Source organism: Macrotis lagotis, chromosome X (genome assembly GCF_037893015.1).
Source record: "Macrotis lagotis isolate mMagLag1 chromosome X, bilby.v1.9.chrom.fasta, whole genome shotgun sequence".
Lineage (NCBI taxonomy): Eukaryota > Metazoa > Chordata > Mammalia > Peramelemorphia > Peramelidae > Macrotis > Macrotis lagotis.
The window spans coordinates 648,711,045-648,855,223 of NC_133666.1; the positions used below are offsets into that span (position 1 = coordinate 648,711,045).

At 41.6% G+C, this 144,179-nt stretch overlaps 3 protein-coding genes, 1 long non-coding RNA gene and 1 pseudogene across 5 annotated transcripts; 4 read left to right on the forward strand and 1 right to left on the reverse strand.

Moving 5' to 3' along the window:
- The first annotated feature begins 22,778 nt into the window (after window positions 1-22,778).
- On the forward strand, window positions 22,779-33,441 carry UQCR11 (ubiquinol-cytochrome c reductase, complex III subunit XI). Its single transcript, XM_074204689.1, has 3 exons — window positions 22,779-22,981; window positions 30,742-30,882; window positions 33,174-33,441. The coding sequence occupies exons 1-2, from the start codon at window positions 22,932-22,934 to the stop codon at window positions 30,860-30,862; spliced, it is 171 nt and encodes a 56-aa protein (XP_074060790.1). The 5' UTR covers window positions 22,779-22,931; the 3' UTR covers window positions 30,863-30,882; window positions 33,174-33,441.
- A 12,469-nt stretch (window positions 33,442-45,910) lies between these two features.
- Window positions 45,911-67,843, forward strand: MBD3 (methyl-CpG binding domain protein 3). Of its 2 annotated transcripts, none has more exons than XM_074204691.1 (7): window positions 45,911-45,983; window positions 50,266-50,425; window positions 59,077-59,214; window positions 61,276-61,366; window positions 62,885-63,062; window positions 64,693-64,890; window positions 66,799-67,843. In XM_074204691.1, the coding sequence occupies exons 1-6, from the start codon at window positions 45,970-45,972 to the stop codon at window positions 64,883-64,885; spliced, it is 774 nt and encodes a 257-aa protein (XP_074060792.1). In that variant the 5' UTR covers window positions 45,911-45,969; the 3' UTR covers window positions 64,886-64,890; window positions 66,799-67,843. The 2 variants fall into 2 exon arrangements, with proteins under 2 accessions (XP_074060792.1, XP_074060791.1); XM_074204690.1 differs by having other exon boundaries at window positions 45,970-46,079.
- On the reverse strand, window positions 59,024-103,419 carry LOC141501042 (uncharacterized). Its single transcript, XR_012472117.1, has 2 exons — window positions 103,039-103,419; window positions 59,024-59,309 (listed from the first exon to the last, which is right to left on the reverse strand). It is a non-coding gene; the product is annotated as an uncharacterized LOC141501042 (long non-coding RNA).
- On the forward strand, window positions 63,090-63,189 carry LOC141503665 (U6 spliceosomal RNA; annotated as a pseudogene).
- A 13,597-nt stretch (window positions 103,420-117,016) lies between the features above and the next one.
- Window positions 117,017-139,759, forward strand: MEX3D (mex-3 RNA binding family member D). The gene is made up of 2 exons (XM_074204692.1): window positions 117,017-117,894; window positions 138,274-139,759. The coding sequence occupies exons 1-2, from the start codon at window positions 117,150-117,152 to the stop codon at window positions 139,584-139,586; spliced, it is 2,058 nt and encodes a 685-aa protein (XP_074060793.1). The 5' UTR covers window positions 117,017-117,149; the 3' UTR covers window positions 139,587-139,759.
- The last annotated feature ends 4,420 nt before the right edge of the window (window positions 139,760-144,179 follow it).

Here is a 144,179-nt window from a genome sequence, read left to right on the forward strand (position 1 = left end):
ACAAATTCAGCTAAAATTCCTGGAAGAGATAAGCAATAGGGTTTTTGAGAGTTTAAAATGTTTTATTAATAAAATAAGGGTACTTGAGGAAAAATTTAAAAAGATCTAAGTGCTATGGCAGAAAGAATTGGAAAAAGAATTAGCAGCTTGGCACAAGAAATATAAAGCCTTGCCCAAGCAACAAATTCTCCAAATGAACCAAATAGAAGATAATTACTTCTTAAGACTTGAAATATTAAAACAAAGTCAAAAGACTGAAAAATAGGAAAAAAATGTAAAATCCTTCGTGGAAAAACAATTGACCTGGAAAATAGATCAAGGATCATTGAACTATCTAAAAGTCATAATCTAAAAAGTCTTATTTCATCTTATTTCAAGAAATCATAAAAGAAAGCTACTTAGACTTCTTAGAACCAGAGGAAAGAGTTGAAATAAAAAAAAAATCCATGAGACGTCTTCTGAAAGAAACTCCAAATGAAAATACCAAGGAACATGATAACCAAAATCTGAGTATCCACGTCAAAGAAAAAAAATCTAAGCATCCAAAAAGAAATAATTCAAGTATGGAGAAATAACAGTAAGGATTACAGTAAGGATTTAACATCCACTACTACTAAGGAGTAAAGAATTTAAAATACAATATTTCTAAAGGAAAAAAGAGAAACATAAAAATATAAATATGAATGAATACCCATAAATGATTAAACAAGGATAAACTTCTTATATTCTAAAATATACATTTTGATGATCTTAAAGGAAGCATGGAAAGGGGGGGAAGAATACAGTAGGGTAAAGGGAGAGGAATATTAGGGAAAATTATCTTACCTAATCAGGGTATGAAAGTATACAAGTCTATTCAAACAGGGAGGCAGAGTGCGGTGGGGGGGGGGGCGGCGGGGATGAGGGAGATGATATTCGCATTTCACTTACCTGAACTGGTGAAAGGAAAGAAATGAGAGACAGACAGACAGACAGAGAAAGAGAGAGAGAAGTTCAGAAATGCATTTCACTCAAGAGGGAAATAGGAGAAAAAGGAGAGACTGAAGAGGTGGGAATTAAAGGGGCATATGTTACAGAAGGGATTAATTCTAAGCAAAGCAAACTCTAAATTAGGATGTACAGAAAGATTTATAACTCTGTGGTGACAGAGAACTGGAAAACAAAAGGATGCTCATCAGCTGGGTAATGGTTGAATAAGTTAGAGTGTATATAAATGTGACAGAATACTATTGTCCTATAAAAGGTTGTGAAAGATGGTTTCGGAGAAATCTGAGAAGACTAATGAACTGACACAGAGTGAAGTAATACTAGGAGAATGAGTTTTACAAAGGTAACAATATTTAAAGTCAAACAATTTAAAAAGACTTAAGAACTCTCATCAGTATACTTATCTATCACAATTACAGAAAACTAATAAAGAAACATGCTACCCACCTCCTGAGAGATGTAACTCAGAGTACAAATAAGACTTTTTAAAAAACATTGGCTAATATGGAAATAGGTTCTGCTTGACTGTTCATGTTTGAAATATAAGTTTTGTTTTTCTTTCTTTCTCAGTTGTGGAAGAGAAAGAGAGAAGGATGGAGGGAGGGAGGGAAAGAAAAGACATTTCTGCTGATAAAGAAAATTTTTAGGGGCAGCTAGGTGGCGCAGTGGATAAAGCACCGGCCCTGGAGTCAGGAGTACCTGAGTTCAAATCTGTCTCAGACACTTAATCATTACCTAGCTGTGTGGCCTTGGGCAAGCCACTTAACCCCATTTGCCTTGCAAAAGCCTAAAAAAAAAAAAAAAAGAAAATTTTTAAGAAGAGGACTGCCGGTGTTGCCATTAGAATCACTTTTGCACTGTATATTGGACATTCTTGTCACCTCCCTCTTTTCCTCTCCCTTTTCTCTCTATTTTCTTAATGTACTGGAGGAAATTTTGCCTTCCAATCCTGATTTTGTTTTACTTCCTTTTATTCCCAAGCAAGGAAAAAACACAACTCCCAGGGTCTTTGAAAGGATTAATTGCACTACAAAGGTAAGTGGGATTTCCCTTTGTGAAAGACTTGAAACACCAAATGAAGAAGATTGTCTTTTATCCTCAAGTCAACAGCAAAGCCCTCAAAATTTTTGAATAAAACACAAGTCAATCCTATGCCTTAGGAAGAGTATTTTGGTAAGCATGTGGGAAATGATTTGAAGAAAAAAGTTCCTAGAAACAAGAAGACTAATTAGGATATTGGTGGAGTTGTGAACTGACCCAGCCATTCTGGAGAGTAATTTAGAACTATGCCCAAAGGGCAACTACACAGTATACCCTATGACTAAGCAATATCACTAACTACATTGTACCCCAGTGATATCATAAAAAAAGGGAAAAGGATCTACATGTGCAAAAATATAGTAACTCCTTTCATGGTAAAATATTAGAAATTTTGGGGGTTCCCATAAATTGGAAAATAGCTGAACAATTTGTGGTTTATAAAGGTAATGGAATACTATTGTGCTATAAGAAATGATGAGCAGGAAGATTTCAGAAAAACCAGGAATGACTTATATGAATTCATATTAAATGAAGTTGAGTAGAACCAGAACATTGTACACAGTAGTAGTAATATTGTGCAATAATCAACTCTGATAGCCTTAGCTCTTCTCAACAATACAATGATCCAAGACAAGTCCAAAAGACTTGTAATGGAAAATGCCATACACATCCAAAAAAAAAAAGAACTATGGAGTTGAAGGCAGATTGAAGCAAACTTTTCACTTATTTTTTGGTTTTTGTTTTTCCTTTCTCATGATTTTCCCCCTTATTCTGATTCTTCTTTCACACCATGACTAAAGTGGAATTATATTTTACATGACTGTATAGATATATATATAAAACTTATATAAGATTGCTTAATGTTTTGTGTAGGGGAGAAGGAAGGGAGAGAAGGAAAAAAATTTGGGTGTCAAAATCTTACAAAAATGAATGTTAAGGGGTGGCTAGGTGGTGCAGTGGACAGAGCACTGGCCCTGGAGTCAAGAGTACCTAAGTTCAAGTCCGGCCTCAGGGCCTCAGACACTTAATAATTACCTAGCTGTGTGGCCTTGGGCAAGCCACGTAACCCCATTTGTCTTAACAAAAACCTAAATAAAAAAAAATGAATGTTGAAAACTTTTAAACAAGAAATCATTGACATGTCATATCAATGGAGAGAAGAATTTATGACCAAATGAGAAATAAAGAATATTATGATATACAAAATAATTTTGATTATATCAAATTAAAAAGGTTTTGCATAAACAAAACCAATACAACCAAAATTAGAAGGAAAGCAGAAAACTGGAAACTAATTTTTGCTACCAGTATTTCTATTTTTTCATTTTTTGATTTTGTTTAACTAATTCTTGCTGTTTCATGGAATCATTAGCCTCCACTAGCCCCAGCTTATTCTTCAAGGAAATAATATCTTAACTTAACTTTTGCCTCTCCTTTTTCATTTGATCCATATTATTTTTCATTTGCCCAATGTGTTTTCTTCTGTCAATTTTTGTTGCAAGATGTTGAATTTAAAAAATGTTGAATTTCTCTTACCTTTTTCTCCTCAATTTTTCTACTTAATTTTGAAAAATCTGTTTTGAACTCTTCCAAGATGGGGAGACTAATTCATAATTTTCTCCACAGCTTCACATGTAGTACTTCTGAGATGATGTTTTGCCCATTCTTAACTCAAAGGCACCTTTCATTAGACCCTGCTTTTCTCTGACCTTTCTTACTCATTTTGAGATTTGTAACTGGGCACTATCCCAAGGTTCTTGTGTTGAGGGAGGGACCACTCACAGACCTTCAGTGTAGAGAGCCCTAGAGACTTGCTATCAGTATCAAAAACACCAACAGCTTGCTCTCTGGACCATCTCTTTGGAGTTGCCAGCTATTCCTGGGTTGTTGTGAACTGAATAGTAGAAACATCTGTGTCTTGCTCATTGGGTTAGGCCCTTAGGCTTGGGAACCCCAGAGGCTGTACATCCAGGTCTGATGTACAGTCCAGTCACACCAGCTGAATGGGGGTCAAGGGCACCTGTGTTGAAGTTCTCCCAGTCTGCCCATTGCACAGCTAATCCACTAAACTCAAACTCCAAGGGAGTTCCACCGGAAATCTCTCCCTTAGGCAAGAACCCCAGGTCAGTGCCCACCTTACCCTGCCACCTGTGTCCTGGGTTTCTGTTCTCTACCTTGGATAGACTCATAATCCTACCCCCTAAACCCACCACCTCCACTCTGTTCTTTTGTGGGTTCTGTTGCTCCAAAATGTGTTTAGAGGCTTGATTAATATCATTTCTGAGAGAAATCCAGGAGAGCTTAAGAAAATTCCTGGCTTCTCTCTGCCATCTTGACCAGAAGTCTAGTACCAGTGTTTCTGATAAAGGCTTCATTTCTAAATTATATAGAGAACTGAGTCATATTTAATAGAATACAAGTCATTCCTCAATTGATAAATAGTCAAAGGATGTGAACCAACGGTTTTTAGAAGAAGAAATTAAAGCTATTTATAGTCATATAAAAATGTTCTTACTATTAATTAGAGAAATACAAATTAAAACAACTCTGAGGTACTACTTCCTATCTACCAGATAAGCTAACAAGACAGAAAAGGGAAATGATCAGTGTTGGAGATGTGGAAAACTGGGATACTAATGCATTGTAGATGGAGTTGTGAACTGATACAGCCATTTGGGGGAGCAATTTGGAACTATGCCTAAAGAGCTATAAAACTATGCATACCCTATCCAGCAATACCACTAATAGAGCTGTATTCCAAAGAGATTACCAAATTAAAAAAAGAAAGAAGACCTATATTTACAGAAATATTCGTAGCAGTTCTTTTTTTTTGGTGACAAAGAATTGGAAATTGAAGTGATGCCCATTAATTGTGAAATGATCGAACAAGTTGTGATATATGGAATATACTGGAATATTATTGTGCTGTAAGAAATGATGAGTAGATGGATTTCAGACCTGGGAAGACTTGCATACACTGATGCTTAATGAAGTGAGCAGACCCAGAGACATTGTACACAATAACAGCAAAATTGTGTGATGATCCACTATGATAGACTTAGCTCTTCTCAACAATACAGTAATCAAAGACAATTCTAAAAGAATCATAATGGAAAATGCTATCCACATCCAGAGAAAAAACAATGGAATCAGATTGCAGATCAAAGCATACTTTTTTTTAACTTTATTTTTTCAATTACATGCCATTTATCCTTTTGAGTTCCACATTTTTCTATCACCCTTCTTTCCCTCCTTCCTCCCCATGGCAGTGAAGAATCTGCTAAACTTGTACAATCATATTTAATAAATTTCCATATTGGTTATATTGTGAAAGAAGAATTAGATCTAAGGGGAGGAAATATAAGAAAGAAAAAAAAACATAAATTAAGTTTTAAAAGTGAACATAGTATGCTTTGCTCTGCATTTAGACTCTCATTTTTTCTCTGAGTGTGGATGGCATTTTCCATAACAGGTCTTTTATGATTGTCCTTGAACACTGGCCTGCTGAAAGGAGATATTTCCATCATAGTTGATCATTTCAAATTGTTGCTGTTGTGTGCATTGTTCTCCTGGTTCTGCTCACTTCGCTCAGCATCAGTTCATGCAAATCTTTCCAGACGTTTCTAAAATCTACATGGTCATGATTTCTTATATAACAATAGTATTACATCAAATTCATATATCATAATTTCTTCAGTTATTCCCCAATTAATGGGCATTCCCTCAATTTCCAATTCTTTGCCATTAGAAAAAGAGCTGCTATAAATATGTTTGTACATGTAGGCTTTTTTCCCTATTTTTTATGATCTCTTTGGGATAAAGACCTTGCAATGGTATGACTGGATCAAAGGATAAAAACTTACTATTTTCACTTTTTAATTTATTTTTTTGTTTTTTCTTTCTAGTGTTCTTTTTATTTTATTCCAATTCTTCTATCACAGAATGACTAAAATGGAAATGTGTGATATATATATATATAACCTATATCAAATTCCTTGTTATCTTAGAGTGGGGGGGGGAGGAAAGGGTGAGAGGGAGAAAACTACAAAATTACATGTATATGACCAATATCAGATTATTCACTGTCAAGGAGAGGGAGGAGGGAAAGGAGAAAGGGAGAAAAATGTGGAACTCAAAATCTTACAAAAAATGAGTGCTGAAATTTAGCTTTACATGTAATTGGAAAAATTAGAAAGAAAAATAACAGAAAATGAATGTTGAAATTATCCTTATATATAATTGGAAAAATAAATTGGTTAATAATTTTTTAGTTTAAGAAAACAATCTTTGGGGCGGCTAGGTGGTGCAGTGGATAGAGCATTAGCCTTGAAGTCAGGAGTACCTGAGTTCAAATCTGGCCTCAGACACTTAATAATTACCTAGCTGTGTGGCCTTGGGTAAGCCACTTAACCCCATTGCCTTGAAAAATAAAAAAAAAATTAAAAAAAGAAAACAATCTTTATATGTAATTGTAAAAATATATCAGCTCTTTTTGTGGTGGCAAAATATTGAAAGTTGAGCTGTCCATCAATTGGGGAATGGTTGAACAAGTTGTTGTATGGGAATGATAGAATTGTAATGGAATACTATTGTACAATAAGAAATGATGAGCAGGTAGATTTCAGAAAAACCTAGGAAGACGTTTACAAACTGATAAAAAGTGAAATAAGGAGAACCAGGAAAACATTGTACACATTGAAAACATTGTGTAATGAACAACTATGAATGGCAGCTCTTCTCAGCAACAAAAAGATCCAAGACAATTACAAAGGACTCAACATGGAAAATGCAATCTCCATTCAGAGAAAGAACTGATGGACTTTGCATGCAGATTACATTTACTTTTATTTTTTTCATGGTTTCATCCTTTTGGTCTATTTCTTCTTTCACATCTGTGACTAATATGGAAATTGCTTTACAGGATTGTGCATATATAAACTATATTAAATTGCTTGCCATTTTAGGAAGTAAGAAAGAAGGGTGGGGAAATGTGGAACTCAAAATCTTGTAAAAATGAATGCTAAAGGGGCAGCTAGGTGGCATAGTGAATAGAGTACCAGCCCTGGAGTCAGGAGGACCTGAGTTCAAATCCAACCTCGGATCCTTAATAATTACCTATCTGTGTGACCTTGGGCAAGTCACTTAACCCCACTACCTTGCAAAAAAAACCTAAATAAATAAATAAACAAATAAAATGAATGCTAAAAATGTCTTTACATATAATTGGAAAAAATAAAATACTATTAAAAGCAAATAATTGGAGGAAAATAAAATATTTAAAAAAGACTAAATTAGAGACTATTTTGATAGTCTAGGAAAGAGATGATGAAGGTGTGAAATAAAGTGATGGCTATGTGAGTGGAGAAAAGGAGACAAATATGAGAAATATTACAGAAATCGACTTGCCAACTGAATGGATATAGTGGGAATGAGTTTGAGGTTATAAACCTGGATGAATTGAAGAATGGTGATATCCTAAGCAGAAATAGAAATGTTTGGAAGAGGGGAAAGATTACAGAAGAAGATAATTTGAGGTGGTGATCATAACACCAGCAGCTACCCTTTATATAGTACCTTGAAGTTTAAAGAGTGCTTCACACAGAGATCTTATTCGAGATTTGCTTGGTGCATTGAATTTAGAACATTCAGAAGGAAATAGCCAAGGAAGAGGATAATATAAGACTAATCCCCAAAGAGAAATTAGGGATGAATATATAGATAATTTAGATAGAGGTGATACTTGAGCCCATGGGAGCAAAAGAATTCAAAATGAGAAAAAGAAGAAAGCCAGAGCAGAACCTTGGGGAATGTATATATATATATATGTATATCCTGAAATCAATGATGATCCAACCAAGGAAACTAAGAAGAACCAGATAGGAAGGTGCAGTAAGGAGAAGAACTGTGAATCTAAGAGAAGAAAGTGGTCAACAATATAAAAATTTGTGAGAGTTCAAAAGGGGTGAGGGCTGAGGAAAGACCATTGGTTTGGGCAGGTCTTAAATCTTTTTTTTTTTCATTTTTTGACTTTATGTTATTTATTTATTTATTCTTATTTTGTACAAATTATGCTTTTTTATACATTACTAAAATATTCTTGTTTAAGAGTAAACATAATACCCCCCAAAACAATTGCATTAGTGATAAAGTAAAGGAGAGAGTAAAAATTAAAATTGAAAATAATAATAATAATAGTAAGTGTGGCCAGGTGGTGCAGTGGACAGAGCACCAGCCAGGAGCACCCAAGTCCAAATCCAGCCCCAGACACCCAACAATCACCCAGCTGTGTGACCCGGGGCTGCAGGTCACAAATCTTGAATAAGAGTTTTGAAGTCTTCAGGTATGGAACAAAGAGGAGGAAGCTAATCTTATTTTCTCAGCAAAGTAGGAAGCAATTGCTGCTGGAAAAATTAAAAAAACATTTATTAAGTGTTTCGTATATGCGTGCATGTGTGTGCGTGCGTGCGTGCATGCGTGTGTGTGTGTGTGTGTGTGTGTGTGTGTGTGTGTAGCCTGCCATAGCTCTGGTGTGGGTCTGGAAACGAACTTCTGAGAGTCAGGTCGGGTAGAAAAATATACCCAAACACGAAAGGCTGGGAAGTGAAAATCTACCAACTTTATTTCTGGAAACTCAGACTTTCTATAGCAAAAACTTATCTCAGATTAAAGGAGACCCAGTTTCACAATTTCCTGGGTAAATTTACAATATTTGTTCTTAGAAATCTGCATACTTCTCTATCAGAAAAACCTTTTACAACCACCTCTGGAGTCACAGATTATCCCAGGTCAGGGTTCACTGGTGAGCCAATGGATCCATACAATGAGCAATAATCCAGACATATCTTTGATGGAAAAAGTCACCATATGTGAATATCACTCCCAGGGGCTGGCCCTCTACATATGTGTGTGTGTGTGTGTGTGTGTGTGTGTGTGTGTGTGTGTGTAAATACCAGACACTCTGCTAAGTGTTGGAGATATAAATTTAAACTTGAGAGTATTTCTGTTCTTCCCTTATATTCAAATAGGGAAGATAATTATATAAGGTGGTAACTAGGAAGGAGTGTTGAGGTTTGGAAAGATATGAGGATTTGAGTAGAGCCATAGGAAATAGAGCATAAAATCCTGGACCTGGAGTCAGGAAGATGAGTCTTCCTGAATTTTAATCTGACCTCAGACACTTACTAGCTGTGTGACCCTGAACAGGTCACTTCACTCCATTTGCCCAGTTTCTTCAACTGCAAAATGAGCTGGAGGAGAAAAAGGCAAACCATTCTAGTATCTTTGACCAAAAAAAACCCAAACCAAAAACAAATGAGTTCATGAAGAATTGGATATGGGGGCGGCTAGGTGGCGCAGTGGATAGAGCACCAGACCTGGAGTCAGAAGTATCTGAGTTCAAATCTGTCCTCAGACACTTAATAATTACCTAGATGTGTGGCCTTGGGCAAGCCACTTAACCCCATTTGCCTTGCAAAAACCAAAAAAAAAAAAAAAAAAAGAACAACTTTTGGGGCGGCTAGGTGGCGCAGTGGATAAAGCACCAGCCCTGCAGTCAGGAGTACCTGGGTTCAAATCCGGTCTCAGACATTTAATAATTACCTAGCTGTGTGGCCTTGGGCAAGCCACTTAACCCTGTTTGCATTGCAAAAAAAAAAAAAAGGTAGTTGACAAGAACATGGCCATGGAATAAGTAAAAGTTGTCTGGGCTCACCTAGATCTTATGGGCACCTGTGTTAATGACCCACCAATCAGGACATTGAGGGCTCCAAGGAGGTTATGGTCTCTGGGAAAAGGGATGAGGAGGTGTGCTGGGGTTTTGTGGAGACAAAAAGTTTGGGGGATTCAATGAGGGAAGTGGTATAGAAAATTGAACAGGAAAGAATAAAAGATTTTGCTTGCAGTAGTAGTATCTCAACACTCAGTTGAGATTACATGAATTTCTTTTTTTGTTTGTTTTGGTTTTTTTGTGCAGGGCAATGGGAGTAAGTGACTTGCCCAAGGTCACACAGCTAGGTAATTAAATATCTGAGGCTGAATTTGAACTCAGGTCTTCCTGACTCCAGGGTTAGTGCTCTATCCACTGCACCACCTTGCTGCCCTCTGAGATTACATGAATTTCTACTGGACTTGACCAGTGTATTGGCTGGCTTCCTCCAGGAACAGTAAACAGCCAGCAGAGATGGCAGGTGGGGGTGATACATGACTAAGAATCAGCAGAGCATTACTCAAGGGAGAGGGCAAGGAGAGAAAGAGGACAGTGTGGAATTGAATGAGTCAAGTGTGAAAAGAGAAAAGTGAGGTCAGAGAAAGTTGATGACGTGGAAGGAACTGACAGAGGAGAATTAGAAGATATGAGAATTAGAAGAAAAGAGCAACCACTTAGTGTGCAAAAAATATTTATAGTTGGTTTTATTGTATTGATGAATTGGGAACTAAGGGGGGGTAATCCATCAAGTGAGGAATGACTCAGTAAAGTATTACGTACGAATGTTGTGGAATATTATTGCATCAGAAGAAATGACAAAAGGGACAGCTTCAGAACAACCTGGGAAGACTTGCAGGAACTGATGCATAATGCAGTGAGCAGAACCAGAAATAATAATATATAATAATAACAATATTATAAAGAAAACCACCTTTAAAAAACTTAAGAACTCTAATCAATACAATGACCAATCACTCTTTCAGAGAATACTTGAAACAGGCCACCAATCTCCTGGCAGAAAAATGATGAACCCAAGATGGAGAATAAGATACATATTTTGGACACAGTCAATATGTGAACTTGTTTTGTTTGATTATACGTATTTTTATAAGGGTCTTGTTTTTCTTTTTTTTCTTTTTCAATTTTTTGAAGAGGAGGTAAAAGGAACAATAGGGCTAATGAAATGGTTGACAAAAAAAAAAGAAAGGAAATGAAAGAGGGTGATTGAAGAAATTTTTAACCTACAAAAGAGAACAGAAGAAAACATACAAGCAGGACATCTTTAAAAATTCTATGTTGACTTTATACTGCATTTAAAAGGCAAAGTAAGCGGTACTTAATAAAAGACTTGCATAGATATATATACATATGTATATATGTATATATATACACAATCCTCTTTTTTATTTCTATGTCATACATGAAAATGATCACTTTATTAAGTCTTAAGTTCAGAATCTTTTTTTTTTAAGTCCATGGGGTCATTGTAGCTGAAGAAACACACAGGTGGAGGCTCAGGAACTAGAGTATGAAGCAGTTGTAATGTATTTCCTCAACAGCAGGGTTAACCCTAGGACTCTGAGAGACTAGCTGTAGCCATGTGTCCACTCTGCTGGGAAAATCATCCCAATCTAGAGTGCAAATGGGGTGAGTGAGCCAGGTCCTGGCCAAGTAGAGAACTTGGAGAGAGTTTGGGTCAGTGCCATACCCAGACTGTATAAGAATATATTTATTATAACAACAGGTATTATCTTTTGTGAATAAAGTCAGTAGTTCTCAAACATTATTGCTCAGAGCCCATTATTCTTCTCCAGACAACTGCAGAACCCTTGGAGAGATCCCTAAAACTCTTAGATAAGAGAACAAATGCAAAGATAAGTTTCATTTAATTGTGAATACCCATGTGAATTCAAGGGCGAATTTAGCACACCTTTTAAGCAGATTGACATTGCTTGTTGAAGAATACAGACAAAAGTCACATTTTCTATATGTGGCTACATAGGTAACTTCCATAATATTGTCCATAATATTTATCTTAAGTCTCTCCTCCCTAACCATCAGGGTCAGCATTGGTAAGTAAAATCCTTAGAGAAAGTTGTTACCCCTTCAGAGAAAAAGTTCTATTGTTCTCTCCCAAGAAATATACCCCAAGGCCATTTTTTTAGGTGCTGGAAAAAACTACTTAGAAGATAAAACAAACAACAAAACTCCTTTGGATACTTTTTTTCCCTCTTAGCAACTGGGAAAATTTCTTCCAGTTTTCAGAATTGTAACAAAGCTTATCTCAGCCCACAGGAAGTTGGTTTTTTGTAGCACCCTGTTTCCCAGGGCTATAAATAACAGATTTCTACAGTTTTCTGATTTTATTCTAGTCATCTCATTCAGTCAATTGCTTCCAGATGGGACTTTTTCTATATATATAAAGAAAAGGGAACCAAGTGAGCTCTCTCTGATGTTGGTACTCCATTTTGGGTGCTGCAGTTTTTCTAAAATTCCTGGAGTTGCTGCCCCTCCCCCCCCTTCAATATCCTCATTTGTAAAATAAACTGGAGAAGGACATGGACAACCCTTCTAGTGTCCTTAGCAAGAAACCCCAATTGGGGTCACAAAGAATAAAATGCAGTTCAAACAACTGAACAACTCCCACTCCAATGGATGAGCTTTAGTGAAAGGATGGTGTCAACCTAACCTGAAGAGCATCCCAAATTCTTTCTAATTCCCTAAGTAAGACCTCTATGTCCTTCAATAAATCTTATTAGAATTCTTAAGTTCTAGGTTTGTGAGCCATTTCTTTACTAGGTGTGGTGTTTAAAAGTAAGAACATATGAGGAAGTTGATCAATCCTCCTTTTTCTATATTCCCTATGAATCCCACAATAACCCTGACTCTTGGGGAAAGTATTAGAGCATTAATTCAGAGTTAGACCAGATGATCATATCTCAATTTATATGAATAAGCAATTATTAAATATCTATTCTACTCATCCAATAGCTCAAATTTAGAGTAGGGGGAGGGAACCTTAGAAATAATTTTATTCCAATCTGCTTCATTTTATAGAGGTGAAAACTGAGGCTTTGACACTCAAAGGAACAAAGTTTATGAGTTTATAGGTAAATAAGTTTATTCAGTGTCAATCCTAGGTGTGACTAGAGCCTAGGCTCTATATATGTAGGTGAAGCAGATTTCCTGTAGGTGATAGTACTATATTCCCCTGGTTGGAGCTGAGGAACATAATACAAAGAAATCTCAATGAATGGCTAAACTATTGCAATTATCTGCTGCTTAGTCTTCCTGCCTTAAGTCTCTCCTCATTTCAGTGCATCCTCCAGTTGACTGTCAAACTGATCTTTTTAAATTCCTACCGTAAATCTCTCTGTCTCTGTCTCTGTCTCTGTCTCTGTCTGTCTCTCTCTGGCTCTGTTTCTGTCTGTCTCTCTGGATCTGTTTCTGTCTGTCTCTCTGTCTCTGTTTTTGTCTCTCTATCTTTGTCTCGTCCCCAAACACACCCACACACCCACATTCAATAAAATCCAGTGGTTTCCTATGACCTCCAGGATCAAATATAAAAACTTCTATTTGATTTCAAAAACACTTCATAATCTGGTCTTCACCTAGGGTCTTTTTACATCTTACCTTGTCCTTCCCTACCATCACCCCTACTGTTGAGATCTGGTGATACTGGCTTCCTTGCTGTTTCTCAGAGAAGACAATCTTTCTCCCAACTCCACAGTATTTTCAGTGACTGCCTATCATCCCTGGATCTCTCTCCCCTCCTCATCTCTGCCTCTTGGCTTTCATGATTTTATTCAAGTCTCAATTAAAAACTCATTGTCTACAGGAATTAAGATTTTTAATGCCTTCCCTCTGAGATTATCTTCAATTTATCCCATGAGTCATCCTGGTCTCCTCATTCTCTCATATCCAAAGCTGTTGCCAAGGTTCATCCATTTTCCCTTTACAGCATTCCTTGAAAAGGCCTCTGTCTCTCTTCTGACACTTCCACTATACTGCAGACCCTCATCATCTCAAGACTGAATTATTACCCAAAAATTATTTTATAGAAACAGAAAAATAATAATAAAAATTTATCTGGAAGAACAAAAGATCAAAAATATCAAGAGAATTAATAAAAAAACAAAATGAAGGTAGTCTAACCATACCAGATCTAAAACTATATTATAAAATAGCAGTTATCAAAGCTAATGGTATTGGCTAAGAAATCAAGGAGTAATTCAGTGGAATAGGTTAGATTCACAAGCCCCAGTAGTAAATAACTAACCTCCTATTTGATAAAATCAAAGACTCCAGCTTCTAGGATAAAAACTCACTTTTTTGACAAAAATTTCCTGGGAAAACTGGAAAACTATATGACAGAAACCAGGCATAGACCAACATCTCACACCTATACAAAAATAAGGTCAAATGGATATACGATTTAGTCATAAAGGGTAATAACATAAACTAATTTGAAAAGCAAAGAATTGTTTACCTGCTAGATCTATGAAGAGAAGGAGAAATTATGACCAAAGAAGGGATAGAGAACATTATGAAATGCAAAATGGACCATTTTGATTCTATTAAATTGAAAGTGTTTTTCACAGACAAAACCAATACATCCAAGATTAGAAAAAAAACAAGAAGCTGGGGAACAATTTTACAGCCAGTGTTTCTGATAAAGGACTCATTTCTAAAATATATAAAGAACTGAGTCAAATTTACAAGAATGCAAATCATTCCCCAATTGATAAATGGTCAAAGGATATGAACAGACCATTTTCAGATGAAGAAATTAAGGCTAAGTATAGTTATATGAAAAAATGCTCTCAATCACTATTAATTAGAGAAATGAAAATTAAAACAACTTTAAAGAACCATCATATGCCTTCCAGGTTGGCTAATATGAATGTCTATCCTTCATTCTTGAAGAAGACCGTAACATCAGGGAGGTGATGCCACGACAAGCACATGAATTGGATTTGAGTGAGGGGTGGCTATACTAAGTCACCGGCCTCACTTTCTCTGGCCAGATATAAATCAGGACAACTGGAGATAGCCCTGGATATGAGGCAATCAGGGTTATGACTTGCCCAAGGTCACACAGCTAGTAATTGTCAAGTGCCTGAGGTGAAATTTGAACTCCCATCCTCCTGACTCCAAGACCAGTGCTGTATTCACTGTGCCTCCAAGCTGCCCTTTGCTAATATGACAGAAAAGGAAAATGATCCATGTTGGAGATGTGGGAAAACTGGGACATTAGTATACTGTTGGTAAAGTTGTGAATTGTTCCAACCATTCTGAAGAGCAATTTAGAACTATGCTTAAAGGACTAAAAAATTCTGCATGCCCTTTGATCCAGCAAGACCACTACTAGGCCTGTATCCCCAAGAGATCATAACAAAAGGAAAAAGACCCACTTGCACAAAAATATTTAAAGCAGCTTTTTGTGGTGGCAAAGAATTGGAAACTGAGAGGATGCTCATCAGTTGGGGAATGGCTGAATAAGTTGTGTTATATGAATATAATGGAATATTATTGCTCTATGTGAAACCATGAGCAAGCACATCTCAAAAAACTTGGAAAGACTTACATGAACTGATGCTTAGTGAAGTGAACAGAACCAGGAGAACATTGTACAACTTAACAGTAACACTGTGTAATGATCAACCATGATAGACTTGGCTCTTCTCAGAAATATAATGATCAAAGGCAGTTCTCAAAGAATTATAATGGAAAATGCAACAATACAGTGATCAAAGACTTACAATGGAAAATACTATCCACATCCAGAGAAGAACTGTGGAATCTGAATGCAGATCAAAGCATGCTATTTTCATCTTTTTAAATTCCTTTAAATTCATTTTTTGCTTTTTCCTTCTCATAAAAATCACATTCTGATTCTTCTTTCACATTAATATGCAAACATATATAGCACAATTATATATGTATAACCTCTATCAAATTACTTGCTTTCCTAGAGTGGAGGGTGGGAAGGAAGAGGAGGAAACTCTACTAAAATGAACATTGAAAATTATTTTTACATATAATTGGAAAAATTAAATAATAAGAAATAAAAATAATAATTTTTCAAACACTGAATTATTTTAATAGCTTACAGGTAGGTCTATCTGCCTTTAAGTTTTCCTCCAGTCCCATCCATCTTCCATCCAGTCACTAAAGTAATTTTCCAAAATGTAGACCCCATTATCTTACTAACCTGCTCAATCAACTCCAGTGGCTCCCAATTGTCTTCTAGATCAAAAATAAAATGATGTGTTTGACATTCAAAGTCCTTCATAACCTAGCCCCCGCCTATCTTTGCAGTCTGTTTACACCTTGCTCCCCAACACATACTTTTCAACCCTGTGATACTGGTTTCCTGCTCAGTCTCCAATCAAAATACTCCATCTCTCTCAATCAAACTTTTTTTCTGACTCTCCTCCATACCTGGAAAGCTCTTCCACCTGAAATCTTGACCTCTTTGACTTCTTTTAATTTCCAATTAAAGTTCCATTCTTTTACTGGAAGCTTTTCCCAGCACACCTTAATTCTAGTGCCCTCTCCCTCTCTGTGTTATTTCCTATTTATCCTTTACATAGCTCACTTCCTATTTATTCGTTCGCAGGTTGTCACTTCTGTTAGATTGTAAGCTCCTTGCAGGCAAGAATTGTTTTTGCCTTTATTTTCCTCCCAGACTTGAACACTGCGCTGGCACATATCAAGTCCTTAATAAATGCTTAATGATTTGATGTATTCTCTTTATATTTATTTTACAAATCTTTATCTATCTTCTTGCTTCTCTCATGGAACTGAGAATGGTTCCATTTTATTAGATCTGTATCTCCAGTGACTAGAAGTGCCTGTTACATGATACTCAAAGAAGACTAAAATAATATCACTTTGTCAGTGTACATGTATGGTGTGGTCAATTGTGGCTAAGCAGACCAGTACAAGCTCAGAAGGCTTTAATACAGGTCAGGTACCAAAGACCATATGAACATTTGGAATAAAAATGTCCCTTCATTTATACAGCTCATATTTGTAGCTTTTAAGCTACTGTAATTGTGCTTTGCTCATAGAGCACAGCACCTTCTTTGAGGAGGTGCTAGGTTCTCCCATGTCTTACAATGGATTCCAAAGTCCTTCAGAGAGATCTTTTTTTCAAGAAATATTTTATTTATTTTTAGCTCCACAATTTTCCCCCCATTCTTGCTTCCCTCCCCCCACCCCCCACAGAAGGCACTCTGCTAGTTCCATGTTATGTATTGATCTCAGTTGAATGTGATGACAGAGAAATCATATTTCAGAGAGATCTTAAGGGTAACCTTGTATTATTTCTTCTGACCTCCATGGGAGCATCTGCCTTCAGTCAAGGGGGTCAGCCCATTGAAATTGCACTCTGCAGTAGGTTTTGAATGCTTAGCAGTTTAGCTCGAGAAAGGAGCTCAGTGTCTGATACCTTATCTTGCCAGATGATCTTCAGACTCTCCCTGGGACAATTCAAATGGAAGCAATTCAGTTTCCTGACTTGGCACTAATAGACTGTCCAGATTTCACAGGCATATAGGAATGAGATCAGCACAATGGCTCTGTAGATCTTCAGTCTAATACCTCTTCTCTCCTATACTTTCCTTTGGACCTTCCAAACATTCAGATATCTCTGGCATTGCATCATCTTTGTGTACATCCCTGGAAAGTATAGTACCAAGGTAAATGAAATTATCCACAGCATTCAAAATCTCTCCATTTGCGATAAGTAATAATTCCAAATGTAGACGACATGGTGCTGGATGATGTTCGTTGTCATATCAAAATTAATACAAGCAATAGAGAATTGAACCACATTTTTGTTGCATCTCAACTTGAGAGGTTTCATTGAGTTTGCTAACAAAATGTCAGGAACCAACTATCCCTCCATTTTAGTCTTGGTTTATAGCCTTTTCAAGTTAAATAATTTAGAGGCAGAGCAATAGCTGACCTTGATGCCATTTTTGTCCTCATTGAAGGTGTCTGACAGCATTGCTGAAAATATCATGCCCTGCTTCATTTCATTGGTGAATGAGAAAGCTTGAGAGTACCATCCATTACCAAGTACCTATTCAAGCATGCCATTGTGGAACTGTCATCCAATACCTATGAACTTCTCCAGGCAACCAAATTTGACCAGAATTTTCCAGGAACCCTCACAGTTGATAATACCATAGCCCTAAGTCAGATCAAGGAATATTGTATATAGATCTCTCTTGTGTTCCTGACATTACTCCTGGAATTGCAAGCATCAAACACCATGTCAACCATTCCTCAGCCCTTTCTGAATCTACACTGGTTCTCGAATAGATGATCATTTTTTAAGTGAAGGATCAGCTTATTAAGGAGGATTCTGACAAGAATCTTGACAATAATGACTATGAAGAGGCCTTCCCCAACCCCACCTACCCATCCCCACCCTATTAACACAGGACAGTCTATTTCCCTTCCTTTATATAAATGAACAATGGAGACTGCATTGAACTCCTAGGGTTTAATCTCCTCTTACCATATAACCTGAAAGATTTCATTCAGCTTTTGAATGAGCAGTGTATCTTGTGCATTGTAAATCTAAGCTAGAATAGAATTCAGTACCAGGTACTTTATCTCACAAGAGGAGCCTAATGGCATTCAAAACCTCTTCTAAAGTTGGAAGTTCAACTAGAGAGGAATTGGCTTCAATCTCAAGTATGTTGCCTATGGCTTCAGCATTGATCGATGATTATTTGTATAAGTATTCAGCCCCTCTTTCTGAGATCATGTCCTTATCACTAGTCAATATGACTCTTGTCCCTGAGGGCCATCTCCAGTCATCCTGCCATATCTAGCCCCTGAATCCAGATGGCTCTGGAGGAGAAAGTGAAGCTGGTAATTTAGCCCCCCCCTCACTCAAATCCAATTCATGTACTTGTCATGGCATCATCTCCCTAATGTCATGGTCTTCTTCCAGAAGGAAAGACAAGCATCATCATCATCATCATCATCACCATTGGGTAGCTGAAATGTACCATAGGCCTTTTTTTGAGGGGGGAGTTGGAGGGGTTGAGTGACTTATGTAAGATTACACAACTATGTAATTACTAAGTGTCTGAGGTCATATTTGAACTCAGGTCCTCCTGACTCCACAACCAGTGCTCTATCCTAATCCCCTAGCTGCCCTTGCATAGGCCTTTTGCCCATAAATAGCCTTCAGGGCATCATAAAAATACTTTGTATTGTTTCTCTCAGTGTAAAACTCAATTTCATCTGCCTTCTTACTGAGCCAAGAATCCTATATTTTTCAGTTTTCCTTGCACTTCACTTTCAATGGAGTTAAATGCTGCTTTCTTAGAAATTAATAAACAATCCTGCTAGTAATCCTATGACATTCTTTTTAGTCTAGCTGTTTCTGAATTTTCCCAGAATTTTTCTAAAGTTTCCTGTATTTTAATTAAACCAATCCTGATATTTATGAGTGTTCTGACCCAGATAAGCAAATGAAATACTAACCATGTAAAAAGAAGATAAATAAAGGATAAGTGAGGATAGTCTCTGAGGGAAGGCACTAAGAGTAAGGAGGGCTGGGAAAGACTTCTTTTAGAAGATAGGAAGTTACCTGGATTTGAATGAAGCCAGTGAAACCAGAAGGCAGAGATGAGGAAAGAGGGTGATCTAAAGATGGAAGACAGCCAAAATGCCTAGAGCTAAGAGATACAGTGTCTTGTCTGAGGCCAATGTCACTAGAAAGAAGAACAGGGGGGCTTAATCTAAAGTACAGGAAGAATGGGTAGTTAGATGGGTAATAAAAGGCTTTTTTAAAAAATCAAGTTTTTGTTAATTCATTTTACAGTTGAGAATGTCTTTTCATTACCTATGTGGGTTTTTTGTTTTGGCAAAGATACTGAAATGGTTTGCCATTTACTTCTCCAGCCCATTTTATAGATGAGGACCTGGAGGCAATCAGTGTTAAGTGACCAGGGTCACACAGCTAGTAAGTGTCTGATGCTGGATTTGAATTCATGAAAATGAATCTTCCTGACTCAGGTTCCAGAATGCAATTTGGGGTCCACCTAGCAATTAGGAAGGTACAAAAGTACTACCTTGCTTAGTGAGGGTTCCTGAAATGATATAAATTTGTTGTGGATCCAGTTAGCTAGATTTTGTGAATTTCACCCCAGCACCATATGAATAGGAGCAAAGACAACAGAGAGTGGGGGTAACCCAAGGCTGGAGTTGACTGGGCAAGATCTTTACTGGAATAAAGAGGTAGGGTCTTTAAGAGAAAAAGGTGCCAATTTACAATTGAACTACTTCACCAAGGGATCAAAATAGGAAAGGAAGGAGAATCTAGCAGGGAATATGGCCGGGGGGGGGGGGGCAAAAAACCTAAGGGTTGGAGGGTTCAAGAAAGCATGAGGGGGGCAGCTGGAGTCAGGAGGACCTGAGTTCAAATTTGACCTCAGACAAGAATTCCCTAGCTGTGTGACCTTGGGCAAGTAACTTAATCCCATTGCCTTGAAAAAAAAAGAAAAAGAAAAATGAGATAAAGGTCTAAAAGAACTTCAAGGTAGAAGGAGAGTTGAAATGACAACAGATTATGTTGAGATAAAAGAATTTCAGAGCTCATGAAAATGAATGTGGAACTTTGTGAGCAATGGCAAAAATAAAGAGTATGATTTGATCTATGTGCAACAGAGGAGTGGCCTATAGGAAATGCACAATTCCCCTCCTCCTACTTTTTCCACCCCTATTCTTTCTTTTCCTCTTCCATCCTTCATTCTTCTCCTCCCTTACTCTTCCCTCCCCTCCTTCAGTTCCCTTCTCCTTTCACCCTTCCCCAATGTCCACCTTCTTCTCTCTGGAGGCCCTCCCAATTTAGAACCTTCCCTCTCCAGATAGCAACCCTCTCTTGGAGCTCTCTTCCCACCCCTACTCTTAACTCTTTTCCTTTTAATTGACTCTACCTCTCAATCTTTTTAACCCTTCTATTAATTCTATCCTTCCTTCATTAATTTCTTTTTTTTTTAGGTTTATTTTTTTTGCAAGGCAAATGGGGTTAAGTGGCTTGCCCAAGGCCACACAGCTAGGTCATTATTAAGTGTCTGAGACCGGATTTCAACCCAGGTACTCCTGACTCCAAGGCGGGTGCTTTATCCACTATGCCACCTAGCCGCCCCCTTCATTAATTTCTACTCATGAATGAATAGGCATTCATTCCCTCAGTCAAACTGAAAACTGCTTATAAAGATCACATTTTCCCACTGCATTCGGGGTCATCTCCACCTGTCCTGATTCACATCTGGCCTCTAGACTCAGTTGATTCTTGAGGAAAAAGTGAGGCTGGTGAATATGCACAGCAACCCCTCACTTAAATCCAATGCACTGGCCCATCACGGCATCACCTCCCTGATGTCATGGTCTTCCAGAGAATGAAGGACAAACTGCAATATGTAAGTTGAAGTCCCTTTGGTAGGAGAGCAGGAGTTGGGGAGGAGAGAGGGACTATGAACCAGTTATAAATTCCTCAAGGAAGGAAGAAGAGCATCCTGCAAGGTCAAGAACAATAGCACCACTCATGGTTGTGAGATAAATAGGGACTGAATGAACCTTCAAAGAGGAGAGATTATTGAGTGACAGGGATTACTGGGAAGGGGGCCTGAATGTAGGAATAGGGAGCAAGGAATAATCCACCTCCCCATAAGGACCAATGAGTGCTCTGGCTTTGAACAGTGTACCCTACCCCCTACCCCATGAAAAATCACTTAGATGCAGATGGAAGGAGGTTAATTAATGAAGAATTAATTCAGATGTTATCATTGTCCACTGTAACTGGAAAGGAGGCTGTGGAGGTGCTGGACAAGCCCCTTAAAATTAGAGACAGAGTCTGCAGGGAGATGGAATGTTATAGACAAGTTATGGAGATGGAGCTGAATCTAGAAGGAACTCAGGTAGGGGGAACAGGGAAATATCTGGGGCAGAGGTGGGATTTCATTTGTGTGTCTGTCACCTACTATTACAATGTGTACTCAGTGGAGGCAGAAAATACCTTTATTTTTGTATTTTATCCACTAGGCTTAATCTAGCACCTGGAACTTTTAAAAAAAAAAGATCTTTCATTCATAAATTATTGAATTCCAATTACTGGAGATTTTCAAGTGGAAGCTGGTTGACTATTTGTTGGAGGTATTGAAAACAGGGAAAGAAGTAAAAAACCAGTGCCATCTGGAAAACTGAATTGCTTTTTGCTTCTTATTTTGTAGGAAGCGGCAGGGGAAATTGTGCCAGATATGTTAGTCAGGAGACATGAGTTTGAATCTCAACTCAGCCATTAACTCTTTCTATCAAATTCCCTGGCCCTTTTTTAGGTCTCAGTTTCTCCACCTGGAAAATGGGAATGGTGGTGTTGTAGGGACCGGATGTCCTCTTAGGATCCATCCAATTACAGACGCTAGAGAAATTCTAAATTCAACAAAAATGTATTTTTGTGCAAGTCCCCAGAATCGGAGAAATCCCACAAAGATGCAATTCATCTCATGATAGCTGATATTCTATATAATGTCATACAGAATAGATGATATTATAATAAATTTATATCATGCTTTAAGGTTTGCAGTTTTACAGATATCTATTGTCAACTCCATTTTACAAATAAGGAAAGTGAGACCGAGGGATGTCAAGGGACTTGTCCAGATAGTGTGAGAAGCGGGATTTGAACCCAGTGCTTCCCTGACCGCGGAGCTCTTTCCAACAGTGAGGTTGCAACAGCAATCTCTTGTAGTTCAGGGAGCAGTGGACAGGGGGCGCCAGCAACCAGGCTGCCTGTGACGTCAGAGCAGGAGGCAGAGTATCTTCCTCCCCTCCCCCTCGCCCTCTCCTCACCTGTCACTCAACTTTTGACCTTTACCCTTTCAGTTACTCTAAATAAAGTTTTGGAGCAAAACTTTTTTTTTTAAACGGCCCGAGGAAGTCTCGCGCGGACCCAAGGCGGGACTGCGGCGGCGCCGGCGCTGGGCGCCCGGGGTCAGAGGTGACCCTGAGGCGCGGACGCGGGCGGCGGTTGCTCTCAGGCGCACAGGCGGCGGCGAGGGCAGCCCGGGCGGCGGGGGCCTCGAAGGCGCCTGCGCAGTGCGTCCCGCCTCTGAGCACCGGGGTGACCCTGAAGTGCGCGGCTGGACGGGCCGAGGAGCGGGCGGCGATGCTGAGCAAGGTCCTGGGGCCGCGCTACAAGGAGCTGGTCAAATACTGGTGAGGAAGGCCCGGCCCGAGCCCTCCCGGGGGCGCCGCCCGCCCAGGCCCCGCTCCGCGCCCCCGCCGGCCGAGAGAGCCCTCCCCTCCCCCACGCTCCCCTCCCCCCTCCAGCTAGCTAGCCCCTCTCCCCTTCGTGGACTTTCCCAACCTTCCCTCCCGCCCCCCGTTCATTTGTCTCCAGGATGTTGTCGCGCTGTCGTCTTTCAGTTGTGCCCATCTCTAAAGTCACCCTGTTTGGGGTTTTCCTGGCAGAGATGCTGGTTCGGTTTGCCATTTCCTTCAGCTCATTTTATAGATGAGGAAACTGAGGCAGACAGTAAAAGTTAACTCTCCCAGGGTCACGCAGCTACTAAGCATCTTAGGTTAGATTTGAACTCAGGTCTTTCCGATAACAGGCCCAGTGGTCTAGGCACTCTTCCACCTTATTATTTTGACCATAGCTCAACACCTAACCCTCTTTAGAACCTCATTTCCTCCTTTTCAGAACATCCTCTTTTTTTTTTTTAGTTTTTTGCAAGGCAATGGGGTTGTGTCTTGCACAATGCCACACAGCTAGGTAATTATTAAGAGTCTGAGGTTGGATTTGAACTCAGGTACTCCTGACTCCAAGGCTGGTGCTCTATCCACTGTGACACGCCCCTCTTCCCCTCCTTTAATCCAATCTCTCCACCCTTATGAAAACTCCATTGTTGCCCTTCCTAGAGTACTCTTTAGGCCTTTCATTCCTGGAGCACTTTAGGAAGTTGAGGGAGGGAGATAGAAAAGGAAACAATCCCTCCCCTAGTAGGGATGAGCCACGTGTAGCACACAGAATATATGCAGTGTGAGCCCAAAGCCCTTTGGGCGAGTAAGGAGGAGATTAACTGCTTCAGAATGGGTGAAGGCACCAAAAGTTTTTTGAAAGGCTTCCTGGAGGATGTGACCTTAGTGAGCTTCATATAAAAGTGGAGATGGAGTTGGAGGCTGGGAGGGAATGTATTTAAAGCAAGAGAGAGAGCCTGTGCAAAGGTGCAGAGATGAAAAGTCCTGTGCTAGGAACTTCTAATAAGACAGTTTAGTTGTTAGAAAAAGAATCCCCGGGGCGGCTAGGTGGTGCAGTGGATAAAGCACCGGCCCTGGAGTCAGGAGTACCTGGGTTCAAATCCGGTCTCAGACACTTAATCATTACCTAGCCGTGTGGCCTTGGGCAAGCCACTTAACCCCATTTGCCTTGCAAAAACCTAAAAAAAAAAGAATCCCATGATTTCTCTTGTCATGACATTCAACTGAGATCAATGTATAACATGGAACCAATGTAAAGACTAACAATGCCTTCGGGGGAGGGGGAGGGGGAGGGGAAGCAAGAATGGGGGGAAATTGTAAAACTCAAAATAAATAAAATCTTTCTTAAAAAAGAAAAAGGGGGCAGCTAGGTGGCGCAGTGGATGGAGCACCTGCCCTAAAGTCAGGAGTACCTGAGTTCAAATCCAGCCTCAGACACTTAATAATTACCTAGCTTGTGGCCTTGGGCAAGCCACTTAACTCCATTTGCCTTGCAAAAAAAAAGAAAAGAAAAAAAAATCTCATTCACTAAGCTGGAAATGGCAGACTGGAATCATACTCTGAATTTTCCTTCCCCCTACAAGGACCCTCCCATGCCACATGGAATATAGACACTTTGAAATCTTTTTTTACCCTTTCATTGGCAACCCATCTTTTTCAAGGGAATTTTTCTCTTCCTTAATATTTGATGCCTTTTTACCTTCATAGAACTCTTCTTTTGAAAAATCCCATTTTCTTTCAGTGATCTGGCTATTCACTTCACTAGACTCCATTTTTGATTCTTCATTAGAAGATTCCTCTAATTCCCTATACCTCCAATCCTTTCATCAGATCCATATAGATTCATTTGTCTCTTTATAGGTGACTCCTAAATGTGATGTTTAGCCTTAGCAGATAGCTGAGGTCAAATTCACACTCCTGTTCTCTCCTGAGCTTTATGACTGTGGGCATGCCACTTAACCCTGGATTATCTCCAGGTGTCCAGATCTATGTCTAGCTACTGGATCCAGGTGGCTCTGGAGAGAAAAGTAAGGCAGGTGGTTTAGCACAGCACCCTTTATTCAAATCCAATATATGTGCTTGTCATGGCATCACCTCCCTGATGTCATGGTCTTCTTTGAGATCGAAGGACAAGCTTCATCATCATATTCAGCTTTGATTGATTTCCTTGAAGATTAGAGTCCCCTTTCACCAAACTAACTGCTAGATAACACCATCATTTATTTATTTATCTGTCTATCTATCTACTTATTCATTTATTTATTCATTTATTCATTCATTTATCCATTTATTTATTTGTTTGTTTGTTTATTTGTTTTGCTAGGCAATGAGGTTAAGTGGCTTGCCCAAGGTCACACGGCTAGGTAATGATTAAGTGTCTGAGACCGGATTTGAACCCAAGGTACTCCTGACTCCAGGGCCGGTGCTTTATCCACTGTGCCACCTAGCCGCCCCCATTATTTATGTTCTTAAGCAGAAATATCCAACTACAGACATCCACAAAACTCCCAGTGAAATCACAATCAGATTAAATTGTAATTCAGAAATTTTTAACAAAATAGGTTTTAAAATACAGCAAAACAAAAATATTGTTATTTGTGATTTTCTAAGTGATAATGAAATCAGCAGGGATCCCTTTTTATTTGAAAGCATCTTGAAATTTATCAGATCTAAAAAAGTTCATTCTCTTTCCTACCCTAAATCTCTGCCTTCACACTTCCCTTTAAAATCCCATCCTTGTAGTCATTCTGAATTCTTTCATCTTCCATATGTGATCAATTGCCAAATCTTATTGAGTCTTGTATAGTTTTCCTAATTACAGGCTCATTACCCTATTTCAATCCCTTATCAGGACTTTGTAAGAAACTCCTTTGTTCTTCCTGCTTCAGGTCTCTGCCACATCCATCTTCTTCATAACTTTCAAAATTACCTTCTTAAAATATGGACATAGTAACTCTGATATGTAGGCTACTGAGCTAACTTCCTTGGGGTCTTGGTTTCATTGTCTATAAAATGAAGAACTTGGACCAAGTGACTTCTAAAGATCTTTCTGTCTCCATGAAATCTGTTATCTTGTTCAAGTATTTTGAATGACTTTTTATTTCCTCTATTATAAACTTTTTAACTTGACATTTAAAGCCCTGAGAACAGACTGGCTCCAGCCTACTTAATTAGTTCCAACCAAAATGTCCACTTATTGATTTGCAAATTCCCACCTTCATGCTTTTGAATAGATGGCTTTCCATGCTTGAAATGTACTTTCATGTCTTTGTATTTTAGAATATTTAGTTTCCTTCAAGATTCAGGGGCTCTTTTAATAATTGCATTTTATTTCCAATTACACAAAAGATAGTTTTCAACATTCATTTTTTGTAAGATTTTTAGTTCTAAATTTTTCCCCCTCATCCTTTTCCCTCCCCCTCTCAAGAGAGCAAGTAGTCTGATATAGGTTATACATACATATACAGTCATATTAAACGTATTTCCATATTATTCAAGTTGTGAAAAAAGAATCAGAACAAAAGAACAAACCATGAGAAAAGAAATACAATTAAAAAGTGAAAATACTTTACTTTGGTCTGCATTCAGACTCCATAGTTCCTTTTCTGGATGTGAATGGTATTTTCATCACAAGTCCGTTTAGAATTGTCTTTGATCACTGAACTACTGAAAAGAGCTGTGTCTATCATAATTGGTGTTTACACAATGTTGCTATTATTGTGTACAATGGTCTCCTGGTCCTGCTCACTCCATTCAGCATCAGTTCACATAAGTCTTTCCAGGCTTTTCTGAAGTCTGCTAGGTCATCATATAGCACAATAGCACTCCATCACGTTCATATATCATAACTTGTTCAGCCATTCCTCAACTGATGGGCATCCCCTCAATTTCCAGTTCTTTGTCACCACAAAAAGAACTGCTGTCAACATTTTGTTCATAGGTCCTTTTCTCAGGGTATTTTATAAAAGAGCCTTTCCCAATTCTGGAAATTTTAAATGAATTTTCAGATTATCTTTTGTTTGCTTTGTCTACCTCAAGTCAACTTTGTAAGTCTATAAACTCTATACTATTATTGCATGTTGGGTCACCTTGTAAAATGTTCCCTGTGTGCCAGGCATTGTGCTAAATACTAAGGATACGGAAAGACAAAAGAAGCCCCTGCCGTCAAGAAGTTTACACTAATAGAAGAGACGACATGCAAACTGTTATATACAAAGCAAACTCTTTACAGGCTAAATTGGAGATAATTAACAGGGAAGGGACCGGAATTAAGAGGAGTTGGAAAAGATTTGGTGTAGAAGGTGGTATTTTAGTTTGAATTGAAAGGAAACTAGGGAGGTCAGTCAGTCATTTGCTGGGTCAGAGATTATATTTCTAGAAATAATTTGTTTCTGAAAGGAGGAAGACTGGAAAGGGAAGAGGGACTAGATTTTAAAAACCTTTGAATGCCAAATATTAATCTTGGAGGCAATAGGGAGCCACTAGTGTTTTTTGAGTAAAGGAGTGGCATGATTGAACTTTGAATTTAGGAAAGTCACTCTAATGACTGAATGGAGGATGGTTTGAAGTGGGGGAAAGACTTGAGGGAGGCAGACCCTTAGCATGCTATTGCAATAATTCAGGTATGAGTTGATGAGATCCTGCCATAGAGTGGTAGTAGGGATGTTGCAAAGGTGAATTTGACAGGTTTTGACTATCAATAGATTTGGAGAGTGGAAGTAACAGACTTATTGAGGAAGAACAGTGTGAATTGGAGCAGTTTGAACTAGAGGGTAGAACTAAGCAAGGTTTGAAAGGTTGAGTCAGATTCAAAGAGTGGAAAGGACAGAACAAAGGAGCACTGGAGATTGTCAGATCCTTACATTTTGGGCTTGAGCAGCTGTCCTCTCCCATCCTTAGGCAAGCTAGAGAAAGAAGAGTTTTACCTACATCTTGTCTCCTTAATAATAGCAAGATCTACTAAAACACCATCCACTTCCCCTCCTATTTTGGACAGTCCTATCACATGCCTCTTACTTGGAGTTCTCATCAAAATGTAAACCCCCAGAGTGCACCCAGTGTTGTTTTTCATCTTTCATCTTTGGTATCCAGGACCCAATACAGTGATCTTAATAGACCACATGTGGTGGTATACAATAAATATTGGTGGATTTGAATGTGCTCAGTACTATCCTAAGCATAGGCAATTTCTAAATATAAGGCATGATGACTATCTTCTAGCAACTTTCAGTCTAGCCAGGAGGTGAGAATATGCTAAGATATTGAGGAAGCTCATGTTATATGCTATTTTGTCTTTGAGTGTTTAAATAGAAGATACAGTTAAATAATATACTATAAGAAGTGGTCTGGAAAGAGGGTTAAAGTTGAATTCTGGGACCTGTTTTCCTTAAGCTATTGAGTCTTTCACATCTTTAGAATGGAGACAGTAGCCTTTTAGGGAGGGAAGCATTTTGTAATCCTTAAAGTTCTATATAAATGTTAATTATTGGTCAAGGGACTTGAGGCCATTGTCATCTGGGAGAAGGTAGGATTGGGTTAGGGCTTTTGGAAGGAAGATGAGGGGGTGGAGGGGAGGAGCATGAGCAGAAAACAGAAGGTGTATTTCATGGCAGTGTCTTCTGAGCATTTGTGGTGCATATTGGAAATGGGGAGATACCAAGCTAGAGAGAAAAGTTGGGCTCAGATTTTAGAAGACCTTATGTGCTAGAGTAATTTTAACTTATCTTGTAAGCATCAGTCCTTTTTTCCCCTTTCTTCTTTTCTCACAATGTAGCTTGTGTTAAGCTTTATCTCTAAACCCATAATGATTATAGATACCTTTTCTCTGTTGCTTAAGGTTTCCTACTCTTTTCCTTCAAAGAATTAGTGTTTGATAATGAGACTGAGGCCAAAAAAGATGCACACAATTGCCTAGCTCTTGTGTCAAACCAAGGTGAGAGTCTAGTCAGCTTTACTCTAGATGTGATGTTCCTTCGGAGCTCACACTCCAACAAACTCAGGAGTTTCTCTTCATATCAAATGTTTCCCCTTCAGTACTTAAGATTTGCTTCCCTTTCAACTCCTACATCTCTGATCCACCACCTTTTTTGGTGAGTAATTACTGCATACATTTTCTGATTAACTCAGAGAAGAGTTGATGAAGCAACCTAAGCACAGCACCACTGATTGGTACCAGTTCTGGGGAGGATTGCTGATGGATGCCAATTAAGTGCCTTTGGGCTGATGCTATTTAAATATGCAGTCTTGATTTGGACTTTGAGACTCTAAACAGTCTTCAAGTCAGCTCAAAATTCCAACCATATGAATATGAGATTGGACCTAAGGGTTTTAGTTAACCTTGATTTAAAACAACAGACAAATGTTCATAGAAAGATAATTCTATCTGTACAAGCCCCTGTTACCATCCACTCATTGCAACAGCTTTTCCTGTCTTTTCTCCCTGCTCTTTCCAGTTCTTTCCTTAGAATAATCTTCCTTATGCATATATCTGGTCATTGAAACAATTATGATTAGTCAACTTTATTAAACACCATTTGCCAGATGTTGTGCCTCGTCCTGAGAAGATGAATATGAAAAGAGATGGCACCTGCCCTCAAGCTGCTTACAATCTTAAAACACAAAAGGAAGCTGAAAAGCTGGGAGTGGAGGATGGGAATGGCAGTGAAGTTAGAGAAGTCCTAATGTTATATAACCAGGTGAGAAATGAGAAGCTAAACCTCCCATCTTCGGAGGGTCAGTTCCAAGGCTGGTGAGATCTTATAGGTTGGTGAGTCATCTCATTTGCTCAAAAAAAATTTAATAGTTCTTTATGATTTCTTTTGTCTGCTATTCAAGGCCCTTTATAGTGTGGCATGAACCCACCTTTCTGGCTTTATCTTGCATCTCTCTTCTCTGCATTTTTTTCCAGTTCTGTTCTCTTTCCTACCATGTCTTTCATTTGAGGATGTTCTTCCCTAAGTCTTAAGTGTCTTCCTGTTCCCTCTTCATCAGATATTGAGTGCCTGCTTATCTTTAAAGACCTCTTTCAATGCTCCTCTCCTGAGCTCCACAGTTTCTTTGTTTTCTCCTGAGATTATTCTGAATTATAAAGTTTTGCTCCAAATTATTTTCTATCTGGTATGCACATTGTTGTCATGGATGTTAAAGTCATCAGTTAAGAAATGGTAGTGGTGGAAAGAACTGAATTTGGAGTAAGAAAACCTAGTCTCAAGTCCTAAGTTGTCTCTATGCCTATGGTGTGTGTGCTGCCTAAACCTTATCCATGTTTATAACATGGGGGTTATAATACCAACCCCACTCTTGTTGTGAAGAGAGTGCTTAGCATGTTAAAAATGTTTCCCAGGGCAGCTAGGTGGTGCAGTGAGTAGAGCACGAGCCCTGGAGTCAGGAGGACCTGAGTTCAAATCTGGCCTCAGACTCTCAATAATTACCTTGCTGTGTGACCTTGGACGAGTTACTTTAACCACTTGAAAAAAAATGTTTCCCTAAATTGATTACAAGCTTCTGAGGACAAGAATCATTCTTGTTTTATTTTGGGGTTTGGGGTTTTTTTTTTTTGGACTTTTTGTAAGGCCATTTGGTTAAGCTTTTTGCCCAGGGTCTCCCAGCTATGTAATTATTAAGGTCCTAGAACTCAGCAACTCCTGAAGTAGGCATTCAGTAAGTGTTTATCGATTTGCTGCCTGATGCCTTTTTTTCCTACTTTCTTTCCCTAGGCTTCCCACTGCTGGCACATGGGGTGCTGTTGGTACTGTGGGGCTAATTTGGGCCACTGATTGGCGTCTGATTCTGGATTGGGTGCCATACATCAATGGCAAATTTAAGAAGAATGATTAAGCTCTCTTTTCAATCTTATGGTAAGTCTCTGTAGCCCATTTAAAAGAATTGAGTTGGTAAGTTCATTAGATAATTGGGTGCTATTTGATATATTCACTTTCATAGATTCACAATCTTTTGATTCCAAAGACATCTTGTTTCTAATGCAAACTTGCTGTATTAAGGGAGGAATAATTTAATCTCAAGAGTTTCCTGACAACAACCTTATGAAGAGTTGGTGAAAGTATTACCCTTCCCATCTTAAAGATGAAGAATTTGAGGAACAGAGAAGTCAGAGGGTTACCATGTGACTCTGGGCAAGTGAATCTACCTCTCTGGGACTCTTTCTTTTGTGTAAAAATGAGGATCATAATTCTAGTCGGCTATCTCAAACAGTTTTGGAGATAATCAAATGAGATAATAAATGTGAGAGTGCCTTGAAAACCATAAGGCTGTCTATGAACATATGGTGGTTGAATTATTTTACACTGTTTAATTTAATGGATAAAATAGACAACAAGTCATGCTATTTGCCAGGCACTCTGAGAAGTACTGGGGATTTAGAAAAATCCCTTCTCTCGAGACATTCATAGTCAACAGTGGAAAAAAATACTGGGATAAGAGAGATGTAGCACTCTTCTCTATCTATCTCCCCATCAAAAAAGAACAGCAGGAACAACAGTCATCTAAGGCTTTAAGAGATTTAGTATTTAACAAGAGAGATGTGGTCAGACCAGTCTACAACTGTATTCAGTTATGGCTGCCACATTTTAGGAACGATATTGGTTAATGTTTCCCGAAGAGGGCCACCAGCATGGCTAATAGCCTAGAGACCTTACAATCTATGGCAAAGGAGTTGGGGAAGGTTAGCTGGTTGAAGAACTGAGTTTAGAGAACCAAAACAGTTCATTTCAAATATTTGAAGAGCCTTTCTGTGGAAGAGGGTAGGTTTAGATTTATTTTTAGCCAGCAGAGGACAGAACCAGGAATCAAGGTGTAGGAGTGCTCCAGGGAGACATAGTTCCTCCTAATGTAAGGAGAAACTTCAGAAATGAATGCTCTGCCTTATAAGAGTGAATTCTCTTCCTTGGAGATGATCAAGGTGGAACTGGATAACCATACAGAGGATTTCATGATACTTGAAGTTCTAGAACAAAGGAGATAGAAGAATTTATGACAACATTAGTGACTAGGTACAGATCTGTTTAAACAAAACGCATTTGAATAATAGCAGATGTCCATGGTCCCTGTGGAAGGCCATGCACTGATTCCATCTATGTTGCCATTGTTCCAAAACCATTTGGGGAAGCTGCATTCATAATCTTTGGTACATTTTTGAAAGACCCCATGGTAGTAAATCAAGATTCTTTGAAGGCAGATTCGATCTTTGGAAATAGCTATTCGGGGTGACAAAATATTGATTGTTGTTCTTGTGTGATATATGGCTTGCTCTGAAGACTGCTCCCAAAGAGCAACTCTAAAAACATTTTGAGCCCCACCAGCATTGGTGAAATGTGTGTATGTGGTGGTTTATGGGGGTGGCTCTAAATGCAGTATTTTTTTTTTTAGGATTTTTTTGCAAGGCAATGGGATTAGTTAATTATTAAGTGTCTGAGGTTGGATTTGAACTCAGGTCCTCCTTACTCCAGGGCCAGTGCTCTATTCACTGTGCAACCTAATTGCCCTTAAATGCGATATTTATGACCATTTGAGGGGTTTGTTTTAATGTCTTTTGTCTAGACATGTAGCAGCCAAGTGGACATCATTAGAAAAATGCCAAAGATGTAGTGAGGACAAGATAAAAACAGGAATGTGTTGTAGGAATTATTTGGAAATGTTTATTGTCAAAACCTTTTACCTTGTCAAAATCATTTCCAAAAATAAACTTGGCAGCCATATTTTGGAAGGTCTAATAAAGCAATCAGAATGCATCTAGTGACTGGCACACCCTGATTCTAGCTTGGAGGCAGATTTTGGAGAGTGTAGAAGAAGCAGTTGATAATACAAGGGAACCTTTGACCCTCAGAGCTAATCAGGTCCATTTTGAGCAGAATTGAAGTCTGAGAAGTATCTATTGGGTTTCGTTTTGAAGACATCTACTGACCCAGTATTTATCCCCTTCCAAGTCAGTACCTTCCACTTTGGAATCACTCTGAGTGTGAGGAAGTAAGTGTGTGTGTGTGTGTGTGTGTGTCTTTGAACAAATCTGATAGTTTTGCTTCTTCTTAGTGTTCGTTAAGCCTCTGACTCTCAGAATGATGTCTCCTGTCTGCTTTCACTTTGGGAAGTGTTGTTGTAGTCACCTGTTATATTTTGATTTCATTTGCTGCAGGTCTAGGGATGGAGGACTTTTTGGGGACCGCTCTTCTCGGGGATCCTGATTGGACATAAATGTGAAATGCTCAGGCTGGACTCCAAGGACCTCAATGCCTCTCAATGAGCACCTTTGATCTTTGTATAGGGATAATTCAATCTCCCTCTGAAACACGCTGGCTGTTTAGGTATTGAGCATGGGAATAACTATCACAACAGATTGCATTATGCCAGTTTTCACAGTAACAAATGGAATTAAAAAAAATCCACCCAGGTCAAGTTTGAAACCTTTCTGTGGTAATTTTTGATATTTTTGTGGCAAAGTTGAGGATAGAAGGAAGACAAAATTGTTCATTTATTCAAAAAACATTAAATACCTGTCATGGGGGGAAGGGGAAGAGCCTAGAAATCATTGCATAATGCCTTCTTGAGACCAGTTAAACATCAAGAGCTTTTCCATGGCCCAGACATGAGGTGCCAAAGGCATGACATGAGATGAAAGGAATTTATTTGCCAAATTCAAATAGAAATCGGGGTTTGGGGGAAAGTCAAAAAGGAAAAGTTTTCACTACAACACAAGGTCTGGTTTGTGATCTTGGCTACAAAAGAGGTGAAAATGTGTTGACTAGGCACATTAATTCCCTGCTTATTGTTCCCCAATGTTCCAGTCAGACAGGAAGCTGGGGATCGAGACTAGTCCTGGAAAGAATGAAGATGGAGAGGAAAATAATTATAGGTCCCCTGCAGTGTTAAACTTGAAAGAGATGTTACAACATAGACTTTCACACTTGGAATAAATTATAGCAGTCAGCTAGCAGTGCCTGCCACCATTTAGCTAAAACAGACCTGGAAACTACAGTAGTGGTCGAGGATGATTGATTGTAGAGCAAATGAGAAGACAGTCTTGGATGTTGATAGAGAATGGGTGGAGCTGTGTTTTCATCCTTTTGATTTTCCTAAATTCCATACTGAATCTTGGAATAATTAGAGGTTCTAATCCTTCGGGACCTATGTTATGCTACCTGCAATTTTCAAGATGCTTATGGATTTGTAGACTGTACAAACTGGACAGAAACCATAAATCCAATAGCAAAACGTTTAATTAGGACAATAGCAAAATCACTAACAAGGGCTTAACAAATACTCAAATCCTTCTCAGCCCTGCCTTCTACAAAGGGGCCTAGTTTCATAGACTAATATTCTAAGGGGAAAATGGACCACTCCCTGGAAACTCTCTCCCTACCCCCCCCCCCCATTCTGCCTGTGTGCCTTTCTGTCCTTGCTGCTCAGAGTTCCCCTTCTCTTGGCTGCTTCCTCTTGTCTCCACAACTGCCATTGGCTGCATCTCCCCTGAGCTTGCATTACCATCTGCTGCAATGTGGGGAAGGAAGAATCCTGGGCCAGGATGCATAAGGGGTTTGTCATTACAATTTCCTTTGTCAAGAACAGAAAAGGGTTAATGCCTTTTTTTTCTTTAAACTTTTCCCTGGAAAGCTCCCTTCAATTTCATTTCTGTCTGGATTAAGGCTATTGATTTTATAGTGAGGACCATACAAGTGTTCATAAATTTCAGGGAAGTGTTTAGTAAGACAGGAGGAGAAGGGGATGGCTGGGTTGATAACTTTTACCTTGGGTTCTAGTTTCTGTGGCAGAAGTTCTTGGATGTTTCGGGGAATGAGGGAGGCAGTAAAGTTAGTTTTCTGGTAAGAGAATAAATTCTGTTGTAGCTAAAAACCCTTTAAATGAAGTCAACTTAGGACAAAATTGGACAGTGCATAATAAGCATGTATTCTGTCATTGCCTGCAGATTCCTCTCTCCATCCTCTTTCATCTGTTCTGTAGGACCAAGATTGAATGTACATTCACTCAATTTGATGTTTAAGTTATAGGACTGTACTATTTGTATTATTTCTCTGATTCTGTTATATTTCTCTATTTCCCAATATTGTCCCAGATATAGAATTCTTTATTTTTATTTTTATTTTTTTTTAGGTTTTTGCAAGACAATGGAGTTAAGTGGTTTGCCTATGGCCACACAACTAGGTAATAAGTGTCTGAGGCCGGATTTGGGATTTGAACTCAGGTACTCCTGACTCCAGGGCCGATGCTCTATCCACTGCACCACCTAGCCGTTCCCTGCTATATTTCTCAATTCTTCACTTGGCTTTCTTCTGGAGCAGTAATATTCCATCACTAGGCCACAGTTTGTTCAGCCAGACCCCAGTTGAGGAATATCCGCTTGTTATTTCCATTTTTTGGCCAACAGAAGATATTGCACTGGGTATCTTGTTGGATTCCCTTTGATCGTAATTCAAAGCAAGCAAGCATAAAATCATATGAAGCAGTATCACAGTGACACCTCCCTGGGTCAGGTAGTCAAGGTAGGACTATTTTTTGCCTTTTTTTAAGATAGACATTTTTTGAAAACAAAAATTACTATTTCAACACTTAATCCCACTGTGGGATTTTTTTTTTGGTGGTGTGGGGAGTTCTCAGAGAGAACTTTAGTGATGTAGGGAATCCTTCCACTGGGGTAGCCTGGCATCTCTCCTGTAGCATCATAGGTTTGGTTGTTACCTGAATCTCTGAGGCAGGCTATAGAAGCATAACTACTCAGGGAAGAAAGGGTCCAACTCTAACCTAAGCAAAACTGAATCAGCAAGCATTGAACACCCATTTGCTATGTAGATATATGGGGAAAAGGCCCTGCCCTCCAGGAGATTCAATTCTACTGAGGGATGCAAAATTGAACAGACATATATGAAATAGGCAGAAGGTAGTTTTTGAGGAGAATGCACCAGGAATTTTAAAAGTAAAACAGATAATGTTTTTAATTGAATTGAAACCTGTTCATAAATCACGATATTTTTGAATGTTTCTTGCTCTTGAGGCTTACCTCAAAAGCAGTTCTCTTACTAATTCTATTAAGATTCTTTAATCAACTAGGCAAAAAACTATTTAAATTGGACTTGGGGTTTGGTTTGACAACCTAATAGTTCTTGAAAAGAATCTTAGATTATGAGTTGTCTGCAGTGCTGAGAGAAGGCACAAATAAGTAGTCTCACATATGAAATCTATAAGCAGAGATTTCCTCCTGAAAGGGAGATGAAATGGACATCTTGAACTCCGTGAATTCTCTGCCTCTATTGGTTATACATTACTGCTCATCATTCCTTTATGTGGAAAAAAATCCACAAGCATTCCTCAAAAGGTTAACAGAATTAAATCACAGCCTTTATTACATAAACTTTAGGTCTGTGAAATTAAGCCCTGGGGGCAACTAGGTGGCACAGTGAATAGAGCACTGGCCTTGGAGTCAGGAGTACCTGGGTTCAAATCTGACCTCAGACACTTAATAATTACCTAGCCGTGTGGCCTTGGGCAAGCCACTTAACCCCATTGCCTTGAAAATAAAAATCAAAAAAAAAAGTAAGAAAGAAATTAAGCCCTTCTGCATTCTGGTTAATGTGTTGAATAATACAGAGAAAATGCAGGTCTCTAAATGCAAGGAACATGAAATAAGTACATAACCTAGTTCTTAGCTCTCCTGTCTGTATTTGTAACCCATGATCCTGGTCCATAGTTCTGAATCAGGCTTCCCCTGTTCATACCTTTTATATATTCACAAGAGACAAGGCAGCTTGGGCTAAAAATATGAAGGACTAATGGGTCCGTTTGCTGTTGGTGATGTTCATTCTCAAAGACCAAGGTATCAGGGAGTTGATGCCATGACAAGCACCTGAATTGGTTTTGGGTAAAAGGGGGGGGGCTGTCTTAAATCACCAGCCTCACTTTCTCCTCCACTGACCAGATATGAATCAAGAGAACTGGAGATGGTCCTGGAAGGTTTAGTGACTTGTCCAAGGTCACATAGCTAGTGTCAAGTGTCTGAGGTAAAATTTGAGTTCAGGTCCTCGTAACTCCAGGGCTAATGCTCTCTCCTGCCTATTTGCTGTATTTCAGTTAAATTCTATTTTCTCCATCTAATAAACACTTGAGAGCCTATTGAAGTATACTATAGAAGGCAGGTTTGACACAGATACCTACATGTAATTAGTGTTACCTTTGTTAATGTTAGTCCCCCTCTAACATAAGAACCTGAGTCACCTTTAGGAGATTGTTTTTCAGTGCTGGCTGTACCTTCATGCTTTTCCCTCCCCTCACATATTTGGGAGGGGGGGATATTCCTTGCTGAGGCAAAGTCAAAATGAGGGAATGAAAATCGGTAGTTTTGCCTAACTTCCTCAACACACCACAACCTAAAAAGTGCACTATGCTCAATTCTGATGGGAAGCCAAGAAAAAGTAATTTTTCTAGTCCAGGGCAATTTAGGAAAATAGGTGGATATTGGGGAGAGGTCTATCAACAGCTACAGTAGCATGGGAATAATAGTAAGCATTTTAGTTTGCAGGGACAATAGACTGACGAATCACCAGGATTAGAACCAGTAAAGCAGAAAAAGATCCCAGGGGATCTCTGAATTAGCACTGGAATCAGGAATGAATGTTACCTGGCAGCTCTGTTGCCCATTACTCAATTTCAGGGCAGAGAGAAGTAGCCATTAGCAAGAGAAGCCCTACCTGTTTATGAACAAAGGACAAGTTTCAAAAACTTAGCAATGTCTTGAGTCCTAGAGCACAGTGGGGACTTGGTTCACACCTTTAGCCCAACACAAGCCCACGATGGAATCGAGAAGGCAGAAGGGGAGCTGACAATTCAGTGACTGGACCTATGGAACCTCTCGGGGTTAATAGTGTTCCAGTAGCAGTCTACTTGTGCTAATTTTGACCTAAAAACACCAAGAAAACACAGGTGTTCCTTCAGCTAGCACCACATCATCCATACATGGAGCCAGAAAATGGAGGTTTGAATATTGTGAGCCTGCTATCCAATAGGCTCACATGGAGCCAGGAGGTCACAGAACTTCTACCAGGAGGATAGTGAAGCTTCTCCCCAGATCATACCACCTTAAAAGCTCAGGATAGCTATCATCCCTCAGAAACTAGCTTAGTCTGACACTAAAAATAAAGCCCAAGAGCAAGAAGTAGGCTGAATGAGCAGATAAAAATCATCTGCAACTACAATGACGACAGCACTAACCACAAACACAGGAAACAATGACCTGAAAACAAATACAAAGCCTCAAAGAAAAAAATGCAAATTGAATGCAGGACCAATAAGAATTCCCATGAGTTAAAAAATCAATAGTAAAAGATATTAAAGACCAAGCAAAAGCAGTATAGGAAAAAATTGGAAAAAGAAATGAGAGCTTGCAAGTTATGAAAAGAGAAGAACTTTGTTAATAGGCAGAAAATACTGAATATAACTCAAAAATTGTAATTGACCAATGGTAAAAGATGGATAAAATTTCACTGAAGGAAATAACTCCTTAAAAATTAGAATTGGTCATATGGAAACTAATAACTTTGTGAGACATTAAGAAATAATGGTCAAAAGACTGAAAAAAATAGAAAATGTTATATATCTCAGGGAAAAAATTGACCTAGAAAATAGATCAAGGAGAGATAATTTAAGAATCTACTTGTTTACTTAAAATCCAGGAACAAAAAAAACCCCTCAGATATATTTCAAGGCATTATAAAGATAAACTGAGGGCAAAATAGAAATAAATAATAGAAATAAAAAGAATTAATCAGTCATCTTCAGAAAGAAACCCTGAAATGAAAGCTCACAAGAATATTGTAGCTGAAAATCAGAACTTCCAGGTCAAAGAAAAAATGCTGCAAGCAACCAGAATAAAAAAATAATAATATTGAGGAGCCATAATTAGGATCACACAAAATCTAGCAGCCACCACTATAAAGAAATGAAAGATTTGGTATATACTATTCTTGAAGGGAAAGGATCTAGGATTACAGCCAAGAATAACCTATCCAACAAAACTGTATTTTAGAGGGGAGAAAATGCACATTTAATAAAACAATACTCCTTGGTCCTCATTACCTCTTCTAGGTTTTTTCCTCCTTTCCCTATCAGTAACCTCATCTCTTTTGAGGCTCATGTTATTTCATATCTAACATATCTCTAGGTACATGTTTCACAGTTTTCTCTCCATCCCAACTCCTAACTTCGTACTAGGAGACTTTAACATACATTCATTCTTTCTCATTTAGTTCCTCAGCCTACTCACCTGCCATCTACTCCTCCACTCTTCCTCAGTCACAAAGACTCTTAATATTCTACTACCTTCCAAGAAGTTATAGCACGAACAGTGGCCATACCCTGCTGTTGTTAACTGTTTCTGCAGACAGGCTAACCAGGTTATGGGTAATAGAGGGGGTCTTAAACCTATGAGTGAGGAGTATCTTACAGGTCTTTGAGAACAATTCATTTCAATGACTATGAAAGCAGTGGAAGTAGGCATTGTGGAGTGCTTAGAGATTGATTAGACATAGAAGATTCCAAAATCATTCACTGCAGAGTCATCACCAGTTGTCTTGACTGTCTTGCTACTGAACTGTGATGACTTTGGAAGAGAAAGTAAGATCTATGACTTTGTGCAACTCTGCTTCATTTAAATCTAATTTAAGCAAGAATCAAGACTTCACCCATACCATTGTATCATTTCTACCTCAAAGTCCTGTAGTATCAAGCAAGTGATGAAGCAACAGGTGCAGATACATTTGAGAGCTGTCTCACAACCCTGCACACAGGTGACCTAGGCTATAGGGTCATCTCGCTGGAAGTAGTGGGATTCAGCAGGTCCCTGAGTGAGCAGCCTTTTAAGGCTCGCATTGCTCACCTCCTGGTGTGAGGAAGAGGCTAGAAAAGGTATCCTTAAAATTGTCTGCTTATCCAATCCTGGCCTGATTACATTGGTAGGCTGGGCTCTCACCCTATTGTTAAAACACACGCAAAAAAGTACCAAAGCTTCAAAGGTGATTCCCTTCATCGTCAGTATATGGAATGTGCACATACTCATAGACAACACAAGCTCCAATAGATCTGAAAGATGAACAACTTTTTTTGCAAGAGAACTCAGCGGGTCTATCCAAATAGCAGCCCTGAGTGAAACAAGAGTGGCAAATGAAGGCCAGTTTGCTGAAGTAGGAGCTGGACAGACATTTTTCTGGAAATGCAACAAAGTATGGATGAATTCTCTGTTGCTTGTGTTAATTTTGACCTAACAACACCAAGAAAATACAGGTGCTCCTTCAGCCAGCACCACTTCATTCATATAGGGAGCCGTTCGTTACAGAAAACAGAGGTTTGAATATTGTGAATAAGTTCACTTACCCTGGCAGTGTACTTTCCAGAGAGGTATACTAGGTCAATATTTGGGAGGCTCCAAAGAAAGTATGGGAGAGAAGAGGTATCAGACTGACTATTAAACTGACTTATTCCCTTACTGTCTACAAACATACCTATGTTTTTCCCATCCTGAAAACCTCCACTTGATCCTTCCACCTCCCCATCCCCCAACTATCCTATATCTCTTCTACCCTTTTTGTCTAAACTTCTTGAAAAGGCCATCTACTTTAGGAACTTACACTCTCTCACTCTCTTAATACCTTACAATCCTGTTTCTGACTTTATGTGGAACTGTTTCTCCTGTTACTAAAGGTCTCAGTTGAGAAATCCCAACAACTTTTTTTCCAATCCTTATTCTCCTTAACTTGCAGTTTTTTATTTGTGATGGTTATTCTCTTCTTGAAACTCTCTTCTAGAATTTCAGGACACAACTCTCTCCCAATTTTCCTACCTCTCTGACCACAACTTCTGTCTTCTCTGGATCCTCTTCCAGATCACACCCTTTCTAACCATAGGTTTTCCTCAAGTTTTTGTCCTGGGTCCTCTTCTCCCTCTGTACTACCTTAATTGGTGCTCCCATGGATTTAATTTCCAGCTCTACACTAAAGATTTTCTAAATCTGTTTTGTCCCAGTCTCTCTGCTGATGTCCAATCTTATATCTCCAACTACCTGGCTTCCTTCAAGTACCCACTAAAATGTCATCTTTTATAGCAAGTCTTTCATGACCTCTCATTCTGATCCCTTCCCTATGTTTCTTTTACATATCCCATACATATATATATATATATATATATAAAATGTATTTATATAAATTTGTTTGCATGTGGTCTCCAATTAGATTGTGAGCTCCTTGATAGCACCAGCTATCTTTTGCCTCTTTTTTGTGTCTTCTTTACTTAACCAGCGCCTGGTATATAGTAGGAACTTAAGTTTTTGATTAATTAGGAAGATTTCTATACTTCCACTTTTCCTTACACTTGATTCCCCTGATTCTAGGATCCAGTTATTCCAGCCTACTTTCTGCTTCTTGCATGAAATAATCCATTTTTTAGGGACAACTAGGTGGTGCAGCGGAGAGCACTGACCCTGGAATCAAAACAAAAATCCATCTCTCTTTTCTGTACCTTTTGCTTTTAGCTGTCTCGTGTGCCCTCAGTACTCTTGTCTCTTTAGCTTCACTTCTTAAAAAAAAAAATCTGTTCATTTTACACTTTCTGCAGGAGGCTTTTCCTGTTCTCTTTGTTTTTCTTCCAGCTTCTCAGGATCCTGAACCTAGTAGAGCACCTGGTCTGGAGTCATGAAGGTTCATTTTCTTTAATTCAAGTCTGGTCTCAGACAAAATACAAGCTATGTGAACATGAGCAAGTCACTTAACCCTCTTTGTCTGTTTCCTCATAAGCTGGAGAAGGATATGGGAAAACCTCTTTAGTATCTTTGCCAAGAAAACCCCAAATGGGGTCACAAAGATTTGGAAATGATTGAAAAACTATCCGACAAGTACAAACTCCCCTATTAGAGTGCATGCTCCTTTGGCTTAGGAAAGGTTTCAATTTTGTCTTTATATTTCCAGCACTTAGTACAAAGTAAGTGTGTAATCTATGGTTGTTGATTGTATCTGCCATAATCTCTACTCTCAGGGCTTAATATTTCTGGAGTGGAGAATGTATTTAGCAACTAGTTTTAGAATTGAATGAATACATATTCATCCATTCATCCATGATAGAATATTCAACAAGCACTCAGCTGCCAGACACTGGACTAGGTACTGGGGAGACAAGGACAAAAAAAACCCCATTCCCTTCTAGGAGCTTATCTTTTTTATTTTTTAAATTCAATTTTACTTTCAGTTCTGTATACTCTTCCACCCATCTCCCCCTGTCCCAGCTCAACCAGAAAGCCAAACATTAACAACAACAAAACCTGGTTATATATATGAAACATCAACCAAAATATTTTTCTGTATTTGCCTCAGGAGCTTTTATCCAAATGCAGTAAGACTTTTGGACCCCCTGTGTATATATATATATATATATATATATATATATATATATATATATATATATATATATATATTATTTGCGTACATGCAGAATTGCTGTCCTTCATTAGATTGTGAGCTCAATTTAAAGCTTAAAATTGCACTCAGAGGAAGGTGGTCTTTGAGGGGAGCTATCAAGGGGATTTCAGAAAGGAGGATGGCGTGACTCAGAAATGGAGAGCCTGGAAAGATCTGCTACAGGATGCAGATTGTAAAGGATTTGAAATGTCAAATGTGGGAGGTTATATTTTATCCTAGGGGCTGAGTGGAGCCTCTATGGCTTCTTGAGCAAGAGTTAATAGTTGAAAAGCTAGGTGGCGTAGTGAATAGAGGACTGACCTGGAGTTAGGCAGACCTGAGTTCAAGTATGACCTCAGACACTTAATTACCTGGCTGTGTGACCCTGGGCAAGTTACTTAATCACCTTACCTTGCAAAAACAACAAAAAGTTAATAGTCCATAAACATTAAGGTTAGATATTTGGTCAGATCTGTATTTAAAGTATCAATTTGAAAGCTTAGGGGAAGAGGGATGAGAGGAGAGACCATTAGCAGGGATTAGAAGTGGGTTGCGGGGCAGCTAGGTGTCGCAGTGGATAGAGCACTGGCCCTGGAGTGAGGAGTACCTGAGTTGAAATCTGGCCTCAGACGGCCTTGGGCAAGCCACTTAACCCCATTGCCTTGCAAACAAAAAAAAAAAACCCTTAAAAAAAAAAGAAGTGGGTTGGACAGGATTCTGGAGGACCAATGATAAAACATGCTACCCATCTCTGAACAAAAAGGTGATGAACTCCATATGTTGATATATGTATTTTTTGGAGATGGCTAAATGTGGGATTTGTCTTGCTTAACTATGCATATTTGTTATATGGTTGTGTTTTTCCTCCCCATGGGAGGTGGAAAGAAAATTGCTTTTTTTTTGTTCATTGAGAAAAGAGAGGGGATCAAAAACATCTTTTAAAAAATGGCTTTCTGCAAAGCTCTGTCCCTATACTAGAAGTGATACAAAATTGCAGTTTCCCTTGGGCAGTTTAGTCGACTAAGGGGATAAACTCAAAATCATCATATTACATGAAATCTGAAGAAAAAGATTGTTACTGATCCTAGATTAGGACTCTAGAGATGGCATCTGAGATGGACTTTAAAGGAGTGTAGTCATTTAGCAGACAAAGAAGGGGCGGGGGGAGAAAGGACATTTCAGGCTCAGGGAACCCTGAGCAGAAGCAGAAGATGGAAGTGGGGATTCCAGAAAGCAGAGTCCACTTTGGCTGGAGAAAGGGTGCATGGAAAAGGCAGGAAGATTAATGAACATTAAATGTTGTGTGCCAGGCACTGCGTTAAACCCTTTACAAATATCTCATTTGATCCTCACCGCACCCTTGGAGGGTAGACGCTCGTCTTATTCTCATTTTTATAGCTAGGGAAACTGAGGCAAACAGCCCCTTTAAGTGATTTGCTCAGGTTTACAGAGCTAGTTAGTTGTCTGAGGCTGGAGAGGCACCAGGTTGGAGAGTTTGGAATACTAGGAATTTCAACAGCTCATGTTATTCTGGAAGAGCTGTTCTTTGTTCTTGAGTGGTCATAACCCGGTGATAAAGTGTTCACCCGCAGAGTCCAAAAGGAGGTCTTGTGAGCGGTGCCTGGCTAAAAAAAGAGGCACGGGTGAGAAATAAGGAGCTGCTGAAGGCAGAAAAGCCGGTGCCCTGCTCCCAGACAAGTTAAAGAAACCATCCAGAAAGGTTCTCGCTGACGTTTGGGTCCTTTCTCCAAGGGGCGCTCAGCAGTGACCCCGGGACTAGATCCCCAGACTGTCCTGGCGTTGCCATCTTGTTGAAGCCCCGTCCCGATACACGCGCCAGCAGGCGCTGTGTGTGCCCAGGGCGGGCCGGGGTGCCCAGGGCGGGCCGGGGAGCCCAGGGCGGGCCGGGGTGCCCAGGGCGCGGTGTGTCTCGGGGTTTGACGGGAGGCTCCCCGACGGTGGGCATGCTCCCGCTCCAACGCCACCTTTGGGCAGTGCCAGTCCGGCGACGGACCCCAGCGGGAGTGCAGAGGCGGGCTGCCAAGCCTGGGGGGCCGTGGGCAGGCTGGCCCGGGGGGCGGGTCAGGTGTCGGGAGGGGCCCGGAGGTCGCGGCTCCCCGGGGCGGCGGGGGCGGGGCCCGCCGGGGGCAGCGCGAGGGGCTGGTCCCGGGCGGCGGGAGGCGGGGAGGGCGGAGCCTAGGGTAAGACCCCCAGGCCGGCAGGGGGCGTCCCCGGGGGCCGGGGGCGGGCCGAGGAGCCGGCCGGGCTGTTGCCCCAGGCGCCTCGTGGCGGCGGCGGCGGCGGCGGCGGCGGCCCCGAGTCTCCGGCTGGCTCGCGCGCGCGCTCGCCCGGGAGCGCCAGGTGGGAGCCGGCGGCGGCGGCGGGGCCATGTCCAAGGCGTGGGGGCCCCGGGGGCTCCTCTCGGGCAGGAAGCAGCGCGCGGCGGCGGCGCCCAGGTGAGCGCGGGGCGCGCGGGGCGCCGTTGGGCCGGCCGGGAGGGCGGCGGCGCCGAGGGGAGGGCCGGGCCGAGCCGGCGCGGAGGCGGGAAAGTTTGTCCCGAGCGGAGGAGGGGCGGCGGAGCGGGGCGCAGCCCCCGGGAGGGGCCCCGGCCCGGCCCCCCACGGCCGCCCCGCCGGGGAGGGGGCCGAGCGCGCGCCCGGAGGTGGGGGGGCGGGGGCCGCGGCGGGGCCGGGGCGGCTCGACGGCCCGAGGGGCCAGAACTTGATGGCGGCGGCGGCGGCCCTGCGCCGTGCTGCGGCCCGCCCGCCCGGGCGGCGGAGGGATCCGAGCGAGACCCCGGGGCAGCCCCTTCCCCGGCCCTGCCGCGCCCCCTCCCGGGGCCCCCGTCCCCGGCAGCCCGCGCGCGGCTGGGGGCGGGGCAGGTCCTGGGGGGGGCGCGGCGCGCAGCCCCCCCCACCCCCGGCTGGCTGGGGGGGGGGGGGGCCGGGAGCGCGGCCCCTCGGCCGCCGGCCTCCCGCTCCTCGCGCCTCCCCTCGCGGGCGCCCGGCTCGGCCCCGCCCCCCGCTCCCCGGCGGAGCCCGGGCCACGCCCCCTCCGGCCGCGGGGCGGGGCCGAGACCTGCGGCACGCGAGCCGGCGCGGGGGGGGGGGGGGCCGGGGCCGAGGAGGCGGCGGGCGCGCGGGCGCGGGGGACGAGCGGGCGCAGCCCCGGAGAGCCCGGCGCGCGTGCCCGCGGCCTCCTGCTCGCTCACCGGGATGGGGGCGGAGGGCGGAGGCCGGGAGGGCGGAACAGCCGCGGAAAGTGGATCGAGCGGCGGCGGCGGCGCCCGCGGAGGAGGCTCCCGCGGCCGGCCGGGGCGACAGCGGCTGGGGCGGCCGCCCCTCTCCTCCCGCGGCGGGCTCCTGGGGCAGGCGGCTCGGCGGCCGGGGGAGCCGGCGGCGGCGGCGGCGGCGGGGCCGGGGCCGGCTCGGCCCGGGGGCGCGAGGAGCGGCGGCGGCGGCGGGGGAGCCCCGTGCCCGCGCGGCGATGGAGCGGAAGAGGTGGGAGTGCTCAGCTCTCCCCCAGGGCTGGAAAAGGGAAGAAGTGACCAGAAAGTCGGGTCTGTCCGCCGGCAAGAGTGATGTCTATTACTATAGGTGAATGGAGCAGCGGCCCCGGGACGGGGGGACCCTGCCCACCAGCCCCTCCCCCACCCGCGCCCCCCGCCCCGGCCCGGCATGTGCCGCCGGGCCCGCATGCCGGGGCAGCCCCCGCCCCCCGCCCCCAGCATGCCTGCATGCAGGGGCGCTAGGAAGCCTGGTGGGTGCCCGGCCGGGCGGGGGAGGGGCGGGAGGGCAGCTCTGGAGCCGGGGCTGCCCAGGCGCCGCGGGGGCCGCATGGGGTGCCCTCTCCCTCGATGCAGCTATTGGAACCCAAACTTTAACCGGCGCCGGAGCCGCAGCCCGCTTTGTTGGGTGCCGCAGATGCGGTGCGGGGGACTTGGCCCCTGGACCAGCCCCAGCCCGGGGCCGCGAGGCCCCGATGCGCCCCCCGGCCCTTTGTGCCTCGGGGAGGCCGGAGGGGCCGGGCCGGCCGGCCTCAGAGATCGCCGCTGCGCTTTGTGGAAGACGTTGGCCGGGCGTCTGCGGTCTGGGGAGCTCGGGAAGTGCTTTCCCCTCCGGTCCATCCCGCCTCCGAGCACTCGGCACCCGGGGACTTGTGTTCTCGTCATTCCGACCCCCTTCCCTTTTCTTCCCTCCCCCCAAGTTCAAAGGCAGCCTCTTTGGCCTAGGCTTTCCGAGGGTAGGAAGCAGAGGGGGAGGCGGTCCTTCTCCTCTACCATAACGAGAATAGAACAAAGAGCTAGTTGCACATTTAGACCATGCACCTGGCGTCGGCTGGCTTCGTTGGATAGCCTCCAGTCCGCTGGTTTCCATCTTTCCCCAGATCCTCTCTCTCTTAAAAAATAGTTTGAGGACAGCTTTGATTTCCCCACTCAATGATACCAGTGAGTGTAATAGGGACATTACTAAGAGCCTCCCGAATTTCTAAAGCACTCTGTGGTAGGTCCAGCAAACTCTTATTGTCCCCACCTCAGATGAGAACCCGAGCCTCAGAGGTTGTTGTGATTTGTCCACCGTCCTACAGCTGGCAGATGGGACTTGAATCCAGGTCTTCTAAGTCTTGAGTAATAATGAATGAGCCCTAAGCCCTAGTGCTTTATGATTTGAAAAGTACATTGTTGTCTCTGCTCGGTGGAGCTCCTAGAGCAGAGAATGAAAGGACTTTTTGATGGATGGGTAAGTCACTCTGATTGTGATTTGGGGATTTATAAGTAAAAATGAACTTATTTGGAGTACTGAAATGTGATCTTAAGGAAAGTGTGATTGAGATGATTTGGCAATCTTGATTTCATCTTCATTTGGAGAGGGGATAGGGGAGATCTTTGGGCTTGTGTGCAGATATGAGCTTGAAGGTCTCTTGAAAGTTGAAACAGAAGACAAATCACTTGCACCAGACAGTGTCCTTTTTCTTCCTTCTGTTATCAGTGTTTGCTTATTGGCATTAAAAGAAACTATCCCAACATGGGAAAGTGATGGCCTTTAGGGGTGGGCTGCTGGGCAGTTTCTGTGAACAGCTAGCAGGCAGCAACCTATGAAGTTAGTAATGTTAGCTCCTGTTTATACTTTAAGGTTTGCAAAGCAGTTCCCTGTACAGGAAAGTAGAGAGATTCCCTTTTTACAGATAAGGACTACTTCTTGAGGGCTTATTGCAGAGATGTTAGATCTACTCTTCTGGTGGGGGCAAATAAGGGAAAATTATGGTAGGTATTTTTGTTAGAGCTCATACTTGTTAAGGATGTCAGCATGTGTGAAAATTTTAGAATCAGCATTAGGCATTTTCTAAAATGAATCTAGTCTTAGATTAAACTGGCTAAAAGTAAGAAAAAAATTAGTTTGCCTAATTAGTTCTTGGCTTCTTTTGCAGGAGAGAGGGGACATGGATGACTCCCATTCCCTAGAATGTAGGCTAACATTGTTAAATTAAGAAATCCTTTTCAGTTAGAGAAACTGAGGGAAATGTTCCTGGCTTATGATCAATAGTAAAACCAGAACCCCATCCAAAGTCATCTCTTCCTCTTCAAAAGCTTCTTTTTTTTTTAGTGCTTAATTGTTGAATAACAGTTGCTAAAGAAATATTTTTCTTAAGATCTGTTTAAGGACAGCTTAACTTTTTTTTTTATACGACCCTTTTTCCTTTGTATTTAGTGATCCTTTAGCATTTCTGCATCTCTTAAACTCCCAAGTCTTCTCTCCTTTTCTCTTGAGAAAATTGTACATTATTGCCAGTTGGTACTTGAATGTCCATGTTGAATCACAGATAGAAGGATACAGAACAGAGAAGTCTGTTAAAAAGTTTGCAGACCCTTGTATCCAATTTTTTTTTGCTCCTTTCTATACAGAGAATATTTGTACAAAAGATCTAACATGACCATTAGACATTAAAACCAAAAAAAAAAGGGAAAAATAAAAGGTGGTTGTTGGGTTTCTTTGAATGAGGGTGTAAAATATTTCATGCCTTTCTTAGAAAGGTGTGGTAATTCCATAGGCTGCTTGTTCCAAATTAACTCCTGAATCGGAGGCTATATTGATGGCAGGGGTGTCGTTATGTTGGAAATGCAGAAAGAAAAAGTGAATGTTTAAAAAATAGGACTATTTCAAACTAAATGTAGTTTTAAAGTTTTAAAGCAGGCAGCATGGTATAGAGGTGGGATTCTCAAATGGGGACTTAAAAAGCCTGAATATCAGTCCCTGCTCTACCATTCTTTTGCTGTATGACAACTGAAGGCCTGCCATTTCACTCCTTTGGAGGCCTAGTTTTCCTATTTAAAGTGAGAAGATTGTCTTAGTTGATCACTGAACTAGCTCCCTTCTAGTTCCAGCAGTCAGTGAATGGAGGAAATGGCCCCCTGCTGTTGCCCAACTTCACATATATTCAGGGACTGTCCACTAAGTTTAGTGATTATAAAGGAAATTTGGCAGGGGGAGGTAGAGAGGCAGGGTTGAAGGCAGGGTAAGGACATGTGGGTTATTCAAGAACTTAAGAAAAGAGAAGTTACTGCTTTTACCTGCGTCCTTCATATTTCTGCATGTAATTTATGTTGGTCACATACTGTGTGGAAACACCAGTGGTGGTTAGATTACTAGGTTTATAGTTGGGATGACTGGGCTGGATTCAAATCCTTCCCCTAATATTAGCAACCTTGTACAGATCATTGACCTTTCCTGGGCCTAAGGCAACTCTTAAGAAGATCAGCTAAGTTGTAGGTTTTAAGTTATATATCTTATTGAAGATTTGTTTGCATAAATATTTCTGTTGCATACATGACATAATATATTATGTGAAACATAGATTGCTTTATGCAGTAACTAAAGATTTCCTTGTTGTTTTAATCAAGTTGGTGAAACTAGGGTTATATTGTGTTTGCAAATGTTTCTGTTTTGTAAGTGGAGATGACAAGGTAGCTTTGTCTGATTGTCAGCCTTTCCTCAGATCAAAGGTTTTTAAAGGTATTGCTGTTACATTTTGTCTAATAATGTATTCCTTGTTTATCATTCTTAAAACTGAGGGAGGGGTTGATTGTTCAATTCTGAATGGCATATTGTTTTTTGCTCTAAAGGTCATAGGATTTAGAGTTGGAAGGGGCATTAGAGATCCTTTCAGACTAATCCTGTCCTTTTATATAGAGAGAAGCAGAGGCAAGGAGAGAAGAAAACATTTGCCCAAAATATGTGTAGGTAGCAGAGCTAGATTTGAACCTGGCTCCTCCGATCCATGTTGAGGACTTTTAGATTTAGTATAAACTTAGGGAGAGAATGGACAAGAGCTTTGGGTCTTGCCTGAAGTTCTGGTTCCCGATGATGCCAAGTGACCTTTTAAGGCCCTTCCAACTCCAGGATTCTATGATGTTTAGATAAGGGGATGAGAGAATATACTTGCTATAGATGGGGAAAGTTAGTTTCTCATCTAGATAGTTTGTTGCATTGATAATCCTAGTGATTTCAAGGGCAAAAAAGATCATATTCGTCTTCATTCTCGGGTTGATATGGCTGAGAAAGAACACGGTCTGTCTTTACCTTGTCATCACAGAAATTTATTGCAAAAAATGAGATCTTCCAATAGGGTATGAGAGGAGAAGCTACTTTATCTTGTGGTTCATTCCCCATCTATAACAATGCTTCACAGGAACAGCAATGGATTTAATGTTGTTACAGCACTTAGAATGGGAAAAGATAATCAAAACCTACCCTACAAAATAGGAATTTCCCTTTTCCTTTTTAGCCCGAGTGGGAAGAAGTTCCGAAGCAAACCTCAGCTAGCCCGTTACCTGGGGAGCTCCATGGACCTGAGCACTTTTGACTTTCGAACAGGGAAAATGCTCATGAGTAAGATGAACAAGAATCGACAGAGGATGCGCTATGACTGTTCTAACCAAGCCAAAGTAAGGACCCCTTCCATCACCAGCTCTTGTCCCTCTGTAGGGAGCCATAGCCCCCAGTCTCTGGAATTGCCTTTCCCAGTAATCCTCACTGTTCTCTGCCTAAGAATTTTTCAAGACCTTCTTGCTCAAGTTGAGCCTCTTTAGAACCTGATCTTAGGAATAATGGGTGGAAACTGCAGGTTTCTGTTTGATAGAAACCTCTCCCTAATGGGCTCTGTGAATATAGTGGATTAGCCTCAGAAGGTGGGGAATTCCCCACATTCTTCAAGCAGAAACTGAGAGACCCTTTTTCTAGCTACTGAAGAGAGATTTTATTCAAGTACCAGATGTCTTGAAGTCCATATCCAACTCTGAGATTCTGGAAAGTTGTCTGAAAATGTAGTTATTTGGGATGAATATCTTTTATGTCTTTGTGCACAAGTGTTAGGTAGCCTTTGTATCAGGGCTGGCAAACACAATGAGTCATATGATTGTGGGCAAGACACTATTTGGAATCTCAGGATTCTTATCTGTAAAATAGAGATCATCCTAGGACCTGTCTCTCAGATCGCTTCTGAAGCTGGTGCTTTGTAAGGGGTCTAATGCTGTATGAACCCAAGCTACTCTTAATACCAAAAGATCCAAGTGACTGCACTGAATTGGGTCTTTCTTAGTTTCTAACCTCATATTTGGCCCTTTATGATTTGCATTCATTTTCTCATTTATCCTCCCAACATAAATGGGACTAATACTATTATGTTTTATTAAATAAGGAAACTGAGGCCCACAGAGCTGGAATGACAGACCTGTGCCATGTATTTTTGTAAAGTTGCCCTAGATGACCCACATACTCTATTGGATACCATCCCCAAGTGCTCAGAACGTTTCATGGTTACCAGTATAGTTATTGGTATACCCATTGGTTAAGTATTGTTGCTTTTGTCCTTCATTCTTGAAGAAGACCATGACATCAGGGAGGTGATATCATGACAAGCTCATGAATTGGATTTGAGTGGGGGGTGGGGATCCGAGCTAAGTCACCAGCCTTACCTTCTCCTCCAGAGCCACCCAGAAATAAATCAGGATGCCTGGAGACACTGGAGCTGACCGCTCATTTCTCCAAACTTGGAGACTCATAGATTCCTACTCTTTAGGAATCTAAGTTTATAACTTGGACATAGAAGTAATCTGATGTAACTCTCTCATTCTAAAGGGGAGGAAACTTGAGGCCCAGTCTCTTAAGTGACTTGCCCAGAATTCACACAGTAGTTAGAGAAAGCCGAGAAAGGATTTGAATCTCCTCAGACTCCAGTTCTTTGTCTTTCACTTGCATAGAGAAACTCAGTGTGTTGCCCATATAACCTCATCCTATTCCCTTCCTTGCATGATGTTCTTCAGTCATTTCAACAGTATCTGTTCTTTTGTCATTTTATTTTTCCTGAGTAGATGGTCAGGGCAGTCAGTCTCTTTGAATGCCTGTGGATCTCATATCCAAGGATCTTTGATCCATATTTTCCTTATATTTTAATGGATCAGTGTCTATTTTGTTTTGCTGTTTGGTAAATTCCTTCCCATAAGATCACCTGTGTTTTAAGAAAATTATATGATATTTTATAGAATAGTAATAGATAATAGCAAATACAATTTTTAAAAGTCAATTGTAGGGGCAACTAGGTGGTGTGGTGATTAGAGCACCGACTCTGGAGTCAGGAGGACCTGAGTTCAAATCCAGCCTCAGCCACTTAATAATTACCCAGCTGTGTGACCTTGGGCAAGTCACTTAACCCCATTGCCTTGCAAAAGCCAAAACAAAAAGTCAATTGTATTTGTAAGGGGTCTCAGTGAAAGTGAGTTTGTATAAAGGGAAAAGTAATGAACAATGAACATTGGTTTGGATGAATATGGAGTATGAGTCCTGGCTGTGGCATTTACTAATTGTAGGATTTGGGGCAAGTCACCATTGGAAACTCTTAGTTCTCTTACTCTAGGATAGGGCTAAATAAATATAACCCTGCTTTCCTTGCAAGGTTGTTAGGAAGAGAGTGTTTGACAAGCCTCAAAGTGCTGAGTAAAGGTTGTTTCATGTGATAGCATCCAAAATAGTTCATTTTGACAGTTGGGTCCTAGACAGTTATAGCTCTTGCTCACTTAATCCCAAATGTCAATCAAATGACTGAGAAGGTGGGTATTTGAAAACCATACCTATTCCCTGTATCCATCTAGGGACTGCTTTGTGAGAACCATCAGACTCTCCTTATCTTGTCATTTCCGTTGTCTAGTTTTTAATCATTATTCTAGCCTGGCATCCCAGACTCAAAGTGACCACTCTCCTAAGATGGGTCAAGATTCCTTTTTTCCACTTTGAGGTCTGTTGCATAGAGATAGGTCCTTCTGCTTCATGTTCCTAAATTTCATTCTCAGAGAATTCTAAGACAAGTCTTGCCATTTTGGTTGAAAGCACTAATTTAATACTTCAAGGAATCATGAGTTTAGGGGTATGTTTCCACTGAAACAAATTTCATAAGCTTTTTTTTTTTTTTGCAAGGCAATGGGGTTAAGTGACTTGCCCAAGGCCTCACAGCTGGGTAATTATTGAGTGTCTGAGGCTGGATTTGAACTCAGGTACTCCTGACTCCAGGGCCGTTGCTCTATCCACTGTACCACCTAGCCACCCTTAGAAGCTTTTCTTACCAAAAAAAAAATCATCACCAGCTCTAGACACCAAATCTTCATGATTTATTAAAGCTTCGGGGCCTTCAAGAACCCAAGGCATCTTTTCTAGTCACCCTCTGGAAGATAACTGTAGTGGGTCTATGACCTCACTGTGAGTCTGGGTTCTCTCCCTTAACCACCACTCCTGCCCCCCACTCCCCCCTCCCCAACTAGTATAAGAACCATGCCTTCTTGCCCTGGGCCATTGCTGCCTGTGCCTTTGCATAAGGCTTTCTTGGAGATTCTCCTCAGTGAGTTGGAGGTCTTTCTCTAATTATTTTATTGCTTCTTGATAGAAAGTTATCTGTTGTACTTGCTCTGTGACTAACCCACCTTTTTCAGTCTTACGTGTCCTAAATGATTTAATCCACTTCTCCTTGCAAGATACCATGAGAAATAATACACTGTCACCCATTCATACCTGCCTCCTGACGGGTTCTTCAGCTCACCTGTAATTCTCTTGAGATTGGTATTGTCTATCATTTGCAACTACAAAGCATGTTTGGGGAAATATTGATGTTGCACAATAGAAACATTTTAGGATAATTTGAAATGTAGTTTCCAAAAGCGATTTAACTCTCTTGTTTGCTTCTAAGCCCAGCTTCATGGTCATATTCAGTGCCTGACCAAGAAATAGATGGTGATTTAAATAAACTTCCCTTTCAACATAACACACAGGCAGAGTACTTCAAAATTCTAAATCTATTTTGTTTTTCCTGTGTGAGTAGCTAGGGTGATATCCTAAGTAACTAAGAATCCCATTGAGGATACCTTGGAGTGTCCCAGGCCCCAGGACAATAAGCACAATATGAACCTCTTCATCAATAAGAAATCTTCTTTTTGGGTTGAGTGTGGATCTTCCTTCATGACATGAGCAGACACTGACCATATTTATTTGTCTCCCTGCCTCCAACTTACCTGATGATGATAATCCATGAGCAGAATTCTTAGTAGTTATATTATCCATCAGTCAGCAAGCATTCATTAAGTGCTAACTGTGTGCCAGGAATTGGGTTGTGAGCTGGGAATACAAAGAAAAGCAAAAGCCCAATCTTGATCTCCAAGAATTCAGTCTAAGGGGGAATACAATATGAAAATAATTATGTATGTATAAAACATGTATATGTGTAGCTAAAGGTAAACTCAGGGGGAGGGAATAGGAAGGCCTCTTGCAAAAGGTAGGACTTGAACTGAGTCTTAAAGGAAGCTAAGGACACTTAAAGTGGAGGAAGGAGATCCTACTAGGTATGAGAGAAAACCAGGACCAAGACACAGAAGTGGTGAGGGTAGGGTTGTAAGAACAGCCCGGAGCCATGGTCATGGGAACCTCTTAAGAATTAAACATAATAGTAACAGACCTATTAAAATATTTTAAGACTTGCAAAGTTTTCTATACAGTATCTTCTTTTTCCTCTGTGTAACAGAATATAGGCTAAGTACCATACCATACAGGTTTCTGCATCCTAATTTTTTTCTCAGTTGAGGAAACAAGAAAGGTAGACTTGCTCTTGACCGTTAGTTAATAAGTGACAGATCTTTCTTGACTCAAGGCTGCCTGACAGGATTCCCATGTAATTTGTCATCAGATGTCAGCATATATCCAGGAGACATCATTTTTTTGAGGTATAAAACAAAGCTACCAGGAAATGAATCTCTGTCCAAAACATTTTGGTGATATAAGAAAAGTGTGATTTTCCACAAGGAGCTTACAATCTAGGTGAGGTAAAACATCCATCACAGCATTACTTATAATGGCCTTGTAGTCCTTGCAGATAGGTGAAATGCTGAGCTATGTAGGACATGTGGTTGCTTAAGAGAGTAGGATTGTGGGGTGGCTAGGTGGCATAGTGGATAAAGCACTGGCCCTGGAGTCAGGAGTACTCGGGTTCAAATCTGGTCTCAGACACTTAATTATTACCTAGCTGTGTGGCCTTGGGCAAGCCACTCAACCCCGTTGCCTTGCAAAAACCTAAAAAAAACCCAAGAGAGTAGGATTGTACAGAAGGTGATAATCATGTTATAAACATGAGTTGTTCTACCAGTAGTTAGTATGCTGCCTGTAGAATACTGACATTGGAGGCCAAAAGTCCTCATTTTGAATCTTGCCTCTAACACTTAGTAGCTGTGTGATCATGGTCAAGACAGTTCATCTATGAGCCTGGGTTTTCTCACCTGTAAAATGGGGGTATATCATTCATTTATGGGAGCACTTAACCTTACAAGTCTATTTTATAAATAATTTCCTATTCAGTGTTTTAAGGAAGAATACTGATAACACTGACTCTTTCCCACATGACACATCTATCATTCTGTGGAGTGTAATTTGGGAGGTAGTATAGCAGGATGAATCCTGTGAGCTTGGAGACTTGGCTTTGTAGCTTGCTAGCTTGGTGAGCTTTTCTGAGCTTCAGCTTTTTCGTTCATAAAGGAGAGAGTGGAATTAGTTGTTCCCTAGGCTTCATTATTGCTTGACAAGTAGGTGGCACAGTGGATAGAGCCGTGAGCCTGGAGTCGGGAAGATCTGAGCTCAAATCTAGCCTTAGACTCTAGCTGTGTGACCCTGGGCAAGTCACTGAACCCCACAATTTCCTCATCTGTAAAATGAACTGGAGAAGGAAATGGCAAACCACTCCAGGATCTTTGCCAAGAAAACCTCCCAGTGAGGTCATAAAGAAAAAGACACAACTGAAAACAACTAAACAACAACCAAAAAAGTCTGATTATTGCTCTTAATTCTATGAAACACTATAGCAGACTTTTTTCTAATAGGCTTTTCCCACATTACCCCTGGCAGTATTCTTTTAGGGAGATCTGCAGAGAGACAAAAACAGAAATCCTGGGGTGAGGATCTTTTCTGAATCTCTATGCTAACATTTCTTCCCTTTTGATCATCCTTATGATCATAGACCAGTGAGTCTATGTCCTTTTATCATGGGTTATAGGATTTACATCTGGAAAGAACCTTAGAGATCATCTTGTCCAATCCCTTCATTTTACAGATGGGAAACAGAGGGATGTTGAAAAATGAGGGAAGGAAAGAGTGGTTATCTCTTACTTTAACAACAGTAATATGAGAATTAACATTATTTACAAATCAGTTTAAGACCCTGGTATTAAAATTTGCAGATTTTTTTATGTATTCAGGTCATTTTTTGAAATTTGATACATAATTGTATTTTTTATCTCCTATGCCTTGCCTTTCAGCAGGTTGAAAGGCTGCAGGCAGCTGACCCCATCTCCTGGACAGTTTTGGTATGAATAGGTGCTGCCCCAGCTTGGCAGTAACTGTCCGGGTGTCTTGGAGATATTCTTTATCCCTAACACATGGGTGCTTTTGGAATAGCCCCCACTTTATGGTATCTATGTCAGAATTAGAGGTAGTGAACACCTTGGCTGCCAATTTGCTGTGTCTATATACTCTAGGTTATTTTTGATGTTTCCAAATATGGTACGTACATTTGGATTTTTCTTCTCCTTTGAAGATTAATCTGATGGCTCTGTCAGACAAATGCAAATGGGGTTCAGGGCTTTGGGGAGCATTTTTGTGATCTTTCTTCCTTCTAATACCAGCAATAGTTGGCATTTCTCTAGTGCTCTGTATGAATATTGCTCTTTTGGTGCTTTGTGATTTACAAAAAAGTTTTCAATACATTGGCATGTTTGCCTTCACAGCCACATGACCCTCTGAGGAGTCCACTACCACTGTAAGGACAGGTATTACTTAGATTTTACCAGTGAGTAAATTGAGCGAAGACTCAGAATTTCATTTGCACAGCTGGCTCTGGTGTTCTACCAAGTTCCTAGTTTCTCTTCATTATTAACCACCACTTACCAACTAAACTGCCTAGCATTCCAACATTACTACAGAGAGTGCAACTATGATGGGCTGGGCACATTGGTAGAATGCCAGATTGTATGCTTGTCAAAAAGAGAGCTCAGGGCAAGCACTCACAAGGGAGTCAGAAGAAGCAATACTGAGTCACCTGAATCTTCTTGTACATTATGGGAGACACTGACACAGGACCGTCCAGCATGGCATGTCCTTATCAGTCAAGGTTCTGCTCTCTATGAGAAGGGTAGAATTAAAGCAGTTCAAAAGAAATGTGACGTACATAAATTTAGAGTACCCACACCAGGTGTTCACATGGACTATTTGTGCCCAATCTGTGGTAGAGCATTCTGAGCTCCTGTTGGTCTGATCAGCCACAGTAGGACACTGTCATTTGTCTCAGTCATACTGATGTCATTTTGGTCTTCTTTGATAACTAAGGGCAAGAATCAATCAACCACTACAAAGAACCTCCACACTTTTTGGGCTCTGATTCCTACCACCCAAATAGCATAGAGGGTCCTTTAAATGGCAGTGACTCTTTCTTGATCATTTCTTTTACAGACCTAGATATAATTTGTTACAGTATTGAAGGCCCACCTCAAACTGGTCCCTCTCTTTCTAGCCTTGTAAGGCTCTCACTCTAGTGAAATTGTTTTATGATTATATCTTGAACACACTTGGCAATTAGTTGTGGGAATTTGCTTATTCACACAATTCAACTTACCTGAAATGGATTCTCCTCTTCTTTTTGCTGATAAAGTCTTATCCAGATCCTCCTGCTTTTACATAATCTTTCTTGACCTGTTCATTCTGATCTCCCTTCTCTGTTTCATACAATTCATTTGTATCCCCATCATGCCATTCACTTAGGTTTTGAAAGAAATTCTTGCATTAGATTAATTGTAGGAGTAAAAACCATCTTATTCAGTGGGTCCCAGTGCAGAAGGATCCATTTTGGGTCCATTCAGTTCATTCCTAGGTCTGGTGATAAAGGGGTTTTCATAGGTTGACAGCCATCTGATGAATTTTTTGACCTTTGTAACTGTCAAAGATAATCATCTTAGTCCTTAGAAGAGTTGTGTGTTAAGAGAGGAGGGAACACCCATATTGATGTAAGCCTTACAAAATAGACTTAGGCCATAGGCCATATTCCAGAGTAGCTTATTCTCTACTTAGGAAGACATTTCTGTACCTGAAACAATTAGACAATGATAAAAGAGAAGTTATTCATCTTTCAGTAGGCTACTGCTTAATTAGGAGACCTCTGTTCTAATCCTGGCTCTGCTATTAATGCTGTGACCCCTCTCTGAGCTTGGATTTTATCTATTAAGAAGAAAGTCCCTTCTAGCTCCAACATTCTATGGCATACAGGATTTCAGATTTAGAACAATCTCTTCTCCTTTCAGATAAGACAACTGAAGGCTTATAGTTTTTTCTTTTTTTGTTTTGTTTGTTTGTTTGTTTGTTTTTTTGCAAGGCAAATGGGGTTAAGTGGCTTGCCCAAGGCCATACAGCTAGGTAATTATTATTAAGTGTCTAAGACCGGATTTTGAACCCAGGTACTCCTGACCTCAGGGCCAGTGCTTTATCCACTGCGCCAACTAGCCACCCCAGGCTTATAGTTTTAACTTTGGTGTGTTTACAGGATTCAAACCCAGATTCTCTTGAATTCAAAGTCAGTGTTATTTCATATTGGGAGTGAGGGAGAGGCCTGGACCGGGTCGGGGACCATCATCTTTTTCAGAACACTTAATGACATGGAATATATCTAGGAGATAGAGGGGATCAACTCTGTATGCCTTTGTAGTTTTATTTATTTTGTTAAATATTTTCCAGTCACATTTTAATTTGATTTGGGTAAACTAGGGAGTGTTGGGGACCACAGAATGAAGCGCAGGGGCTGTCTGTCACCTACCTCTAGATTGGGGGGGGTCTCTAAACTACCCCAACCCTGGCATTCTATAATTAGCTGGGTGAAGATTATTGGGGGACAGTGGTGTCATTCTGGAAATTATTGTACTCTTCTGTGAGGAAAACTCTTCAAATTTTTTTTTTCAAATTAAGTATTGTACAAATGAATTTTTATTTTTTTATTGGGAGTGTAGTCATAACTTGCTTGTTATTGCAGGGAAAACCAGATTTAAATACTGCACTCCCTGTCCGGCAGACGGCATCCATCTTCAAACAGCCTGTTACCAAGATTACTAACCATCCCAGTAATAAAGTAAAGAGTGATCCACAGAAGGCTGTGGACCAGCCTCGACAGGTGAGATTCACAGATTTGTTCACTGCATCTTTGCTTCTCTGAATAAGGCTGGCATCAAATGGTATGTTCTTCCCTTAGAGGTTTACATTCACAGCCTGAAAGAACCAAAGACAGTAGATTGGAAAATACGAAACAGATAGTGGACTAATTTGACTCTACCCCTCACTTGTCAGGGGACATTGTTCCAGATGAGGTGGGTATCCCCCTTGCACTAGGTTGCATCCTGTTTGCTGTTCGGTTGCTGCCTCGTAAATTCTAGTATTTGTCACTGATGTGTCTCTTGTGCTGTTCCCGAGGGCCTCCTTCCAGCATCTCTGATGCCAGCCTAGTTCACTTTGATGTGACCACACGGCCTTTCCTTGGGACTTGAATTCCTAGACCATTTGTTGGGAGTGATCTCTGACTATTTTAGGTCTAGATTCTTTGTGACCTTAGTAGCATGGCAGTGGTGCCAACCCAGGGAACACGAAAGCAGGTCGATTCACAGCTTGGGTCTTTCTTATGTAATAAGATGCAGAGCTCCCATCAGACTGCTTCATGACTGATTTTCCATTATCCTGAATGTAGGACAGTCTTCAGGATCAAAATGGATTGTTTTGGGGGCACAGAAATTTAAGGCTAGACAGGGATGTTAGAGATCACCCTATGCAATCTTTATTTGCAGATGGGAAAACTAAGGGAAAGTAACCTGCCTAAGTAGCTGATCCTAAAACCCAAGTCCCAATTCTCAATTTAGTCTTCTTTCCATTTGACCACACAGTACAAGTAAACCACCAAGATGTTGCAGGATCCATTCCAGAGCACCACAGAAAAGTGAATGTCTCAGTAAAGCACTGAAGTGAATCTCACAGGTTTCCCAGTGCTTATAAAGGTTAGATTAACTCTAAAGTTAGGTATTCTGTAATAGAATCTCTAAAAAAAAATGTCTATACTCTCAGTTAAAAATACTATCCATCATCTGAGCCTTCAACAAATAGTAATCTTTTTTTCTGGTGGAGGTTCTTGCCTCTATTGATGGTAGCTGACTGAACAGATTGGTGGATGCTCAAGGTCCCTGTGGCTGTGGCAATTTCTTAAAATAAGGCAGCAGTGAAGTTTGCCACATTCACTGACTCTTCCTTTCAAGTGGACACTTAGAGGTCATTGCAGGTCTATTAATTGGACTGACTTCAAAATTGTTGTGTCTCAAAGAAGAGGGAGGAAGATGGGAGTGGCCACACAACAACATTTATCTGTTAATTTTGCTGTCTTCTATGGGCACAGTTTGGGACCCCCAAAACAATCACAATAGTATCATTAAAGATCACTGTGGCAGAGATAATAATGGAAAAAGTTTGAAATGTTATGAAATGTCATACCAAGGCATGACACAGATCCAATGTGAATACATGCTGTTGGGAAAATAGCACCAATACAAATCTTCATTTTTTTTTTAAATAAAAAAAGGGGAAGGGGGAGTAGAGTCTTGAAAATTGAAAATTGGTTCATTTAGGATTAATAAAATTCAAAGCTGGAAAGGTAATGATACTAAATAGAGTACTCCTATAGACAAGTAGATTATGTGACATTATAATCCATATAAGATTCTGTCCACAGGAAGAGAGTACAGTTGGACATTGAAGCTACTTTTAATATTCTAGGTATAGAAAAAAGACACAAGGAAATTGAATGTGTCCCAGCTAAATATGAGAGGATTTGCCTTAGTAAGTTTCCATAAAGCTACTTTTTACAGAGAAAAATAGGGGATGTGGAAGAGCTGCAGACTGGGACAGGAAAAGTTATTGTGATTAACTGACACCTTCAGTTCCTCTCCTTGCTATAAAAGTTTAAGCCAAATCTCCCCAGGTGCCTAAGGTATGCCCTTTTTGGCATGCTGCTATTACAGATGAGCTGTCTAATGGTAACATTACCTTCTCCATTCCCACTCCTTAAATGACCTGTCCCCTTAATAACCCAGGCCAGCTACCTGAAGTCTGTGGGGTTTGGGTTTTTTTGTATCATCAGATCTCCCTTGAGTTGCCTTTTTTTTTTTTTAAATGATGTAAATGTTTCCTTTGATAGCTTTTTTGGGAAAAGAAACTAAGTGGATTGAATGCCTTTGACATTGCAGAAGAGCTTGTGAAAACAATGGATCTTCCTAAAGGTTTGCAAGGTAATTAATAACTTTTTGACTTCACTTTGAACTTGTACATTTTAAGAACTATTTTATGAGCCATCAAATTTCATTTCACCTGGTTTGACTATTAGGCATGGAAAAAAGCTTTATTATGGAGAGTACCTAGAACACAGAAGGTCAGAGCTGAGAAGGAATTTAGAGTGTCAGAACCAGAAATTACTTTTGAAAGAGCATCTTCCAGGGGAGGAAATGGAGGCTCGAGGAGTAACTTGACTAAGATTACTCAGGTAGATAGTGGCAGAAAGTCTCCTTTGTCCAGTGTTCTTGCTTTGGCGCTACACTGCTGTTCTTTTTTTATACTTGTGGGTTGGTTTTTAGATCTGAATTGAGCTTTGTATAATGACCGGTAAAGATACTAACAAGGATATTTAAGAAGCAGGACTAACTGTTAATTTAGCAAATTTAGCTTTCTCTCTCCTTGGAAAGGTGATGGTTTGAAGAGAGAATCCTTGTGTATTTTAAACAATCTAGGAAGGGTTTTCTGTTTTTAAAGAACTCCTTAGTGTAGATTTTAGTGACTCCTTAGAACATGTGGAATGTGGGAGGATGACAACTTGGTAGAGTTTAATTCTGTACCCCACCTTCACTGTAAGCCATCACTCCATTGCTATGGAGACGGACAGCTCCTTTTCCCATCATGGCTCAAGTGTTGTACAAAAACTTGTGAATAAATGTAAATGATCTGGAGGCAGACCATTCCCCTCACAGGACAATATTCATCAGCTTTGTTTCTCAGTAACATCATTAATACATCTTAACTAAAATCTTCTGTGGAAGCTTGCTTAGGCAGTTACCCCAAAATGGCAGGATAGAATCTCATCAGCAAGTGATCATCTGGTTTTTCAGCCTTAAAAACAGTCTCACAGGTTCTCCTTGGCATCAGCTTACTTGCTCTTAGTCAACTACTGACTAGAATCCCTCCTCTCCTCTGTGTGTGTGTGTGTGTGTGTAAAAATTTTTTTATTCAGAATTTTATTTTCACCCAGTTACATGTAAAAATGATTTTCAACATTCCTTTTTTAAAGTTTGAAATTCTCTCGCCTGTTCTGTTTCTCCCTGGCTTCCCCCCCACCCACCCATGAGAAAGCAAGCAATTTGATGCAGGTAATAAATGTATAGTCCTTCAAAACATTTCCAAAAAAAGTCATATGGTGAAAAAAATATTGCCACCTTGCCCCCCCCCAAAAGAAACCTCAAGAAAAATAAAAGTGGGGGGGAAAGTATTCTTTAACCTGATCCTGTTCTTATAGAACCAATTAAAATATCTGGCAAGTTATAGTAACTCTGTGGTTAAAATATACTCTTTACTTGTATTGCCTTTTAAAAAAAAACCTCAGCAGCAGTATGGGGTTTGATCATCTGGTCAAAAAGGGGTTGAAAGAACTTAGGAGTTTGCTTTTTTTTTTAATACTATGTGACAATATTTATCGAGCAAGTTTATTATCATTCTTTTTTTACATCCATCATCTTCTTCTGGTGAATTCTTTCCTGCAGGGGTTGGCCCAGGTTGCACTGATGAAACCCTCCTTTCTGCTATTGCCAGTGCCCTGCACACTAGTACAATGCCCATCACTGGGCAGCTCTCAGCTGCTGTTGAGAAGAACCCTGGGGTGTGGCTTAATACCTCCCAACCACTCTGCAAAGCCTTCATGGTGACTGATGAAGACATCAGGTAATGGATATTAGAAAATTACTTTGGGTGCCTGCTTTGGCAGCACATACACTAAATTTGAAATGATACAGAGAAGATTAGCATATCCCCTGTACAAGGATGACATGCAAATTCAAGAAATTACTTTGAGCAGCCCATTGCACTATATAGATGTGTAACAAAAACTGCTGCTCACCTTCAGTGAATATAATCATTCTGCATTTTGTATCTTGGAAACAAGCTTCAAGCTCTTAATTTCACAGATGGGAAAACTAAAGCTTGAAAAATGTTAGTGACTTTGGCAGTCCCATTTACCAGAGAGAGAGAGAGAAACTGGGCCCAGATTTTTAAGAAATGGGAATCAGAACTTTTAATTGACAACATTTAAGTAGCCTAATGGATGAGGCATTGCATATCTAGGCCACAAGATTTGTTTGTTCCTTAGGCTAATTAAGAAACTGACAGCTAGTCTGGTATGATGGTAAGAGCCTAGATTCAGAGTTGAGAAACCTGAGTTTAAGCTCTGATAATAACTTATTTCTCTGATAAATTAGGCAACCTATTCAATCTTTCTGGCCCTCCATTCCCTTTTAAAATGTGAGGACTGAACTAACATTTTTTTCCTGGTTTAATAGAGTAGTGTTTTCCAAACTATCCTTCAGAGCCCTGACATTCCTTGGAATACCGTAATGAAATGTAATTAACACTAGTAAAACATTTGAAGTTTTGTCTTATCAAAATTATATAATATATACAGTAAACTTTAAAAATGTCTCTTTTTCCTCCAAATATTATAGAATGACATTCTTCCCTCAGTTCCAAAGAATAAAGTGTTCGATCTGGAAGTACCTCTTAAATCCTGTGGTACAACCCCATGCCCTTGGCAAGTGACTGTTTAGCCTCTATTTAAACCTCTAGGAAGTGAGATCTGATTTTAACAATCCCTCCAGTATATGAAAATATTCTGCTTCCTCCATCCCTGACCCAGCCTTCATGGGACCTAGGGTCTAGTTTGTTTACTCTTAAGGTTGTGCTCCCTCTGGATGCCCTAACTGTAATGATAGCATCCAAGAAATAGCAAGTCAATTTAATTTGCAAGTTTCTTTTACTTAGTAGCCATCTCTTAAAGGTGAGAATGTGTGTGTGTCAGCTGGAACCTGAGAAAGCCCCCTCTGAGCTTCCCCTTCCCACTCACTGGAGTGTAGGCAGGGGCAGGGCTTGAACCCTTCACTTGATAGGACTGTTGTGATATAGAGGGAAACAAGTACAGTCTGGAGTACTGTATTCAGTGGTAAAGACTCAGGCTCCTTCCAATGATGAAAAGAGTTTCTAAGTAAAAAACGTTATCTCTGAAGTCTGACTCAAGAAACTAAGGGAATGGGGGCAGCTAGGTGGCACAGTGAATAGAGCATCAGTCCTGCAGTCAGGAGGACCTGAGTTCAAATCCGACCTCAGACACTTCATAATTACCTAGCTGTATGACCCTGGGCAAGTCACTTAATTCCATTGCCTTGCAAAAACAGACAACAACAAAAAAAAAGAAACTAAGGGAATGTTCAGAAAACTTTGCTATACCTGACCCAGTATTTGAACTGTTTGGCTGTAGCCACTAGCCCATCAGAGGTAACTGTTGTTCTTTGTTCTGAGTCAGGAAACAGGAAGAACTTGTGCAGCAGGTGAGAAAGAGGTTGGAGGAAGCACTGATGGCCGATATGCTTGCTCATGTGGAAGAGATTGCTAGGGATGGGGATGCTCCTGGAGAGAAGGGAACTGGAGAGGAGGAAGAAGAGGAAGAGGAAGAAGAAGAGGAGCAGGACCAAGACCATGAGATGGAGACTGTATAGTCCAGGTAAGACCAGCCAAATGTAGGCAGAGGTTTTCAATCCTCATTGATGTGTACAAGAATATTGGAGCATATGGGGTGGGGTTAAGTTTACATGTAGGGAAGCAGAGGAATCCAATATTTGTGATTCGTTTTATCAGACATTTAATCTTTGAGTTCAAGAGTGACCCATGGGGCAGCTAGGTGGCACAGTGGATAAAGCACCGGCCCTGAAGTCAGGAGTACCTGGATTCAAGTCTGGTCTCAGATACTTAATAATTAGCTAGCTGTGTGGCCTTGGGCAAGCCACTTAACCCCATTGCCTAGCAAAAACCTTTAAAAAAAAAAGTGACCCATGTTTTTGAATGTTTTTGCAACGTATTAATTGTTTAGTATTATCATTAAAGGTTTACAAAGCATATTGTTATTCACAACAGCCTTTGTTGTGAGAGAGGCAGGATGTGTGTTCTCCCCATTTATGTGACAGTTAAAGCAGTTGAGGCTCAGATGTGGTCCCTTTCTAGTCTTCTCCAGAGTTAGGCTTTTCTCCACCTCTTCCTCTTCTTTCTTGTGTTGCTATAGTATAGTATTTATGACTATAGAATTTTAAAAAGATAGAAGAAAACTAAACTGAGGTGGCTATCTAGCACTAGGAGAAGAAAAAAAGGTAAAACAACAATCATTAGACCGACACAGAATTGAAGTGAAGACTTTCACACAATGAACTCCTTAATTGTGATTTATTGACATGTAGGCTCTGCTCTTGGCAGCTAGGAAGCACTTCATAAATGCACTTTGGGTACATAGCACAGAGGGGGAAGGGTTAGGAACTTCGTTCCCTGGGTAACTTGAGAAGCCATTGTTTACCTGGACAATGGAGGCTGCACCTTCTCACCTTGTTAGGAGACTCAAATGAGAGAGATAACCTGTCTACAGAGTGCTTCATCAGACTTAAAGTGCCATGAGAATGTTTAGTATACAAGTTGAGAAAATGGAAGATTGGAATTTTTTTGTTGCAGAGCAATACCGTCTTCCAACCACTATGTTTTAAAAGCTTTTCCTCTGATAAGAATTCTTACTCAGGATAGTGGGTTTGTTGGAGAGGTCAGTCTCAGCACAGGAGCTTGTCAGCTAGCTGAACATTTTCCAAGTAGAGGATCACAGTTTCAGAGATGGACACAATCTTAGGACATGGAGTCCTAAGTTTCCTGACCAAGCGTTCTCCACAGGGAGCAGCTAGGTAGTGCAGTGGATAGAGTACCGGCCCTGGAGTCAGGAATACCTGAGTTCAAATCCGGCCTCAGACACTTAGTAATTACCTAGCTTTGTGGCCTTGGGCAAGCCGCTTAACCACCCCATTGCCTTGCAAAAAAAACTAAAAAAAAAAGTTCCCCACAGTATCCATAATCAGTGGTCATCTCATTTAGAGACTTACAGTAATAACCCCACCACCTTCTAAGGCCATCCATTGTACTGAACAATACCCAATTGGTAGAAAGGTCTTGTGTTGAAAGCCCATTTGTCTCCATTCCTTGTCATTTTTCCTTGCTCTGCCTTCTCTAGAACCAACTACACTAAGTCTCTCCCTTCTCCCCTTACTGCAACTCACACATTTGAAGATGGCCATGATGTTCATGTCCATCATTCTTTTTTCAGACTCAGTCTTCTCAATTCCTTCATCCAGCCCTTTCACAGTCTCACTCTCCACCCTATCCTGGTCAACTTCACTGAGCATGAGACTCTAGCTGATCATTGGGTTTCCCCAGATGTTATCCCCTAAGACAGAATCTTCCAGTAAAAGGATGGGTAGGAACAAGCTCAGTGAGATTCTCTTTTGAACATACAGTTTGGTTAGAGTGGTGGGTAGGAGACAGACAACCTGAGGTGAAAGCTAAAGTTAATGAGGGTGTTTTCTGATATATTTTTCTTTTCTAGGAAGATCCAGCCAAGATTTACCTGTAAAGCAGCAGCAGGGCCAGCACAACCATTCCCAAAGCCAGGCATGTCCAAGGACTAAACTGCATCTACCATACCTAGAAGATCAAACACCCTTGACCACTAGAGGAAAGAGTTGGGCATCAGAGAGTAACAGTTTACTCTTTTGAAAGACACATCTCCCTCTTTTCCCTTCCCACGTCAGGTGGGGAGGAGCTAAACGGGTTTATGATAGACATACAATTTCCCCTTCTTATTTAGGGGTCACTAGTTCAGTATGGTAAAATTTCCCAGGCCTTTGGTACCTTTAACTTTTTGACCTAGGTTCAGCATTTTCTCTCTCCCTCTGGGTCTTTTAAAGTAAGAGAGGCTCTTCTTCACTGCTTGGCCTCTCCCCAGTAACCTGCTTGATAATACCCAACTCTTAAGAGACCATTTTTATGTTTTGGTTTGTTGTTCCATATGTGAATTCAGGTCATTGAATTTCATGTCCAGACTGATCTTGAGGAAGGACAGGGAGTAAAATAAGGGTGTGATACTCTTCCAACCTGCTTTTCCCTAACCCATTGCCAGAATTCCTTTATAAAATGTTTCAGAGCTGAAGCTAGTATAAACTGGGAAGATCTGCAGGAATCAGATTCACCTGTCATGCTAAGTTTCTTCAAACTTACTCTAATTTTGTATTGTCCTTATTTTATTCTGCATCGTGGAACTAAGCTGCCAACAAAGAAATACTCCCAGAGTAGCCTGTTCCTGGGGTCCTCAGCATCCCATAGGTGGGGTAGCAGAAGAGAGAAGTGGTCTATGAAATTTTGAGTGTGGTTACTCGAGTGAGGTTGGGGAAATGCTTCCAAGCAAAACAGAAGAGCCATCGGTAAGAAGAGAGGGACTTGATTCTGGCGCCAGGACTTCTGCCCCTTCCGGAGAGCAGATGTGGAAAGCGTCACCTTTAGTTTGTTTGCACGACTACACAGTACATGGAGCTGTGAGAGTCTCATCCTCGTTTTAAACAGTTCACCTTTCTTTAATAAATTGATAATATCAACTGAATTGAATCCTTTTTTGAACATTTTAACCTTTTGTATTTGCTGTGCATTGAAGTGAACTTTGGCCTTTGTTGAAGAGAAATGAAATGTAGTCCAACTGCCTTAATGGAGTTCTGAATCCTCAGTCGGATATGGGAATCTGGAACTCTTCCCCCGTCTCTCTATGCAGCTGCTTGAGATACAAACATAGAAGTAATCATAGGCACAGATCTTCCCGTCTTCCTCTTCCAAGCACCAGTTGCTTAGGGGTAGATATCTTCCGGCACACACTTCTCACCTGTAGACTCTACTATGATCTTGTGGGCAGTTCAGTGAGATTATTAGAATTACAGACCAGGAAAACTTGGGGCCCCCCTCACCAAACAAGTGACAAAACAGATGTTTGGTGAATTGAAATGGGAGGTGAACTTGTACTAGTTAGTACAGAGGAGAAACGGCTTCCTCAGGCATGATGGGTTAGTGTATCTTACCCCTTAAGGGCCACCTAATGTGAGTCCATCTAACAACTTAAGAATTTTGTTTGAAAGACATTTTCCCTGTTTAGCTCTTCAGAAAGCCATAGGCATTTCCAAAGAGATATTGTAACTTGGGTGTCTAAACACACTAATCTTAAACTGCCTGAAAAAGAGGTCATGATGTTTCAATCTCCTGCCCCCAAACCTCTCAGTTCTTTGCCTCAGAGTGCCTTGGGAAGAAGGGCACATTCTCATTGGTTGACAGCTACAGTGGCCACTTCTCTGGGGGGGTGGGGGCATTAAGGACTTTGTCCAGGGGCAGAGTGACTAGTAGGTGAAAAGACTCGGAGCACATCTATCTTCTCCATAGTCAAATGTTGCCTGCTTCAAGATGCAAGTTCTCCTTTCCTTTGGAATGTTTAAATTGAAACCAACATTCTTCTCTCTTGGCGACACGAGCTTTTCTCTGCAGACGGCTTTGCTGCCTCCACTCACCCAGTTTCTGACCCAAAATTCAAGTTGTGAGATCCATTCTGGAGGATGATCTGATGTGCCAATTTGTAGAGTTCTCCTCTAGCCCACAGAGGGTGAAATCTGAGAAGGCACTGGAAGGACAAGACCATGGACAGTATGGAACTAACTCTGGATCTCCTGGGGTGGTGGTTTTCAGGATTTTTACTAAGCATATGTTATGATGCCTGTGAGACAAGCTCCCTGCCAAGGTCTGCTTTCTTGAAACAATAAATTTTTGTCTGGACTGAGGGAGTTGTCAAAAATTAGGTAATTTTTCATGAAGTTTTAGTGTTAATCCAGATTTGAATCTGCCTGCCCTTTTCATGGTACTCTTCCTTCTGTCTCTCTAGTTATAATTTTTTTTTTGCTAGTACAGAAAAAAAACAACCTAAGGCAAATCTACATTAGTATAAGTGTAGTATTTGTGAAATGCCCAAGATTCCTGGTTATCCCCTGTTTATGCCAATTTTCAGAAAGTAGACATTGGGATAGGGTATTTTTTTCATCATGATCTTTCTTGATCTTGACTGTTGCTCCCTGTGAGTCTTGACCTCTTCCTCCACTTGTTTTTATAAATGATCACCACCATTGGTCAGATCCAGCAATGAATTCATTTTTATATTGAAGGGGGAATTGAATGACTGCTGTGACTTGGTGATAAGGCATTCACCACCAAGTGTCTAAGATGCCCATCTTAATGGGTTTGTTGGCAAAACTTGTGTGTACTGAGGAATACATGAAAGCTACTTCTGGGGATCATTACCCAGTTCTATATTGTTGGAGGGTTTTCTAATGGTCTTTCCACTCTTTTGAAGTTGCAATTGGTGAATTCACTGGGAAGACAAGAATAATAATTCCTCATTTCCCCACCTGTCCTCCTCAAACATGGTAACTGAGGAGAAGCAGAGTTGACTTTAAGCTTCAAGGAGGATTTAGGGAAAGGGGGGCAGAATAAGGGAAGTTTATCTTTTTTTTTTTTAGATCAAAGCACAAATATCAAGCAGATCTACCTGCTGCCTGACCCTCTGGGGATAGGATGATCATTGGGCCAGTTTGCCTTGTAAATGCTTTTGTCATTAGAACGATAACTTTTACAGGTGTCCGACTCGTGTACTCTCCAGGGAAAGTTATTATTGGGCTGTTGACTGAACATTAATCCTTTGGGCCTAGAAATCCCCAGCTCTACACATCTTAAGAGATAAAGCCATTGAAAGGAAGAACTGGTAATGACTTTGTGCCTCTCAATTGTCAATCTGCCATATTCAGTGTTTGGGGCTTTGTATTTTTACATGGGGATTGCCTCTCAATTCCTTCTATGACCTGTCTGCTGACCTTTCCAGCTATTTGGGGGCCATTTCAGCAGTGGACTTGCCTTCAGTTTTTTGCCAGGGTAAACTTTGAAATTGCCATTTTTGTCCCACCTCATCCTGCTTTTATTACTAGTTGAATCGACCACAGTATTACGGACCTTGAAGACAGTGTGTATGGGACAGCTTGGGGATGGTGAGAGGACATGGAAGTGGAATGTGGAAGCCACCTGCTGAGCAGTCCCAGAATCCTTCAGGGACGAGGTCCCATGTAGAGGTGAAGCTTTTCATCCCCTTGTTTGGAATTTGTAGTGTTTGGTGCTGATACACTTATAAAGAGGGTGACTGTAAGCATTTTTTTCTTTTAATGTGTTTTTGTATCTATAAACATTTGAATAAATTACCCTGGTATGGGAAGGTAAATTGTTGGGACCTGTTCGATATTCACAATGATAAGATGCTTTGGAGTATTCAGGTTCCAGATTTTATTTCTGGTAAGGCTCTTACTGAGTGGTCATTTAAAATCTAAATGTCTTGAGTTAGAAAAGACTTTAGGATATCAACAAGGTCAGCACCTTACTTAGAGCACAAAATATTTAGCCAAGGAAGGACTTCAGAGGAGAGAGATTAGACACAGAATCCCAGGATTCAGAGTGGAAAAGGTTCTTAGAGATCATCTAATCCGTCCTCACATTTATTTTAAAAAATAAGTCTTGTTCATACTGGTTTATGACATCTTAACCCCCTTCCCCACCCACATGTTTATAAGGAAGAAAAATAGTTAAGCAAATCCAACTCACAGTGACTGGAATTGAAGTGTGCACCCTGTACTACCAGGAAGACCCGCTTAGTTCTCCTCTGATGCCAACACTGGCCTTGATTACTCTATGGGTCTTCCTGGTAGTGTTTGTTTACATGCTTGTAAAGTTGCATTCATTGAAGGTCTATCTCATCTTTTGCTACTCAAAATTCCATCACCCAGGTAGGAAGGAGCAGTCAGGATTGGCATTCTGAAGCCATGAGGCCATTGCTGTTTTAACAGTGGACAAATTGAACCCCAGAAAGGGGAATGTGATTTGCCCAGTTTCAGAGCTAATAAATGATACACTAAAGCTCTTATCGTAACACGGCTTTAGATCTGTAGTCTTGTCCTGGATAGCTAGAGAGCACCAGACCTGGAGTCAGGAAGACTCATCTCCCTAAGTTCAAATCCAGTTACAGATACTTTACAATCTCACTTAATTCTGTTTTCTCAGACCCTCAACTGCAAAATAAACTGAAGAAGGAAATGACAAACCATTCCAGTATCTCTGTCAAGAAAACCCCAAGATATGGGGTCAGACTTGGACTCAACTGAAATGATCAGACAACAGTTCTTGTCAAAGATAACTTGCTACTCTCCTCTATTCCAAGAAATGGAAAGCATAGTAGATATTAGCAAACAGCATTCTAATTCTGCCAGGGATCTTGTACGTGAAGCATAGGACCTTGATGGACTAATTCTAAGTCTGTTTTGTTATATACTGTTAGGATAAGAAGCATTGAGAGTCAAGGCAAAAGGTAACCAAGGGTCATTTCTAATAGAAATTAAATTTGGATTAGCTCCAGTTTCAACATTCTGGCTCAACAAGTCTAGTAAGTTTTTTAACTCATCTCCTGGGGTAGGAATAAAGAAATACCAAAAGTCAGTTCTTTGTCTCTTGAGTCTTTACTGACTGATCACACCATCGCTCTTTTGGTCAGAATAGTTCTTGAAATGATCACCATAGTAAAGGGTTAGAAACAGTTTAGCAATTAAAAGAGACTAACCAAAAAAATGAAGATTGGAAATTGTGGCAAAATTCCTAATTGTAAGGAATAACCCTGGAAAGGGAAAGACCAGAAGTCTGGTTTTGTAAATGATATCCTTGGACAATGAACATCTGCAGGGTCTTCAAGTCCTGCACCACCAAATCCCTTGGGCATTGCAAATGGCCAATTGAGACTGGATTTCTGAACCTGAAAAATGAGCACCTAATCTGCTGCTCTTAGAAAATGCAATGTTTTGCCTGAATACTGTACTATCTTCAAGTATAAAAGACTGTCAGGGGGATGAAGGGGTTATCTTCTATATCTCCAGAGGGTAAAGCTGGTATTGATGGGGAGAAGCATGTTTCCACTTTGTATAAAGAAAAACTTCAACAATTAGAGCCGCACAAAAATAAAATGGAATGTCTTGTGGTAGTGCATTTCTCAGAGATAATCGAGGGAAGTAGAATGTTGAAGAAACAGGTAGATTGAGTAGGGGCTCAACCTAAGGAGGCTTCTGTCTCTTCTGAGATTTCATGGGTTTTTTTTTCCAGGAAAAGGACAAATAGGAACAAAAATACACAAATATGTCTGTAGCTAATTGCTTCCTCATCTACGTGTTCATCACTCTCAGCAGGGAAAAATATAAATGCTAACCTAAAGTTCCCTTCTGCACAGTACAAAATGGCCATTAAATTTCATAGCACCTTCCTATTGGATTTGGTAGCTTGGAGGTCTGAGAATTCTTCTCACTCTGTCTAAGACCAATAGTGAAAACACTTTTGTAAAATGGGTATGATATGGCAGAAAGTGAGCCAGTCTCAGAGTCATACTGTAGATAGGAGACTATATGGGACTCCCTCCTTTGGGCCTTGAGGTCCATGACTAGAATATCTTTGAAAGGGTCTACATATTCAGAAGAAAAGATGAGAAAATGGAAGTGTGGGCTTTGATAAATGTAGCTCCCAACTACCTCCATGATGCCTACATTCAGGCCATTGTCCTCATTCATTCCCCCTCTCCTAACCTTAGATTCCACTTTTGAGTCCCATTTCTCCAATAGATGAGTTCTTGCTTTATCTTACTGGAAATTGAGTCTCTACACCTTGTGTTCCTCACCTTCACTTTTACTCTCTCCTTTAAGCCTTAACTTCTCTGATGAGAATGGAAGCTCCTTGAGGGAAAGGATTGTTCATATTTTTGTCTTGATTGAATCAAGAACTGTAGGTCCAAGAGCCAGCTCCTACCCTGTGAGAAAACCCAGAAATTAAAAGTATGGCAAAGAGCATTTGGTTGAAGGTTAATGGTGGCTCCAACAGAAATGATACTGTCATCAGTGTATAACAAACAGATCATCTGAACAGAAAGAGAAAATCACTGAGATCAGGAAACAGTTGTTAAAGCCAGATAAAAAGGCAGGATACAGTAGTGATAGGAACTTCAATGACCCTAGCATTAATCAGTCTCTGCCTTCAAAAAGTTGACATTCTATCAGAGAAGTAACATGTCTACATCTTAAATAGACACTAATTCTATACAAAATAAATTTGGGGAGAGGCAGACAGCTGGGGAGATCACAAATGGCCTCATGTAGGAAGTAACTCTTGAGCAGATCATTGGAGGAGGGTTAGGAATTCTGAGAGGGTGAGACAAGGGAGGAGTTCCAAGCATGGCGGACCGACTGAAAAGATATAAAGATAGAAAATAGGATGTTGAGTGGGTCATGTCAAGCAGTCATTTAAATTTCACCCTGAATTATAAGTGACTTATCAGCCCTGGATTTTATGGAGTGAATGTGTGATATACTTGGATCTATGCTTTAAGATCATTGATAGCAGTGGGGAGGGTGGGTTGGAAGGGATGTGGGAAATCTGGAACACTAATACATTGTTGGTGGAGTTGTGAGCTCATCCAACCTTTCCAGAGAGCAATTTGGAGTTACACCCAAAGGACAGCAAAAATGTGCATATCCTTTGATTCAGCAATACCACTACTGAGTCTGTACCCTGAAGAAATTATGAAAAAAGGTAAAAACATTACTTGTACAAAAATATTCATAGCAGTCTTGTTTGTGGTAGCAAATAATTGGAAATTGAGTGAATGTTCATCAATTGGGGAATGGTTGAACAAATTGTATATGTATGTTATGGAACACTTGTTCCATTAGAAACCAGGAGGGATGGGAATTCAGAGAAGCCTGGAAGGATCTGCATGAACTGATGCTGAGCAAGATGAGCAGAACCAGAAAAAGCAATGTACACCCTAACAGCAACATGGGGTTCATAATCAATCTTAATGGACTTGCTCTTTTCATAAGTGCAACCATCAAGGACAATTCTTCGGTATCTGCAATGGAAAATGCTATCTGTATCCTGAGAAAGAATTGTGGAGTTTGAACAAAGACTGTTATCTTTAATATGATCTCTCATCACATTTAACTTAGATCAATGTATAACATGAAACCAATGTAAAGACTAACAGACTGCCTTCTGTGGGGGGTGGGGGGAGGGAAGTGAGATTAGAGGAAAAATTGTAAAATTCAAAATAAATAAATTTTTAAAAAAGAAAGGGGGAGCTGGTGCCACAGTAGATAGGTAGGTAGAGCACCATTCCTGGAGTCAGGAGGACCTGAGTTCAAATCCAGCCTCAGATACTTTTTATAATTACCTGTGTAATCTTGGGCAAGTCACTTAATCCCACTGCCTTGTAAAAACTTAAAAAAAAACCTATTGCAGAAGTCCAGCAAGAGGTTGTGAGGACCTTTATGTGAGGTAATGAATAGAGAGGGGATGTGCCCCAAGAAATTTTGGGGAAAATGAAAACAACCAGATTAGGAAATTAATGTACTGAGGTTGGTAGTGCCTTTTGTGGTAAGAACATTCATTCAGAAGGGTAGTTCTACAGGGGAAAATATTAAATTGTGATTTTGATAATATTAAAGTCTCAAATGCCAGCAATACATGCAGTTTGGAATGTCCAAATTAGCAGATGGTGGTGTGGAACTGACTCCCAGGAGGACTACAACTGGAGAAGAAAGAAGTCAGAGACAGAGATACACAGAATCATCTACATAAAGTATCATTAAACCCAGCAGAGTTGATGAGGTCAACAAGTGACTATAAAAAGAAGGCAGGAAAGAGCCTTGGGAAACACCCACAGTAGAGTCACAAGACGTGGATAAAGCTCTTTTGGAAGAGAATGAGGAGCAGTCGGATAGAAAAGAGAACCAAGAGGAATGTTACAAAGACCCAGAGGAGAGAATATCCAGGGGAGAATGAGCAACAGTGTCCGGTGTCAACTACCAAAGACATTCTCAGGAGAATCTAAATAGGGCTTCTACCCTTAGAAGGGGGAGGGAGAGCCATTAAATTTGGCAACCAGGTCATTGGTAAGGGGTCATCTCCAGTTGTCTTGGCCCGTATCTTGCCACTGGAACTTAGATGATTTCAGAGGAGAGAGTGAGGCTGGTGACTGAACGGCTTTGCCTCATTTCAATCCAATTCACTTGCAAGTCATTGGTGCCATCATTGGTACTCTTTCAAAGTGAAGGACAACCTACAAACAATATCATTGGTAACTTGAAGTAACTTTGGTTGAATGATGAAGTTAGAAGTCAGAACAAGTAGCTTTTTTCTTAAGAGCATCAGCTACCTTCTTTCCAGGATGAACTCCAAATGGACAGCTGCCATTTATCTTTCCTTCCTCTTCTGTGTGATTTCCTTTCCCTCTTCAACCTGACAAGTCTCTAGTCTCCTCTCTACCTTAGATTTCTCCTCCCCCTCCCCTCCCCCCCCAAAGTTCACTGCTGTTTCCTTTGGGAACACTTCATTATCTCAAACTATATGAAATGTGGAGAGGTATCCTTCAAGTTCCTTCCCCTACCATTCCAGGAGAAAAATAAACCATCTGAAAATAGAGTCACTTCCCAGTGATAGAAATACAAACCCCATACACTCAATGCAAGTCTGAAGGACAATGTCTGAATTTTTGAAAGAGGAAAAAAATTGAATTCACAGATTATAGTCCAGTGAACTGGGAAAATGTTTTCCTGGAAAAAAAACTTAAATGATTTATTAGAATAGCCATTGCTCAATTTTTAGAGGTATGAACAGGCAGTTTTCAAAGAAAGAGATCCAAATTCTCAACAGCTATATGAAAAATATTGCTCCAAGTCACTAATAGTTACAGAAATGCATATTTTTTTATTTTTTTGTTTTTTAGGCTTTTGCAAGGCAAACGGGGTTAAGTGACTTGCCCAAGGCCACACAGCTAGGTAATTATTAAGTGAGACCGGATTTGAACCCAGCTACTCCTGACTCCAGGGCAGGTGCTTTATCCACTACGCCACCTAGCCATCCTCAGAAATGCATATTAAAGAAACTGAGGTTCTACCTCCCACCCATCAGATTGACAAAAATGACAAAAAAAAAAGGAAAAATCACAAATGTTGAAAATGAATGTGGGAAAACAGACATATTGCTATGGTATTGATGGAGTTGTTGTTCTGGAACTAGTTACTGAACTAATTGTTCTGGAAATCAATTTGGAACTGTGCCCCTAAAATCATTAAATGGATATATTCTTTGATCCAGTGATACTTGACCTATTCACCAAAGTGATTAAAGAAAGGAATCACATGAAAGATAAATATGTATGTGTGTGTGTGTGTGTATATATATATATATATACACACACACACTAGGAAAAAACCAGTGGCAAAAAACAGGCAACAAGGGGATGCTCATCATTTGGGAAATTGATGAACAGATAATGATATATGAATGTGATGGTACCACTGTGTCCTTAGAAATTACAAAAGAGATGATTTCAGAGATATTTGTAAACACTTGAATGAATTGATACAGAGTGAAACAAGTAGAACCAGGAGAATCATTTATATAATAACAACATTATAAAGGCAATCAGTTGTGAAGGACTTGGGAACTCTGATCAATACAAAAATCATTCATGGTTCCAGAGGACACCCACCTCCTGATAGAAGTAATGGATTTAAGATGCTTAATGAAATATAGATTTTTTGGGGGGGGGGGAAATAAAGCCAATGCAAAAATCTGTTTTGTTTAATCATCATGCACATGTTTACACAAGTTTTTTCATTTTTTTTAGTTTTTTGCAAGGAGGTCACACAACTAGGTAATTATGAAAGTATCTGAGGTCAGATTTGAAGTCTCTCAAGGACGCAAACTAGAAACCAGGACATATTGAGGAGTCACTTTCTCCACATATTTGCCATGTGGCTATGCCTCCCCTGTCCCCATGGGTCTCCAAGATAGTCACCTGTGTGTCCTCTCTGAAGACAAAGATGAACTCTCTCCAAAACTCTTGCACTAACTAACCCTCACAAGGACAAGAGAGCATTCTCTTTAGAATCACATTCCTCAGGCAGCATAGAGCACCCAATTTGGTTAGGAGTTACAGCTTATTAAAGTGATGTTGAACCTAGAAAAGATGGCAATTGCAAAGAGCCATCGTGACTTCATCAAGTAAAGGTGATGCCAAGTTAACCTTGTCTCCTTATTTAAAGGCTATTAAACCAGTGGATCCAGGCAATTAATTGGGTTAAGCACCAGCCTGGAGTCAGGAAGACCTGAGTTCAAATTTGACCTCAGACACATAATACTAAGCTGTGTCACCTTGGGCAAGTCACTTAACCTCATTGCCCTGCCCCCCCCCCCCAAAAGGACTCATTTTCTGGAGTTCAAATCTGGCTTCAGGCACTTATTGACTGTGTGACCCTGTTCCTCATCCATAAACGATGAACAAGAAATTACAATCTGTAAATGTAAAATGAACTGAAGAAGAAAATGGCAAACCAATCTAGTCGCTTTAACAGGAAAATCCTAAATGGAGTCATGAAGAGTTGGATGCAATTGAAATGACAGAACAACCAGTAATGTGAGTGTTGCATATATAGATCAAGTTATGATAAGTGTTATGCTTTTCTTTTGAAGAAGACAGGAAAGCATGGTCTAAACCCTATTACTATTCAAAGGATTTGGACTGACTGAATGGCCAGACCCAAACACTCTTCATTATTCATTTGTTATCAGCTCAGATGAAGGTCTCCTGTGGATTCCCCCAGCCATCTGTGTTTGAACTTATGTTGCCTAAAATGTTTCTGAATGACTTGGATAAAGGTATGGGAGGCATATTTATCTAATTTCCAGATGCCAAAAAATGGGAAGGGCTACTTAACCTCCTAGATGACACAGGATCCAAAAAATATTGATAGGGAAGAATGTTGGGCTGAATTCATTAAAATGAAACTTAATGGAGATAAATGCACTTACAATTAAGTTCCAAAAAAATTGACTTCACAAATACATAATTGGGAAAGCATAGTTTGACAGTAGAATTTCTGGAAAAAATCTTGCGGTTTTAATGAACCAACACCATGGAAGTCAAAAGAGGTAATATGATTTTAAGTTTAACAAATGCTTTGTCAGAGATCAAAGAAAGAGAGAAAGGACCTGTGTGTACAAAAATTTCTATAGCAACTCTTTTTCTGGTGGCAAAGGGTAGGAATAGGGGGTGCCCCCAAATTGAAAAAATGTAATAGGATGTTAATGGGTTATTAAAAATCATGAAGGGGATGATTTCAGAGAAACCTGGGAAGACTTGTATTAGTTATGCAAAGTGAAGTAAACAGAACCTGGAGAACAATGTATACAATAAAAATAAAGACAAATAACTTTGAAAGATTAGGGACTCTAATCAATAAAAATACTAACCACAATTCCAGAGACATCATACCCCCCCCAGACAGAAAGATGATGGTCTCAGAGAACAGATTAAGGTTTATTTCTGATGATTTTGTTTGTTGCACATGACCAATGTGAAATTTTTTTTACTTGACTATACATATTATACATACATATAATGGAGGGGGCAGCTAAGTAATGAAATGAATAGAGCACTTGGTCTTGGAGTCAGGAGGATGGGAGTTCAAATTTGACCTCAGACACTCACACTTACTCACTGTGTGATCTTGGTCAAGTCACTTAACCCTAATTGCCTCACAGCCAGGGCCATCTCCAGTTGTCCTGATTCATATCTGGTCACTGGACCCAGATGACTCCAGAGGAGAAAGTGAGACTAGCAGAGCACTAGTGAGTTAGCAGAGCACCCCCTCATTCAAATCCAATTCATGTGCTTGTCATAGTATCACCTCCCTGATGTCATGGTCTTTTTTGAGAACGAAGGTCAAATATCATGTTGTATAATGGAGTTTTTATAATTTTTTTATGAAGAAGGGAGGGAAATGAAGAGAAAATTCAGTTCTGAAAATAAAATAAAATTGAATTTAAAAATAAAGTAAGATAAATTTTATAAAAATAATTGCTTTTTCATACATCCATTAATTGAGGGATACAACTACAGAAATAAGGATATATTGGCCGCCTTGTACTCTGCCTTTCTCAGGACCACATGGAGAATTATGTTCAGTTCTGGGTGTTATGGTTTAGAAAAGATATTAATAAATCTCAGTTGTTCAGTTGTATTTGACTCTTCATGACCTCATTTGGGAATTTCGTAGCCTAGATCCTGGAATGTTTTGCCATTTCCTTCTCCAACTCATTTTTCAAATGAGGAAACTGAGGCAAATAGGGGTAAAGTGACTTGCTCAGGATCAAGAAGAGTCTTCTTGACTCCAAACCTGACATTCTAACCACTGTGCCTCCTAGTTGTCCTTTATTCTCCATGGTTGAGTCATTATTCTTATTCTGAGTTATGAGTAGTTCCCAAGACTCTTTCTTGTCTTCAGAGTTCTTTTCTCCCTTTAGTAGAGATCACTCTCTTTGTCTTTGTCTCTATCTCTGTCTCTCCATCTCTTTGTTTCTTCCTTTTTTTTTTTTTTTTAGTTTTTGCAAGGCAATGGGGTTAAGTGGCTTGCCCAAGGCCACACAGCTAGGTAATTATTAAGTGTCTGAGGCCAGATTTGAACTCAGGCACTCCTGACTCCAAGGCCAGTGCTCTATCCACTGCGCCACCTAGCCACCCCCTCTTTCTTCCTTTCTAAACAATTTCAAACTTCCATTAGTCCAAGCATCTCTTCTACATGGCTCTTCCTTATCAAAGAGGACCAAAATGACATCCCTATGTTAGAGACAAGTTTACAATGTGACCAACTGTGGCCGTTCAGACCAATATGAACTTGGAATGTCCTATCACAAGTCAGGCACTAATGGTTCATATGAACACTTGGGGTAGGCTCTCATCTTGTCCATCTCATGTTTCCTTTGAACTGCTTCAATTCTGCCTTTCTCATAGAGCACAGCACCCTCTCTGATAAGGGCATGCCATGCTGGGTGGTCCTGTGCCAGGGTCTTCTATGCTGCATAAACAATTCCAAAGTTTTGAAAAGACTTTGAGAGTGACCTTGTATCACTCCTTCTGACCCCATCATGACCACTTGCCCTGTGTGGGTTCTCTTTTGGCAAGTGTATGTTTGGCATTCAAACAACATGACCAGCCCATTGTAGTTGTTCTCTCTGTGGTATCATTTGAATGTTTGTCAGTTTAGTTCAAGAAAGGACCTAAGTGAGCAGCTAGATGGCACAGTGAGTAGAGCACCAACTCTGAAGTCAGGAGGACCTGAGTTCAAATCTGGCCTCAGACACTTAATAATTGCCTAGCTGTGTGAGACCTTGGGCAAGTCACTTAACCCCATTGCCTTAATAAAACCAAAAAGAAAGGACCTCAGGATCTGATGTCTTCTCCTGCTAGGTGATTTTCAGAATCTTCCTAAGACAATTTAAATGGAAGCGATTCCATTTCCTGGCATTGTGTGCTGGTAGACTGTCCACAATATAAAAAAATGAAGTCCATGGCTCTGTAGAACTTCAGTTTGGTAGTCAATCTAATACCTTTTCTCTCCCACACTTTCAGAACTTCCCAAACGCTGAGTTAGCTCTGTCAATGTTTGTGCCAATCTCATTAATAATGTGTACCTCCCTGGAAAATATACTACCAGAAACAGTGAGTGAGCAGTTTTCAGAACTTCTCCACTCACTATAACCAATGATTCCACATATGGCTAGGTGGTGCCAGTTGATGGAACACCTGGTTTTCTTGATGTTAATTGTTAGGCCAAAATTAGCACAAGTAGAGAATTTTTGCTTCTCAACTTCAGAGGCTGGCACTGGGTGGACAATCATCTGCAAAGGGAAAACTGTATATCAACACTTTGGTCTTGGCTTGTAGCCTTTGCAGTTTGAAGAATTTACCAGCAGTATGGTAGCTGACCTTGACCTGTACATCCTCAGATAAAGTGTTTGATAACAAGGCTGAAAACATCATGCTAAAAGGCATGGCAGCAAGGACACAACCTTGTTTCACTGGGAAATCTTGAGAACATCATCAACCATCCAGACTCCAGACAAACACACCATCATGAACATGAAACTGATGTACAATACTGATGAACTTCTCTGGGCAAACAAATTTTAACATAATTTTCTATAAACTCTCATGACTGAAAAGTCAAAGGCCTACAAACTTTGTAGAGCACACTGGCTCTCAGGGAGGTGACCATCTTCTAGGTGAAGGATCATTTCAAAATAAATGGTTCTCCAATTTTCATTAAGAGCCCTAGATTCCTTCTTTTTTTTTAATCTTTCTTGCTCAGCAATTTATTAGATATTTGAAAATTCTGTAACTGAGAAGAAGGCACAGATAAGCAGGACAATTTTTTTTACTACCATGTTAAGTTTAAAATACACTTTTTTTTAAAAAGGGTAACAAATTCTCTCATTTATCACATAATTTTCTTGTCTGTTCTTTGTGTATTGAAAAGTTCAATCCCTAATTTTAAAAAAAGAAAAAATTGTTAAGTGAGTATTTTTCTTTTCTTCTTTTTCAAGATTTCTTCTTGAGCTCTAGTTCCAGAATCACCATTTTAGAGTTGAAAATTATTGAATCCAACTCATACCTCCCCAAAAGGGAATACCTTCCCCCAATACAACAGAAGACCTTCTGAGGCAATCCACTGGGTCTACTGAGTCTAATTGTTAGAAAATTTGGGGGAGATCAAGCCTAAATTTACTTATTTTTCAACACCCACCCATTTCCTCTATTTTTGCCCTCTGAGGCCAAGCAGAACAAATCTAATTCTTTCACATGACACTCCCTCTAATACTTGAAGAAAGAAGGCATTGTTCACTTGAGACTTTGCAGACTTAACATCCCCAGCTCCTTCAATTTAGTCTCATATGACATTGGCTCAAAGCTCTTCACCATTTGGTTTGCCCTCCTCTAGTTTATTAATGGGGAAGCTAGGTGACTTCATTTTGTATAAAGTGCCTGGGTCTGAAAGACTCATTTTCCTGAGTTTAAATTTGACCTTAAACACTTATTACCTGCTTGACCTGTATGCATCTGCCATAACTGAACAACATCAATGAAAGGAGAATAAGGAAGAGAAATCAGACAAGTAGGAGCAAATCAGATCTAATGATTTTTTTCTCAGTCTTTATTCTTCCTAACCTCTATGCAACAGGAGATACTGTTGATCATCTCTTCTTGAATATTCTCTTTGGGTTTTCATGTTAGTACTCTCATTCTGTCTAACCATTCTTTTGTAGGATATTCATGTAATTTCTACAAACTAGGGGTATCTCCCAAGATTCTACTCTGGGCCTTCTTTTTTTCTCTACCCTCTTAGTCATCTCATCATACAGCTTTATTATCTTTCCTGAGTTCCAATTTCAGCCCATTGTAGTTGTTCACCAACAGTCAGAACACAATTCATTATCTTTCTCCCCAAACCCATGTACATTCCAAACTTTAGTATTACTGTCTTTTTTAATTATTTTGTTTGTTTTCCTAATCATATGTAAAGATAATTTATTTATTTAATTATTTATTTTTAGGTTTTTAAGGCAAACGGGATTATGTGGCTTGCCCAAGGCCACACAGCTAGGTAATTATTAAGTATCTGAGACTGGATTTGAACCCAAGTACTCCTGACTCCAAGGCCGGTGCTTTATCCACTACGCCACCTAGCCGCCCCAAAGATAATTTATAACATTCATGTTTGTCCAGTTTTTTCCCTCCCACCTTTGCCTCCTCCCATTCTAAGATAGCAAGTAATCTGATATAGTTCCATATTAGTCATATTGTGAAAAAAGAATCAGATCAAAAGGGGAAAAGCATGAGAAGGAAAGGTACAAAAACAATTTTAAAAAGTGAACATAATATGCTTTGATTTGCATTCAGATTCCATAATTTTTTCTCGGGATGTGGATGGCATATTCCCTCTCAGATCTTTTAGAATTGTCTTAGATGGAACTGTATTGCAGAGAAGAGCTAAGTATCATGGCTGATCATCATACAGGGTTGTTGTTACTGGTACAATGTTCTCCTGGTTCTGCTCACTTCACTCAGCATCAGTTCATGTAAGTCTAGGTTTTTCTGAAATCCACCTGCTCATCATTTCCTATAGAGCAATAGTATTTCATTATATTCATATATCACAACATGTTCAGTCATTCCCTAATTGATGGACATCCCCTTAATTTCGGTCTGCTTTTTTTTTTATGCAAGGCAATGTATGCCCAAGGCCATACATCTAGGTAATTATTAAGTGTCTGAGGCTGGATTTGAACTCAGGTACTCCTGACTCCAGGGCTGGTGCTCTAATCCCCTTAATTTCCTATTCTTTGCCGCCACCAAAAAACTATTATGAATATTCTTGTACATGTGTATCTTTTTCCTTTTTCTGTGATCTTTGGGATACAGACCTAGTAGTGGTGTTGCTGGATGAAAAGGTATGCACAGTTTCATTGCCCTTTGGGCCTACTTCCCAGTTGCTCACCAGAATGGTTGGATCAGTTCACAACTCCACAACGAATTAGTGTTCCAGGTTTCCAGGTTTCCCCTCTAACATTGCTTTTCTGTCATCTTAACTAATCTGAAAGGTTGTAAAGTGGTATCTCGGGGTTGTTTTACTTTGCATATCTCTAATGAATACTTCACAATTACTTTCAAGGACGCCAACATCAATCCGGACAAAAAAAAAATTTGTAATGATGGCATAGGTAAAATTAACCTATGGGGACCGTTCTGTGGAACAGGCACTGAAATTTCCTTTTCCATAAAGGGGAGATTGGGGAAGCCTATTTCATGTCTGCGGTGGTTGTACTGTGTGATGATGACAAGTCCCCTAAGGGGCTGCTGAGCTGGAAGAGCTGGCCATGTGGGGTCATTGTTACTGTTTCTTTGTGGTTTGCTTTTTTTTAAAGCAAGCTATTGGACTCTTGGAGCTCTCCTCTTCTATTTCTGCCTGTGAAGCACATGAACTATTTCAAGCTGGTCCACAGAGCCAGCTGGGGGAGGGGATGGGTTTTCCCTCTACCAGTCAGCCAGCCTTTATGTGTAGCTGCAGAACACATGACTATTCTTTTGTCTTTGTTCTTTCCTTATCTTAAGCAAATAAGCGTTCTGTGATGTTGTGTCTAAGTCTGGCAGGCCATTTGTGAGTTCTGAAAGATGAGGTCCTAGGGAACCTATCAGACTGTTGTTTTGGTGTGCCTGGAATGGCTGGTGGATGATGGCAAGGACAACATCTATACAAAGAGTAGAAAAACACATGGAGGACAGCTACAGATGTGGAAAGACAGTCAGTTGAGAAAGGGGAGAAATGCCAACTATGGACTCAAGGAAGGAGCTTATCGTTGGAACCTAGTTGAGTGGTCTGCCTACTAGGAAAGGGCACCAAAGTTTAACTAATATGAGACTGTCCCAAGGGAGAATGAGTTTCTAATGCCAGGAGTTATTTTACCCTTCTGCCAAAATGTGTATCTCTTCTTTGCTTTGTTATTATTTGCTTTTTTTATCATTATTGTGATCATCATCATTGTGATCATTGTATCATCATCATCTTTATCATCATTCATCATTGGTATTATTATTACCATTATTATTAACAGAATTTTAAGCTTTGCAAAGCCTTTTACAAATATCTCGGGGGGGGGGGGCGGCTAGGTGGCGTAGTGGATAAAGCACCGGCCTTGGAGTGTGGGTTACCTGGGTTCAAATCCGGTCTCAGACACTTAATAATTACCTAGCTGTGTGGCCTTGGGCAAGCCACTTAACCCCATTTGCCTTGCAAAAAAACCCCTAAAAAAAAAAAAACAAGTATCTCATGGGGCAGCTACATGGTGTAGTGGATAGAGTTATGACCCTGGAGTCAGGAGGATCTGAATTCAGATCCAATCTCAGACACATGATACTTGCTAGCTATGTGACCTTGAGCAAGTCATTTACCCCCATTGCCTCATTTAAAAAAAAATGAGAAAAGACAAATTTTATCCTCACACAACTCTAGAAACTCTGGTGCTATTGTTATTATTATTACCATTTTACAGATGAGAAAACTGAGGCAAAGAGAGTTAAGTGACATTCCTAAGGTCACATAGCTAATAAATATCTGGGGCAGAATTTGAATTCAGGTCTTCCTGATTCCAAGTTCAGACTCGATTAGTCAAGCAATAAGCACTTAACTATGTGTCAGTCAAAATAAAATAAAAGGGAGAAGAAATGTAGCTTATGTCTTCAAGGAGCTTACATTCTAAGGAAGACATTCCCTTGCTGAAAGCAGTTTACTGGATGATTAATAATGACAAATAATGATAGCTAACATTTATATAATGCTTATTATATGGCAGACTCTGTGTTGAGCACTTTACATTTATTATGTCATTTTAGGACATGTTATGGCCTTAGCGTCAGGAGGACAGAAGTTCAAATTCAGCCTCAGACACCTGACTCTTACTAGCTGTGTGATCTTGGGCAAGTTACTTAGTCCTGACTGTCCTGCATCCAGAGCCATCTCCACTTGTCCTGTTTCATATCTGATCACTGGACAGATGACTTTGGAGGAGAAAGTGAGGCTGGTGACTTAGCACAACACCCCTCACTCAAATCCCATTCATGTGCATGTCATGACATCACTTCCCTAATGTCATGGTCTTCTTTGAGAAAACAGTGAACAAACATCATCATCATTTGATCCTCATACCTACCCTGAGATGTAGGTCCTGGTATTGTCTTCATTTTATTGATGTAGAAACTGAGGCAGCCCAAGGACTCCAGGTCCCAGGGTTCTATCTACTGTACTGCATAGCTGCTCTATTCATGGGAATTCATTATTAATAAGAACACTGAGTGCTGTCAGTCAATAAACATTCATTAAGCATCAACTATGTATCCACTATTAAGCTAAGTTCTGGAGGATACAAGAGGCAAAAGACAATTCCCACCTATGAGGGGGTCACAATTTATTGGGTAAGCAACAAGCAACAGGTGTGATATATATATATATATATATATATATATATATATACATATATATATATTATATATGATAAATAATTGAAAGAGAGAAGGCATTATAATTAGGAGGGTCTGGGAAAGGTTTCTTGTAGAAGATGGGATTTTAGGGGCAGCTAGGTGGCACAGTGGACAGAGCACTGGCCCTGGAGTCAGGAGGACCTGAGTTCAAATGTGATCTCAGACACTTAATAATTACCTAGCTGTGTGGCCTTGGGCAAGCCACTTAACACCATTGCCTTGCAAAAAAAAAAAAAAATGGGATTTTAGCTGGAACTTAAAGGAGGCCAGGGAAGCCAGGTGCAGAGGTGAGGACCGGGATCATTCCAGGCAAGAGAGGCAGTCAGAGAAAATGTACAGAGTTGAGAGAGAGTCCAAGTTCATGCAACAGCCAGAAGGCCAGATTGAAAAGAACATGAATGATATTGAGGTGTAAGAAACCTGGAAAGGTAAGAGAGAGATTGAGGTGAAGTGAGTAACATGGTCAGAGCTGTGCCTTAGCAATATCATATTGATGGCTGAATGGAAAATGTATTGGATTGGGGAGAGACTTGAGGCCAGCAGATCCATCTGCACTAGAGGAGTAGAAGTGTCAGAAAAAGATGTTAAGGAGGTAAAATAAACAAGACAAAAACAGCTCTCCAGGCCATCACACTTGCCAGTATGTTTTGTCTCTCCATATCAGAGTCAGCCAGGAAACAAACATTTATTAAGTACTTACTGTTTGCCAGGCCCTGTGATAAGGACTGAGGATACAAAGAGAAAAAAACAACATAGGAATAACTAGGTATGTATAATATTTATAAGACTATAAGTAACATAAGTCCCCTTGATGCCCATCGATTAGGGAAATGGTTGAAAAAGTTGTGGTTTATGATTGTGATGGAATACTATTGTGCTATGAGAAATGACAAACATGATGCTCTCAGAGAAACTTGGAAAGACTTGGAATTGCTGTAAAGTGAAATGGGCAAAACCAGGAGAACATTGTACACAGCAACAGGAATATTGTATGGTGATCAACTGTGAAAGGCTTTGCTATTCTCAGCAAAATAATCATCTAAGACAATCCTAAATTATTCACGATGAACAATTCTATCCATCTCCAGAGAAAGAATTGATAAGAGTCAATGCAGATCATACTTTTTAAAACTTTATTTTTTCTTAGTGTGTTCTGTTTTGGTCTGTTTTCTTTTACAGCATAATTAAGATGGAAATGTTTTACATGATTGCACATAAAACCTTTATATCTAATTGCTTGCCTTCTCAATGAGTATAGAAAGAGGGAAGGCAAAAGTAATTTGGAACTCAAAATTTAAAAAAGACATGTCAAAAGTTGTTTTTACATGTAATTAGGGAAATATATTTGTATGTGCATGTACATATATATGTGTGTGTGTATATATGCTACAATACCCTTTGAGGTGTTTTTTTTGTTGATATTTTTAAATTTAGATTGGTGCATAATAAGCATTGAATAAATGCTTTGCCATTCATTCATTCAATCATTCATTCATTCTACCATGATTTCTAAATCAATGGTCATTTCTAATGAAACAAGGAATCATTTGACTTTGACCTTTCAAGGGATTGGGAATCAAGGAAGAGAATGGGTTGAGTAACTGATTGTTTGGTCATACTGTTGCTTATAAACAATGGGTTTCTCAAATTTGTTCCTATATGTAATTGCTTTGTGATTCTTCAACAGAGCATCCTAGGCTGACCAGTAAGACCAAACAGGAACATTTTCCTCTTAATTGAGAAAGTTTGGTATTAATACCAAAGCACAGAAAGGGCTATTGGAAGAGCTTTTAGTTTCGTTTTTTTTCCCCTTAGTCTGGTCCACCATCTTGGGTTCTTGCCAAACCAGGAAACTTCCAGCTAAAAAAGACAAATTCAGTCACCAAAAGTAATATCTTACTGATTTGTCTGTTTCTTACTCAACACAACTGCTCCTCCCCTCAGCTATCAAGTTGACCTTCCTAAGGCACTGGCCTAACCATGAAACACCCCTTGGAAACATCCTTGGAAATCCCCCATCACCTCTAGGCCCACCCTTGAGTTTCTAACCTGGGCCATATGTTTGTAATCAGTTCTTTTCCTTTTTTAATTTTTTATTAATCTTTCTTAAATTAAAAAGATTTATTATGAATTTAATAATAATCATCAGCCAACAAACATAGGTTGTTAGGTAGTATAAAAAGCTGGACCTGGAGTCAGGAAGACCTGAATTCAAATACAGCCTCAGTCACTTACTAGCCATGTCACCCTGGGCAAGTCACTTAACCCTTGTCCAGATCTGTAAAATGAGAATAATAATAGCTCTTACTTTTTTTTCATCTTTTAATTTTATTAAAGATATTATTTGAGTTTTACAGTTTTCCCCCAATCTTGCTTCCCTCCCCCACCCCCACCCCACAGATAGCACTCCATCAGTCTTTACTTTGTTTCCATGTTGTACCTTGATCCAATTTGGGTGTGTTGCGAGAGAAATCATATCCTTAAAGAGAACAGAATTCTCAGAGGTAACCAGATCAAACAATAAGACATCTGGGTTTTTTTTTCCGAATTAAAGGGAATAGTCCTTGTACTTTGTTCAAACTCCACAGATCCTTATCTGGATACAGATGGCACTCTCCTTTGCAGACAGCCCAAAATTGTTCCCGATTGTTGCACTGATGGAATGAGCAAGTCCTTCAAGGTTGAACATCACTCCCATGTTGCTGTTAGGGTGTACAGTGTTTTTCTGGTTCTGCTCATCTCACTCAGCATCTGTTCATGCAAATCCCTCCAGGTTTCCCTGAAATCCCGTCCCTCCTGGTTTCTAATAGAACAATAGTGTTCCATGACATACATATACCACAGTTTGCTAAACCATTCCCCAATTGAAGGACATTTACTGGATTTCCAATTCTTTGCCACCACAAACAGGGCTGCTATAAATATTTTTGTACAAGTAATGTTTTTACCCTTTTTCCTCATCTCTTCAGGGTATAGACCCAGTAGTGGTATTGCTGGGTCAAAGGGTATGCACATTTTTGTTGCCCTTTGGGCATAGTTCCAAATAGCTCTCCAGAAGGGTTGGATGAGTTCACAGCTCCACCAACAGTGTAACAGTGTCCCAGATTTCCCACATCCCTTCCAACAATGATCATTATCCTTCCTGGTCATGCTGGCCAATCTGAGAGGTGTGAGGTGATTCCTCAGCGAAGCTTTAATTTGCATTTCTCTAATAATTAATGATTTAGAGCATTTTTTCATATGGCTATGCATTGCTTTGATCTCCTCATCTGTAAATTGCCTTTGCATATCCTTTGACCATTTGTCAATTGAGGAATGGCTTTTTGTTTTAAAAATATGACTCAGTTCTCTGTATATTTTAGAAATGAGTCCTTTGTCAGAATCATTAGTTGTAAAGATTGTTTCCCAATTTACTACTTTTCTTTTGATCTTGATTACATTGGTTTTATCTGTGCAAAAACTTTTTAATTTAATGTAATCGAAATCATCTAATTGGTTTTTTGTGATGTTCTCTAACTCTTCCTTAGTCATAAACTGTTCCCCTTTCCATAGATCTGACAGGTAGACTAGTCCTTCCTTGATCTTCTAATTTGCTTATAGTATTGTTTTTTATGTCTATGTCCTGTAACCATTTGGATCTTATCTTGGTAAAGGGTGTGAGGTGTTGGTCTAATCTAAGTTTCTTCCATACTAACTTCCAATTATCCCAGCAGTTTTTATCAAAGAGGGAGTTTTTATCCCGGTGGCCGGACTCTTTGGGTTTATCAAACAGCAGATTACTATAATCCTCTCCTGCTTTTACACCTAGTCTATTCCATTGGTCCACCACTCTATTTCTTAGCCAATACCAAACAGTTTTGATGACTGATGCTTGCTCTTACTTTTTTTTAAGGTTTTTGCAAGGCAAATGGAGTTAAGTGGCTTGCCCAAGGTCACACGGCTAGGTAATTATCAAGTGTCTGAGGTCGGATTTGAACCCAGGTACTCCTGACTCCAGGGCCAGTGCTTTATCCACTGCGCCACCTAGCTGCCCCTAGCTCTTACTTTCTAGAGGAATTTTGAGGATCGATCTGTCAGTCAATAAACATTAAGTGCTGACTATGGGTCAGACAGGCAGCTGGAGGGTACTACAATGGATTAGCTGATAGACCCTGGGCAAGTGATTCAACCAGTTTAGGCTCAGTTTCCTCATCTGTAAAATGATCTGGAAAAGGAATTGGCCAATCACTCCAGTATCTTTGCCAAGAAAACCCTTAATGAAGTAACAGAGAGTCACACACACAACTGAAAAACAAATAACATGCCCCAGGCACTGTGTTAAAGATGAAATTAGTTTTTTGTTTTTTTAGTTTTTGCAAGGCGATGGGGTTAAGTGGTTTGCCCAAGGACACACAGCTAGGTAATTATTAAGTGCCGGAGGTCACATTTGAACTCAGGTACTCCTGACTCCAGGGCTGGTGCTCTATGCACTGCGCCACCTACCTGCCCCGAAATTAGATATTCTTGAAAAATGCTTTGAAAACATTAAAGTGCTATATAAAGGCTAGATGTTATTATTATTTATTATGAAGATTTCAGTATACAAAAAAGAAATTGAGGATTGCATAGGAAATCATGAAATTTTGTTCCAGATAGTTTGTTTCTTTAAATGTGAATTTAAATGTATAAATGTTTTCTTGACTAATATCATAATTGTCTCTTTTGTATCCCCTTCTAAACTTTTTGGTTTTCAAATGCTTTAAACATATTTTATGGATGTTCTTTAATCTTATTCTTTTTTTTTTTTTTGGCATTTCTATTCTTATCCACACCTCCCCCACCCACCCACATCAACAGAAGCCCTCCCAGGTTACTTGTAAGTATAGTCAAGCACAGCAATACAAAACATTGAAAATTCATATCTCCTGTTGAGTTCTCCTGTTCATCAGGGGATTCATTCAGCTCAGGAGAGAAAAGAAACATGTGTACACTTGGGTGGGGGTGCTAGCAGGACAACTAGCAGAGTCGTTTATTGGTAGTGGTAGAAAACCACAAAATTAGCATACAAGATGAAAACAATGATGTAACTCTAATTTGGTCAGGATGTAACCTGGCAGGATGTAACTCAGGTCAAGAAGTTCCAGAACAGAGCTATCAACAAGTGAGGCCACAAATGACACAATTGTGTTATCAAATCAGAGTTTCATGGAAAGCCTTCAGCTCGGTGGTCACCAGAGCTTAGGTTTTTAAGTCATAACTGACCTTCTAACCCAAACTTGCTCAAGTGGCCATCAACAATCTCCTGTTTTGGTTTTGGTTTTATGGGGCAATGTGGTTAAGTGACTTGCCCAAAGTTACACAGCTAGTAAATATTAAGAGTCTGAAATCAGATTTTAATTCAGGTTCTCTTGACTCCAGGGCCTGGTGCTCCATCCACTGTGCCACCTAGCTGCTCCCTCTATATCTTTTATGCCCTTAGTCCATCATCTCTCTGCCAAGAGGTGGGAAGGTCATCTCATCTCAGACTTCTGAAGTCCTGATTGGTCATTTCATTGATCAGTGTTCTGTGGCTCTTCTTTTCAAGAAAAAACAATTTTATTATGACTTTAAACATCAACAAACATTGGCATTTCAATAAACAAAGAAGATAAAAAAGGATTGCATATGAGATGTAAATTCCTTAGTTTCTAGGGATATTAAATGTAATTCTCACAAATGTAATGTGAGAATAATGAAACTGACCTATCTGTTTGGCTATGTCCTTTTCTGAACTTTCTTCTGTTCTGTTTTTTTTTTTTTGTATTTACTTTCTTATGTTTCATTGATTTTTTTTTTTTGGCATTGCTCTCATATACCACCCACTCTGTTCCCTTCCACCCTGACAGAAACTCTTCTTAGACCTATGATATCATACAGGACCACTTTCTTTACAATTTTTTTTTTGTTTTGGTACCCATTTCTTTATTTAAAAAAGCATATTTCAGTCTATACTCTTTTTTCTTCACAATTTAATATCTTAATTGAAGCTTAGAGCAGTGAGAGATTAAGTGATTTGCCCGGGTTCATACAGACAATAGTGTGCCTGAACCCAAGGATATCCCTAGCTTCCAGGTCAGCTATCTATTTACTGAGCCACTTGCTTCTTGTCTATTCAAGCAAAGCAAATCAACATACTGCTTATGCTTGCAAATTCTTACTACTTTCAACCATTCTTCCTAACTATCATCTCTCCAGCCTCAGACATTTAACATTTACTAGCCGAGTGACTTGTCCAAAGTCACTTAATACTAATCGTCTTGCATCCAGGGCCATCTTGAGTCGTCCTGATTCATATGGAGCCCAGATGGCTCCATAGGAGAAAATGAATTAGTAAGTTAGCACAGTCTCCCCTCAAATCCAATTCACTTGTCATGACATCACCTTCCCGATGTCATGGTCATCTTCAAGAATGAAGGACAGACATCACCATCCCAACATTGGGAAGCATTGAATCACTATTCTGCAGTCATTAGTAATGAGAGCTTTAAAGTCCTTTGCACTTTTTTACTTTTACCTTATTGTCTTCATTAAATAAATTGTTCACCTATTTCTATTCCACTCAGCCATAGTTCATACACATCTCCAGTTTTCCCAAAGTATCCCTTTCATATCTTTTTATCCTCATAGCAACACTCAGAAGGTGGTGCTATTTTTATTTGCATTTTAGAGATGAGGAACCTGAGTGTGAGAGAGGTTAAGTGGCTTACCCTGGGTCACACAACCTGGTTCAGTATTTGAATTCACCTCATTCTGACTACAAGGTTCAATTCACTACCTGGTTTCTTTTACCCTTGGTGACATCTCTTTATAGATGGTCTTCCCCTTAAAATTCACAATGATCTGAGTGCTTATTATTTTATTAACAGCAAATCTCATTGAGAATGATAATTAAGCAATTTTTGAAGATTTCATAGGTTCATTGATTTAAGAGCTAAAAGGGACCTCAGATACAGATGAGGACTATCTGATTTAGACGAGGAACTAAGACTCAGAGAGGGTAAATCACTTGCCCAAGGTTATATAGGTTTTTCTTTGACATTTTTATCTCTGTATCTTTCTTTGATCTCTGTATCTGTAGGATACAGACCTAGTTGTGGTATTGTTGGCTCAAAGGGTATGTACAGCTTTATAGTTCTTTGGGCATAGTTCTAAATTATTGCCCAAAATAGTTGGACTACTTCACTATTCCATCAACAATTTATTAATATTCCTATTTTTTCTCATTCAATTCCTTTATGTTATTTCTGATAGGTATAAGGTATCAACTCAAAATTTCTTTAATTTGTCTTTCTCTAATCAATTGTGATTTAGTGTTTTTTCATTATGACTATAGATAGCTTTGATTTCTTCTTAAAACTGACTGTTCATATCCTTTGACCATTTATTGAGGAATGGCTCTTATTTTTATAAATTTCACTCAATTCCTTATATATTTGAGAAATGAGGTCTTTGTTAGAGAAACTTGCTTAAATTTTTCCTTGGTGTTACTTCATTGTCTGTGGTACCTTATAGAAAAATGTAGCTTCCCTGATTATCTCTATTTCCCTTATCTACATCTCCCTTTTCCCTTCTGAGTGTATCCATCTTTCTTTTTTTTTTGTTGTATCCATCTTTCTTACTCCATTTTTTTTGATATCATCCCAACCTAATCAACTAATATCCATGCCTTCTGTGTAGACATTTTTATTTTATATTATTATTATTATTATTATTATTATTTTGTTGCAAGGCAATAGGGTTAAGTGGCTTGCCCAAAGCCACACAGCTAGGTGATTATTAAGTGTCTGAGGATGGATTTGAACTCAGGCAATCCTGACTCCAGGGCTGGTATTCTATCCGCTGTGCTACCTAGCCGCCCCTGTGTAGACATTTTTAAAAAAATTTATCTAATAATGATAAAGTTCTCAGGGGTTATGTGCTATCTTTTCATATAGAACTGTAAGCAGTGTAAGTCCCTTATGATTCTCTTTCATGTTTACCTTTTTTGCTTCTCTTAAATAATGCATTTGAAAGTGAAATTTCCTTTCAGCTATGGTCTTTTCAACAGGAATTGAAATTCTCTATTTTTTAAGATGTTCATTTTTTCCCATGAAGCATTATACCCTTATTTTCTGATCTCCTTTGCCTTCCAGAAAATTATATTTCAAGCTCCCAACTCCTTTAATGTGGAAGCTGCTAAATCTTGTGAGATTCTTACCATGTCTTCATAATACTCAAATTGTTTCCTTACAATTTTCTTACAATATTCTTACAATATTTTTCTCCTTGATCTGGGAGCTCTGGAATTTGGTCATAATATTCCTGGGAGTTTTCATTTTGGGATGTCTTTTAAGAGATATTGGTAGATTCTTTCAATCTCTAATTTACCCTCTGTATCTAAGATACTGAGGCAGTTTTTCATAATTTCTTATACACTGACATCTAAGGTTTTTTTTTTCTTCACCACGGTTTTCATTATCCCTCCTAATCTATTTTCCAATTTTGTTGTTTTTCCAAAGTGGCATTTCATATTTTTTTCTTGCATTTTTTCATTCTTTTGACTTTGTTTTATTGTTTTATAAGGTTTCATAGAGTCATGGAGTCAAATTCTGATTTTTTAAAGTTCTTTTCTTCATTGAATTTTTGTGCCTCTTTTCCCCTTACCATGTTTTTTTTTTTTTGAGATTTTATTTATTTTGAGTTTTACAATTTTTCTCTTAATCTTCCTTCCCTCCCTCCCCCACAGAAGGCAATCTGTTAGTCTTTACAATGTTTCCATGGTATACATTGATCTAAGTTGAATGTGATGAGAGAAAAATCATATCCTTAAGGAAGAAAAATATAGTATAAGAGATAGCAGAATTGAATAATAAGATAATGGGTTTTTTCCCCTAAGTTAAAGGTAATAGTTTTTTGTCTTTGTTCAAACTCCACAATTCTTTCTCTGGATACAGATGGTATTCTCTGTCACAGATACCCCAGAATTGTCCCTTATTGTTACACTGATGGAATGAGCAAGTCTATCAAAGTTGGTCATCACTCCCATGTTACTGTTAAGGTGTACAATGTCTTTCCAGTTATGTTCATCTCGCTCAGCATCAGTTCATCTTACCATGTTTTTTGAGGAGGTAGTTTCAATATTTTTGTGCCTCTTTTTTACAAAGCTGTTAATTCTTTTCATATTTTTACATTACTCTCATGTCTTTTCCCAGTTTTTCTCTACTAATCTAATCGAACTCTTCCAGGAATTCTTATTGCATTTGGGTCCAGTTAGCATTTTTCTTTGAGGTTGTAGATGTTTTCACATTGTTGTCTTCTAAATTTATGTTTTGGCCTTCCCTGCCAATAGCTTTTTATAGTCAAGTTCTTTTATTTGGCTTGCTCAATTTTTCAACTTTTTTCACTTTGAATTTGATGTTAAGTTGGGCTTTGTTCACATGGGGAGGCACTGCTTCAGGCATTTTTTATGCTGTTGTTTTCAAAGCTATTCTGGGGTCTGCAAGTTTTTGGTGTTTTCAACATGATATTATCCTGGGAGAGGTGTGTTCACTGCTCTCCCCCTATGTCCCCAGCTCTTTAACCAGGAAAGCCCCTTTCTCTCCTGAAGTCTCAAATACTAGTGCTCCTGGAACTGTGACCAGGAACCCTGTAACCAATCATGTGTTCCTCCTTGCCTTGGAACTGCAACTATGGGCAATAGAGTTGCCGATCAACATTAGCTGTACCAGTGCCAGCAAAGGGTTCCCTGTAATCTCTTTCTTACCAGTTATCTGATTCCCTTAGCATCTCTGGTTTGAGAGCTCCTGAAGCCAGGGCTCATTGCTGATATTGCTTCATATATTGCTTCATATATTTCTTACAGCACAATAGTATTCCATCACATTTATATCTCATAACTTTAGTCTTTCCACAGTTGATGAGCATATTCCCTCAGTTGTAGCTCTCTGCCACCACAATAAAAAGTTGTTATAAGTATTTTTGTACATGAATCCTTTCCCTCTTTCCTTGATCTCCTTAGAAGAGTAGTAGTAGTAGTAGTATCACTGGATCAAAGGATATGCACATTTTAATAGCTCTTGGGGCATAATTCCAAATTGCTTTCCACAGTGGTTGGACTAGTTCATAGCTCTGCCTACAGTTCATTGATGTACCTATTTCCCTACATCCCCTCCAGCATTTGTCATTTTCTTTTTCTGCAATCTTCACTAATCTGATGGGTGAGAATCAGCTCACATCTATACTCTTTCTTTGTAGACTTTTTAAAAACTGTCCTAATAATGATCAAGTTCTTAGGAGTTACATGTATCATCTTCCCATATAAGAGTCTAATAAGTTTAAGTCCCTTATGGTTCTTTTTTATGTTTACCTTTTTATGCTTCTCTTGAATCTTGTGAGTCAAATTTTCTATTCATTTCTGGTCTGTAAATTCTGAATTTCATTAAATGTTTAAAGGAGGTATCTTTGAATTTTAATTTGCATTTCTCTAATAGTGATTTAAAGGTTTTTTTTAAATATGGATACTAATAGTTTGGATTTTTTCTGAAAATTATCTATTCAGCAATAAGAAGGGGAGTTGACCTTGTCCATCTTTTTATTCAAAGGTGGAAATCAGAAACACCAAAAGCAGAGGGCATTCATCTCCACCAATAGAGAGTTCTATATCAATGGGCAATACTGATTACAAATAATCAGATCATTTGTTGTTTAGTCTTTTTTTCAATTATATCCATCTTTTTGTGATCTCATTTGAGGTTTTCTTGGCAAAGATACTACAGTGGTTGACATTTCCTTCTCTAGCTTTTTTTTTAATAGATAAGGAAAGTTAGACAAATGGGGTTAAGTGACTTGCCCAGAGTTGCATAGCTAGAAAGTGTCTGAGACTAGATTTGAACTCATGAAGATGAGTCGCCAGGACTGGCACTCTATCCATTGCACCTAGCTATCTAACTAGACTTAAACAATACTAGGTACAAATAAACTCTCTCTATATATGTATATAGAATTAAAGGGAAATTATCAAGGGAGGGAAAGAATAGAATTAAGAGGGATTGGAAAGACTTCCAGTAGAAGGTAGCATTTTATCTGGGACTTAACAGAAACCAAAGAAACCAAGAGGTAGAATTAAGGAGGGAGAGTACTCCATGCTTGGAGGACAATCATTGAAAATGCCCAGAGCTAATAGATAGTCTAGTTCAAGTAATAGCCACAAGGTCAATCTCACAATCAAAGAGTATGTGGAGGGTGTAGATAAAGTATAAGAAGAAAGGAAAGATGGGCTGAGGGGATCTAGGGCATGAGGACTTTGAATGTCAGAGGATTTTCCATTCAATCCTGGAAATGATAAGGAAGGAACTGAGATTTATTGAGTGGGGTGTGTGCCTGTTTGTCTGTATGTTAGATGATTAGGCATGTATTTTAGTAAAATCGCTTTAGTGGTTAAAGGGAGGATAAGCTGGAATGGGTACACAGACCAACCAACCAACCAACCAACCAACCTCTTGCAATAATCCAGGTATATGAAAGTTAGAGTCTGTTGTTGTTTATTTTTGAAAAGGATCAATGATGTCAAGGGGTGATATCTCATTTGTCAGTGAATTGGATTTAAGTGAGGCAAAGTTACACAAAGTCATTAGCCTTACTCTCTGTTCTTGAGTCATTGCAATGCAAGATAAAAATCAAAACAACAGGAGGCAGTGGATCTCATTGGCATCTTTGACATCTGACCAAGCTCTAAGCAATCCATAGTGCCTGCTCCATCCACCTTCATGGTTGTTGGAGCAAATTGTTCTCATAATTCCATTCCACTGGGGGAAATTTTCACTAAATTTCACTAAAATTTCACTAAAAGGTTTGAGGCCTATGAGTTATCCTCAATCTGCTGAGACAGTTTACTGTGGCCAATGTACATGCTACAGCTTCTTGGAGCCACAGGTGAGAGTTTAGTTGTGGATGGACACCAAAGGTGGATGAACAAGCCCTCCTTAAATACCTATTTGTACCAGAGTGGTAGCAAATGTCGGGTACCAGAGGAGATTAAGGAATATATTTGAGAGATGTTGCAAAGAAGCAATCAATAGGCTTTAACAACAGATTGAATATAAGTGGGGTGAGAGATAGTGATGAATTGAGATGATATACACTAGGTTGCAAGCCTGGAGGACTAGGAAAATGGTAGTGCCCTTGACACTAATAGGGAAATTTGGAAGGAGAGGGAGGTGTTTGAGAGAAAAGATAGTGAGCTCAGTCTTGGACATGTTGAATTTAAGATGTCTAGAGAACATCCAATTCAAAACGTTTTATAGGCAGTTGGTGAAGTGAAATTAGAGTTCAACATTGAGGTAAGAGCAAGATGAATTGTTTTGAGAGTCATCAACCTGGAGATTATAATAGAATCCATGGGAGCTGATGAGATCACCAAGGTAAAGAAAAAGGACCCAGGACATATATCTGGGGAACATCCATAGTTAGAATGCATGACCTGGATAAAGATCCAATAAAGGAAACTTAGAAGGAGTGATAGGAGGAGAACCAGGAGATAGCAGTGTCTCAAAAATCAGACAGAAGAGAATATTAAAGAGAAAGGGGCGATGGACAATGTCAAGGGTTGCAAAGAGGTCGGGAAGCATGAAGATTAAGGAAAAAAAATTGGATTTGCTAATTAATCCCAGTAACTTTGGAGAAAGGAGTTTCAGTAGAATGATGAGACTGGAAGCCAGATTGTAGGGAATTAAGAGAATGAGAATAGATGGAGGTATCTATTGTAGACAGCCTTCTCAATTGATTGGAAAATGTCATCTACTTTTTAATATTTCATTATCAAAAATCTGTGAGAGCCTACCTCCTCTCTTCTCATAATTTCATCAAGGATACTCCAAGTAAGTGTGTTGATCATTCTTTTACAGATCTTTATGGAGATAAGTAGGCTTATGGCTTGGTAATTACTAATATCTTCTCAATCACATTGTTGCTGTAATTTGCTTATTGCTTATTTCTTTTGCTAATCTCCCTTCTTTGAGGTATCATGAAACATAATTTTTCAGTGTTTGGAAAATACACTGTGTTTCCAGCATGAGTCTTTTTAGTATGTTCTTAGTCTGGTTCAGTCTCCCTTCCCAACTTCATGTCCTTAAGAACTACATATAAATTGGTTACTTACATGTTAAAGTCCAAAAATGGTGGTGTTGCTGTCAGTGATGATGAAAATAGATCACTATAGAAACTATGACCAACCTGTTCCATTTTTGTATCTTTCTGGATTTTGTCCCTCTTCCAGTTATAGCTATAAATGTTCTTGGGATGATTTAACTTACTTGAATCTCATAGTTTCTTCAGACTTGTTTCCTTTTCCATTTATTTTATTAAAGCCAATAATGCTTCTAATTTCATGGTGCCAATGAGCTTGTCTTCTAAACTATTGTTGCCCTTGACTACCATGTGTCTCTGTTTAACAAGGAGGGCAAGTATCTCCTGGAAGAGAGGCAATTTCCAGGCCTCTTTACCATGGTAACTATAGTGGTTGAACTTGTATAAGAAATGGTGATAATTGTTGCTAATATGTGTGTTTGGAGGATTTCATGAAATGCATTGCATACTGAATGCTATCTTTCTTTTTTTTTTTTGCAGGGGTAGGGGATTACTGGAATGGAACAATACACATATTTATAGATTTGTTAGCACTTAGTTTTGCTGAACACTTGTTAAGTTTTTGTGATACAAAAAGAAAGATATCAATAATTAAAAAAATATTTCTCTACGATTTTGTCCCTGATGCATGAGTTAGTGCATAAGCTACAGGTGGTAGTTGGACTGCTCTTGTCATGAGCATTGCAAGCCAAGATGACTAGTTTTCCATGAAGTGATAATCCTTCATTGCCTCAGGGTTCCCAATGAAACCAACCTCTTCATTCCTTTACTTGTCTCTCTCCAAGAAGAACCCAAGTCTTCACTCTATTTGACCTTGACTTCTTTGCATTTTCTGGTTTCATTTACAATGAGATTGTCAATTGAGTCATGTGACTAGCAATATAGCAGAACAGATCCTTTTTTTTTTTTTAGGTTTTTGCAAGGCAAATGAGGTTAAGTGGCTTGCCTAAGGCCACACGGCTAGGTCATTATTAAGTGTGTGTGAGGCTGGATTTGAACTCAGGTACTCCTGACTCCAGGGCCAGTGCTCTATCCACTGCACCACCTAGCCACCCCAGAACAGATACTTGTATAAACCTTTTCAACTCAAAGGCTTAAAAAAAGTTTTTAAGAGCACTTACAGCTGATTCCACAAAATAAGAAGACAGAAACCCTTGCACTACTTACAAACTCTTTGAGTTTACATCTGATAAACTTGAATACTAAGAATTCTGACTTGGTACCCCTCACCCATCTGACTTCACAGGCTCACCACAACGCAAGGAAACTCACAGGCTTGTGCTTGGGGAGGGCCTAGCCATATGAATCTCATGTGCCTTTAGTGATCTTGCCCAACATAGTCCCCTACCCTCTCACCTCAACTCTTCAAAGAAATGACAGATGGTGACTCTGTAAAATCCAGAGAATGGAAGGAGAAGTTGGATAGGCTGAAAATATGGTGGTGCGTGTGGATATGATCAGAATTACAGACTAAGGGAAACAGAGCATTGGACCTAAGGACTAGAAAACTACTGGAGAGCATTCATCTCCTCTCAGAGGTTCCTCAGGGCAGAGACATTGGGCAACTAACACCTATATTTCCTAGTGTGAGGATACTGATATCATGAGTGGTCCAACCTTGGGGAGTCATGTGCCACTAAAAGGAGCAGGCCAAAGGAATGACAGTAGTAATAGGACATAAAAGAAAAAAATCTGAAATACCAAAAAATAAGAAGCCTTAATAAAAAAAAAGTTAGCATGAAAACAAATAAACTGAGAGGAGCCTAAGAACAGTAGGAAGAATGAGTAAAACCTTAAAGAGAAACCAAAGCATATTAAGCAAATAAGACTATGAAGGAACTTGAACCAACAACATGTGATAAAAGAATTTTGTAGATTCTCAACAGTACTAAGAAACACTAAAGTGATTCAAAAAATACAGTTCAGTTCTTCCATAGTTTGTCATTTCATTGGTTGTTAGGCAGAGATCCGACTTGAAGAGTACCAACATCAATGGTGTTTATGGATGACTTAAAAAACTGTGATTCTTAGCACCTTCTGTCACTGCAAAACCTTCACAGTGGAAGTAAAAGGGAACCTACGTGATGAACTATGGATCATGTTAAATTTTTCTCTATTTTGTAAGTTGACATGACCCAAGATTTCATCAACTCTTGGTTGATGATAGCTGGTCCTCCAGGAATAGGTTGAAATTTGCTAGAATCATATTTTCCATCTTTGAGGGAATCTGCCAAAGCCCACTCTGGCAAAAGTTGGTATGACCTTTGAGAATCCAGGTTCACCTTCAAAGCACAAAGGCATTGGAGTAGGATCCTCGCAGAGCTATTTGTAAAATGAAAATTATAATTTCTGCCCATCTTACTTCATAAGAATGGTGTGTAAGGACCAAATTAGACTATTTTCTAACATCTGTATGATGCTTTAAAGATTTCAAAATTTTTGTACCTCTATTGTATTACCTGGTCTCCCCAGTAGCCTTTCGATAGGCAGAGTAGATGTTAACATACTAGGGAGAATTAAGCCTGGATTTTTTTCTTTAAACAAAACAAAGTAAAACACAGAGTTGGTATTGATATCTCTTGTTTTTATATATCACATTTCCTCCCATGTTGATCCACTTGCCTTGAGGGCCACCCCTTCTTAAAAAATAAATGAAAAAATCAGCAAAAACAATTTATTTAAAAAAAGACTAATTAATGCAATGCTTTATTCCCATAGATCCCACATCTTCAAAGGAATTGGGGGAATGTTCTGGAACATCTTTCCCCAATATGGTTGATACCAAATGTTGGTATGGTATCAGATGACAAAGTAATTTGTATTACAATGGTGCTGCACAGGATTAGCTTTGGTCTATCTGTCTGTTACTTCCCTAGGGAGAGGAAGGGGTTGGGGACTTAGACCTTATGCTCTTCAGTTTTTGGCAGCTCCAATCATCAACACCTGGCTGTGAGGCTAGGGACCAGGATCATAGTTGCAGATTATAGATCTGGAATTTAAACAAACCTCAGATGCCATTTAACCTGTCTCTCATTTTTGAGCAGAAAACTGAGACCCAAGGAAATTTTCTCTGCCCCAAATCATTCAGGAATAAACATGTGAGGTAAGTTTTGGACCCAGAACCTCTAAGTGCAGAACTAGTATACTTTGGTCTTTGTGACTCTTAGGGACTCTCCTATCAACCAGTCCCGAATCTGCTTAACTTTCCTACTCTTCTATGAAAGAATGAAGCTTAGAGGATATTTGAGATTCATGAGAGTAAGCTGTTTAAAATTTTAACTATAAACTTCATTTTTTTGGAATGGAGAGACAGGGTCAGGGCCTATGAGTTTATCTATGAAAGAGCTTCCCAATCTGGAAAATGCCTCTTATCAACACAGAGCAGAAACTCAGCTGAAATTTGGATTTTTAGAGCACTGAAAAATTAAGGGACTTGGACAAGGTCTCACATTCACAATGTATCAAAGGCAGGATTGGAAGCCAGCTTTCTATTCATGTTGCCATGCCATTTCTCTCCAGTACATTTTAACCAACTAAAATAAAAGAATGGTATTGAACAACACACCTAAATAATTAGATTGTATCCATGCTTCCTTCCAAATCTGGCAGTTTTGTTACCTTTTATTTAATTTTCTGTTCTCTCCAGTTGCAAGTCAAGTTACTCTTCTGTTCTGGTTTCACTGGTCTTTTGTTTCCACATCTTCCTGGATTTCCTTGGATTATTCACATATATTGCTTTTATGACACCATAATGACCTGTTACATGAATATAAAAGACTTTAAAAGCCATTCTCCATATATTGGGTATGTAGATGTTTCTTCTTCCCCTTCTCCTTCCCCCATAAAACTGGAAACCCCTTTGAAGCCTCTCTCTAGGCTATTTATGGGAGACTTTCAATTTAGTTCAATTTAATGACCATCAAACTCAGTAGGACATAGATCTATACATCTAGGCATTTTCAGACTCAAGGAGGTAGTCAAAGTACCATGGATTCCCTAGTCAAGAATGGGAGTGGACCCTAGCTAGGCCTGAACTGAGGGCATAATCATCATCTGTGATTTCATCATCAGCTGACACATGTGATTTGGGAACAGAGGAGGCCAATACCTGTATGGGAACCCAACCAGGTGACCACCTGCCTTATAGTCTAGGATTTCAAGTACTTCTCACCAAATGATGTAATATATCTTAATGTATTGTAGGTCACGCCTCTGCTCAAAACCCTTTCAAAATTCTTTACTTACAAGATAAGAGTTAGAGAATCCCTAGCCTGACACTGGAGGTTCTTCATAATATGACTCCAAACTACCTTTCTGACTCTCTCAAAGACTATTCCCTTTGATAAGATCTTAAGTGTAGAGTTTGCAGATCATCTAGGTCAACAGCTTCATTTTAGGAGATGAGGAAACCGAGGCCCAGAGAGGTCAGAGAATCAGTTTTAGAGTTGTAAAGAACATCCAGTTTATTCATATACAATCCCTTCATTCTATAGATGAGAAGTCTGAGAATCAGGGACGTTGTTATTTTCCTTAGGTCATACGGCTACCCGGGGTGCTCCCTACATTACCATGCTGTTTCTTATATGCCATGGTAAATAGAAAAGACCTTGCTTTGGATTTTAGGTACAAAACTAATTGTCACTTGGAGCAAGTCTGTCAATGAAAGGTATAAATCTGGTGCTGTTGTCTACTTTACAGAAGGGTTTCAAGGAAAGTTTTAGACCTAAAGATCCTATGGAAATAAATGTTATTGTGAGAGATGGTGTGAATAGAACACTGAATTTATAACTATAGGATGACCTGGCTTCATATGTGGTTTCTAATGTATTAGCTCTGTAATCATGGACCTCTCTGAGGCTCAGGCCTCTTTTTTTTGGGGGGGGGAGCAAGGCATTGGGGTTAAGTGGCTTGCCCAAGGCCACATGGCTAGGTAATTATTAAGTGTCTGAGGCTGGATTTGAACTCAGGTACTCTTGACTCCAGGGCCGGTGCTATTACGCCATCTAGCCATCAGGCCTATTTCTAAGGCTTATCTACTAAGGTATAGATGATGAAAAGAAGTTCTCACTTCTGTTTTTCCATCTCCTGTTTGTATTATCTGTTTTCTATTATAGTAGAATATTCTCCTTCCTTCTTCCCAATTCATAGAAATTCTCTCTTCAAGAGTCAGATCAAGCTCTAGCTTTATCTTGAAGCCTTTTTTATCCCACCCAGTGCTTCCCAAGCAATTATATATATATGTATATATATATATATGTATATATATATATATATGTATGTATGTATACACACACACACATATATATACATTACATGCCCTGATAGAATATAAGCTTCGTGAGGGTAGGGACTATCTTATTTTTGTATTTGAATCTCAAGCACATAGCTCCTGGTACCAAAGAAGGGAGGCATTTAATTAATGCTTATAGACTTGATGAATGAATTGTAGATCCTTACCAGACTGAATCAATTATAATATGTCCAAACTGATGAGAAAATAAGCTAAAGATTTGACTCAAAGGGATCTCCAGCTAAGAATTAGATTCGTGTGTTTGGCAGGTGTGTTGGGCAACACTTCCAACAGGGGAGAAAGAACTCAGATTGAAGGGGATAATGTGAGAGATAGAGATATCTAAATGGGAAGGTAGACACACATTCCTGCTAGTCTGAGAGACTGAGACTCTGGTATATATATATTTGTATTATATTCATTTGATATTTAAGTTGTATACCTGTTTCATTTTTCATTTGAATGTAAGCCCATTGAGGGCAGGGACTTTTTTTGCAAGGGGGGTGGGGGAGAGAAGGGCTTTATATCACCAGAACCTACACATAATAGGAAATTAATAAATGCTCATTGTTGAATATTTATCTTATAGATAATTGAAGTCCAGGGAAATTGCTACAAAGACAAGTATTAGAGAAGAAACTGGTCTTATGGGAATATTACTGACTGGCCTAAGAGTCAGGAGACACTGTCTCAAGCTAAACTTGAGTATTTCCAACATTACTACAGAGTGCAACCACAATGGGCTGGACACATTGTTAGAATACCAGCCATACTCTTGTCATAAGGCCTATTTTATGGAGAATTCACATAGGGCAAGCACTCATAAGGGAATCAGAAGAAACGATACCAGGACCCCCTGAAGTCTCTCTTAAGAACTTTGGAATTGATTGTACAGCATGGGAGACACTGGCACAGGAGCACCCAGCATGGCATGCCCTCATCAGTGAGGGGGGCTGCACTCTATAAGAAGGGTAGAATTAAAGCAGCTCAAAGATAATGTGACATCCATAAGTTTAGAGAAACCATCCCAGGTGTGGACACGGACTATTTGTGCCTGATCTGTGTAGTAGATCATTCTGAGGTCCTATTGGTTTGATCAGCCATAGTAAGACACACTGTCATTTGTCTTAATCATACTGATGTCATTTTTGTCTTCTTCAATAATGAAGGACAAGAACCAACCAAGTCAAGAAACTATTTTTGTTCAGTCAAGTCCGACTTCATGATGCCATTTTGGTGTTTTATTGGCAAAGATCCTGGGGTGGTTTGCCATTTCCTTCTCTAGGTCATTTTATAGATGAGGAACTAAGATAAACAGGATTAAGTGACTTGTGCAGGATCACACAACTAATAAATGTTTGAGGCTGGATTTGAACTCAAATCTTCCTGACTCCAGGTCAGAATTTCTATCCTCTGGGCCATTTAGCTGCCCAAGAGATTTCAAAAGATCCCTGAGGGCAGCTAGGTGGCACAGTGGATAGAGCACTGGCCCTGGAGTCAGGAGTACCTGAGTTCAAATCCCGGCTCAGACATTTAATAATTACCTAGCTGTGTGGCCTTGGGCAAGCCACTTAACCCCATTGCCTTGCAAAAACCTAAAAAAAAAAAATCTCTGACCACAATTCTGCCTCCAAGGGCCTTTATCCTTTGTTTTATTACTGTCCTTTTCCTCTAGTCATTCTCATCCTTAAGGATAACCATATATATATGTAAATGTTATATCTTATCTTCTGATAGAGTAGGGACTATTGGTTTCCTCATGGAAATTGGAGAATTTTTTCCCTTCAGCAAAAGTAAAAAAGTAAAAGTAAAGTAAAAAGTAAAAAAGTAACCCCTCTGAATGCTCCAAATATCTTATAACCATCCTATGACACATACCTTATACTTTAGGGATTGGGGATGATTTGGTTTTGGTTTTGGTGCCAGTAAAGAAACTTTTAATCAGGAAATCAATCAATCAGTCAACAACAATCACACAGCTAAGTTACAGTGTTCTTTGCTGACCACACTGAGAACTGAGACACTGTCTTACCTCAGGGGTATTAGTGCCATGTCAGTTCTGTCTAAAACTCTTATGTTTGAGTCCTTAGGAACTTGGGGCTCAGAGCAAGGGTACACATCTTATATGTGTGAGCCAGTAACCGGCTAGTGGAGTTGAGGATGGAGGGAGTGGGGAGATGGAGGAAAGAAGAGCAACCCCCCATTGCTGTTCCATCAATATATGTCACTCTTTCAAAAAACAAAACAAAGCAAACATTGGCTCTAGAAACAGAAGGGCCTGGAGTCAGGGAGACCTGAGTTCAAATTCAATCCTAGTAACTTTCTGGTTATGTATCCCTGGGTAAGTCACTTCTCTCTGCTTCAGTTTTCTCAACTGTAAAATAGTGGTAATAGCACCTCCCCCAAAAAGTTGTTGGGAAGATCAAATGAGATATTGGCAGAGAAATTAGCACAGTGCCTGGCACATGATTGATAAATGTGTGCTTCTTTCCTTTTTTCCTGGAAATGCCTGGAAATGAGATAGTTCCCTCCTACTGTATTTGGATCCTCTATTTCTATCTGAATTTAAAATCAGTGGACTAGAACACTTTGATCAACACAATAACTGACCATGATCCCAAATGACTGATGATGAAACACACTCCTACCTCGTGACTCAGAGATGATGGACTTAGAAAGCAGAGTGAGACATACATGCGTGATAGTGTCACTCTTCAGGAACATTCTCTCCTCTTTTCCTCTGCAATATATCCGAAGAATGTATAAAGTTGATGCAAGGTTAGTTTGGAAGTGAAGGCATGGGGCAGCTAGGTAGTATAGAGGATAGAACACAGGCACTGGAGTCAGGACCTGAGTTCAAGTCCAGCCTAAAACACTTAATAGTTACCTAGCTGTGTGTCTTTGGGCAAGTCACTTAACCTCATTGCCTTGCAAAAGCCAAAAAACAAAATATGACATGATCAGTGTCATCAGGAATACAGGATTACTTCCCATCTTATATAACCCAGAAGGGCTGCTTACTTGACCTCAAAGAGCTTATATTCTAATGGGTAATATATATATATATATATATATATATATATATATATAATATTCATTATATATATATTTAATACATATTTTATGTTAGAGGAAAAAGTAGCAATACTTTTTTTTTGTTTTTGCAAGGCAATGAGGTTAAGTGATCACACAGCTAGATAATAAGTGTCTGAGTGCTGATTTGAACTCAGATCCTCCTGAGTCCAGGGCCAGTGCTCTATCTACTGCACCATCTAGCTGCCCCCAGGATCTTTAATTTAAAAAAAAGTCATTTTTAAGTGATATGTCATTGTCATCATAGTAACTATTGCTTAGATTGAAGGGGGTGGGTTTTTCCATAGAGGTCTTTTTTTTTTGAGGGTTTCTTTTCATAAAATTTTGTGTGGATAGCTTTTATTTTAACATTGCCATCATTTCAAATAGGTTGAAGTGATTTGTCCAGGGTCACAACATTAGGAAATGTTGGATTTAAGGCTGGATTTAAACTCAGGAAAATGAGTCTTCTTGACTCCAAGCCCCACTATGCCATTTAGGTGCCAGTAATTTACTAGTGGGATCTAATATGGTTAAATCTGTAGGTGGTGGTAATTCATCATAGGCAAAGGTGTTATCCCAGTTTGACCGATGAGAAAACCTCAGAGAACTACAGATAAATTCAACCAACAATGTGGTCAAAGTCATTTTCCTGCCAGAAAGTTATGAGTGCAACTCCTCTGCTCCAAAATCTTCAGGCGCTTCTGTCCACAAAAGAATAAAATATAAATCCCAACTCTGATTTTTAGGACCTCCCAAGTCTGACTCCAAGCTCTAAACACCTCCCCACACTTCTGCCCTTCACAGCTCATCTATACCTTTTAGAAGCCCTTGCTTCCTTTGAGACTCCGCTGAAGCTGACTTGGCTACTCTGATCAGTTCAATGATCCAAGACAATTCCAAAGGACCCATATTGAAAAATACTATCCACCCCCAGAGAGAGAACTGCTGAACATTGAGTAAAGTTATTGAAGCCTATATTTTTTTAACTTTTTTTGCTTTTTTGGTATACGTATAATTTTTTTCCTTTTGCAAACATGGCTAATATGGAAATGTTTTGCATGACTTTACATGTATAATTTATAACATATTGCTTGCGTTTTCAATGGGTGGAGGGGCAGAAGGGAAAGAATTTGGAACTCAGAATTTAAAAGATGAATGTTAAAAGATAGCTGTAAAATGCATGAAGTTATTCTTGTTCTTCCACTCTCACTTGCCAGTGCAAGTGCCTTCCCTTCCAAGTTGACCTTGCATTGGTTTAACATATTTTTAAGAAATAGTTGCAGGGCAAAAGGGTAATGTTCCTGAAGAGTGATACTATCACTCATGTATATCTCACTCTGTACTCTAAGTCACCACCTCTGAGTTAGGAGGTAGGTTCACCTATGTTTCATTATCGGACATCTGGAATCATGCTTTCTCGTTGTATTGTCCAAAGCTATTAGAGTCCCTTGGTATTAAATTCATGTAGAAATGAATCTGTAGGAGCAGCATATCAACTTAGAAAACCACAAATTCACATTATCTACATTGAACTATATTTTTATTTTGTCAAAACATTTTTGTTTTATTTTGTTAAAAAATTTCCAATTACATTGTAACCTGGTTTAGGCTGCACAGTTTGACACCTCTGATAGGGTTTTAGAGTTTTCTATTTTTCTTTAGAACCAGGTGGGCACCACATAAATTGTTCTTTTGGTTCCTCTCATTTCACTCTGCTTTCAGTCATGTTAACATTTTATCCTTTTCAAAGCAATTTCCTTTCTGCAATTTCATTTCAATTTTCTCAACACATGGTGGTAAAGGGAGGGAGGTGGTTATTATTACCCCACTCTACAGAAGAAGAAACAGAAGCCCAGAGAATTAAAGCAACCTATCCAAGAGGGTACTCCAGATGAGGCACAGCTGGGGTTTAAAATCTCCAAGGACTTCTTTAGCATTCAGTGCTCTAGACTATTGGTTCAATCGACCACAAACCACTTGCTTGAAAAGTCAAGCAAGGGCTTGCTTCCAAGGGTAAGGTTAATTCCCATCACACACACACACACACACACACACACACACACACACACACACACACTCCTGACATGTCTTGGGAGCCACACACCACTGTCACCCCAAGATTTCTACCTGCACACTCCCCTCTCCTTGATGGGTAGAGAAGGGGCAGGGAACAGGAGGGATAAAAATGTCAGGGCCTGAAGGGATTGTAGAACATCATATTAAATGATGCTGAGGTTGTTTTTTAAGGTCATAGCTGACATTTATAACAATTATATTACAGGCACTGTGCTGAACAGAGCTTTTTACAATTATCTCATTTGATTATCACAACAACCTAGGAGATAGGCATCCCCATTTTGTAGATGAGGAATCTGACTTAGCCAGAGTCATATAGTTAAGTATCCGAGGCTGGAATTGAATACTGGTCTTCTTGACTCCAGGCCCAGCACTCTAACCATTAAATATATGTCTATGACAAGCATAGTTCCTGAGCTAGAAAGGACTTTTGGGATCATCTAATCCAACCTCCTCCCCTCATTTTATAGGTACTGAAAACAAAGATAGTAATTGATTTTTCAATTCTCTTGCAAGTCAAGTGGCAGGATTAGAACTCAGGTCCTTTAATTTCAAATCCTGGACTTTGTATACAGCATCAAATTGGATTCTCAAAATAGCCCTGCTAAATAGGTGTTATTATATCCACTTTGCAGATATGGAAACTGAGGCTCAGAGAGCCAGAGGCCTGCTCTGATTACACAGAATATTGAAGGGCCAGAAGAAGGGTGTGAATCCAGATCTTCCTTATTCTTAAGTTCAGCATTGGAACACCTCAAAAATTAGACTCTGGCAATCAGGAAAAAAAAACACCTTGAGATCACCTCATTCAGCCCCCTCCTTTTTAAATGGGAAAAATGAGGCCCAGAGAAGGAAATAATCTGCCTCTGGTCACACAGCTAGTGTCAAAGCCTCTTTGACTTGGATCTGCTATTTTCTACCTACGATATACCAGTCATTAGAGCATACCTTAAAGCCAAGACTGTAGGGGAAAGGAGGAAGGACCTAGCAGTCATTCAATCCTTCCCTTTTCTTTTATAGATGGGGGAAATGAAAGCCCAGAGGGATAGTGACAAGAGATATCACAGCAAGGCAACATCACAATCCAAGTCTTTGGGACAACAGGAAAATACAAATTTGAGCCCAACTGAACATTGTCTTGTTCTCTCTATTAACAGAAAGGGATTTATTTTTTCTTGGATAGTTTTTTAAAATATTTATTTTTGGGGCGGCTAGGTGGCGTAGTGGATAAAGCACCGGGCTTGGAGTCAGGAGTACCTGGGTTCAAATCTGGTCTCAGACACTTAATAATTACCTAGCTGTGTGGCCTTGGGCAAGCCACTTAACCCCATTTGCCTCGCAAAAACCTAAAAAAAAAATATATTTATTTTTAATTTATAAAATAAAACAAGAATTTCCATATCATAGAATAAAAAAAGATTACACATTAAATTGCAAATCTAATATGTACAACTATTCCTTTTAAATATATATCAAATACATTTTTATTTTTTCTTTAATTTCCTACCACCCTAGAGATGGCTACCATTAGACACAATTTTTAAAATATATATAATTTAACAAATATATATATATAAATATACATATAATTCTATACATCAGTTTTTTTTCTCTGGATGCAGATAGCATCTTCCTATCTTCCTTCATAGATCCTTTATAGGAAATTCAGGTATTTGTAATAATCAATGTGACTTAGTCATTCAAAGTTGTTCTTAAACTAATATTGCTGTTACTACATCTCTATACATACTATATGTATGTATGTATGTAGGTATGTATGGGTATATGTATATACCTATATATATATATATATTTTTTTTTTGTTAATCAGGATTTAAATAGCCACAATAAGCCTGTTTCCCCCCATCCTTTCCCTGTCACAGGAGTATGTCATAAGTAGATTCAAGTATTCCAAAGAGCAGCAATACACTTCTGAGATATGATTACATGGAACAAATAATTCAGACTCCTAGACTTTAAACCTGAAATTAGCACACGTGGAAGGGGAGGGAACAATTGGACAATTTGATTAGTGTTAAGCTCAGCAGTCCTTGGTCCCATAGTGAACAGAATGCTTAGAGGGATCTATTTATTTCAGTATTCCACATGTCATCCCACTGCCTCCACCCTGTGCGTACTGGAAAGCAAACCACAGTTTTGGCTTCTCCCTCTGGCAAGGAACAAACCCATTTGCAGACCGGGTCAGACTGACCACATAGCCTAACTCGAATGTCCTTACCCTGGAATCAAGAAGCCATTCATCATGAAATGTGTGCTTCAGAGACAGGAATCAATCAATAGATTAATCTAATAATAGTAAGCATTTGGAAGTACTTTTTATGTGCTGGGGAAATAAATGAAAGTGAGATAATCCAGACCCTCAAGAAACTGACAGTCTGGGTGGGTGGGTGAGGAGCCACCAAATTCACAGATAAGTAAACCCAACATACTTATAAAATAAAGGGAAAGCAGGGGAGTAAAGGAGGTGGGGTGGGATGGATAATTGTTGGATAGTAAAGAGAGGCAAATTTCAGTTATATACAAGGGGAGAAATTTTTTTGGCAAGGCCATGGGGTTAAGTGACTTGCCTAAGATTACAAAGCTAGGTAATTAAGTATCTTGTCTGACTCTGGATTTGAACTCAGGTCCTCCTACCTGGCCCTTCTTGCTCTTCCTTAATTGACTATCTGGGCAGCTAGGTGGCCCAGTGAATAGAATGACGGGTCTGAAGTCATGAAAACCTGGGTTCAAATTGATCTCAGACATTTACTGTGTGATCCTGGGCAAATCACTAAACCCTGTCTGTATCAGGGGGAAAAAATGGTAAACCACTCCAGTACCTTTGCCAAGAAACTCCCCAATGGGTCACAAAGAGTTGGACATCACCGATCAATTAAGTTATTGACTACCCCCTCTCCTTGAACTGGCCCTTCCTAATGTTTACTTCTCTCCTCAAGCTACTACCCCATCTCTGAGCCTACATGCTCAGAGAACCTTGCCTCATACTTTACTGAGGCCATGGACACCATTTGCTATAGGCATTCTCTTCTGTCATTCTCTTTTCCTTGGTTCCATTCTCTGATGAAGTTGGGAGGACTTTCCATGAGGCCAACCTTTTTGAGTTTTTGTTTTTTGAGATTTTTATCTCATCCTTTCCATTCACTCCAGTAGCTTGTCCCTTCTGTTATGCCCCATTTCTCTCTCTAATTTTCATTCTCTCATTTCTTGCTTTGTTCTTGCCACCTACAAACCAGCCCGGGTGCAGCTGCTGAAAAGCTGTCACCTAATCCCAGCATCCTCTGAAGCCATGATAATTTATCCTTAGTTCTCTTCCTTTGACCTTCTGACAATTTTTGACACATAGTTGACTACTATGGTGTCCTCAGGGATTAGGTAGGCTTCCTCCGATTGGCTGATCAGAGGGGTTTTAACTTTGCTTAAACAGACTTTTTATTTATTTGTTTGTTTATTTATTTAGGTTTTTGCAAGGCAAATGGGGTTAAGTGGCCTGCCCAAAGCCACACAGCTAGGGAATTATTAAGTGTCTGAGACCGGATTTGAACCCTGGTACTCCTGACTCCAGGGCTGGTGCTTTATCCACTGCGCCACCTAGACTCCCCTTAAACAGACTTTTTAAAAGAATTTCAGGATATAAATTTCCATTTACCCAACCAAAGGATATAGCTTAAGTCAGTAGTTACTGACCCTCAGAACTGCAAGACACACAATCACAGAATGTTAGAACTTGGAAGATGTCCTCAAGGTACACCTCATTTTACACAAGAAGAAACTGAGGCAGTACCCAGAATGCATGATGGGGCAATAGAAAGAATAGAATTAGAGTTAGAGGACCTGGAATTGAAATCTGCCTCTGACAATTTTAATCTCCTGGAGTCTTATTTTCACTTGTAAAATGAGCGGATTGGGATAAATGGCCTCTGAGGTCCCTTCTCCCTTTAAATCTGTGATCATCTGATTCACAGAGAAAAAAGACCATTTAGGTGCCTCAAGTTAGCAATGTCTGATCCTTAAAATGATTCTCTAGATAAACTTAAAGTGTGAACTTGGACAAGTCCCCTCTCTGGGAAGACCAGGTTCACCTCATTTATCAAATGAAGGGGCTGGACTTGTTATCGTATATGATCACCTTGCTTAATGCTCCTCAAATCCGAAATAAATTTACCAGGCATTCTAGAAAGAAATTATAAAGGGGGAGAGAGGGGCAGTGGGGAGTAAGGAGTTTGTGGGCAGGGCACCACACTCAAGGCTGGGCATATCTGTATTTTATCTTGAGTCTTTTTATCAGAGGTGGGGCTCTTTCTAGTCTCCTGAAGCCTGAGAGTGGGGTGCTAATTGGCACTCTGGGCTAACCACTTATTTTGGATTAAAAATTAAATAACAAAAAGTTAGATTATACATGAAGTTTATTGTCTAAGATTTACCTAGAAACCTATAGGTGGAAGACATCATTAAAAATGTCTACTCAAAGCATAATGAGAGATATTTACAGAAAACACCCTAGAGTCATAAGCTTCTGGTGGCCAACAAATCAGGTTATATATTTGTGCATAAAGGTGTCATTGATTATTTTATGATCCTCTTAGCCATCCGTGAAGTGTTTTATGTCAGAACTGATAAAGATCCAATGAGCAGCAGGATTAGTGTCTTCTGACTTGATATTTCATGTTATTAGATGTTATAGAGATTGGAATTTCTCCCTTTCCGAAATGTCATAAATAGGTTTCCTATAGAAATAAGCGGCTCAGTTTTCTGCCTTCTCAAATTGTTGACACAACTGTGAAAGTCAGTCTGTAGATGCAAGTTGAAGGGGGCCAAGCTTATTCACAGAGTTTGGCTTCAGCTTTATAGCTGGAGAGACACAGACCTTGAGAAGGGCAGAGGTTAACATCCAGACTTAAAAACCAATTTTTGATCCAAATTACGTTACCAATTCTTATGAAACGTTGACACCTCCCTCTTGGTTATCTTGTTCAACAAGGTGCTCCACACCCAGCGGACCCATGACATTTTGTGATCTGCACTGTGAATTGTATTGCCGGGACCCCTGGGGAAGATCTGTGGCACTATAACCGGTTGGGACAAAGATCTTCTGGTGTCTTGCCCAGTCGAACGGAAAAATAGAAAGCTGTGGCTCCAGAAATAGGACTTGCCTTGTCTTCTTCCATCTGTGTTTTTCCTTAAAGACTGATACCCTATCCCTCTATACCCCAGTTCAACTTCCTTCCTTCTCCCCCTCACTTTCTCCCTTTTGTGGGGTGTAGGGCTTTGATTATTGCTCAGTAACGTTTGGTAACTATTGAATGAATGAAGGGATAAAGCAAATTAAAGATTAAAAATATAGTATGTCGGAGCTGGGAGGGACCTTAGCCATATCAGAGGTAGGAGAAACCCAAGAATAGATCAGAACTAGAGAGGGCCTTAGATCCCTACCCAACTGCATACCTTTTGTACAAATGCAAGACATATGTTTTGAAAGAGGTCTGAATCCTTTATTGCTACCATTTTGCCCTGTGACTTCTGGCATTCCTCTCCCCAGCCTGAGCCTTAACTCACCTTTACTAAAATAGCACTCTTGCCTAAGGAACATCGCCAGGAATCGGTGGCAGACAAAAATGAGATAGTCCTTGCCAATCTGGGGCTTACTTTCTTCTGGGGTACTCAGCTATACAAGTCAATAGGTGGGAATGCGAGGAGGGTCGGGGCAGCCCCAACAAACGGGAGCCACGGGGGCTTAGCCAGGCTGCCCTGGGAGGAGGCGCCAGGCCTGAAATGTGGGGCCACAGCTTCGCAGGGGAGGAAGCCGGAATGGCCGCAGCTCTCCATCCTGGCGAGGCGGCCCCGGCAGAGGCCACGGTCAGCCGCGGGGCTCGGGGAGCCGGCTGGGGGCAGCGGAGCTTCAGGCCCCGGTCGGGGCGGCCGCCTCGGCGGCTCTCGGGCGAGGGCCAGGGGTGCGCTTCCCCGGGGACGGCCCTGGCTTCCAGCCCAGCTCCCCCGGGGGGCCGCGAGCACAGGCCGCGGCCAGCCTCGGCGGCAGGGGGAGGCCGGATCCCCGCGGGGGCGCTTTTGCTCCTTTCGGAGGGTTTGTCCGCCCGCCCGGCAGAAGGGAGCGGAGCGGCCCGGGGCCGAGCCCGGCTTGGGCCCGCGGAGGGGCGCAGGCGCCCGAGGGCGGGCCCGGGCCCGGGAAGGGCCGCTTCAGCCCCGCCCCCGGGAGGAGGGAGCCGCGGCGAGGGGGAGGGGCGGCGGCCTGGCTCCCGGGCGCCGGGCCCCGGGGGGGGGGGGAGGGACGTCCGGGGGGGGGGGCCGGTCCTCACCGCGCCGGCCTCCCGGCCACGAGGGCGGCGCCAGAGCCCGAGGGAGAGTCCTCCGGGGGCCCCCTGCCGCCCCGCCCCCTCCCGCTCCCCAGGACGCGCCGCTTGCCCCGCCCCCGCCCCGCCCCGCGCCGCGCCGCCCCGCGGCCGACACGTGGGACGGCGCGCGGCCCGCGCCTGCGCCGTGCCCCCCGGCCCATTGTTGGGCCGGGGGCTGACGTCACGGGCTCCCGGGAAAGGCGGGGCGGGAGCGGGGCGGCCGGAGGAGGAGGCGGAGGAGCAGGGAGCTTCCAGCCGCCGCCGCCGCCGCGCTGCCCACCGCCCTGCCCGCCGCCGCCGCCGCAGCCCCCGCGACCGCCGCCGCTTCCCGCCCCGGCGGCCGCAGCCCCGCGTAGCCGCCCGCCGCCGCCGCCGCGACGAGCCCCAGCCTCAGCCCCAGCCCCAGCCCCAGCCCCAGCCCCAGCCCGGAGCGCGCCCGCCAGGCGGCGGCCGCGGTAGCGTCGGCGGCGGCGGCGGCGTCGGCAGCGGCGGCCGCGGTAGCGTCGGCGGCGTCGTCGGCGGCAGCGGCGGCGGCGGCGGCCGCGGCCGCGGGCGCAGCGGAGCCTCCCGCCGCTCCTCCGGCCCCCTTCTTCCCCCCGCTGCTGCTGAATGCCGGCGGCCGGCTGGAGAGGAGACAAAGGAGGAGGCGGCGGCGGCGGGGGGCGGCGGCAGGAGGAGCCGGAGGAGGGGGCGGCGGCGGCGGCGGAGGCGGCGGCGCGGCGGCAGCGGCGGCAGCCCGGGGCGCGGCGGCAGCGGCGGCGGCAGCGGCAGCAGCAGCGGCGGCGGCAGCGGCGGCGAGGATCGGAGCCCCGAGCCCCGTGCGGGCCGCGGGCCGCCTCGCCCCCGAGGGCCCGGCTCCCGCGGCCGCGGCCCCGCGCCTAGCCAAGCCCGGCTCCCCGCCGCCCCCCGCGCGCCCGGCCATGCCCGGCTCCATCTACCAGCCCGAGGGAGGGGAGGCGGCGGCGGCGGCGGCGGCGGCGGGAGCGGGAGCGGGGCCGCCCCTGGGCGGCGGCGGCGGCGGCGGCGGCGGCCTGGGCCTGCTGAGCCCCGGCGGCCCCCCGGCGCCCCCGCCGCCTGACAGCGCCCCGGCCCCGGCCGCGGCCCCGGCCCCGGCCCCGCCGGAGCAGCAGGAGGAGGCGGCCGCCGCCGCCGCCCTCAGGTTCGCCCTGGACCAGCTCTCCATCTTGGGGCTGGAGGAGGAGGAGGACGACCAGGAGGAGGAGGAGGACAACGAGGAAGAGGAAGAGGAGGAGGAAGGCGGGGTGAACGGCGAGGCCTGCGACGGGGAGCCGGAGGAGGAGGAGGAGGAGGAGGAGGAGGAGGATGAGGAGGAGGAGGAGGGCGCCGAGGCGGCCGAAGGCGCCCTGGAAGACCTGGACCCCGCCGCCGGGCCGGGCCTGGACGCCCCCGGAGCCGTGGCCGTCGGGGCGGGGGGCGTGCTGGGCGCCCTGCAGATGCTGGAGGCGGACGCCAGCCCCCCGGCCTCCAACACCACGTCCCCGCCAGATGTGTTCGGCAGCTTCCACCACCACCCGCACCTGGGCCACCACTCCATCCTGGCCGAGCAGATGAGCGTCATCGGCAGCCGCAAGAAGAGTGTCAACATGACCGAGTGCGTCCCCGTGCCCAGCTCCGAGCACGTCGCCGAGATTGTGGGGAGACAAGGTAACCCCCTCCCCGTGGGCCGGGGCCCCTTTATCCCGAGAACGGGGGTCGCCACGGCGGCCCAAGTGCCCCTTGGAAGGGACAGGGGCTTGACGTGGGGGGCCCGAGGCAGCAGGTGCCCCCAGAGCCTTCAGGTAGCCTGACGTGACGTGCACCCTCAATTTAGGACACAAGATCTGGCCTCTCCGGGAAGGAGGTGCACCCCCCTCCCCTCCCTTCCGTATCTGGGTCACTCCGGTTCCCTTTGTGCAGAATCTGGAGAGTGTTAACTTGGCAAAAGCCCTCCCCCCCACCACAGCCCCGTCCTTGGCCCTGGCTGCCCTCCCACCTTTTGTCTGCTGCCAGGCCTTGGTGGTCCCAGCCCCAGAACCTTGCCTCTAGCTAAGGGGCCAGCCAAAGTTTGAGAGGTGTCAGTGATTTGGAGAAAGGGAGTCCCCGGGGAATGAGCCCGAGAGGAAAAGCAGGTTTTGTTCGCTTTGGGGCTGAGGCCTTTTCTTTTTCCATATTGCCCCCCCCCCCACCAAGTGTCAAAAAACTGATTGAGTTGGGGGGGGTGTCATCTGCTCTTCAGAGAATCAATCACAAAGACTTCATATTTCTCAGCAACCAGGGATACTCCAGAGATTAAAAGGGTGTGTGTTTGGGGTGTGTATGTGGGAGGGGGAGACATTGATGTTTTTGAAGAGATTTTTTAAGTCCTTCTATGCCCGTTTGATATTAACAATTGAGGGTGAATGTGCTCCCCCAAGGGATTGATCTGATAAACTGGTGGGTATCTAGAGTGCGGTGCCATCACCCAGCAACCACCGGCACCCTGCTTTGGACAGTCTCTACTGGGGTGGAAGAGGGGGGTGGTCTCCTTTCTATCGTGCGGAAGGCTGGGGCCAGCTCGATTGTCGGAGGGGCCTGGGTGGCTGGCTGCCCTATTGTTCCCTTTGTTAGAGGACCATGCTGTGATTAGCATGGTGACATCAGGCCCAAGGCTTCCCATTGGTGGCTGGGCTGCCCTGAGCCAGCCTACTTCCCCCCCTCCCCACTCCTTCCTTGCTCCACTCAGCCCTGGCCCAGCCCAGCCCAGCCCAGCCCAGCTTGGCTGCTGGTCTCAACTTTCTCTCTCCCCTTCTCTACACCCCCTCATTCTCTTCCCTCCCCCCCTCCCACCTTACTTAGCTCTTTCTTTGTGACTGGGGGGGGGTGGAGAAGCTGGTTAGGGAACCAGGGTGGGGCCAGGCTGGCAGCATCAGACTGGGAAAGGCTGGCCACCTCCCTTTCTGCCCTCCATTGTGCCATTCTAGGTCTGGGATAGCCCTTCCCGAGGCCAAGCTGGTCCTAGCATGACAGTAACCTTGGTATCAGTCTGACTTGTCCATCTTTATCTGTACTCTGCACTGGACAATGGTGAGAGTAGACTTATTGCTGTGTGCCTGATGAGGAAACTGAATCCCATATGGGATTCTAGAATGTATAGATCATTTCAGTCCAATTCCCACATTTGACACCTGGGGAAACAGACCAAGAGAGATGAAGTGATGCCCAAAATAATAAGTGATGGAGTCTGGATTTGAACCCAGGTTTGCTCTGCTTTTCCCAATCTAAAACCTCTTTTTTTGGCATCTAACTGGTATTGACCCAGTTTGACTTTTTTTCTCCTTGAAACCACAGTGGAAAGATGGTTGGACCTGGGATCAGCTACTCCTTCAGGAGCCAACCCTCCAGCAGGTTGTTTCCTTGCCTGTAAAATTCAACTTAAGAATAGGTCCTCAATACCCTGTTTGCTGAGTTTTTGATGAGATCATGTAGGGAGATGGTTTTGCAAATGCTCCTGTTGATGATTCTATAGACCCCTGCTACTGTTGCTACCACAGCTGGGTCTAGTTAAGGTTATTTTGTTGCTAGTTTGGCTTTAGGTAGCCTAGTACCCAGAGAGATATCTTGGCCAAGGTCACTGGGCTAGTGTGGTAGACTGAGGATTAAGGTCTCCTATGTTTTCCTTGCCCTCAGCTCCTAAAATGGTTGGGGCCCCACCCTAGTGGGCATAGGGGAGTTGGTCCTCCTGAGCAGCACTTTGAGGACTAATTGTCTGGAGTCCCGGAGGGGTCCCCCGTGCCTCTGGACCCCAGGGATGTGGATATTCAGGTCCTTTCCCAGTCAAAGGGACCATATAGGCCATCTCATCCAATTCCCTCTTTTTGCAAATGAGGAAACTGAGTCCCAGGGAAGTGAAATTACTTACCCCAAGGTCACACAGGTCACAGACATCAGCATAGGTTGAACTCTCATCTTGGGACCCCAGAATCAGTGTTTTCAGGACCAGCTGTGCTGTAGGGCCCAAGCATGGTGAATTCAAACCCAAGACAACCTATAGCCCCATTGGTAGCAACTCCCCAAATGACCTTGGGCAAATCCCTTTTCTTTTAGGCCTCAGTTGGTCTACCTGTCACTTAAGGAGTCCTAGTAAATCTGGAAGCAGACCCCCAAGGGCTTGCCTTCTAACCCAGAGATCTTTGGTCTCCTAAAAGAAGCTGACTGCCATCCCTGTTATTAAGTTTAGTACCCCCCCCAACACACACACACACACACACACACACACAAACACACAAACACACACACACACACACACACACACAGCTTTGTTTCCCTGGCTTTCTCCTCAAGTTGCACTTATTTAGTGCTTTTTTTACAAAACACTTTCCACACAGGCCTTGAGGGGGGAGGCGGGGAGTCCAGGGTGGATATTGTGATGATTATTAACCCTATTTTATGTTGAGGAACCTGAGGCACAGTTCCTTCAAGTCAGTAAATGATTTGAACCTGGATTAGAACAGTGTCTTCTGACACTGAGCATCATTCATTTTCATTGTTGAAGGAATACCTCCTGGGTGCCTCAGGAATGGCCAGTTCCCCTCAGATGCATCAAAACACAGGCAATTTATAACATTAGTCAATCATGCATTTATTAATCCTCTTTATGGACAAGATTTTGAGAAACACACTTATTGGGAAAGCAAAATAATGAGCTTTAGAAAGTTTAATTTGTTTCCCAAGGGTCCCAATCCTGAGGAAATTTATGGACTCCACCTTAGGAAGAATGAAGTCCTTGGGAACCCTTGGGAATTGTAGGTAGCATGGGTTCAGAGAGGCCTGGGCAGCTCACCAAGTAATAAGGTGAGGGAGAAACAGTGCTTGGTCAGCTAGGGTCCCAGAATGGGTTAGGGTTATACTCTAGGAGGGAGATGCTCTGTCTACTCTAACCAGGAAGATCTCTTTTGCGTATAAAGAAGGCTGTGTGGTAAGGTCAGGATGGTGTAGTGTGATGGGCTAGGGTCTTGGGTCTCCTCCTTGCAAACATTTGGAATCTGCTCAGTGGGTCAGTCCTGTCTTTTGAGAGCAGCCTATGCCAAAGCAGAAATACAGGTTTGGAAAAATGGGAGGCGGGAGTGGTTCTAGACCTGTCTGTACTATCAACTTTCAGTGTGATCTTAGGTAAATCACTTTTTGGAGGGGAATCAGTTTTCTTATCTGTAAAATGGTACTGGCTTTTGCCCTAAAGAGATGTTCTTCATATGTAAAATGAGGATAATGGCAGCATCTGCCTTGTGAGGATGGTTTGTAAGCCTTAAAATCCTGTCTAAATGTGAGGTGTAGTCAGAGCAAAGCCCCAAATGTTGAGGGAAGAGAAGGGGGCTCCCTGACTTTGAGAATTGGTGTTTTAGCCAGGGGGAAAGCCAAAGAGGGGAATGTGCCACCCATGGGAACCAAAGATTCACACAATCTTTTTTTCTCCTTCTCCTCCTTTCTTCTCCATGACTTTGAACTTCCCTGGTCTTGAATGCCCTCCCTCTCACCCTTCCACCTCTGCTTTTGAAAATCCTCTAGTCCCTTTTAGGGAGCTCAGAGCTCTGACTCCTGGGAGACTCCCCCATCCTCAAGATGAAGGCTTATCTAAAGGATGGTAGGAATCAGAAGTCTTTCTGAAAAAGGGAGCAGAGCTGGGATATGAAGATTGGGCCTTGTTTCCCTTTGGAGGGAAGAGATTAAGTGTTTATTTAGCACCAACTGTTTAGGGTGCTAATGCTAATAAGCATTTTACAAATCATATCTCATTTGATAAATGGGGAAAGGTGAAATTGAAAAACTTGGGGAGGCAGGGCCTCTGAGTCTGTGGCAGAGGAAGGGACCTCAGGGTTGTAATTCTTTTTTGGGGGGGGGTGTTTTTTTTTTTTTTTGCAAGGCGATGGGGCTTGTCCAAGGCCACACAGCTAGGCAATGATTAAGTGTCTGAGGCCCGATTTGAACTCAGATACTCCTGATTCCAGAGCCGGTGCTCTATCCACTGCACCACCTAGCTGCCCCAGTATTGTAATTCTTGAAAGGGGGTTGGAGAAGTCTCAGACAGCTAGCCCAGAGACTCAGTCCTGGGACCTTAGGCAGATACCTCCTTTTTCTGAACCTCAATTCACCCCTCTATTAGATGGGAAAGAGAAGAACCTTTTTGCTCTCATCTTCCCAGGGCAGTGGTGAGGAAAGTGATCTTGAGTTTTTTAGAGAGAGAGAGAGAGGTGATTGTGAGATGCAGGGGAGGGAAGGGCTGGGATCCACACGGCTTGTAGAGAACCTTCTCTCCTTCCCCAACTTCTTCTAGATTATTATTCTTTTTTAAAAATTTATTTATTTAAGCCAATGGGGTTAAGTGACTTTCCCAAGGTCACACAGCTAGGTAATTATTCAGTGTCTGAGGTCAGATTTGAACTCAGGTACTCCTGACTCCAGGGCCAGTGCTCTATTCACTGTACCACCTAGCTGCCCCTAGATTATTCTTTTTTTTCTTTTTTTTTTTTAAGATTTTTCAAGGCAATGGGGTTAAGTGGCTTGCCCAAGGCCACACGGCTAGGTAATGATTAAGTGTCTGAGGTCGGATTTGAACTCAGGTATTCCTGACTCCAGGGCCAGTGCTCTATCCACTTCCGCCACCTAGCCGCCCTAGATTATTCTTCTTGAAGATGATTTGATCTAATGGGAGTCTCAGGAAGTAGTCAGGGGTAACTTCTAACTAGTGACCCCCACCCCCACCCCAATCCCTTCCTCTGGTGATAGGAGACCCTTCATCCTAGTTTTCTTCCTTTTCTAGAGCAGAATCCCACCAGAACATACTCCTTTCCTCCTCTGGGAAGTCCCTGGAGATTTCACCTTCTAGGCTTGCCACCTGGGCCTACTGGGGGATTCCCTGAAGGTGTTCCTCCCTTAATCTTTATAATTGGAGGAGCAGAGCAGACATTGCATGCAACTTTCAGGCTTGCCAAAGAGCTTCCTTACTGGTGTCTCCCTTGAGTCTCTGAGCAACTATTCCCAAAGGAGATCTAGTTAATTCCCATTTTACAGAAGAGGAAATGGGGATTTGAAAAAATGGTGCTCAGTCACTTCCGGGAGCTTGTCCCGGGTGGGGGGCAGGTGGAGGTCATCCATGGTCTTCTCTCCTTGGAGCCTAATCAGTCTTTCCTTCTTTACTTTATGGCTCCTTAATGAGTTAGACAGTATCTTTTGGAGAGGGCTTTTAAGGTTTGCAAAATGCTTCCATTTGTGATTTCATTTGAGCCAGCTGCCCTTTAAAGGTTCCTATTCAGAGAAGAGGGGATCTGGGAAAAGGAAACTTAGAGACCACCTAACCCAACTTTCCACATTTTATAAATGAAGAAACTAAGGCCCAGAGAAGGTCATAAAGGGAATGAGTGACAGAGGTGGGATCTAAGCTCCAAAGCCATGATCTGCTGTGGACCTCGCTGTCCCTCTTATCTTCTTGCCCAGAGTCCCAGGTTACATGCATGAATTCATCTGTACATATTAGATACCCCTGAAAACACAGGACCCTCAAATCCCAGACAAAACAGTGAGTTGCAGTGCCCTCTTCGGCATGCTGAGATCACATAGCCAGAAGTGAGGGAGGAATGAGCTTTTAACAGGGGGGTTGGGTTGGTAGCTTTTCTAGAGGAGGTGCATGAGCCCCTGTCTTAAAGGACTAGGTATCTCTGATGAGCCTGGGGATGGGGGGAGGAAATCTGGCTGAATGGGGGGAAGAAAAGAGATGAGATTGCAGAACAATTGTGTGTGTGTGTGTGTGTCTGGGGTGGGGCAGAGATAAGGAGGATGTCAACCAGGAATTGACTGAAGTGGCTGCCCACTCCCTGAATCTGGGCTGCTCTACTTACTCTTTTGCCTATGAGAATTCCCTGGCTTCCTTCAAAAAGTACTTCCTTCAAAAGACCTGAGTTCAAATCTGGCCTTGGTCACTTACTGTGTGACCCTGGGCAGATCACTTCATCTGTCCACCTCCATTTTCTCATCTGTAAAATGGAGATAGTGACAGCATAGACATCCTGTTAGTATCAGATGAAATATTTGTAAAAGGCTTATCGCAGTAGGAGCTTTCTGTTGTTCAGTTGTGTCCGACCATCCAGGACCCCATGTTAAGGGGTCTTCTTGGCAAAGATTACTGGAATGGTTGGCCATTTCCTTTTAGCTCATTTGACAGATGCCCACAGTAGGTGTTTAACTTCCTTCAAAGCTCAGCTCAAGTGCCACCCAGGGAGGCCTCTGGTTCCCACTTCATGTATATATACTTGTTTATCCTGATGGAAGGTAAGCTTCTTGAGGGCATGAACTATTTTCTCCTTTGACTTTCATATGATATTTCTTCCATTGGGTATGTGCTTAATAAATAAATGCCAGTCAGATTGAATAGGCATTAGAAGGAGGAGGCAAGGTTGGAGGCAGGAAACCTAAATAAAAAAAAAGAATCACCTCTGCTATTAACTGTGTGACATTGGACAAGTAGTAATCCCTTCCCTCCCTCCCTGTGTCTCAGTTTCTTCTCTAATGAGGTGGTTGGGCTAAATTTGCAAAGCCCTTCCAATTCAGATAATTCCCCAATTCAAATAATTGAGTTTTGGACTTAATGGGCTAAAAAGGAGCTTCAGTCATTAATGTAGTAGGTGCTCATTGTATGCAGAGGCCTCATATACCCAAGGCTGGAGATAGAAAATTTGTGGCACTCATAGTTGAGTAGGAAGGACATTCTATCCAGAAACACCCAAATCAGACACACCCTGATAGCTAGGGTTTGTTAGACAAGGGCAGAAGGGATGCTTACTGGGGTTTCTTGGATTTCTTCTTAAGGGAATGTCCCTTTGGAAGATGGGGAGAATTTCCAAAGGGAAGATATTGGACATGGGCAAAGGACCAGAGATGGGAAAATTTCATATATACTGACTTGAATTGGAGTATAGTGGTGAGGATGATTTCTAGCCACTCACACAGCAGGACTGAGTTGAGGCCAATGAAAAGGTGGGTTCAGTGGTTTAGGCAAGCATGGCCAATCCTGAGCAAAGGAAAGGGCTGTATGGGACGAGTGACAAAGATGTCTGGGAAGTTTTTCTGGAGAAGATGGCTTCAGGAGTCAGGATAATCGATAACAGACACAGACAAAACAGGAAGCCCCTGGTCTGGTGCGCATCCATACCACAGGAGGTACCTGGGGAAGGGGAAGAAAACTGGATTTAAAGGTGGCCTAAATTCTAGTTCTGCTATGTTCCATCTTTGTAGCTTTGGGAAAGTCATTCCAGTTCTTATTTCTAAAATGGGAATATTCATCTTTCCATTGTTTACCTCATGCCATATTTAACATCAAATGTAATAATATACATAAAGTAGACCACTATACCAAAGACATGGGAAATTTTGGCAATTCTTTTGTTAAGGACTCAGCTCTCTGATGCCCTGTTGGTCGTGGAGTGACTGACTGGAGGGGGGGGGTGATTCAAGGCCAGCCTGGTCTACAGACAGAAACCTGTCTTCATCATTAATTACCCCAGAAGGTAACAGGAATCCTAGGTTTCTTGGAGAAAGAGCTGAGTTCCATCCATAGTTCCCTTGTTAACCTTCTGAATGACCTTGAGAGTTGCCCTTCTCTAGGTCTCAGTTTCCTTATCCAAAAAATGACAGAATTGGATTCCATCTTCAAGGTTTTTGCCAGGCAGTCCAAATCCTGTGATTCTATAGATGTCCCTACCCACAAACCTTAATGCCCTGGAAAGTGGCATGGTCTAAAGACATGGGACTAGCAGGTGGAAGCTGAGGGTTCAAACTCAGTAGCTGTTGTGTGACTTGAGTTCCCTTTGCTTCTGTAAAATGAAAACTGACTAGATAGGAAAGGTCACCCTGACCTCTGACAGTCTATGAGAACTTTGTAAAACAGCTAAGGCTCCATTCCATTGCAGAGAATGATGACTTGTGAGAGGGGGTAATAGGAAGCAGGTTGGACCCTGTACTTGGAGGGGGGAATGTGAAATTCCATGGATTTCCAACTGTGCTGTGAAATCTTGTCCCATCCTTTCATTTCTGTCAAAAGAGAATAAATGTATCCCTTCTCTGAGCCTAGGCCTCACTCATCAGAAAAGGATACTTGAGCCTCTTTTTTGGAAAGAGGCCTGGGCTTGGGAAGATCAGGGTCCAGATACCAACCTCTGTCTCAGTTTCTTCATCTTTACAATGAGGATCATCCTAGCACCTCACTGACAGCAGCGGTTCTTAATCTGGGGTCTCTGTATAGATTTCAGGGGATTCACTGAAAATGACATTATGATTTCAAAATATTTATTTCCTTTATAATTCTATTTTATTTGATGTAAATTGTGATTTCAAAATAAGTGGTTTCTCTTTATAATCCTATATATTTTATTTGATGCAAATCATATCTTTCTGAGAAGGGAACCACAGACTTCACTGCTGGTTAGGGGTCCAGGACATGCCCACAAAAAGATTAAGAAGCCCTACCTAATCAGGATGGTTGCTAGGATCAGCTTTAGAAACTATCAATGTGAAAACTGATTATCACTGATCCCTTTTCTCCCTGTACCACCCAGCCTTCCCCTTTCAAAGCTGGAAACAATTTCTGTTTAACTGATCTTAGAGCATTGAATTCAATTCCCTTCTTTCTATCACTTAACCATATGACCTTGGACAATTTCCTCCCTCTTCCTGGCCTCCAGTTTCCTCATCTGAAAAATGGAGATACTAATTCCTGCACTAGTTGTCTCCCTAGGCTGTTGGGAGGAAAGTGCCCTGTCAGCTGTGAAGAGCATGGAGAAACAAAAGCTGTTATTATTTGCTACTGAGTTGAGGGAGTTGTCTGAGGGATATAGGAGGGCCCCTGGGGGGAGGAGGGAAAGGGCTTCCTTGTTGGACTGCATGCTTTGAGCTCTCGATCTGTCATCCAGTTGTCCTCATTTCTAGGAGCTGTCTTTAGAAATTTCTTTCAGAGGCTGCTCGGATGGACCCTGAGCTAGGCACTGTGGGAAGGAGGTCTGTGAAAATAGACATTCCCTGCTCCTTTGAGGGCTTGGAGCTCTGAGGAGAGCTTAGCGAGCCAAAGGAGCCTCTGTTGTATAAGGATTAGAATCTTAGAATCAGAAGACTTGGCTTCAAATCCTCCATCCAGCACTTTCTCAACTAAGAGCAAGTCACTTCTCTGAGGCTGTTTCCTCTTCTGTAAAATGAGGATAATGATGGATGCACCACCTCTCTTACTGGAAAAGTCATGAGGAGAAGGAATTAGGAAGCTCTAGAAATAGGTGCTGCTGGGAGAGCGGAATGACAGGTCTAGATGGCCATTCCACTGCAGATTTCTCTACTGGGGTGGAGATAGGCACTCCAACTTCACCCTTTTGCAGTGGTTTTCATCGACCATAGTCTACCGGATCTGTCTGTTGTCCTCTACCTCCAACCCCTTATTCCAATCCTAAACCCAAGCCTTTTCTGAAGTTCTTTTTAGGTGAGACCATTTAATAGTATCAGACATTTCCTGTGTGTGTACTTATTTCCTTCTGATTCTTTGTGACACTTCTCCCTTTTAACTCTTCTTCCACTTGTCTCACCATCCCATCTCAGCCTACTGTATTACACCCTTCCTGATTGTGGAATGTCCCTCCAGGCCCTGGCCATACCTTCTTCTGTTCATTCCCATGTGACTGTCTCATTATTTCTGGTGGGTTCAGTTCTCATAGCAGTGATTACCTTGCCCTTTTTTGAATATTTCTATTCACAGGTCTGCAGCCTCAGGGTCATTCTGGCCCTCATTTATCCACTACCATCTTTCAGATACATTCCCTTCTTCCCATTCACACGGAGACCTTCCTGAACTACTTTTTTTCATATTTATTTTTAAAAAAATTTAAAGGGGCGGCTAGGTGGCACAGTGGATAGAGTACTGGCCCTGGAGTCAGGAGTACCTGGGTTCAAATCTGGCCTCAGACACTTAATAATTACCTAGCTGTGTGACCTTAGACAAGCCACTTAACCCCATTGCCTTGCAAAAACCTAAAAAAAATTTTTTTAAAATATTTTTCCCTAATTGCATGTAAAATCAAATTTTAACATTTGTTTTTTAACGTTTTGAATCCCAAATTCTCTCCCCTCCTTCCTCTCCCCATTTAAACAGGAAGCAGTTTCCATATTGTAATGTGTGAAATAAAAGTGCAGACAAAGGGGAAAATATGAGAAAAAAAGTGAAAAATAGTCTTCACTGCATTTGAACTCCATCACTTTTTTTTTGGAGGTGGATAAGCATTTTTCATCCTGGATCTTTTTGGAATTATCTTGGAGTGTTGTGTTGCTGAAAATAGTTACAGTTGATTATCACACTATGTTGCTGTTACTGTATACGAAGTTCTCTTGGTTGTGCCCACTTCACTTTGCATGAGTTCCTATAAAAGTCTTTCCATTGCCTTCAGCTTCACCATGAGTCTCTTTTATCTCAAGGTTCCCTACTCCAATCTATCCCTTGCACAACCACCAAGTAAAGATTGAACCATATCATTCCCCTACTCAATAAGGTCCAGTGCCTCCTGTGGTTTTCAAAATCAAATATAAGCTTAGCTTGGCATTTTAAGCTCAGAACTACCCCTTCCTACATTTCCAGCCTGTTCCCCATTACCTCCTATATACTATGTCCCAGCCATATAGATGCTCTTGTTACTATCTCTGCTTTTGCTCTGATTTTACCATGCATGGACTTGTCTCTTACCTTCCCGTTTTAGAGTCTGTGGCTCTGCTTCCTTCAAGTTTTTAACTCAAGGGAGCCTCCTTCTATAGGAGCCTTTCCCAGTCCCCAGCCCCTACTCTTAGGTTACTTTAAATTCACTCCATATATATTATCAACTCTTTGTAGATTTTCCATTTGTTAGTCTTTTAGGGTACCTGGCACACGTCTCCCCTTCTTTCCTTAGTTGTGTATGTTTGTTATCTTCCCAGAACATTTGGGGTCTTTGAGGTCAGTGACCAGTCACTTTTCCTTTGTATCTTCAAGGTCTAGGACAGTGCCTACTGTGGAATAAGCACTTGTTAATTGATTGTCCTTTATTCTCTAAGAAGACCATTCTCTCCAGGAGGTGATGCCATTACACACAAATGAGTTAGATTTGAGTGAAGGGGATGCTGTGCCAAGTTACCAGCCTCACTTTCTCCTAGGGCCATTTGGATCCAGTGACCAGATATTTATGAGGACAACTGGAGGGGACCCTGGGTGCAGCGAGAAATCTCGGCCTTTTTAAGCTTAAATTTTCTTAACAGGTCTTGTTTGAGGCAACATTCATTCAGTGATTAAAGCTAGGTAAGAAATGAGACAAAGGGGGCAGCTAGGCAGTATGGTGGATAGAACACTGGCCCTGGAGTTCCAATCCAGCCTCAGACATTTAATAATTACCTAGCTATGTGACCTTGGGCAAGTCACTTAACCCTATTGCCTTAAAGAAATAAAATTTAAAAAAAATGAAATGGAAACAAAGAATGGCCACTTTTGCCTACTCAAAAAAAAAAATCAATCTAGGAGAAGACCCTTAGAGTTTCTGGCCAGAAGGGAAACAATTGCTATTTACATTCACTTAGAGCCATCTGCCCCAAACTACGATTGAGTGGGGCTTGCCTGGCAATGAGAGAGTGACATGAGTTTAAAGCAAAGTCTTAAAAAAAGAAAAACTTGAAGATATCTTGGGATATCTTTCAGCAGTCATGCTTGTTGAATGACTGATTAATCAATCCAGAGCCCTGTGATTATCTAGTCATCCATCTAGTCATACCCAGAGTCCTGAGAATATTGGATTAGGAAGAAGTAGGATTAGGAAGATGATAAGGCTTACTTATCTGTTAAACAAAGGAGTTGGACATAAGACCTTGTCTTTTTTTTAGGTTTTTTTTTTTAAGGCAATGGGGTTAAGTGACTTGCCCAAGGCCACACAGCTAGGAAATTATCAAGTGTCTGAGACTGGATTTGAACTCGGGAACTCCTGACTCCAGGGCCAGTGCTCTATCTACTGCGCCACCTAGCTGCCCCAAGACCTTGTCTTTCTACCCATTCTCCAGGCCACTCTTACTTAATTCATGTTGAGCTACCCTGGGTAAAGCACCTCCAACGAGTAGCTCCCTAAACCTCAATTGTCTTTTGCACTAGGGCAGAAGTGAGGAGATGGGCCTTTGACCAAATTATTAATGGCAAAGCTAAGGCAGGGAAGGAACTGGTCCAAAGAAGAGGGTGAGTAGGTGGTGAATTAAACTGGGACTAGAACCTGAAGGCCTTTCTAGTTCTCTGAATGTTGTGTAATGCCCATACAAGACAAAACAGGAGACTTGTATTTCAAAAGTGTGAGAGGTTTCTTGAAGAATGTAGACTTGGGAAGATGGCATAGGAGCAGGTTTAGAAAGGCAAGGTAGAAGCTGTGTCCGTGAATTATAGTCGAGTCCTGTCTGGTGGGAGCAGAGGGAGGTGAGGAGGTTTATATGGAGGCCAGATCATGGCACGGAAGACCTCAAATAATAGAGAAGTTTGGATCTCTTCCCAATCAATCAAAAAGTTCTTATTAAAATACATGGCTATGTGTGGTATTAATTCTAGAATACAAGATGGATGGTGTCATATCTCTCTAATCAGTTAAATCTTTAAAGTATCCTTGTTACCTCCAGGATGAATTTTTTTGAGACAGTTGGGGTTAAGTAATTTGTCCAGTAACTTGTCTGAAGCTGGGTTTGAACTCTGGTCCTCCTAACTACAGGCCCAACTCTCTATCCACTGAGCTGCTTAGGTACCCCTTAGGATAAAATATTCTAAAGTCTTCTGTTAAGTATTTAAAATTCTTCACAACCAGGCCCCTTCTTACCATTTTGGATCATTTAATTTACTCCCTTCCCATAATCTAGATTCTTAAGATCCAGCTGTATCAGCCTTCTTGCCACTTCTCAACCTAGATAGTCCATCTCTCCTCTCCAAGTATTTGCCCTGATTCTGCCCCACATCTGACCCTCTTTGCCTCCTGACTTTCTTGGAAGGGACCTTAAAGGTCAGCTAGGCCAATTCTCCCCCTCCCCCATTGATAGATGATTAGATTCCTAGGGTGGAAAGTGATTTTCCCCAGGTCACTCAGCTGGTCTTGTGACTGAATGTGGAATGCTTATTCTACTCTGTCCTGCTCACTTTTGTTCAGCACTTTGAATATCTTCTGAGCCTCTAGACCCCACCCCACTCCCTACCCCCTAGAAAGGTAGATAGCTGGGATAGAATTGTCATTTTACCTTTTAGGAAATAATAGCTAATAAATTTCTTTACCTTAATCACTTGTGATCCTCCCAAAAGCTGTGGAATGGGAGAGAAGGTACCCCTATTATATAGGTGAGGAAATTGAGGCAAGGAATAATAAAGGATCTTGCCCCAGGTCATCCACATACTTCATGGGTGTGCTACAATTTAAATCTCAGCTTCCAAGTCTATCCCTTAGCCTTTTCACTCTGCTCCTGCTGAATGGGAAAACATCAGAATCAAGGAGGCCCCGTGGGGGTGGGGGGCTGGTTATTGAGAAGGGAGAGCAGGGCACAGGCTTTGAGCCTACCTTAACCCTTGTATGGGAACCTTGTTAGCCTCTGTAGCTTTTGGCTGTGGTTGGGGCTCTAGTGTTCTAACTGGAGGCCCAATGTAGGGGTCACTTAGCCCCTGAGTATCCTAGATTCTTTTAATGAAGGAAAGAGTGAAACTACTTGGGAGAGTTGGGTGCCCTAAGTTAGTATCCAAGACATAGACTTAGGGGTTATATTTGTAGGGAGAATCCCCACCACACCTTTCTTCTATGACTTGGGTCTCAGGATCTGCTCCCTTTCCTTAAGACAGTTCCAGAGGTTTGTTCATTAACAAAGAAAATGAAGAAGCCTAGAACTGGAAAGGGACCTAAGGGGGAGGGAGAGTATCTAGTTCAGCCCCCCCTATGTCATCAAGAGGTCTCCTTAGGGTAGCTGAGCACATGATCAGCTGGCCTCTCTGACATTCATATATCTGTTTTTAATGTTTTTGGAACACACACACACACTCACACACTCACACACACTCACTCCCCTCTCTGTGTCTCTTTCCTCTCTTTCTCTTGTCTCCTCTCAGCTCTGTCTCTCCTTTTCCCCTATATCTGTCTCTCACGTTTGGTTCTCATCATAAGCCTGTTAGATATCCCAAGGCAGCCCATTTTCCACTCTGAGATAGCTGTTAGGAAGCTTTCCCTTTGCCCTGGTCACTCCAGGTCCAACCCTGATCCTTCCACCCACTCATCTGCCCCATCTCTTCCCAGAAGCTCCTGTTTGTGCCACAGATAAAACTCAGATAAGATGTTGTGACTGAACATGACCTGAGACCCATTCAGCCCCCTTACAGATGGGGGAGTTGAAGCCCAGAGATACTATCTTTGGATTCTCAGTCTAGTGGCCCTGGGCTTTGGTGTTCCTAGCAGAACCTGTGAAGCCAGGTTTGAAGCAGTGACGTCAGTCTGGAGTTAATATGAGGTATTTGGAGGGTCAGGCTTCTAGATTTAGAGAATTAGCCCAGGTGGGACCAGGCTGCTGAGTGTCTCCTTTTTCCCCTTCCCAGGCTTCTGGGAAATATTTACCTTCCCTCTCTCTCAGAACCTGCAGTGTCCCTTGTTAGAAACTAAAGATTCCAGTATGTAGAGAGAGGGACCTCAGAGGCCAGTGAGTCTAGCCCTTTTATTTTACAGATGAGGGGACCAAGGCCTACACTTACAGAAGTAGAGGCAGGACTTGAATTCAGGGCCCCTGACTCCCAAGTCAAGGGTCTTTCCATTATACTTCTATGCTTCTTTTTCTGGGTTGTTTTCACTGTTTGAAGGTCCAGTCCCCTCATTTTACAAGAACAGAAACTGAGTCCCATGGAAGGGATGTGACTTGCCCTGTGTGAATCAGTCAGTAAGCATTTCTTACGCACCTTCTGTTTGCCTAACTCTGGGGATACAAAGAAAGTCTAAAACACAGTCCCTGCCCTCTAGAAGCTCTGGAAGATGATATGTTTTGTTTACACTGTGTACAAATGAGCTATATAAATCAAAACATGCCACAGAAGGAAGGCAAGATTAGGGGACATTTCCTGAAGAAAGTGGGACTATAGCTGGGTGTAGGTGAGGAGGGAGAGCATTCCAGGCCTGGTGGACACCAGGGAAAATTCCTGGAGTCTGGAGTTGATCTAGTGTGCAGATTAACCAAGAAACCAGAATATAAGAATGGGGGTGGGGTGGTGGAGAAGGCTTAGAGGGATCAGGAGTCTAGAGTAGTAGGAGGTTGTAAAGGGCTTTGAATGCCAAAACTGGATTTGATGGTTGATAGGAAGTGATAGGAAGGTCCTGGAGTTATTGAGTAGGAGGCAGCTTTAACACTGTAGGTGGATAGCTGGCCTCATTCAGGAAGACCTGGCTTTAAATCTCGCTTGGAGTCACTTGGAGCTGGCTATGTGACCCTGGGCAAGTTTCTTCACTTCTCAGGAGTCCAGGCAAATTCTCTGAGACTCTTGTGGAGAAAGTGGAGAAAGGGTTCCCTCATCTGGGTCTTCCTTTGCCATTGAAATTATAAGTGTGGCCTCTATCCCTGAATAGCAGATTTAAGAATCTCAAGTGACAATCTCAGTAGCCTGGTCAGGTAAATAACAGTAGTGTTTTTACCCCCATCTTACTGATGTGAATCCTGAGTGCCCATAAAAGACTTCCTCTCCTCCACCCTAGATTGTGTGGCCCACCCTCCTGGCCTTGAGCACCTCTGAATGGAGTTTTGCTGAACTAGATCTGGGAAGGGTCCTTGAGGGTCTCTGCTAACTTTTTCCTTCCTCATTGCTTAACTCTTTGTCATCTGACTTGCAACCTCACCATTAAACTAGAATGTTTCCCTCCAAAGTGACCAGTGATCTCTTAATTGCCAATTCCTATGGGTTTTTCTCAGGTGTATCTTTCCAGAGCAGACTAGAGCCTTTGCTGCTATGGAGATCAATCTTTTCTGGATACATTCCCCTAGGTTTTCATGCTGTCTTCTGGATCTCCTTCATTTCTGACTCATTCTTCTCAGTCTTCTCAGCCAGATCTTTCTCCAGGTCCTACTCACTAATTGGATGTCTTCCAGGCCTCTGTGCTGGACCTTTCTCCTCTTCAGTCGTTGACATCAGCTTCCTGGAGTCAGATATCTCTGTGAAGGTGATTCCCAGATATCTCTACCCAGCCTCACCCTCTCCCCTGACCGCATCTACCAGCTGCCTGTTGGACACCTCAGACTGGATGTTCATCTGCATCTTAAATTCACTCTGTTAAAAAGAGGACTCATTCTCTTCTCTTCCAAACTCTTCCTTCTTTCCTAGCTTTTCTTTTCCAATCAAGGGCAGTGCCATCTTCTGCTGTCCAGGGCCACTATCTAGATGTCCTTCTCAGATCCCCTCTCACCCCTCATGTCTGTTGACAAGTCTTGTTTCTTCTTCCTTCACAAAAACTTTGAGATCCAGATTCCCTCCCTTCTTTTCATTCATGAACATTCACTCATCACTTCCCCCCACTCCTTTATATTTTATAATCCAGTGCTTGGCCTCCTCCCTGTGCCTTGACCAAGACCCTGTGTCTCCTGATTTTGTGCCCCAATTCTGAAATACTTTCCCTTCTCACCTCTGCCTCCTGACTTCCTCAAATACTCAGCTCAAGCCTTGTCTTCTGCAGAGGCCTTTTTCTTAAGTCCTCTTCAGACCTTCCCTCTATCCTGTCTATGGTGGTTTGCATGCTATCTTCCTCATAGAACGAACTCCTCGAGGGCAAGGATTGTGTATTTTACTTCTCTTTGTGCCTATTAAGTAAAACTCAAATCAATTGGTAATCTGTTGATAGCCAGTAAAATTAACTTCGGGCTGCAGAACACAGAGCAGGTTGAAATGATCAGACCCTCAGAACAGAGAGCTGAAAAGGCCCTAACCCTTAGAAGTTGGGGAAAGCATCATTAGGTAGCAGTTCTGAAAAAGATCTGGTGGTATTAGTGGACTTCAAGATCAAGATAGCAGCAGTGTGATTATGGGAGCCAAAAACAAATGCAGTTAAGAGGGGATCATTCAGGGCAGTGAGGAGGTGATGGTTCCCCTGCCCCTTGTCCATGACAGATCTCATCTGAAATATCCAGGTCAGTTCCCAACGCTATAGTTGAAGGTTATTGATGAGCTGGAGAGTATCCAGAAAAGGGCAGCCAGGGTGGTAAAAAACCCGAGAAAATGGTCTTTGAAATTCATTTGAAGGAACAGGGAATGATTAACTTGAAGAGAAGACATAGGGTAACATGTTTCTGAAGGTTTGATCTCTGAGGGCAGAACTGGAAGCAGTGGGTATGGAAGTGACAAAAAGGTAAACTGAGACTACTTCAAAAAAGAACTTTCTAACAATTGGAGATGCCCAACAGTAGAATGGGCTGTATGAAGAGTATGTGGATTCTCCCTTCCAGGTGGTCTTCTGAATACTCATCTAGAGTGTTGTCAGACATTACTTTTGTGTGTGGATTAGAAGAGGTTGTTAATGAGGTCCCTTCTGATGGCTCAGATATTCTGTGAATACAGAATGTCAGATATGAGAGGATCTTTAGTACAGATAATATTAGGTTTAGGAGGGCCTTTAGAACACAGAATGTCAGGACTGGGAAGGTCCTTAGAACAGTGTCAGAGCTAGATAAGGTCACCCAAGTTAAGGTGGATGGTTTACTGGACTTAGGCTTAAAAAATCTGAATTTGAACATTGCCTCTAGTACAACCAATGTGGTTAAAGCAGTTAATGTCTGGACCTCAGTTCCTCATATGTAAAGTAGAACTAATTATGCTTACAGGGAGGATTATATGAAGACTCAAATGACTTTCTGAGACTGTGGTTTCATTGGCAAAGGAAACTGGCAGGTGAGAAAATTCCTTCTACCACCAGTACCTTCTCTGCCTAATGAAGTCTTAGAGAATTGCCTAGAGCAGAGGTGTCAGAGACCATGGATGACAATGTAATCAGGAAATGCAAAACAAATATAATGCAACATAGACATTGTTAATTTGTGGTTTCCTATTATGTAGCCCACAAGGATCTGTGTCTTTGAGTTTGTCTATATTGGCCTAGAGCAGCGATTTGCCCAGAGAGACAGCAGTGTCCAAGGTTAAACTTGAGCCCAGATCCTCTGGCTTTGAGTCCACCACATGATGCTGCTTCTGGCTTTGTAATCCTTGAAAGCACTATATAAACCTCAACTGTCATCTACCTGCAGTACCTCCCTCATTTTACAGATGAGATAACATTTTCCCAGAGTCTCATAAACCAGGATAACCAAGATTTGAAATTTTGAAGGTCCACTAGTTCTTCTACTAACAAGGCCGCCTCTGTGACCTTGAGGAAATCCATCAGTCCTCTTTACCTCAGTTTTCTCATCTGTAAATGAGTAAGGTTGGATCTAGCACTTAATTTAAGCAGCATTGTTTAGCTGTGATATTTTGGATCTAGGAATTAAGGACAAAAATCCTTCTGAAAACCAGTCCTGGATTTCAAGAAGAAAGCATGGCCTCATGTATGGAGCTCTGTCAATTGACTTGGATTAGACTTTCTTTACCATCTGCTGTTTTCTGGCTGTGTGACTTAGGCAAGTCATTTACCCTCCATGAGCCTCAGTTTTCCCTATCTGTAAAATAGAGACCAATAAACTTACAGCTTCAGAATAGTTGTGAAGATCAGATAACAACATAAGGAAAGCCTTTTGTAGTACTTAAAGCACTATATAAATGTCAGTTATTATTATTGCTACATTATCCTAGGGATTATATGACATTTAAACATATTTAGTTTGAAGGAGACAGACAGACAGAGAGAGAGAGAGAGAGAGAGAGAGAGAGAGAGAGAGAATGAGAATGAATAGCTTGGAGCAACCAATATTTCCTCTGGCACTTTTAAGATTTGCAAAGAACTTTATAAATATTATCTTATTTGATAGGACAAGCTCTGGGAGCTAGGAGATAACTATTATCCTCATTTTACAGATGAGGAAACTGAGGGAACATTAGTTACTTGATCAGGGTCAAACGGCTGGTAATTATCTGAGGCAGAATTTGAACTCAGGTCTTCCTGAATCTAAGGCAAGAGTCAGAAAGGCTTCCCAGAGGTACCTGAGTTGAGCTTTGAAAGAAGCTAAGGGTTCCGACCAGGAAAAGATCATATTCTGGGCATGGGGGAAATGTCTCTACAAAGATACACAGGTAGGAGATGGAACAACAAATAGATTGTGCAAAGGGAAAAAAAACCTAAGTCTGGAAAGGTAGGCAGGAACCAGACCTAACTGCTGGACTTGGGGAATCTGGACTTGGGGAATTTGGAGTGGAGTCTGTAAGCAGCGGGGAGCCACCGAAGATTCTAGGCCAACATGATCAGGAGGAAATAAGAGACTCAGTGAAGAAAGGCCAATTAGGCAACTCTTAAAGAGTGGTCCAAACAAACCTGTGTCACTGGGATGTTCCTCTGTTCAATAATGACTCAAGTCTCTTTGACAAGGTAAAGGTGGGAGCTTTGGGGTCAGGACCTATGGGTTCTGCTACTGGCTGGCTGAAACTTAGTAGATAGTGTTTAATTTGGAATCGAGGACCTCCCCTTTTACAAATGATGATCAGCCAGTCAGTAAGCATTTTATTCATTGATTCAGTCATGCATTCATTTTTTTCTTAATTAATGTTTATTTTTCCAACTATACAAGTAACAGTAGTTTTCAATAATCATTTTTTTACATTTTTCTCCTTCCCTTCCTCAGTAAGCATTTATTAAGCCCCTACTGTGTACCTTCCCCTGCTGATGTGAGGGCCCAGGGAGGGAAAGGGACTAACTCCAGACTCACTTTGCAGCTTGGAGATTTGGGGGGGCACAGGGTAGGATATGAGAGTGAGGGTCAGTGCTTTACGAAGCCCCTAAACTGTGAGGGGCTGATCCGAGAGTCCACCAGTGGGGGCCCTCTGATCACTGTTTTTCCTTTCTTCCCTCCCTCCCCCAGGATGCAAGATCAAGGCCCTTCGAGCCAAAACCAACACCTATATCAAGACCCCCGTGCGGGGTGAGGAGCCAATCTTCATTGTGACTGGGCGCAAAGAGGATGTGGAGATGGCCAAGCGGGAGATCCTGTCAGCTGCAGAGCATTTCTCCATGATCCGGGCCACACGCAACAAGGTGAACGGCCTGACAGGAGCTGTGCAGGGGCCTCCCAACCTCCCTGGGCAGACCACCATCCAGGTCCGTGTCCCCTACCGAGTGGTAGGACTGGTGGTGGGGCCCAAGGGTGCCACCATCAAGCGGATCCAGCAGCAGACGCACACGTACATCGTGACCCCGAGCCGGGACAAGGAGCCTGTGTTTGAGGTGACGGGCATGCCTGAGAATGTGGACCGGGCCCGGGAGGAGATTGAGGCCCATATCACCATGCGCACAGGCTCTTTCATCGACGCTGGTGCTGAGAATGACTTTCACTCCAATGGCACTGATGTCTGCCTCGACCTGCTGGGCGGTCCAGCGGGGCTATGGGCCAAGGCACCAAACCCTGCACGACGGCCCTCGGCTGGCCTGCGTGCAGACAGCTTAGCCCCCGCAGAAGCCTTCTATGGCAGCCGGGCCCCCGCGGCGGAGGCCAGTCCCACTAGTCCCTATGGTCCTGGCCCCGGCCCCGGGGGTGGAGGCGGCTTCAGCTTTGGGGGAGATGGTCAGTCTGCCGCCCCACCCGCGCCCCCTTTGGGCTCTGAGGACTGTGACTTTGGCTTTGACTTCTTGGCCCTCGACCTGACCACTCCAGCTACCATCTGGTCTCCCTTTGAACGCACCAACCCCCTGCAGGCCTTTGGCGGCTGTCCTTCGGTCCCTGGCTGCCCCCAGCGGAGGAACAGCGGGCTCAGCGGTGCTGCCACCCCCCGCCACTCACCAACGCTGCCTGAGCCAGGGGGCATCAGCCTTGAGCACCCACTGGCCCGGCGCATCCCCAGTGAGCCCGTCAGCGCCCTCTCCTGGCTCCCAGGGCCCCAGGGCTCTCTATCGTCCTTCTCCAACAGCACGGGCTATTCCTCATCTTCATCATCCTCCCTGCCTGGCAGTGTGTCAGCAGCCTCAGGCTCCCCAACAGACTCCAGCAGCTCTGAGGGGGCCCGCAAGGCGTCCCGGGACTGCATGGTGTGCTACGAGAGTGAAGTCATCGCCGCCCTAGTCCCCTGCGGCCACAACCTCTTCTGTATGGAGTGCGCCGTCCGGATCTGTGGGAAGGCTGAGCCCGAGTGTCCTGCCTGCCATACCCCAGCCACCCAGGCCATTCATATCTTTTCTTAGCTGCGCCCACCCTTCAGCTGGGGGGGAGGGAGGAGAAGAGGGGCCAGCAGAGATGAGAGGAGAAAGGGGGGACCTCCTTGCCTCCCACTCCTCCTCCCCTTCTTTCACCCAAGCACCCCTTTTAAGAGCCCCTTTCCACTCCGATCTTTTTATTTAAAAAACAACTCCCAGGGGGAGGAGGAGGTGGTGGAGGGATGGGGGGAGGGGAGAGGAGACTTGGGGGAGGGGGACTGGGGCTGGGGGGGAGGGAGAGCTGGTCAGGGGGAACAGGGGGAGGTATGTGAATTGGGCTTGGGGGGGGGAAGGGGGGAATAGAAAACCACAGAGAAAAAACAAACCTCCAATGTTTACAGAATAGCTTTAACTTGGACCCCAGGTGTGGAAGCTGCCGGGACTAGGCAGACTGGCTGTCCTACAGTTATTTCCAAATAACAGTATTCAGTTGAAAAGTTAAAATAAACAGAGAGATGAGGTCCAATGGCACTTTTTATTTAGAACACACAAGGGTTGTCTTTTTTATATTTCTAAACCTTTTGGGGAGGGGGGGTTTTTGTATGGAGCAATCTTTGCTAGGCTTTCCAGTCTCTCCTAAGAGGGCCAAGGGCTCTCTCCGCCTGGTTGCCCACCTGCCTGCGGAGAACATAGTCTTCCTTCTTTCTTTTTTAAGGGAGGGCTTTCGATTTGGGGTCCCTGGGCAGCTAACCCAGGGAGTTTGGGAGGGGGGAGGAGGGTTCCGGTGCCACTGGGGGGAGGGGGAGTTAGCAAGGATGGAACCACAAGCAATCGGACAGCAGGGGTGGGAGGCGGCATAGACCACACCTGGGCGGGAGGGGAGGGCCACTTGGGGTGGGAGGGGACAGAACTGTCATGTCACAAACAGAAGAAACCTACCTTTTTTTAAAAAGAAAAAATTTCTCCTTTTGCTGATTATGTCTTTAAGTTTTTATTATTTTTTTAGTTTTATTTTTTTATTTTTTACCTTGTGTATATGTAGGGAATTTATAGGAAAATATGTACTTTATTGAATAAATTTTAAGAACTAAAATATATTTTATTTTAAAGAAAATAACGGACCTTTAACCTTACACAGCTAAAGTACTGATTATATATTTGCTGAGCTGACTTGACGGTTAAGAAAATTGTATCAAGAGTTTTATTTTTTGACTTCAAAGCCTTCTTAATAAAGTCTTTTTACTCTATATAAACATTGCTGCTTGGCTTGCTATCTAGGGCAAAGAGGGAGAGGAGGTGGAGCCTGCAGAGGGATTGGAAGGTGAGGGACACAAGTCCTCCAGTCTCTTCATCCCCCCCCTCCTCCAGCATCATCCTTACACTCTGTACACTGGATGGTTAATGGTGTCACACCTCAAAGGGACTTCAGAAGATGGAATCTTACCTGGAAAGGAGCAAAGAACATTGATGCTGAGAGTGGCCCTAGAGCACAGTGTCAGAGCTGGCAGGGGCCTTAGGACATCAACTGGCCGAGGTGGGAGGAATCTTAGAACACAAAATGTTAGAGTTAGAAAGACTCTAAGAACACACGAATGTTAGAGCTGGGAAGGTCATTAGAGGACACAATGTCAAAACTAGAACCTTAATTATAACGTCAGCAGTATGGGGCCCTAGAACACAATGTCATAGCTGAGGGGAGAATCTTAGAACATCAAATGGCAGAGCTTGGGAGAACCTTAGAACATCAAATAGAGCTGGGGGGAACCTTAGAATTTAGAATATATGCTAAGTATAGTGCGGCATGCTTATAATTCCCACTAAATTCAGCACCAGCATGGGACAATGAGGTTACAAGGCCTGAAGTGATCCAGTTTGGGAAAAGAGTAGGTTGAAGCTTCAGAATAGCAAATAGGATTGGCCTATTCCAGTCTAGGAAATGCTAAAAGAGACCCAATCTCAAAAAACAAAACCAAGTTTGAACATGATCTTGAAATGTTAGAGAAAGAGACCTTGGAACTCTTAGACTGGGGATGCAGGGAAAACCACAGAAGTTTGAATATACAATAGCAGAACTGTGAAGGACTTCAGACTATCCAAGATCAAATCTGAGCTTAATTCTGAGAGTGATGAGTTGGGAGATCCAAGGTGCAGTGGGTAGAGCACTGGACCCAGTGTCAGAAAGGTCTGAATTCAACTTTGACTTCAGACACTAGCAATGTGGCTCCAGGCTAGTCACTTAACCCTTATTTGCCTCAGATTCATATCTGTAAAATGGGGTCACACCAGAGAAGGAAAAGGCAAACCACTCCAGTATCTTTGCCAAGAACACCTCATGGACAAAAGTCCATGGTGCTAGATTATCACCTATCTCCCAGGGTTATTGTAAAGATAAAATGAGATATTTGCAAATTACTTTGTAAAGCATACCCACACAGGATGTCAAATGTTGGTAAAATGTAAGATCTTAGAGCATAAAATGTGTGAGTGGAGAGGATCTCTAAAGATCAAATCATACGATTTCAGATAGGGAAACAAGTCTAGAGGAGGGCAGTATCTTGGCCCAAGTCATATTAGCAAGTGAGTGAAAAATTTAAAAAAAAAATCCAGATTTACTGAATGTGGGTCAGCAGCTCTGTTATCCCTGGGTTCAATTGTGTTCATTTCCATCTGAAAGTTACCATTTCAACTTAAAGCGTGGATGCACTAGAGAATGGGGAAGTTCAACCTCCTGGAGCTCTTCCATGAGGACCAGAATGGGTGGTGAATTTTGTGGGGAAGGCCTTTGGGGCTATTTCCTTCATGCTTCAACCTATGAGAGTAGAAGGCAGTTGAGGTCCTTGACAGGGTTCTTCCTGTTTAGGATGGGCTTCTCCAAAAGAATGACAGAATTATTAAAGTTGGAATGGAGATGGGGTGGGGAGGAGAGACCAGCAAAGTTACAATCTACAATGTCAGCTATGAAAGACCTTGGAAGGTCCAATAGCAAATGGAAACTTGGAGTCTTAGAAATACAGAATTCACATTGGGAACAATCACTGCAGGGAAAAGGACTTACCAATTCAATCATGGCCTCGAAGAATTTAGAACTAGAATAACCCCTCAGAGGCAAGCCTCAGCCCCTCCAAGGCCAAGAGAGAGGTCAGTTAACTTGCTAATGGACACACAGATCAAAGCCTGTCTGGAATCAAACCCAGGCCTACTGATTCCAATTCCAGTGCTATTTCCAAAGAACCCCACTTGCAAACTTCACTTGTCTCCAGCCTCTAGCTTTTCCTCTAAATTTGCCCATGGATGGGTCATATCAATGTTCTCCCAGTCCTGCCCTAACCTCACTCCCTACCCTTGAGATAGCAGTTGAACAGAAGGAGCCTCCAGTAAGCTGGACACACCCACCATAAGAACCACAGTGAAGGTTTCTGAAAAACTGACCAAGAACCACACAGAATGAGAAGAACTGGAAGAATTTTCTGTTGCATCAGAGTAGAAAGAAATACACACTGGATTGGCATAGCTTAGCTTGTGAAGAATATTTTCTGAAATCTTTTCTATTTGAGGTTCAATAGAACAAGTCCCTCAAAGTATTTGCATTTCTTGCTGTCTGTGCAACCTTGGACAAGTCATAACTTCCCTAATCCTCAGTTTTGTTACCTTTAAAATCAGTAAGATAATTTCCAAGTTTCCTTCTAATTCTAGAGGTGATTCCTGTTTAGGTTCAAGACAGGTTTGATACCCTCTTGAGACAGGTTGTCTAACAACTTCAGAACCTGGCTGAAAAGCCTAGAAAAGCATTAGGTGGTACAGGGGATAGAGAGTTGGACCTTGGAGTCAGGAAGATCTGAGTTCAAATCCACTTCAGACACGTACTAGATGTATGACCTGAGACAAGTCACTGAACTTCAGTTTCTTCATCTGTAAAATGGAAATAACCTCATCCATTTTACAGGTTTGTTATAGTGAATGATGTTTATCCTCATAGCAGCCCCAGGAGGTGAGTTCTATTTTTATAGATGGAAAAACAGGCAGAAGTTTGTGACTCGCCCCAGGTCACACAGCTAATAAACATCTGGGATCAAAATTCGAATTCAGGTCTTCCCAACTCTGGATCTTATTATTCTCCATCCAACCTAGTCCAGACACAGCTTTGGTTCATGGACAGAAGAGGCCTCTGTTCATCCATCCTTTTATCATAGGATCGTGAATTTAGAATTGGAAGAGGCTAAATATTGTCATTCACTTTATAGATGAAGAAATTGATTTACCCAGGGTCACACAGCTAGAAAGTTTCTGAGAAGGAAATTTGAACACGAGTCTTCTTGATTTTAAATCTAATACCCACTTTCCTTCACTGCAGTGTCTGTCTGCTCTGTACTTAGGTCTGGTTGGAGGTTCAGAGCTGCCCCACCCATGGAGGGACTGTCCCAAAGTCAAGTCCCATCCCCCTCTGAGGCTAAGAGAGAGGTCAGTTGACTTGCCCATGGTCACACAGGTCAAAACCTACCCAGAATCAAACCAACTTCACTCACCCCTATAAAGATATTGGACTCAGGGTCAGGAAGACCTGTCAAATCTCACCTTGGGCCACTTACTAGATTGTATGACTTGTCACTACTCTGAACTTCCAACTGGGTTCAATCACTTCCA

Bases quoted from the DNA above. Each gene is read 5' to 3' on its own strand.
- UQCR11 (XM_074204689.1), top strand. From the start codon at position 22,932: ATGCTGAGCAAGGTCCTGGGGCCGCGCTACAAGGAGCTGGTCAAATAC. The intron at 22,982-30,741 runs GTGAGGAAGGCC...TTCTTTCCCTAG, and splicing joins AAGGAGCTGGTCAAATACTG to GCTTCCCACTGCTGGCACAT.
- MEX3D (XM_074204692.1), top strand. From the start codon at position 117,150: ATGCCCGGCTCCATCTACCAGCCCGAGGGAGGGGAGGCGGCGGCGGCG. The intron at 117,895-138,273 runs GTAACCCCCTCC...TCCCTCCCCCAG, and splicing joins CGAGATTGTGGGGAGACAAG to GATGCAAGATCAAGGCCCTT.
- MBD3 (XM_074204690.1), top strand. From the start codon at position 45,970: ATGGAGCGGAAGAGGTGGGAGTGCTCAGCTCTCCCCCAGGGCTGGAAA. The intron at 46,080-50,265 runs GTGAATGGAGCA...TTTCCTTTTTAG, and splicing joins AGTGATGTCTATTACTATAG to CCCGAGTGGGAAGAAGTTCC. The intron at 59,215-61,275 runs GTGAGATTCACA...TTCCTTTGATAG, and splicing joins CTGTGGACCAGCCTCGACAG to CTTTTTTGGGAAAAGAAACT.